Below are 136,991 nucleotides of genomic sequence, written 5' to 3'. Positions count from 1 at the left end.
GATGCACGCCCTCCCCAGCTGACATCCCTCCCTCCTCGAGGCACTTCACGCTGCTGTCCCGTGAGGCCAGCTTCTGCCCTGCACAGAGCACACTAATCACAAGGGCTGGGGCCCGTGTGGACTGCGTGGGCATGTGGGGTACACAGGCCACGGGAGGAAGCTGGCCTTCCGAGGCCGGGTGCCAGGCACTGCCTGGGGCTACGCACTGGCTCGTATCATCACAACAGCCTGGGAGAAGCAAAGTGAGCATCCTCGATGTATGCACGTGAAGTCGACGACTCCATGAGCCACTCAAACCGCCCAGCTCGCAGGAGGAAGCTCCTGCAGTTGTTTGTCATGTGCCAGCACTTCCTCGTGCCATTTTCCAGGCACCGAGGCTAAGTTGGGAAGACATGGCACACATTTCCAGACGCTGGGCCCCAGGTCAGGTGCTGGGGGTCAGCTCTTACCTCCATGGCAGCTCAAGAGCCCCAGGACTTGGGGTGCCACCTTTTCAGGTGTGGGATCTCTAGGCCAAACTCCCCGGGAGTCACTGCCGAGGCATGTTGGAGCCTCCTGGCCCAGGACACGGTCGGGGAATGGAGGGGGGCTGGTGTGGGGCCGAAGCAATTGAGTCCACAGGGTCCTGGGCTCCTGGGAGAGGGCCCGGGTCTGTGTGAGCAGCCACTGGTTCCCATGGGCAGTGGGCAGGCAGCACCTGCCATCTGAGGTATGGTCTGGAGCTGGGCATACAGGAGACCAGGCCCAGCCCAGCCATCAAGATGGAGTTGGGGCAAGGAAAGCAGCTGAGGGCAGGCACAGTGGCACCAGGCAGGGGAACTGGAGGCCCTGCCGCCATCAGGATGCTCATGGTCCAGGCCAGGCGCTCTCTGCCACATCCAGGGCATCTGTGAGCCCCTGCCAGGTGCCCTACCCTGGCCCAGCCCTTTCCGTACCTCACAACAGCCCTATGGGGTCAATGATGTTGGCCACCAGTTACAGCTGGGGAAACTGAGGCTGGGGGAAGAAGGGAGTTGCCTGGTTATACACTAAGTAATGGAAGACCGGGACCCCCAGCCTTCCTCACTGCTGCCTCACCTGCCTGCCCCACCCACACCCCACCGCCTGCTTCCCTCATTCTCTCCCTATTTAACTGGGGACCTCTTAGAGGGGAGTTGTGATTTTACAAGGATCAAAGCCGAGGCCTCGTCTCCCCTGTGTTAGCTGGGAAACACAAGGAAACTTCCACAGATGGCTCCCAGGGCTGGGGGCGGGGGTCTCAGGGCCCTGCTAAGGGTGAAAACTGCCAGGTCGTTCATTCGTCCCTGTGGGTGCATCCCCTGGGAGCCAGCTGCACACAGCATAGCGCTAGGTGCCTGCCAGACAGAAGGGAGGCGGCCAGGTGCCAGCCCTGTGGGCTCACGGAGGGAAAGGGACGAGAAAGACAGGCATAAACTCAATCATTGTTTTGCACTGTGAAATGAAGAAGATGGGACTGGATGCCCAGGGCCAGGAGGCTCTCTGTGAGGACGGCCCAAGGCTGCAGAGGTAAGATGGGGTGAGCCAAGCCATGGAGGGCCTTGAATGACAGGCAGGAGGCGGCCTCTGCAGAGGTCTCAGCTTGTCTGGCTGGAACAGTCCTGGACTGCCTGAGGGCCTCCTTCAGAGAGAAGGCTGCTGGGGCTGCGTGGGGGCTGGGGGGCGCTGGCAGAAATTCATCAGCGCAGTCAGGCTGGGTTTCCTGGCAGCAGGCTGTCTGAGGCCGCAGGCCTGGGCCAGATCACTTTACAGCTGCAGGAAGTCTTGGCCCCAAGAAAATGAGGGCCAGCTGCCTGGTGGGGGCCTTGGGCAGCAGCGGGGCCTCCACCTGGGACCGCAGGGCAGGATTAATGAGGTGCGGCAGCTCCTGCTGGGCCCAGCTGCATCAGAAGGCACTGGCCCCGGGGCATGGGGGAAGGGGTTGAGTGGAGCTGGGAGGGACTGGTGGGCAGGGGAGAGGGCACCCCGGGCCTGCCTTTGAAGAAGCCTTTGGCAGAGCCTCCACCGAGCCCTCTCCCTCCTGGCTCCCCTGGGCCACCACCATCCCACTCTGGGCCTGGACACTGACCCCTCCACGTCCTGCCCCAGTGTCAGTACCCACCCCCTGACCGGCCACTTCTGGGCTGTGTGACCTTAGGCAAATTACTTAACCTTTCTGTGCCTCCGTTTTCTCACTGGTAAAATGGGCAAATAACAGTCGCCCCCTCATACGGTTCTTAGGGTTGACTGAGCCAACAAGTAACCCAGCACCTGCCATGTAGAAAATGCTCTGTACATGTTGTTATTGTCACGGATGGTCCCCCCTCACTTCCAGAATGGCCTCTGCTCCAGACACCTGGCTCAGAGCCCTGCCCCTCAGACTCCTCAGTAATTCTAGGGACCCCTGCTCTGCCTCTGGTATTGCCTTCCCAGCTCCAGAAAAACCTCTGTCCCTACTCCCCACTGGGGGAGAACCAAAGGACGGTGTCTGTCTTTCCTCCTGGTTCTGGGCTGCCACCCCTGAGGGTCAGGGCTGACTTGATCCGGGCAACGCGGCAGGGTCCCTCTGGAGGTCCTGGATTGGGCTCTGCTGACTCTCAGTAGGCGCTTTAGGAAGCCTCTGACCTCTCCAAGGTGGCTGGCTGGAGGTAGGCCCAGTTCTGAGCCCTGAGCACGTGCTATCGCCCCGGCTCAGGGTCAGTGTTCCAGGGCGACCACGAGATGGCAGCAGCGCTGCATGTACAGGGCTTGCCGGGGCGCTAGGGCGGAGTCCGCCGCGGCCAAGTCAGCCCCTCCCGGGTACGGACACATCTCTGGAAGTCTCAGATCTTCTTAGAGCTCCCGACTCACAGGGTTGTGGGGAGGATTTGGTGAGACAAGCTGGGAGCTCAGCCACGGGAGCTTTGGGTGGGCAAAAGCCAGCCTGGTCCGCTCCCTCTCTTAACAGAGCCCCGGGTGTGCGGTCCCTGGGGCCCCTGCTCCCGCGCCTTCTCGCCGACACACATCCGTGTGCATTGCTGTTTCTGTCTGCACGTGTAGACAAATCATGAGCTCGCCCAGTAACTCCAGCTCCACCACAGATTCCTTCTTTTCCGCCCTTCCCCCGTGTGTAACTCCCTCCTCCAGCAGTGAGAAACCTGCTTCCCGCCGTCCTTCATTCCTTCTCTCCCTCCATCCCCGCAGTAGCCTATCTCTGTTGCCACCACTGTCCCGTCCTGCCCAGTGCCTCCCACCCTCTCCAGGTGGACCGCCACCACCCTGTCCCACAGACAAGCCCCTAGACACAGAAACCTTCTTTCTCACAGTTCTAGAGGCTGAAGTTCAACATCAAGGACACGGAGTCCATCTGCTCAGTTGGTTCCTTCGGGCCCCTCCTTGGCTGTAGATGGCCATCTTCTCCCTGGGGCCTCACGTCATCTCCTTTCTGCATCTCTCTATGTTCAAAAGTCCCATTTTTGTAAGGACACTATTCATCAAGGATTAGAGTCCACCTAATGATCTATTGTACCTTAATCACCTCTTTGTTTGTTTGGTTTTTTTTTTGGTTTTTTTTTTTGGTTTTTTTTGAGACGGAGTCTTGCTGTGTCGCCCAGGCTGGAGTGCAGTGGCCGGATCTCAGCTCACTGCAAGCTCTGCCTCCCGGGTTTTTACACCATTCTCCTGCCTCAGCCTCCCGAGTAGCCGGGACTACAGGCGCCCGCCACCTCGCCCGGCTAGTTTTTTGTATTTTTTAGTAGAGACGGGGTTTCACCGTGTTAGCCAGGATGGTCTCGAACTCCTGACCCCGTGATCCGCCCGTCTCGGCCTCCCAAAGTGCTGGGATTACAGGCTTGAGCCACCGCGCCCGGCCTATTTTGTTTGTTTTGAGACGGAGTTTCGCTCTTGTTGCCCAGGCTGGAGTGCAATGGCGCGATCTCAGCTCACTGCAACCTCTGCCTCCCAGTTTCTGGCTGAGGCAGCGATTCTCTTGCCTCAGCCTCCCGAATAGCTGAGATTATAGGCATGCGCCACCACACCCAGCTAATTTTGTATTTTTAGTACAGACAGGTTTTCTCCATGTTGGTCAGGCTGGTCTCAAACTCCCGACCTCAGGTGATCCGCCCGTCTCGGCCTCCCAAAGTGCTGGGATTACAGGCATGAGCCACCGCGCCCGGCACCTTCATCACCTCTTTAAAGCCCCTACCTCCAAATACAACCAAATACAATTGCATTCTGATAGGCCGGGCGCGGTGGCTCAAGCCTATAATCCCAGCACTTTGGGAGGCCGAGACGGGCGGATCACGAGGTCAGGAGATCGAGACCATCCTGGCTAACATGGTGAAACGCCGTCTCTACTAAAACATACAAAAAACTAGCCGGGCGAGGTGGCGGGCGCCTGTAGTCCCAGCTACGCGGGAGGCTGAGCCAGGAGAATGGCGTGAACCTGGGAGGCGGAGCTTGCAGTGAGCTGAGATCCGGCCACTGCACTCTAGCCTGGGTGACAAAGCGAGACTCTGTCTAAAAAAAAAAAAAAAAACAATTGCATTCTGATATACTAGGGGTCAGAGATTCAACATATGAATTCAAAGGGACAAAGGAGCCCTGTATTGCCCTCTGCTGCCCTCTAGGCCCTGGGTCCATTCTCCCAGGCACACTGTTCTTTGGCAGGTGGCCACAGTGTCTTCACTGTCACATGAAACACCCGCCTCCACTCCCTGCCCCCTGCCCTAGTGGGAGTTTGAGAGTGGCTAGATTCATCCTAGGGCAGCCTAGCCTTAGATCCAAGGATTAGCCATGGGACCAGGAGCGAGCAGGGGGGCTGGCAGAGTGGAGGGAGATACAGACGCTGGGAGCCGGGCTAGGGGCTGCTCCCCTGGTCCCCACGGCCGCTCGTTGTTTCAGAGCAGACCCAAGTGGGTGAGCTGGCAGGTTTCACTTCCACCCACCCTGGTACAGGGCGAGACCGGAGGAAGCAGTGTCGCCAGGCCGCATCCTCACCCCTTGCCTCTGACTCAGGACTCCTCTGATGTCTTCCTTCCCCTGCTGTAGGCTGGCCCTGCACCCTCTGTGCACCGTGGACCAGGCTGGCCAGCAGAGGGAAGGAACCCAAGCTGACCAGGGCCCCAAATCCCCAGTGGGTCAGAGTCAGCTTGTCAGGGCACTTGGACCTCTTGAGGCCAGTGAGAAATATACAGACAGGGAAACGGAGGCCAGGGAGGGGAGGGACATGCCCTGGCCAGTGTGCTGCCTCCCTACCTGATGCAGGGGCCCAGGAGGCTCCGTGTGCCAGCCCAGCCTGCCCGGGGAGGGAGCAGCCCACACCCACCCACGAGCACAGGGAAGTCAGTGCAGGACAGAGGGTGGGGACTCCTGGGTCACCAGTGTCAGGCCCAAGCACTGCCCAGGAGTCAGCCAACCTGGCTTCCAGCCGTGCACAGCCACTGACTTCCTGTTTGATTTGGAGCAAGCCTTTTCCTCTCTCTGGGCCTCAGTTTCCCTATCTGTTAATAGGCTTGAATTAAGAGAGCCTAATGCCCCTTTGCACTCTGCTTTTCTGCCCTAACAACCCCCAAATTCCATAATCCTCCTTCCAAAAAGGAAAGAAATACGAGGACAGACACTCAAATATCTACAAGAGGGGGAAGTAAGGCCCCTGGGTTCATCTCCCCTTCCAGGACCAACAGGGGTAGGAGAACACCTGCCCAAGGTTCAGTGGGACCAATGGGACAGCACAGGAGGTGACCACCCACACCCTGCTGAGTGCCTGAATGGGAGCTGGCTGCCTAGGGGCAGGAGGGAACCGAAACCCAAGCCAGGGACATCCTTGCACCTGCCCTAGGGTACCCCTGGGAAAGGGGAAGTGGCTGAACTGAGGAGTGGGCGTGCTGCCCATGCTCCCCACAGGACCCTGCCCTCACTGGAGCCCTTGGAAGCCCTGTCAAAACTGAATCTTCAGCCGGGCGCGGTGGCTCACGCCTGTAATCACAGCACTTTAGGAGGCAGAGGTGGGTGGATCACCTGAGGTCAGGAGTTTGAGACCAGCCTGGCTAACATGGCAAAATCCCATCTCTACTAAAAACACAAAAATTAGCCAGGCGTGGTTGGGGGCACCTGTAAATCCCAGCCACCAGGGAGGCTGAGGCAGGAGAATCGCTTGAACCTGGGAGGCAGAGGCTGCAGTGAGCCAAAATCACCCCACTGTACTCCAGCCTGGGCAACAAGAGCGAGACCCCATCTCAAGAAATCTATAAATTAAAACAACCACCACCACCAAAAAAAAAAAAAAAAAAAAAAAAATGAATCTTCATTTTACAAAGGAGGGGTGAGATCAGAAAAGTCAACTGACTAATCCAAGGCCACATAGCTGGCAAGTGGAAACACTGAGTCCTCTTTTCTGGGGAGAAAAGGTCCCTGGGGGATCAGAATAAAGTTCATTTTATTCTGGGCCTGGAGCTGCGCCTAGGGCTGCCTTGGGCTGGAAAAGTCACTGTGTACATGATCTGTGTGAGTGGCCCTGAGCCCTGCAGGCCGCTTAGGCTGCAGAGGCCGCTGGACCCCTGCAGGGAGAGGGCTGGCTGCTGAGGTGGGGCCCTCCCTCAGGATCCCTTCTCAGGCCCAGACTGGTGCAGAGACTTGCCCAAGGCCACACAGCAAATTTGTATCAGAACTGAGACTAGAAACCCGGTCCTCTGCAGCACCTGCCCCGCAGGAGGGGGGCGAATGGAGGACGCTGGGAAATCTGTCTTCAGAAGCCCCTCCCCAGCACCCTGCACCCTGCTCTGGGCTCCCACACAACAGTCAGCCTCAGAGACCAACGAGGCCAGTGGGTTCCAAAACCTTCTCTCCCCAAGGAATTCTTCTATCGTGGTCTCCTCAAGACTCTGGATTTAGAAGAGTTTTGTTTGTTTTCATTTTTGGCCACAAAACATTCCGGAATGCATTAAGTTGTTAATATTTTTCCCTTTTGGGCATCAGTAATCAGACTTTTTTTTTTTTTTTTTTTTGAGACAGAGTCCCACTGTGTCCCCCAGGCTGGAGTGTAGTGGTGTGATCTCAGCTTACTGCAACCTCCATCTCCCTGGTTCAAGTGATTCTCCTGCCTCAGCCTCCCAAGTAGCTGGGATTACAGACACATGCCACCACACCCAGCTAATTTTTGTATTTTTAGTAGAGATGGGGTCTCACCATGTTGGCTAGGCTGGTCTCGAGCTCCTGACCTCAAGTGATCCACCCACCTCGACCTCCCAAAGTGCTGGGATTACAGGCGTGAGGCACTGCCCCCGGCGGTAATCAGACTTTTAATACACCAACGCAGTATCTCATTCCATCCAAAAGTGCTCCAATTGCCTGGGCAGCCTCATCCCAGGGAACTAACAGCACAGCCTCTGTTTACCCAGCCCCTCTAGGCCCACCCACTGTTTGGAGCAGAACCCCAACCCAAAAGGGCAGGAGCTGAAGATGGCTGTGCTCACTTCCAGCCAGGGGCTCCACCATGGCTCCTGCCAGCCTTGGCCTTCACACACTCATTGGGCACCTCCAGCGATGGCCACCCTGGGTTCTGCGCCGTCCCCACGTAAACACAGCCCTGCCCTTCCATCCCCTCACCGCAACTCTGCAACACAGGGACCCAGGAGACAGAGGCAAGGAAAGGGGAGCAAAGGAGCTGGCCATACCCTTCTGTAGTGCTAAGGGGAGGAAGAAGGCGATATTAAATTCGATGTGAGATTAAACTTCAAGACCGGACATTTTTTTTTTTTTTTTTTTCTGAGATGGGATCTCATTCTGTCGCCCAGGTTGCAGTGTAGTGGCACTATCTCGGCTCACTGCAGCCTCTGCCTCCTGGGTTCAAGTGATTCTCCTGCCTCAGCCACCCAAGTAGCTGGGATTACAGGTGTGCACCACTATGCCTGGCTAATTTTTGTGTTTGTAGCAGAGATAGGGTTTCACCATGTTGGCCAGGCTGGTCTCAAACTCCTGAGCTCAAGTGATCCACGCACCTCAGCCTCCCAAACTGCTGGGATTACATGCGTGAGCCGCTGCGCCCGTCCAAGACTGGACTTCTTCATACTTAAAAGTGAGAAGAAAGTTAGCAAAACCACCCAAGATGTCACAAAGGACTCTGGTGGAGACTGGCCATGGTTGAAGACAATGGTTGGAGGAAAGGAAGCTCTGTCATGACCAGGTTTGTGCACAGTGACTTTGGATCTGCAGGCTTGGGGAGGGAGCTGGAGAGAGCTGGACTGCTCTCCTCGTAAGAGGGAGGTGAATCATACCGGGCCATCTGGAAGAGGGCCTGAGAGCACAGAGACAAGAACCGGGAAGGGGAAGAGAGAGAAGGCAGGAGAGGGTGAGCCACCGGGCCCCAGGCAAAGAGTTGGGGGAGGATCAGAGGTGAACTGCTGGGGTGGAGGGAGGGCAGGGAGAGGAGTAGCCAAAAAAGATTCAGAAGAACAGATGCTGTGTTAAATTGTTCTCTAGGTTCTGTCTAATGTCACCCCTCTCTGTGGCCCTGAGATCTTTAGTAAATGCTCTGCTCACAAGTATTTGTCAAGAGCAGGATTTTGGGCCTGGTGCCGTGACTCACCCCTGTAATCCCAGCACTTTGGGCGGCCGAGGCAGATGGATCACCTGAGGTCAAGAGTTCAAGACCAGCCTGGCCAACATATGAAACCTCATCTCTACTAAAAATACAAAAAATTAGCCAGACATGGAGGCGGGCACCTGTAATCCCAGCTATTTGGAAGGCTGAGGCAAGAGAGTTGTCCAAACCCAGGAGGTGGAGTTGCAGTGAGCAGAGATGGCACCATTGCACTCCCGCCTGGGCAACAGAACGAGACTCCGTCTCAAAAAAAAAAAAAAAAAAAAGGGTTTTGGGGAACAGGGGAAGGGGCAAGTTTCATTTCTGAGTCAGCACAGTTCAGAGCAGAAATAGGAAGAAGCTGGGACAGCGGGGAGAGGGAAGTGGTGAAAACACAAGTACCAGGGATCGCTGGAATCTTCAGGAGGACTTTGGGCTTTTACTGGACATGAAGTTAGGGGAGGACTCTGCCCTTCCCTCAGTGACTTCTTCACATGCTGCCAAATACATTTCATTTTTTGTTTTGTTTTGTTTTGTTTTTTTTGAGACGGAGTCTCACTCTGTCGCCCAGGCTGGAGTGCAGTGGCCGGATCTCAGCTCACTGCCAGCTCCGCCTCCCGGGTTCACGCCATTCTCCTGCCTCAACCTCCCGAGTAGCTGGGACTATAGGCGCCCGCCACCTCGCCCGGCTAGTTTTTTGTATTTTTTAGTAGAGACGGGGTTTCATCGTGTTAGCCAGGATGGTCTCGATCTCCTGACCTTGTGATCCTCCCGTCTCGGCCTCCCAAAGTGCTGGGATTACAGGCTTGAGCCACCGCGCCCGGCCCATTTTTTGTTTTTTTAAGAAATGGGATCTTGCTCTGTTGCCCAGATTGGAATGCAGTGGCATATGATTGTGCTCACTGCAACCTCGACTTCCCCTGTCCCCTCTTTCCCCCACCCCTTGCTCAGGCAATCCTCCCACCCAGCCTCCTGAGTAGCTAGGACTACAGGTGCATACCATCATGCCCAGCTAATTTTTTTTTTTTTTTTTTTTTTTTTTTTTTTTTTTTTTTTTTTTTTTTGAGACGGAGTCTCACGCTGTTGCCCAGGCTGGAGTGCAGTGGCGTGATCTCGGCTCACTGCAAGCTCCACCTCCTTCAGCTAATTTTTATTTTTATTTGTTTATTTATTTTTAGAGGGAGTCTTGCTCTGTCACCCAGGCTGGAGTGCAGTGGCACGATCACGGCTCACTGCAACCTCCGCTTCCTGGGTTCAAGCAATTCTCCTGTTTCAGCCTCCCAAGTAGCTGGGACTACAGGCGCACGCCACCACACTCAGCTAATTTTTGTATTTTTAGTAGAGACAGGGTTTCACCGTATTGGGGTCAGGCTGGTCTCGAACTCCTGACTTCAGGTGATCCACTTGCCTCGGCCTCCCAAAGTGTTGGGATTACAGGCGTGATCCACCACACCCAGCCATCATTTTTTTTTTAATATATTTTTTTAGAGGTAGGGTCTCACTATGTTGTCCAGGCTGGTCTCCAACTCCTAGGTTCAGGTGGTCCTCCCACCTCAGCCTCCCAAAGTGCTGGAATTACAGGCATGAGCCACTGCACCCAGCCGAAAATATATTTCAAAGGGCAAATCCAACCGTGTTTTACAATACCCTCAGTCCCAAACCAAAGACACACACCTAAAGCCTTTCACTTACTCTCAGGCTAAAGACCCACCTCTTGGCCTGGCCTCCAGGGCCCCTGGAGTCTATCCCCTGCCGCATTCTTCAGGTTCTCTGCATTTCAGACAGGCTGTCTTTCCCATCTCAAAAGTTTCATGCTGGGCCGGTGTGGTGGCTCACGCCTGTAATTCCAGCATTTTGGGAGGCCGAGGCAGGTGATCATGAGGTCAGGAGATCGAGAGCAGCCTGGCCAACATGGTGAAATCCTGTCTCTACTAAAAATACAAAAATTAGTAGGGCATGATGGTGCATGCCTGTAATCCCAGTTACTCGGGAGGCTGAGGCAGGAGAATCACTTGAACCTGGGAGGTGGAGGTTGCAGTGAGCCAAGATCACGCCACTGTATTCCAGGCTGGGTGACAGAGTGAGACTCCATCTCAAAAAAAAAAGTTTCATGCCCTGACCACAGGGCCTTTGTAAGTGCTGTTTCCTCTAAAACAGACCCCCCGACCTTACTTAATTCATTCATCCTTCAGGGCTCAGCTACAACGTCACTTCCTCAGACAAGCTACTCTAACTTCCTGGCTGGTCATTCATCCATCATGGAATTCACCTGAACAATTACGCTGGCAAAGAGGAATGGGATGACCACAAGATGGCTTAGAATCTCTGCCTCAGAGTAACCATGACTCATCTCTGGCACTGGGCACACCCTCCCTAAATCTGTGATTCCATCTGGATCCCAAACAAATTGGGGTTCTGTTCCCGAGGGGAAAAGGAGATGACTGTTGTGTAGACAGTCGACAGTGTCCACCACATTGCCATACACTGCACTTCCCAACCCACCATCACTTGCATAGGAGGAAGGGGGCTATTAGACCTTTCTGGAAGGTGATGGCAGGAGCAAGAGTGAGAAGGAAGTCGCCATGCCTGGGCACTGGTCCCAGACTGGCCTGACAAGATGGGAGGTTGGGTGATACATGATGAAGCCTCACTATTGGACAGCTTGTTTTTAATACAGGTAACTGCAGGTCAAATCATGACCTCTGGGACACACACATACCAAACACATAAATAAATAAATACACAGGAAAACCTCCCAGCTTAGTTAAGAATATGTAAGGCTTTTCGTCTCCCCCTCCAACAAAAACCTCATAAAGACTCACTTAGAGTCAGACTGATGGTGCTGTTTCAGCCAACCCGTATCCCACGCTTGCATACCTCCAGTGACAGGGCACTCACCACCTTTAATAGGAGCCATCTCACCTGGCCAGCCCCCCAATACTGATCCATAAATTAAGCTATAAAATCTAGTTGGCATATTGTTTAATAGGTACAGAGGTTTAGTCTGGGATGATGGAAAAGTTCTGGAGATGGATGGTGGTGATGGTTGTACAACAATGGGAATGTACTTAATGCCACTGAACTGTACACTTAGAAGTGGTCAAAATGGGCCGGGGGTGATAGCTTACTCCTGTAATCCCAGCACTTTGGGAGGCTGAGGCACATGGATCACCTGAGGTCAGGAGTTCAAGACCAGCCTGGCCAACATGGCGAAACCCTGTCTCTACTAAAAATACAAAAATTTGCTGGTCATGGTGGTGCTCGCCTGTAATCCCAGCTACTCAGGCGGCTGAGGCAGGAGAATCAATTGAACCCAGGAGGTGGAGGTTGCAGTGAGCCGAGATCATGCCATTGCCTGGGTGACAAGAGTGAAACTCCGTCTCAAAAAAAAAAAAAAAAGTGGTCAAAATGTTAAATGTTATGTGTATTTTACTACAATTAAAACACACAAACACACAAGCACCGTCTCTGAGGCTTCACAACTTACCAGCTGTGTGGTTTTGAGCAGGTTACTTTTTTTAAAAATCTGATTGGCAGTTAAGGCAAACACTTAGGCCCACTCTCCCCTGTGATCCTGGTTTGCTTTGGTTCAGCCTCATCTCCCAAGCTCAGAAATTTGGGCTCCATTTTTAGAGCTTCAAATCCTGCCTCTTTTCTCTATAGAGGCTATAGCCACGGTCATCCTCGCCTGCTAGGGGCCTACTGTGTGCTAGGCTCTGAGGATGTAAGTAGCAAGAAATGGGTCATAGCCTTTGTCCTCCCAGACACAGGGAATAGTCAGGGGAAAACGGGTCAATCAGGTAGGTAGGTAGGTAGGTAGGTAGTGGAAACCTACCAGACTCCGGTCTCCATGAACCCCAGCCCAGCTGTGAAACTCCTGAGGACTGGCCCCTGATGACCCATGTCCCCAGATGACCTCATTTGGGTGGAATGACCACAGCACAGGATGACACTGGTCCCTGAGCTCTTGGCATGAACAGAATGTGTGTGGGGAGCCTGTGACCTGGGAATGTCCACTGACACAGGTGATCATGTGCCCAGGAAGAGGAGGCAGGAATTCTCATCTCTGAGGCCCACTCTGCCCCGGGAATCGCAGAGGAACCAAGCAATTTGGGATCAGAAAAGCCAGCCAACCCAGAGCAGTCAAAATGGCGGCCCCAGGGCCATGTCAGGTCTTGTGGCGGGTGGTGGTGGTTCTTTTTTCTTTTTTTAACTGAGTCTATTGTCAATGTTTAAAAAACTGAACATTTCTTTTTTTTTTTTCTTTGAGACAGAGTCTCACTCTGTCACCCAGGCTGGAGTGCAGTGGCACAATCTCACCTCACTGCAGCCTCCGCCTCCCAGGTTCAAGCAATTCTCCTGCCTCAGCCTCCCGAGTAGCTGGGACGACAGGCACCTGCCATCACGCCCCGCTAATTTTTGTATTTTTAGTAGAGATGGGCTTTTGCCACGTTGATCAGGCTGGTCTTGCACTCCTGACCTCAGGTGATCTGCCTGCCTCGGTCTCCCAAAGTACTGGGATTACAGGCGTGAGCCACTATGCCCAGCCACAAGTGCATTTTGGTTACATGGATATATTGCCTGGGCTTTTAGTTTAACCATCACCCAAATAACGTACATTGTACCCAGTAGGTAATTCCTCATCCCTCAGTCCCCTCCCACCAATTATTATTAATTTTTTCAGACTGGGGTCTTGCTTTGTTGTCCAGGCTGGTCTCCAACTCCTGACCTCAAATAATCCTGACTCAGCCTCCCAAGAAAGAGCTGGGATTTCAGGCATAAGCCACCATGCCCAGCTGTGGTTACTGATTTTTCAGCAAGAGTCAGCCCTCCCCTTGAAAAGAGAAGAGTGTCCCCAGCTGAACACCTATTGTGTACCTCACACTAGGTACACCAAGCTCCTACACCCCAATCTCATCTGGCACTGGTAAACTGGGATTGTCATTCCCATTTTCCTGATAAAGACATGGAGATGGCCGGGCGCGGTGGCTCACGCCTGTTATCCCAGCACTTTGGGAAGCCGAGATGGGTGGATCACGAGGTCAGGAGATCGAGACTATCCTGGCTAACAAGATGAAACCCCGTCTCTACTAAAAATACCAAAAAAAAATTAGCTGGGCGTGGTGGCGGGCGCCTATCATCCCAGCTACTCGGGAGGCTGAGGCAGGAGAATGGTGAGAACCCAGGAGGCGGAGCTTGCAGTGAGCTGAGATTGCGCCACTGCACTCCAGCCTGAGTAACTGAGCGAGACTCCGTCTCAAAAAAAAAAAAAAAAAAAAAAAAAAAATGGAGAGTCTACAGAGTGAAGAGGTCACAATATGGGTTAAGTACAGAGTCCAGCACCCAGCTCTGTCTGATGCCAAAGGCCAGGGGCTTTCCACCACACCCCCATGCCCTCTTCCCAGGGGATGCCGCTTCTCCAGAAGTTCTGAAATTTCTTCAGGGAGGACCTTGGACCTTCATAGAGGTCCTTTCTCACAGCTGCCTGCTGGGGAGGCCCTGAGAACTAAACACTTCCCAGCACTGGACAGGTGACACAGTGGGTCCACAGACACTGTCACAGGTGGCCGTCATGATGGTCAAGAGCCAGGTTTTTGTTTTTTGGTTTTTTTGTTTGTGTGTTTGTTTTTGAGACGGAGTCTCACTCTGTCACCCAGGCTGGAGTGTAATAGCATGATCTTGGCTCGCTGCAACCTCTGCCTCCCAGGTTCAAGCGATTCTCCTGCCTCAGCCTCCCGAGTAGTTGGGACTATAGGCGCGTGCCATCACGCCTGGCTAATTTTTGTATTTTTAGTAGAGACGGGGTTTCACCATGTTGGTCAGGCTGGTCTCGAACTCCTGGTAAATGATCCACCCACCTCAGCCTCCCAAAGTGCTGGGATTACAGGCCTGAGCCACTGCACCCAGCCTAAAAGTCAGTTTAATTTGCTCCAACTTAAAGGAGGAAACAGAGGCTCAGCCGAGTACTCCATCTGGGACAGACCCCCTTCTGTTCCCCACAGTGGAAATTGGCAGGGCAGGAGACGTGAGTTGTGGTCCCACCTCTGCCACTTACTCTCACACCATTGGCAAGTGCCCTTTCTCTCTGACTTCAGTTTCCTCACCTGCATAACAAGGAAGGAATTGCTAAAGTACCCTTGGGATAGATCCATCCCACCCTGCTGGGCCGCCTGTCACCTGTCACCTGCAGCACCATGCAGGCTCTGCGCTGCCCAGCCAGGGCCCATTCACATGGTCCAAGTGTGGACGGTGCCCCTGCAGTTATATAACCCAGTGTCCTGCATCCTGTGCTCCTCAGAGAGGCCCGGGACATCCATGTCTTTCCTCCTCTGTGGGGCTTGGCTCAAGTTCAAGCTCTGGGCATGTCCCTCTCTTCCGCACCTCCACCTCACTCTGCTCATTCACTTTGGGGAACAGGGAAGGAGGCAAGTAGCAGGGCACTTTTATTTGTCAGTAATTGTAAGTATTATATATATATATAGAGAGAGAGAGAGAGAGAGAGAGTTTCGCTCTGTCACCCAGGTTGGAGCGCAGTGGAGCAATTTCAGTTCACTGTAGACTCTGCCTCATGGGTTCATGCGATTCTCCTGCCTCAGCCTCCTGAGTAGCTGGGATTACAGGTTCCCGCCACCACGCCCGGCTAATGTTTGTACTTTTAGTAGAGACAGGGTTTCACCATGTTGGCCAGGGTGATCTCAAACTCCTGCAACTCAGGTGATCTGCCCACCTCAGCCTCCCAAAGTGCTGGGATCTAAAAATACAAAAATTAGCCAAGTGTAGTGCATGCCTATAGTCCCAGCTACTCAGGAGGCTGAGGCAGAAGAATTGCTTGAACCCGGGAGGCAGACATTGCAGTGAGCCGAGATTGCGCCACTGGACTCCAGCCTGGGCAACAGAGAAAGACTTCATCAAAAAAAAAAAAAAAAAAAAAAAAAGGCCGGGTGTGGTGGCTCACGCCTGTAATCCCAGCACTTTGGGAGGACGAGACAGGCGGATCACGAGGTCAGGAGATCCAGACCGTCCTGGCTAACATGGTGAAACCCCGTCTCTACTAAAAAAATACAAAAAAAAATTAGCTGGGCGTGGTGGCGGGCGCCTGTAGTCCCGGCTACTCAAGAGGCTGAGACAGGAGAATGGCGTGAACCTGGGAGGCGGAGCTTGCAGTGAGCTGAGATCCAGCCACTGCACTCCAGCCTGGAAGAAAAGAAAGGAAAGAAGGAGAGGAGGGAAGGAAAGAAGGAGAGAAGGCCTCCCAGAATGCTAGGATTACAGGCATGAGCCACGGTGCCTGGCCATTAAGCAATTCTTAATCAAAAAGCGTTATGATTCCAATGTCAGCGATTCTAGGGCTACGTGACTTTCGGTTACGAGGAAGTGGGTCAAAGAGCAGCCTGATTAATTATAACAATATTTCTGTCCAGAATCCTTGTTAACACTGTGAGGATGGCTTCAGTTCTTCTTAACCCTGTGAAGACAGCTTCACTATTATTATCCCTATTTTACAGATAAGAAAACTGAGGCCCAGAGACATTGAAAGACTTGCTCAGGTCATTATTAATGAGATTCAAAACCAGGTCTAAGGATGTTTTTAGCCACCAGGCCTTATAATAAAGGAAATGTATCATTTCTATTAACAGATCCCGGCCAGGCGTGGTGGCTCACGCCTGTCATCCCAGCACTTAGGGAGGCTGAGGCGGGTGGATCACCTGAGGTCAGGAGTTTGAGACCAGCCTGGCCATCATGGTGAAACCTTGTCTCTACTAAAAATACAAAAATTAGCTGGATGTGGTGGCAGGAGCCTGTAATTACAGCCACTTGGGAGGCTGAGGCAGGAGAATGGATTGAACCCAGGAGCTGGAGGTTGCAGTGAGCAGAGATCGTACCATTGCACTCCAGCCTGGGTGACAAGAGCGAAACTCTGTCTCAAAAAAAAAAAAAAAATCCCATTTCCCTTTGTTTAGCAAGGGTCTCCCACTTTACACAAAGACACTTGTCTTTATTACATAAACAGTCATGAGTTCAAGCATATAATCTAGTGTCAGGGAACAGTATGTCATGCCTGTAATCCCAGCACTTTGTGAGGCCAAGGCAGGCAGATCACTTGAGCCCAGGGGTTCAAGATGAGCCATGGCAACAGAGTGAGACACCATCTCCACAAAAATTACAAAAATTAGCCAGGCATAGTGGTGCCTGTAGTCCTAGCTACTCAGGAGGCTGAGGTGGGAGGATCACCTGAGCCCAGGAAGTGGAGGTTGCAGTGAGCCAAGATTGCACCACTGCACTCCAGCCTGGGTGACAAGAGTAACAGCTTGGCTGACCCTGTATCAAATAATAATAATAATTATTTTTTATATATATATATATATATTTTTTTTTTTTGAAACAGCGTCTCCCTGTCTCCCAGGCTGCAGTATAGTGCTTCAAGCTCTGCTCACTGCCACCTCTGCCTCCCGGGTTTAAGCAATCCTCATGCCTCAGCCTCCTGAATAGTTGGGATTACAGTTGTGCACCACCATACCCCCACACCCGGCTAATTTTTGTATTTTTTTTTGTTGTTGTTGTTGTTGAGACGGAGTCTCGCTCTGTCGCCCAGGCTGGAGTGCAGTGACCCATCTCAGCTCACTGCAAGCTCCGCCTCCCGGGTTTACACCATTCTCCTGCCTCAGGCTCCCTAGTAGCTGGGACTACAGGCGCCTGCCACCTCGCCCGGCTAGATTTTTGTATTTTTTTAGTAGAGACGGGGTTTCACTGTGTTAGCCAGGATGGTCTCGATCTCCTGACCTCGTGATCCGCCCGTCTCGGCCTCCCAAAGTGCTGGAATTACAGGCTTGGGCCACCACGCCCAGCCTAATTTTTGTATTTTTAGTAGAGACAAGTTTTCACCACGTTGGCCAGGCTGGTCTCGAACTCCTGGCCTGAAGTGATCTGCCCCCCCCCCCCAGCCTCCCAAAGTGTTGGGATTACAGACACAAGCCACCAAGCCCAGCCCAATAATAATAAATAATAATCCGGTATCAAAATGTATCAAAACTCTGCCACCAACTTGCTGGACCTTGGTTTCATCACCTCCGTTATGAGAGGTTTTGTTTTTCCTGAGATACAGTCTTGCTCTGTTGCCCATATTGGAGTGCGATGGCGCAATCTCGGCTCACCGCAACCTCCGCCTCCTGGGTTCAAGCGATTCTCCTACCTCAGCCTCCTGAGTAGCTGGGATTATAGGCACCTGCCACGACACCCAACTTTTTGTATTTTTAGTACAGACAGGGTTTCACCATGTTGACCCCGCTGGTCTCCAACTCCTGACCTTGTGATCCACCACCTCAGCCTCCCAAAGTGCTGGGATTACAGGCGTGAGCTGCCACGTCCGGCCTGAGGGGTTTTACTATCACCATAAGAGCATTCTTGCCTAAAATGGTTAACCAGAATCTAATTTGAGGAAAAAGACAAATTTAGAATATGGGACATTTTTAAGACAACTGATCTGTCTCTGTAAAACAATCTTCGAGTCAAAGTCATGAAATACACGCAAAAGACATGAGTGGATGGTGGGTGAAGGGAGAGCAGACCTCTAGAGAACAGTTTTGGAGATAACTGAGGAATTGTGACTGTGGACTGAGAGTAACGAACATTGTGTGATATTCTTAATGTGCAAATAATAAGAAGGATTGATGTCCTTGCTCTTAGGAGCGAAGTGTCATGATGTCTGCAACTTACTCTCAAATGGCTCTGAAAAAATTAACACATAAAAACGAAAGCGAGAGGCTGGACACAGTGGCTCATGCCAGTCATCCCAGGACTCTGGGAGGCTGAGGTGGGTGGATCACTTGAGGCCAGGAGTTTGAGACCAGCCTGGCCAACATGGTGAAACCTTGTCTCTACTAAAAATACAAAAAGTAGCCGGGTGTGATGGTGGGCACCTGTAATCTCAGCTACGTGGGAGGTTGAAGAGGGAGGATCACTTGAACCCGGGAGGCAGAGGTTGCAGTGAGCCAAGATCATGCCACTGCACTCCAATCTGGGTGACAGAGTGAGACCCTGTCTCAAAAAAAAAAAAAAAAAAAAGAGGCCGGGCGCGTGGCTCAAGCCTGTAATCCCAGCACTTTGGGAGGCCGAGACGGGTGGATCATGAGGTCAGGAGATCGAGACCATCCTGACTAATACGGTGAAACCCCGTCTCTACTAAAAAATACAAAAAACTAGCCGGGCGAGGTGGCGGGTGCCTGTAGTCTCAGCTACTCGGGAGGCTGAGGCAGGAGAATGGCGTGAAACCCGAGAGGAGGAGCTTGCAGTGAGCTGAGATCCAGCCACTGCACTCCAGCTGGGTGACAGAGCAAGACTCCATCTCAAAAAAAAAAAAAAAAAAAAAAAAGCAATTTGACTTCTGGGTATACATCCAAAAGAATTGCAAACAGGAACACGAACAGATTTTTGCGCACCCACATGCATAGCAACGTTATTCACAATGACCAAAGGTAAAAGCAACCTGTGTCCATTGATGGATGAAAGGATAAACAAAATATGGTGTGTGTATACAAATGAATACACACACACATACACACACGGAAACATTATTCAGCCTTACAAATTAAGGAAATTCTAACACATGCTACAAAAGAAAAAAAAAAGAGAAAGAGAAAAACCAAATAGCAAACTGCTGACCATGGGCAATGTGGGTGGAGGGTGTACTGGTGTGTTCGTGGTGCTATTCTTTTTTTCTTTTTTTTTTTTTTTTTTTTTTTTGAGACAGAGTCTTGCTCTGTCGCCCAGGCTGGAGTGCAGTGGTGCGATCTCGGCTCGCTGCAAGCTCCGCCTCCTGGGTTCATGCCATTCTCCTGCCTCAGCCTCCCGAGTATCTGGGACTACAGGCGCCCGCCACCACGCCCAGCTAATTTTTTTGTATTTTTAGTAGAGACAGAGTTTCACCGTGTCAGCCAGGGTGGTCTTGATCTCCTGACCTCATGATCCGTCTGCCTCCCAAAGTGCTGGGATTACAGGCGTGAGCCACCGCGCCTGGCCTCATGGTGCTATTTTTTTCAGCTCATTGGTATGTCTGAAATTTTTTTCAAAATAAAAAGGGAGAAAGAGAGAAGAGAGGAAAGAAGAGTTGGAATGAGCCTCTGTATTCAAAGCCACTCCCAGTCTTAGAGTCTGGGACCCTGTGCTCGTTGGCTTGGGCCACCATAACACAGTACCACAGGCTGGGGGCTTGGACAATGGAAATTTATTTCTCACACTTTTGGAGGTTGGAAGTCCAAGATAAAGGTGTTAGCAGGGTTGGTGATGAGAGCAAAAGATCACCTGGTGGCCATCAAACAAACCATCCAGAGGCAAAACTCCTCATCTGAGGAATGTAGAAGTAATTAGACTTTCCTATTATCTGAAGCCAGCATCTGGCGCCAGGCTTCTTTCTCAAAAATTTATAAGTAATTAGAATTTCTCTACGTCTCCGGAATGCATGCATATAGAAACTCATCATGCAACCCTTGCTGACATCAAGGCACTGAAATGTTTACAAATGTAATCATGTACCATGACCTACGTGGCTAACATGGTCCAAATTACCCTTAAGTTCCTGGTTTAAGGTCCATAAATGGTCCTAAGGAAAATCTACCCTGGCACGCCCAGTCCTCTCGCTGAGGCACCCCGCTGAACTCTGCTGCGGCGTTCTTTCTGTCTAATACAACTTCCCTTTTCAAACCTATACTGTTGTTAGTAAATTCCCTTTATTACCCGTGAGCCAACCATTCTCTGCTGCCAGCGCTCTGACACCTTGCCAAGCAGCTGGTTTCTTTGGAAGCCTCCCTCCTCAGTTTGCAGATGGCCACCTTCTCCCTGTGACCTCACAAGGCCTCCCTTCTGTACCTGTGTCCTAATCTTTTCTTTTTTTTTTTTTTTTTTTTTTGAGACGGAGTCTCGCTCTGTCGCCCAGGCTGGAGTGCAGTGGCCGGATCTCAGCTCACTGCAAACTCCGCCTCCTGGGTTCACGCCATTCTCCTGCCTCAGCCTCCCGAGTAGCTGGGACTACAGGCGCCCGCCACCTCGCCCGGCTAGTTTTTTGTATTTTTTCAGTAGAGACGGGGTTTCACCGGGTTAGCCAGGATGGTCTCGATCACCTGACCTCGTGATCCGCCCGTCTCGGCCTCCCAAAGTGCTGGGATTACAGGCTTGAGCCACCGCGCCCGGCCTATTCTTTTCTTTTTTTTTTTTTTTTTTTTTTTTTTTTTTTTTTTTTTTTGAGACGGAGTCTCACGCTGTTGCCCAGGCTGGAGTGCAGTGGCGCGATCTCGGCTCACTGCAAGCTCCGCCTCCCGGGTTCCCGCCATTCTCCTGCCTCAGCCTCCTGAGTAGCTGGGACTACAGGCGCCCGCCACCGCGCCCGGCTAATTTTTTGTATTTTTAGTAGAGACGGGGTTTCACTGTGGTCTCGATCTCCTGACCTTGTGATCCGCCCGCCTCGGCCTCCCAAAGTGCTGGGATTACAGGCTTGAGCCACCGCGCCCGGCCCTAATCTTTTCTTATAAGGACACCAGTCATATTGGATTAGGGTTCACCCTAACAGCCCCATTTTAATTTAATTATCTCTTTAAAGGCTCTAATACGGGCGGGGTGTGGTGGTTCATGCCTGTAATCCCAACACTTTGGGAGGTCAAGGCGGGTAGATCACCTGAGGTCAGGAGTTTGAGACCAGCCTGGTCAACATGGTGAAACCCCATGTCTCCTAAAAATACAAAAATCAGTGACGCATGGTGGCAGCCGCCTGTAATCCCAGCTACTCGGGAGGTTGAGGCAGGAGAATCACTTGAACCTGGGAGGCAGAGGTTGCAGTGAGCCAAGATCACACCACTGCACTCCAGCCTGAGTGACAGAGTAAGACTCCATCTCAAAAAAAGAATAAAATAAATAAATAAATAAATACCTTAATACAATCTCCAAATAGTCTGAGTTCCTCCAGGTTAGGGTTTCAACATGTGAATTTGAGGGGTTTCAGCTATTCCCGTAACAGCCTCTAAAGCCACCTTGAGCTTCAGCCCTCCCCCATATTCCACAGGGGCGCAGAGAGGGCTTTGCCAGCCAATTCCATTTCTCTTTCCTGCACAGGTCTGAGGCTGAGCTCTGGGCAGGAGGGCCCCGCTGCAGGCATCGCTGGGAGGGAGAGGAAGGGAGAGCCTTCCCCCAACCTTCTCGTCATCCATTCCTAGCCAACTCCCCCGACCACGCCCAGCTGCCCAGGGGCCCCCGTCCTGCCAACTCTCCTTCAAGGAGGCTTCTCCCTGCCCTGGGCTCCAAGGAACAGGCCTCTTCTTGGAGCCCAGGGTCCTTCCTGCCTTCCTTGGCAGGTGGGTTCCTGACCTTCTGCATTGTAGTCACTCCCAGTCAAACGCCTCCTGGGAGGCAGAAGTTGCAATGAGCCAAGATCACACCATTGCACTCCAGCCTGGGCAACAAGAGTGAAGCTCCGTCTCAAAAAAAAAAAAAAAAAAAAAGCAAAAAACAAAAAACAAAAAAGTTGCCCTTTCGAATCCAAGGGCTGCTGTTTTTGCAAGTGGATGAAGGCTCTCCATGAGTATTCCTCTTGCTTCCTCCCACCTCCTCCTGTAGCTGAGGGATTGTCCTGTCCTCCTGAAGCATTTTTTCTTCATGTTACCCCAGCCGGACCAGGAACCCCAAATACAAATTTTCCTCCATTCCTCTAATCACTTCCATGCCCTTCTCAAGATGTATCAAGACCCTCAAGGTCATATTCAAATGGAGGGTAGTCCAGTCCCCTTGAGGCAGCTGGCTGAAAAACAGGTTTCTCATCTACTTAAAGAACGTGGGAAATGGGAATCAGAAATGGATAATCACTTTGTTACTAGAATGCTCCAAGCCGGGGTCATTACAAGGTGATGGAGTCAAGGATATAGGCTGGCCCAAGCCCATAGGCACAGGAGACAAAAAAGCCCACAGGACAGAGATGAAGGCTGATCCCAGGCTAACAGATGACCATTAGAACAGAGATAATGGCCAAGTTAAACTGGTTTATTCTGGACCCCCAAGGATGAAGAGGGTGCCCCGCCACCCCGTTCACTTCAGTATCTCCTCTGTTCTCAGCGGGTAATTATGATGAGATGGGGCTAAGGTTAAGGGTTCACAGTAAGACTGGTTCATTCCGAAACCCCAAGGACGAATGGGGGACGCCCTGTTCAGGAAAGGATAACAGGAAAATAAGAGGATGCCTTCTTTTCTGTTTTTTTTTTTTTCTGCTTTGTTCTCTCTTTGCAGGTAGGTAATCACGTCATCTTATGTCAGGACATGCCCCTGCATTCTCAAAAACTGGGAAGTTTGATCACCCAAATCTTAGAACACAAAACTACTTTTCCTTTTTAATACCGTTTGGCCTAAAAATGAACTGCGAGAAAATTACAAAAGTCAACCTTTCTTTCTCCAAAAGAATCCAGTGCCCCCTATGCAGGAAATCCTCAAATTAGCGTTCTCAGGTCTTTTATAACCAACAGCAGAATAAGGAGGACAGGGATAAAGAGAAGGAGAAATGCAGGCAACAGAGAGAGGCTCAACTATTGGCTGCTTGATAAGCCCTCTAGTTCCATACAGGCTGCCCTCAGAATACCCTCCGAGGTAATGGCCATCAGTGCCAGAAGCCAGGCCACTGGCAGAAAAACTGCCCCCATGGGATAAATGGGGAAAAGTCCCACATGGCTTGCTCCCTTTGCCCCAAGCTCAGCCACTGGAAATGGGACTGCCCTGAGGGCCAAAGGACCCCCAGGACAGAATCCCAACCCCTGATGGCCGTGAGCTGAAGGGGTTCTCTGCCCTGGCTGGCTTCCAAATCAGACACTGTCATTAACAGGACAAAGCCAAGGGTAACTTTGGAGGCGGCAAGTAAAATTATAAATTTCCCTCTTGCGTTCAAGAGCTGCCTACTCTGTGCTAATCTCCTCATCTGAGCAACTCTCCTCCAAATCCTGTTGGGTAATGGGGGAAAATGGCACCTTCTTTCTCCAAAAGAAAAAATTCTTGATATTACTTAAGGGACCAAGGAGTTTGAGACCAGCCTGGGCAACATAGTGAGACCCTGTCTCCATCAGAAACACAAAAAAATTAGCCAGGTGGATGTGGTGGCACAGGCCTGTGGTCCTAGCTATTTGGGAGGTTAGGGTGGGAGGATCACTTGAGCCCGTGTGATGGAGGCTGCAGTGAGCCAAGATCGTGCCACTGCACTGCAGCCTGAATGACAGAGTGAGAACCCATCTCAAAAAAAAATCAAGGATGATGATGATAATAGACTCAGGGAATATCATTAAGAACGATAAATTATCTTTATTCCTCACTTTTAACATGGGGAAACTGAGGCCCCAGGAAGACAATCAAGCATTGGCTGAATTGAACTGAGGGAGATCTCCAGTCACTCGATAGGGACCACCAACTTCCCAGGCAGCTATTGAAGTTCTCATAATGGGCAGGTGGATCACCTAGGGTCAGGAGTTCAAGACCAGCCTGGCCAACATGATGAAACCCCGTCTCTACTAAAAAAATACAAAAATTAGCCGGGTGTGGTGTAATCCCAACTGTAATCCCAGCTACTAGGGAGGCTGAGGCAGGAAATTGCTTGAACCTGGGAGACAGAGGTTGCAGTGAGCGGAAATTGTGCCACTACACTCCAGCCTGGGCAACAGAGAAAGACTCCTAAAAAAAAAAAAAAAGTTCCCACGGTGCTGCCGAGCCTGTGATTGGCAGAGGCATTGGTTATTCGTTCAAGGTTTTTTGTTAAGGGACCCGGTGAGTATCAACTACTTGGCAGTTCTCACTTCAGCTCACTTCTGGGCTCACTTAAGCCTCCCAGCAGCCCTGCAGGCTATTAACCACCCTTTAGAGGTTAGAGAGTCGAAGAGGCAGGGGCCAGGTCCTAAAGAAAGGCACGCTGTCCCCAGAGCCTGGGGCGCGATGCCACCACCCTGCCCCAGGCGCACCCCCACGCCAGGCGCACCCCCACGCCAGGCGCACCCCCACGCCAGGCGCACCCCCACGCCAGGCGCACCCCCGCTTTCCCCCCAGCTAGCCACGCCCAGCCCGTCTGGCGCCACTCTGCCCCTGCTGACTAATCCTTTTCCGAGCCACGTGGCTGTGTTTTTCCTGCTGAGTCACGGTCCCGAGGTCTATTTTCGCTAAGTCATCGTCCCGAGATCTGTTTTCGCTGAGTCACGGTCCCGGTGTCTGTTTTCGCTGAGTCACGGTCTAGAGATCTGTTTTCTCAGAGTTCCAGCTGCTCCAGGTTTAATCCCTTGGGGCAAAGTCCGGAATGTCCGGGTGAAGTCTGGAGCCTGGACGTGCCTCAGCCGGCACGTCCTCGGGCTCGTCTTGCGCCTGAATCCTAGGGAAGCCACAGCAGCTCCTCCACCCTTCCTCTCACTCCTCTAGCCTCATGCTACTTCCCGCACCACTGTTTTAGGGAACTTCTATCTCCTGACGGCCTGCCACAGGCCAGGCACTGTGCTGGGGGCTTCACACTTTAAATCGCTGTTGAGCGGGGCGCGGGGGCGCTACAACTTAAAGGTGGGATCTACTCAAATGGAGGGGCATCTGTAAAATGGCCGTCCTGTCATTTTCAAAAACTTCAAAGGCTGAGGACCCCAAAGAGGCAGGACAAGTAAATGCAATGCATGCTCTTGGGCTGGAACCTGGACTGATAAACGGCTAAAGAGGAGGTTATTGGGGCAATAGGGGACATTTGAATATAGGCTTTATATTGAAGGAGTTCAGGATATGCCACCCAAAATGTGCCACTTTAGATTAAGGATTATTATTAATATTATTATTATTATTTTGAGACAGGGTCTCACTCTGTCACCAAGATGCAGTGCAGTGGCACGAACTCGGCTCACTGCAACCTCTGCCTCCTAGGTTCAAGTGATTCTCGTGCCTCAGCCTCCCAAGTAGCTGAGATTACAGGTGTGTGCCACCACGCCCAGCTCATTGATTAAGGATTCTTTTGAGCTGGCCAGGCATGGTGGCACATGCCTGTAATCCCACCACTTTGGGAGGCCAATGTGGGGGGATCGCTTGAGCTCAGGAGTTCTAGACCAGCTTGGGCAACATGGTGAAACCTTGTCTCTACGAAAAATACAAAATATAAAAATTTGCCAGGCATGGTGGTGCATGCCTATAGTCCCAGCTACTTGGGAGGCTCAGATGGGAGGATTGCTTGAGCCCAGGAGGTTGAGGTTACAGACCACTGCACTCCAGCCTTGGAAACAGAGTGAGATTCTGTCTCAAAAAAAAAAAATAATAATAATAATAAAAAGATTATTTTGAGGTAAAGGCACTTAAAAAAAAAAAAAAAACAGTGTAAGAAGGTTGCTCTGGGCTGGGCGCAGTCGCTCACGCCTGTAATCCCAGCACTTTGGGAGGCGAAGGCCGACAGATCACCTGAGATCAGGAGTTTGAGACCAGCCTGACCAACATGGAGAAACCCCATCTCTACTAAAAATACAAAATTAGCCGGGCGTGGTGGCACACGCCTGTCGTCCCAACTACTCGGGAGGCTGAGGCAGGGGAATAGCACGAACCTGGGAGGCAGAGGTTGCAGTGAGCAGAGATCATGCCACTGCACTCCAGCCTGGGCCACAAGAGCGAAACTCCATCTCAAAAAAAAAAAAAAAAAAAAAAAAAACAACGTTGCTCGGTTGCTCTGACCTTTTTTCCTTCCTGAAAGCAGGAGATGAAATTCCATATGGAAGACTTTTCTCTATAAGAGGAGAAAATTAGCATTCTTCTCATCCATGGCAGGAAGTTGAAGCCAAGATAAATCTGTACAAACAAACGTTGTTAAAGCCAGTTCTTCCTAGTCTCTTCTCTACCCAGTCCGTTAACCACCCTAACCCACGCCCATGCCACTTTGCCTTGTCACGTTTTCACAGTTTACTACTCTGTGTCCAAATCAGCATGTGTTTGGTTCTGTTTCCTTGAGTCTTCTTTTCCTTAGGATGGCTCACGTGTTATGTAAATGCACGTTAAATAAATGTGTATGCTTTTCTCCTACTAATCTGTCTCATGTCAGTTTAATTCTTAGGCCCAGCAGAAAACTCTAAAAGGGTACAGGTAAAATTTTGCCTCCTCCACAATATAATGAATTTATCTCGAAGTCAGATTTCCTGCTTGTCTTCCTTGCTGAAGAAGGCTGTTTTCCAGCCTGTCACACAGCAGTTAGCCTGCAGACCCCCACAGGGTCGAGCATGTGTTCTTTCTCGGTCTGTGTGGGGTGTGGGTGTGGTCAGGACACCCTCTGTGACCTTATGTACTGGGGATATCCCCTGCTTGAGGAGGATATCCAGGCAGGGTCTCCTCATTCTCCTTAGCCACCATCCAGCTTGGCCAAGAAATCTCCCCATGATTCCTCCCATGCCAGGGCCTCGCCTTGGTTTTTCACTGTTAGGGGCTGGTGAGCCACTGACCCTCCCCCTCCCTGCTGCCCAAACCACTTCTGTTTCCTGAGGGCGCCTTGGGGAATGCTGAGTCGTGATTTCCTCATTTCCCTCGTGCAGCTGCATTTCTGCTGCGTCATGGTTGGGAGGGGGGACTCGCGGAAACAAAGAGAAGGCAGATTTTGCTAGATTTTGCTGAGTCACCAGTGCTGCCTCAGCTTCTCTTTCGGTGGGAGGCGAAAGGGCAGATTTAATGGTAGGCAGGAGGAAGTGAAACTTCTAGAAAAAGGCAGAAGCTTCTTGTTTGTCTTTTCTAAGTCTGTACCTTTCCCGTGCTGGGTCCCCAAGCTCCCACCCTGTGAAGTCCACCTCAATCTGCCCCGATTTAAGGTTGCAATCCACCGAGGCCTTCTTATGTTTCACATCTCTCTGACTTCTTCTGTATCTGCCCCATCTGTTCTGCCTCCAGCAGGAGAAAGTTCTCTACTTTCTTTTTTTTTTCTTTTTTTTTTGAGACAGAGTTTCGCTCTGTCTTAGGCTGCTCTGTCACCTAGGCTGGAGTGCAATTGTCAGGCCTCTGAGTCCAAGCCAAGCCATCGCATCCCCTGTGACTTGCACGTATATGCCCAGATGGCCTGAAGTAACTGAAGAATCACAAAAGAAGTGCAAATGCCCTGCCCCACCTTAACTGATGACATTCCACCACAAAAGAAGTGAAAATGGCTAGTCCTTGCCTTAAGTGATGACATTATCTTGTGAAATTCCTTTTCCTGGCTCATCCTGGCTCAAAAAGCTCCCCCACTGAGCACCTTGTGACCCCTACTCCTGCCCACCAGAGAACAACCCCCCTTTGACTGTAATTTTCCTTTACCTACCCAAATCCTATAAAACGGCCCCACCCTTATCTCCCTTCACTGACTCTCATTTCGGACTCAGCCCACCTGCACCCAGGTGAAATAAACAGCCATGTTGCTCACACAAAGCCTGTTTGGTGGTCTCTTCACCAAACAGACGCGCGTGACAGCAATGGCATGATCTCGGTTCACTGCAACTTCTGCCTCCCAGGTTCAAGTGATTCTCCTGCCTCAGCTTCCTAAGTAGCTGGGACTACAGACACTTGCCACTATGGCCGGCTAATTTTTGTATTTTTTTAGTAGAGATGGGGGTTTCACCACGTTGGCCGGGCTGGTCTTGAACTCCTGACCTCACGTGAGCCACCCACTTTGGCCTCCCAAAGTGCTGGGATTACAGGCATGAGGCACTGCACCTGGCTACTTTTTTATTCTTGAGACAGGGTCTTGCTGTTACCCAGGCTGGAGTGCAGTGGCATGATCATGGCTCACTGTAGCCTCCACCTCCTGGGCCCAAGCAATCCTCCCCACTACGCCTCCCATGTAGCTAGGACCATAGGCATGTGCCGCCACACCTGGCTAATGATTTTATTTTTGTAGAAGTTCTCTACTTGTAAAAGGTCCTGTGATTAGACTGGTCTTACCCAGAGAAGCTAAGATAACCTCCCTATTTTAAGGTCTGTAACCATAATTACATCTGCAAAGTGTAATCAAGTATTCCAAGGCAATATAATATATTCCCGGATTCAGGTACTAGGGCCTGCGCATGGAGGGCCTATTCTGTCTACCGCGTCCTAAGGATTACATGGCTGGCCGCAGTGGCTCACGCCTGTAATCCCAACACTTTGGGAGGCCGAGGCGGGCGGATCACAAGGTCAGGAGATCGAGACCATCCTGGCCAACATGGTGAAACCCCGTCTCTACTAAAATATAAAAAATCAGCCAGGCGTGGTGGTGCGCACCTGTAGTTCCAGTTACTCGGGAGGCTGAGGCAGGAGAATGGCGTGAACCCGGGAGGCAGAGATTGCAGTGAGCTGAGATCATGCCACTGCACTCCAGACTGGCAAAAGAGCGAGACTCTGTCTCAAAAAAAAAAAAAAAAAAAAAAAAAAAGGATTACATGAGACCGTGCTTGGGAGCGTGCTTGGCTCAGAACAGACCTCAAACAAGGTATCTTTCCGACTTCTACACCCATTTTTATCTTCTGTGGCTCTGCCCCCTCTGTGGGTCACTTTCCGTATTTCGCAGGCTTCCTCCACTGGGAACCTGAGCTTGTGCGCATGCGCTGTCAAGCGGGCTCCCATCTCCTATCCTCTGCAGCCTTGTATCCCCAGCACGCACACAGAGCTGGCCTGTTCCAGCTGCCTAAGCATTCGGCTCTGAAAGGAGAGCTGGGAGAAGGAGGCGGTGGATTACTGACAGAATAATTACTTTCATAGTGGACAGCAGACCGCACATTGAAAGATGCATCCTGGGAAAACAGGAGTAGTTGAGGAGAACACCGCAGGGTCCCTAGGGTCACTATCTGTCCTACCTTGCTTCCCAAAGCTGAGGGTCTGCCCCAGGTATGAGCAAGGCAGGCTTTCAGTAGGGGAGAATTCATTTCCTGTTGCTGCCATAACAAGTCACAAACATCGTGCCTTAACACAGCATGAATTTATTCTGGAGGTCAGTAGTCCTAACATGAGTGGGCAGAGCTGCCTTTCTCTGGAGCTCCAGGAAAGAATCCATTTCCTCACCTTTTCTAGCTGCTGGAAGCTCCCCACATTCCTTGGTTGGTTGCTTCATCCTCCAACTTCTTTTTTCTTTTTTTTTTTGAGACAGGGTCTGGCTCTGTTGCCCAGGCTGGAGTGCAGAGGCATGATCTTGGCTCACTGCAACCTCCGCCTCATGGATTCAGGTGATTCTCCTGCCTCAGCCTTCCGAGTAGCTAGAATTACAAGCATGCTGCACACCCAGCTAATTTTTGCCTGGATAATTATTGTATTATTAGTAGACACGGGGTTTCACCATGTTGGTCAGGCTGGTCTTGAACTCCTGACCTCAGGTGATCTGCCCACCTCAGCCTCCCAAAGTGCTGGGATTATAGGTGTGAGCCACTGGGCCTGGCTTCATCCTCCATCTTCAAAGCTAGCAGCATGGCATCTCCCAGTCTCTCTATCCTCTGCTTTCCTTGTCACCTTCTGTATGTGCAACTGTCCAGCCTCCCTCTTATAAGGCCCAGGAGGATAATCCAAGATAATTCCCCATCTCAACATCCTTGACTTAATCATGTCTGCAAGATCCTTTTACTACGTAAGGTAACAAAAAGGTAACCTATTCACAGGTTCTGGGGATTAGGATGTGGACATCTTTAAGGGGCTTTTTTTTTTTGGCCCACCAGGAGGAGAGAGAATAGCATTTGGATCATTCTGTTGCTTGACTAGAAAGAAGGGGAAGTCAGGAGGCTGAATCAGCATGTGAAAGGGCCACAGGCTCAGCCCTGGGACAGCAGAGAGGACCAGAACAGCTCTGGCCTGGCCTCTTCCACCCCAGCAACCTCTGTGTGGGAGGTCTGTTCTAACCAAGTCTGGGGCTCCCAGAGAACAGTTAGAAAAGAGAGCAAGCCCGGACCGGGAGCCAGGAACCCTGGGTCTCTGGAGGTTCTCTTTCCAATGTGGGGCATAGCCTGGCCAAGTCCCTCCTGCTCTTGGGGGTCTCTGCTTCCCTGTGTTAAATAAAAAGGGTTCAGATCTCACGAGTTTTACCCTGTAGGGTCGCTGAATGGACAGACTCTGGATCTATACATGCAAACTCATCTCCCCTAAACTCCTGGACCGTCTGTGAGAGGGATTGGGGTGTGGTAGTCAGGACTGTGGGGACTGGCTTCAAAGGGCCGTAGTTTGAATCCTGGCTCTTCCATCATTAACTGTGTGACTTGGGAAAATGACTTATCCTCTTTGTCCCTCAGTGCTCATGTGGGCAAAATAGAGACGAAAACGATGATTGGCCATAGCTTGCAAGACTGTTGTCAGGATGGGCTGAGATCGTGCGTATAAAGTCTCTCTGCACATAGTAAATTCTCAGTAAAGCCTGGTTAGAATGACAGTTTGGAATTGTAGCTTGGTTCCAGCCCATTCTATCAGCCCAGTAATATTACAGCCTAACAATATTATTTTTTCCCAGAAAGAGACTTTGAAGCATCTATGCGTTCAGGCATGCATTCAGTATTAACTGTCTGTGACCTGCCAGGCACTATTCCAGGAACTGGGAATTTACAAAGCAAAGTAGGCAAGGTCTCCATCTTTGTGCTTGACATGCCACTGTTGGGGCTCAGAAAGTGACACCAGGACAACTGGTGATTTGACATGATGAGAGGCCTTAGAGCTGCCTCAGGGTCAAAGTCCCTCTGGAATTTCCTTATCTGACCAAGAACACTTCTTTCCAAGAGAAATGCAATTGTATTAAGTCCTTTTTCTTTTGAGATGGAGTCTCGCTCTGTTGCCCAGGCTGGAGTGCAGTGGTGCTATCTCGGCTCACTGCAACCTCCTCCTCTGGGGTTCAAGCGATTCTCCTTCCTCAGCCTCCCAAAGTGCTGGGATTACAGGGGTGAGCCACCGCGCCCAGCCAATGTTAAGCCCTTTTTCTAGGAATCTCATCAAATATCCAGGAAAGATCCTGGAGAGAGAAAGAAACCGGGAGTCATCACCAGACCCAGACAGATTTACCCGTTCTTCTGAGGGCAGTGCCCAGAGATAACCTGGGTGACTTTATCTGCCTAGGACAACCTTTGTTCCTGTGCAGCGTCACCTCCACCTTCCCTTAAAGTCTGCCTTTCCCCTCCAGGGCCATTCCTTCTTGCTAATGATTTACTGACTTTCAAAAGAATTGTCTGTATTCCCTATCTCCCTTCTCCCCTATAAAAAAGGCTAGATAGCCACTGTACTGCACTGGGTTACAGGGTTACCATTCTTCCGTGATTACCCCATTACAATACATTTGTGTACGTCTTCTCCTCTTAACGTGACTTTTGTCAGTTGATTTTCAGGGAACCTTCAGAGGAAGAAGGGGAATTTTTTTCAAGGCCATTAGCTCACCTTTGGGAGAATGATCCTTTCCAATACAATCTCAGAAGTGCCCCTGGGCTGTAGTGGCCCTACCTTGAATTCCAGGAAGTTGTTTTTTGTTGTTGTTGTTTTTTGTTTTTTTTTTGAGAGACAGGGTCTTGTTCTATTGCCCAGGTTAGAATACAGTAGCGTGATCACAGCTCACTCCAGCCTCTACATCCCAGGCTCAAGCGAACCTCCAGCCTCAGCCTTTCAAGTAGCTGGGACCACAGGCATGTGCCACCATGCCCAGCTAATTTATTTTCTATTTTATAGAGACAGGGTCTCCCTATGTTGCCCAGGCCAGTCTCGAACTCAAAACAATCTTCCCACCTCAACTGGGCTCAAAGCAATCTTCCCACCTCAACCTCCCAAAGTGCTGGGACTACAGGTGTGAGCTACCATGCCAGGCCTGAAAGCCATCTTATAAAAAACAAAAAAACATTAGAATGAGAATCATAGCATTGGGAAATGACTCTATGAAATCTATGAATCATCTGGTCCATTTGTTTTGTCCTCTGGGTTCACCCAATGACCCTCTTTTCCCCAAGTTCTCAGCAGTGCACCTCATGCAGAATTGATTCAATAGGCGATCAGCAAGGGCCAGCTCTGCTCTGGGCCCTGAGCAGGCACTGAGTATAAGTCAGACCTGAATGTGCCTGGAAGAGTGTCCCACGCAACCCAGCAGGGAAGCAGTTTGTATGACAGGTGTCCCAGTCCAGGCGGGCACCAGGTGCTGCCGGAGTGTGGAGGAGGCAGGCGGGGACTTAGTCTCCTCCCTGGGTTTGGACACTGGCTTCCTGCTTTATGTGTGACACCACTGCACCTCTCTGAGCCTCAGTTTCTCCAGCTGCAAAATGGGAGCGATCTACCCCCACAGGTCAGTTGTAGGGATGAACCATGAAAATACTGGAGTCTCTGTTTTTTGACAGGAACTAAAAAACCAGATCCTAAATGTACATTTAAAGGGGGTGTGAGGAGGCAAGCAGTCAGCAGAGGACTCCAGAAGGTGGCATTTTAGGGAGCTGGAGACAGCAGGGTCTGGGGTTGCTAAGTTCCTGATGTTACCCACCAGCCTCTTGCTCTGAGCAGCGCTGCCTCCCAGCTTTCTGGAACCTTCTGGGACGCCTGGGGTGCATCAAGTCCCAAGGGGACAGGGAGCAGAAGGGGGGGCTCTGGAAGGAGCAAAATCACACCCAGAGGCTGCAGCTTCTCAGATTTCCTTAAGGTGTGTGTGTGTGTGTGTTTTTTTTCTAAAAGTCTATGGCCAGACTTTGTTTCCCCAGGGTCATATGACTGCTCCTCTCCACCCCACACTGGCCCGGGGCGGGCTGGGCGCGGGCCCCTGCGGGTGTTGCAACGCCCGGCCAGAAAGTGGGCCTCAGCTGTTCCGCCTGGCCCACGTGACCCGCCGAGCATAAATGTGACCGGTCGCGGCTCCGGCACAGTCAACGCCTGCCTCCTCTCGAGCGTCCTCAGAGCAGACGCCGCCCGCGGAGCCAGCACGAACGAGCCCAGCACCGGTCGGATGGAGCGTCTGCAACCCGACAGGCAAGCGCGGGGCGCGGGACGGGCGCCTTTCCCTCCCCTCCCAGCTGGCGTCCCAGTCCCACCCGGGACACTGCCACGCAGCGACAGAGCCCGGGAGCCAGAAACTTGGGCCCTGGAGTCAGGAGGCGCGGGGTTCTGATCCTGCCTGTGCCCGTAGGGTGGCTGGAGGGAGGAACGGTGATTTACATGCCTGGCACCCTGGTATGCGGTTGGGGACCAAGATGGGAGTGTCCCTAGAGTATCCAGCCTTTGAGGTAGCCAATGTTTGTTAAATCCAACTTTCGAGGTGTGTTTGGAGTTGCTCTCTGCTGAATCTAGATCTCTGGGGCTTCCCTGTGAGGGAGTCAATTTTGTTTTAATCCAACTTTTGAGGTGTGCTTGGAGCTGCTGTCTGCTGAATCTAGATCCCTGGGGCTCCGCTAGCCTGGGAGAGCATGCTTGGTTCTCTTGGTGGCATCTGTCCCTCACTAGCTACGGAGGACCTGAGCCAGACATCACCCTGGCTACGGTGTTCCGCGTCTCACAAATAAGGATTGCCCAGTTCAGGCAGGCGACATGCCCTAGAGTACTCAGTCAGCAGGTGTCAGAACTGGGTGTTGAACCTTGGCCTGCCCACCTCCAGGTCTCGCTCGTTCCCTTCTTTCAAGAATTTCTTAGTTTTTTTTTTTTTTTTTTTTAACTCCTGGGCTCAAGCATCCTCCCACCTCAGCCCCCAGAGTTAACTGGGACTTACAGGCGTGTGCCGCTTCTCCCAAGAATTTGACCAGCTGTGTTGTAGAACAGGGGATGATGTTCCGGGAAGCAGGGCGGGAGGAAAGGGAAAAATGACAGTTCTATGGGGACGCAGGGATACGGACCCATGACAGAAATACTCCCGGAGAGACTTTTTCTTTCTTTTTTTTTTTTTTGAGACGGAGTCTTGCTCTGTCGCCCGGGCTGGAGTGCAGTGGCCAGATCTCAGTTCACTGCAAGCTCCGCCTCCCAGGTTTACGCCATTCTCCTGCCTCAGCCTCCTGAGTAGCTGGGATTACAGGAGCCCACCAACTCACCCGGCTAGTTTTTTTTGTATTTTTTAGTAGAGACGGGGTTTCACCGTGTTAGCCAGGATGGTCTCAATCTCCTGACCTCGTGATCCACCCGTCTCGGCCTCCCAAAGTGCTGGGATTACAGGCTTGAGCCACCGCGCCCGGCCGAGACTTTTTCTTTAACTAAAGCAGAATTTTTCAGAATTTTTAACCCTGACGTCTTCATGATGAGCATAACATGATAGGGGGGTCATGAGATTTGCATCTGAAACTTTAACAAAATAACTGAATTAAATATTGGGTCTAAAAGCCAATCAAAGCAATTACAAACTTTGAGATGCGCGTTCATGGGGCCTCTGCTTTTTCCTGGGTTATGCTGTACCTCCTCCTCCTCTCCACTGGGAACTACCGGTACCAGGATTTCCCCCTTGGTTTGGGGGACTGTATTATTCAGTGTTTTATTTTTATTTTATTTTTTTTTGAGACGGAGTCTCGCTCTGTCACCCAGGCTGGAGTGCAGTGGCTGGATCTCAGCTCACTGCCAGCTCCACCTCCACGGTTCACGCCATTCTCCCGCCTCAGCCTCCCGAGTAGCTGGGACTACAGGCGCCTGCCACCTCGCCCGGCTAGTTTTTTGTATTTTTTAGTAGAGACGGGGTTTCACCATGTTAGCCAGGATGGTCTCAATCTCCTGACCTCGTGGTCCGCCCATCTTGGCCTCCCAAAGTGCTGGGATTACAGGCTTGAGCCACCGCGCCCGCGCCTGGCCTAGTTAGTGTTTTAATGACTGAAGAGTGTTTACAAGGCTGCAAGAGTCACCATGCCCAGCCTGAATTTGTTTTTTTGTTGTTGTTGATTCTGGGGTTTTTTTTTTGCTTTTTTTTTTTTTTTTGAGATGGAGTCTTGCTCTGTTGCCCAGGCTGGAGTGCAGTGGCGTGATCTCGGCTCACTGCAACCTCCACTTCCTGGGTTCAAGCTATTCTCCTGCCTCAGCCTCTCGAGTAGTTGGGATTACAGGCGCCCACCACCACACCCGGCTAATTTTTTTTTTTTTGTATTTTTAGTAGAGATAGGGTTTCACCAATGTTGGCCAGGCTGGGCTCAAACTCCTGACCTCAGGTGATCTGCCCGCCTTGGCTTCCCAAAATGCTAGGATTACAGGTGTGAGCCACCACGCTTGGCCCTTTCTTTTTTTCTTTTTTTTTTAAGATGGAGTTTCTCTGTCACCAAGGCTGGAGTGCAGTGGTGTGATCTCAGCCCACTGCAACATTTGCCTCCGGGGTTCAAGCAGTTATAGGCATAATCGCTGGGATTACAGGCATCCACCACCATGCCCGGCTAATTTTGTATTTTTAGTAGAGATGGGGTTTCACCATGTTTGCCAGGCTAGTCTCGAACTCCTGACCTCAGGTGATCCGCCCACCTTGGCCTCCCAAAGTGCTGGGATTACAGGCGTGAGCCACTGCACCCAGCCACAAGGCTGCATCTTAAAGCGATTGGGAATGTGGCCTGAATAAGAATGGGAGTCCTTGGAGGCCTGCTTACAGGTGGGTGGCTCCTGCAGTTGGGGAGGACCCCACCCCCAGCCAGCTTTGTGTTCACCTATCCCATTTCCTCCTCAGCATGCCCCAGGATTTGTCAGAGGCCCTGAAGGAGGCCACCAAGGAGGTGCACACCCAGGCAGAGAATGCTGAGTTCATGAGGAACTTTCAGAAGGGCCAGGTGACCCGAGAGGGCTTCAAGGTATGTGGCTTGGTGGGACTAGCCCTGGTGGAGGGTGTGGCAGGTGTGGGTGGGCCCAAGGCTCAGGCCAGTGGTTTAAGTGGGGATGCTGAGGGACCAGATGGGCATGTCCAATGGAATCATCTTAAAAATGATGACACTGAGGCTCAGAGAGGGAAGGTGAGTTACCCAAGGTCACACAGCAAGTTCAGCCTGCTCTGTAGTGTTGTGGAGGGACTGGGGCAGCAGTGCCATTGACTGAGCACTGGTTCCATGTTGGGCATTTTGTACACTTGGTTTGTAATCTGTGCTTCAACCCTGATGAGAAAGATGAGGACTGGAAGGCTCAGAGAGTGACTAACAGAAGGTCACACAGCCAGTAAATGGAAAAGGCTGAAATCAACCAAGAGCTTGTACTCCTGACCTAACTCTAATTTGCCTCTGAAGATGAGGAGTAATATAGGTTGGAGCCTTAACAGAACCCTTTTCTAACAGTGAGACTGAGGGTGCCTCATCTAATCTCCCTAAGCCACCTTTTCCCCCTCTGTAAAAGAGGATTTCAACAGCAGGGTTTTCATAAGCACCCACTATATTGCCAGGTACTGATTTTGCTGTTTCCCAGCACTGTTGTGAAATTCATGCAAATAGAAGGAAGCACTTGACGAAGAACCGGGAAGATACTGGGTGTTAAAACATCAGTGTGGGGAAAGGCTTGTTCAGGTTGAACAGAGGGTGTGGGAGTGGGGAGTGGGGAGCTATATCCCACCACCTTCACCCCAGTCCCTTTTGCAATCTGTACCCTCTGCCACCCCCTACTTCCAACATGAGACATGCTTTATTTTTATTTTATTTTATTTTATTTCATTTGAGACAGAGTCTCACTCTGTTGCCCAGGCTGGAGTGCAATGGCAAGATCTCGGTGCCCTGAAACCTCTGCCTCCTGGGTGCAAGCGATTCTCCCGCTTCAGCCTCCAGAGTAGCTGGGACTACAGGTGCCCACCACCACGCCTGGCTAATTTTTGTATTTTTTTTTTAGTAAAAATGGGGTTTCACCATGTTGGCCAGGCTGGTCTTGTACTCCTGACCTCAGATGATCCATCTGCCCTGGCCTCCCAAAGTGCTGGGATTACAGGTGTGAACCACCGCCCAACGGAGACATACTTTAATTAGGAGAGATTTAACCTGTGGTTCCGGGCTGGGTGGGGCCCTTGGGCCCGTAATGGGTCTTCCTCATCCTCCTCCTCTCTCCATTAAAAAGATGAGGTACGCCCAGTTGCTGCAGTGTGGCTGAAGGCAGTGGGTGCAGGGAGGTGAATGCTGGAATATGCTATCCCCAGCCAGCTTAGACTTTGGATTTTGCCTCTAAGTCACAGGGTTCCAAGGAGGCACCAAGATCCGTGAGAGAATCCAGTGCTTGCTTACATTAAGCTGGTGGATGTGGCAGTTATCACAGCCTTTCTCACGGGAGCGCTAAGTGCCAGGCTGCCCTCTGTGCTGGCCCAGACCCTCTCACTTAATCCTCACACCAGCCCCATCTAGTATGTGGCAGGTGAGGGAACGGACTAGCACAATTGGCTAGCACAGTCACACAGACCTCTGACCATCTGCTCTAGGATAGGATAGGAAGCTGGGACCAGAGAGAGCAAGCGGGTCACCCATGGTCACACAGCTAAGGACCGGCAGAGCTGGGTGAGAACGAGGTCGGTCACACTGAAAAACCCAAGCTCTTTTGTACCAGGCTCCCTGGCTTTGTCCCCTCATGGAACAGAGCTGCTTTGAATGTTTACGGCTCAGAAATAACTTGGAACCTCCAACCTGAACGTCTTAACTTTGTCCTCCTTCAAATTCAAACGGGCGTATTAATGTGTAACGGGAGTTAGTGCCCCAGTCCAAGGTACCCTCAGGACCTGTTGCCCCAGCCCAGCATCCAGAGGTGGTGGGGTTCAGAACAGGCCTCTAGGAAGGAGAATTGTGCCCTGTAGTTGGTCACGTAGAGGTCAAAAGCCAGAAGCACATGGCCAATCTCCTTTAACCACTTCCATTTCAGCTATTCCCCTCTCCTGAGCCATGGTGGGTCCATAGCAACGCCCGGTCTTCAATCCAGTTTCATTTCTTACTAGCTGTGCAACCTCCATGTGTCATACCCTCTCTGAGTCTTAGTTTCCTTTTCTGTAAAAAGGGAATAGCAATTCCTTTGTTGGAGGTTTTTTTTTTTTTTTTTGAGACAGGGTCTTGCTCACTCTGTTCCCCAAGCTGGAGTACAGTGATATGATCACAGCTCACTGCAACCTTGAAATCCTGGGCTCAAGTGATCCCCCTGCCTCAGCTTCTGGAGTAGCTGGGACTACAGGCATGCAGCACCATACCTCGTTAATTTTTTTTTTTTTTTTTTTTTTTTTTTGAGTCAGATTCTCGCTCTGTTACCCAGGCTGGAGTGCAATGGCACGATCTTAACTCACTGCAATCTCTGCCTCCTGGGTTCAAGCAATTCTCCTGACTCAGCCTCCCGAGTAACTGTGATTATAGGCGTCCACCACCATGCCCGGCTAATTTTGTTTTTAGTAGAGATGGGGTTTCACCATATTGCCCAGGCTGGTCTGTTGGCTATGTTGGTCTTGAATTCCTGATCTCGTGATCCCCCCGACTCAGCCTCCCAAAGTGCTGGGATTACAGGTGTGAGCCACCACACCCAGCTGGCTAGTTTTTTAAATTTCTATGTATTTATTTACTTATTTATTTTTATTTTATTTATTTATTTTTGAGATGGAGTCTTGCTCTGTCACCCAGGCTGGAATGCAGTGGCCGGATCTCAGCTCACTGCAAGCTCCGCCTCCTGGATTTATGCCATTCTCCTGCCTCAGCCTCCTGAGTAGCTGGGACTACAGGCGCTCGCCACCTCGCCCGGCTAGTTTTTTGTATTTTTTAGTAGAGACGGGGTTTCACCGTGTTAGCCAGGATGGTCTCGATCTCCTGACCTCGTGATCCGCCCGTCTCGGCCTCCCAAAGTGCTGGGATTACAGGCTTGAGCCACCGCGCCCGGCTATTTATTTTTGAGACAGAGTCTCGTTCCGTCGCCCAGACTGGAGTGCAGTGGCGTGATCTGGGCTCACTGCAAGCTCCGCCTCCCGGGTTCACACCATTCTCCTGCCTCAGCCTCTCAAGTAGTAGCTGGGATTACAGGCACCAGCCATCAAGCCCAGCTAATTTTTTTTTGTATTTTTAGTAGAGACAGGGCTTCACCGTGTTAACCAGGATGGTCTTGATCTCCTGACCTTGTGATCCGCCCGCCTTGGCCTCCCAAAGTGCTGGGATTACAGGCGTGAGCCACCGCGCCCGGCCCCAGCCAGCTAGTTTTTTAAAAGAATGTTTTGTAGAGGTGGGATTGCCCAGGCTGTTCTCAGACTCCTGGCTTTAAGCAGTCCTCCCACCTTAGCCTCCCAAAGTGCAGGGATTACAGGGGTTTGAGCCACTGCACCAGGCCAGTTTGTTGGATTTTTATATAAGGATTCAATTAGGTTGCTTGTTTTGCCCAGTGGGGTAAAAGGGTTTTAGGCTGAGAAAGTGCATGATCGTCTTTTTCTCTTATAAAAATCCCTCTGGCTGCTGTGTGAAGAGGATTGTAGTGAGGGGTGGCAGAAGGAGTCAGAGCCCAGCTGACAAGTGATGAGGGCCTTTCCAAAGGCAGTAGTGGAGGGGACGGACAGAGGTGGGGGTCTTCTATGTGGCTGGCGGCCTGACCTGCTCACTCTGCTTTCAGCTGGTGATGGCCTCCCTGTACCACATCTATGTGGCCCTGGAGGAGGAGATTGAGCGCAACAAGGAGAGCCCAGTCTTCGCCCCTGTCTACTTCCCAGAAGAGCTGCACCGCAAGGCCGCCCTGGAGCAGGACCTGGCCTTCTGGTACGGGCCCCGCTGGCAGGAAGTCATCCCCTACACACCGGCAATGCAGCGCTATGTGAAGCGGCTCCATGAGGTGGGGCGCACAGAGCCCGAGCTGCTGGTGGCCCACGCCTACACCCGCTACCTGGGTGACCTGTCTGGGGGCCAGATGCTCAAGAAGATTGCTCAGAAAGCCCTGGACCTGCCCAGCTCTGGCGAGGGCCTGGCCTTCTTCACCTTCCCCAACATTGCCAGTGCCACCAAGTTCAAGCAGCTCTACCGCTCCCGCATGAACTCCCTGGAGATGACTCCCTCGGTCAGGCAGAGGGTGATAGAAGAGGCCAAGACCGCGTTCCTGCTCAACATCCAGGTGAGGGTTGCGCAGCCTGGGGCAGCCTCTGCTTCCCCCCACTGTTCCTCCAAGGGATCCTTCTCATTGTAGGGAAGGGTGGTATGGGTCATGGTTAACACAGGGAACCAGGGTTCCAGCACTGCCACTTACTAGCTGGGTGATCTTGGGCAAATGCTTAATCTCTCTGTACCTCAGTTTCCCTATCTGTAAAATAGGGATAATAATGGTACCTCTATCTTAGACTTTTAAGGCTTGAGTGAGTTTACAGCAGTGAAGTCCCCACATCAGTGTCTGGCACAAGAGGAAGCCCTCAAATTTTCACTACTGTCATAATGGGACATGAGAATCAGTTGTAGCTCTCCGTGACAACGGTCTGTGGCAACGTATAAGTTGTGTGTGCACTAGTGTGTAGCCAGGTTGGCACTCCCAGGGTTACAGGTGGCCTCTGCCTTCCAGGGACTCTCAGCCTAGCCAAAGAGCTTTACCTCTTTCTACAAGTGTCTCAAATCCAGGGGGAAGGTGGGGTTTGGGCAAAGCCTGGAAGGATGAATTCTTAGGCAGAGGTGGAGGGGATCCTTCTAACCAGATGTCATAGAGCCTTCTCTCTCTGCCAGCCCCTGGAGGTGCCATGGGGCCTGGGGCTAGGGCTCATGCCCTCCTGGCTCACTAATCCCAGCCTTGGATTGCAGAAGATTCTGGTCCTGGCCCCTGTTACGGAACAAGGCCTTTCCCTTCCACCACACCCCCTCAGAAAATCCAATCAGTCTTGGAAGAAGAAAATCTATGTCTTTCAGAGAAGTGTAGTCAAAAGAAAAGGGAGGCCAGGTGCAGTGGCTCACGCCTGTAATCCCAGCTCTTTGGGAAGCCAAGGTGGGTGGATTGCTCAGGAGTTTCAGACCAGCCTGAGCAACATGGCAAGACCCCTGTCTCTATCAAAAAAAAAAAAAATTAAAAAAAATTTTTTTTTTTTTTGAGGCGGAGTCTCGCTCTGTCCCCCAGGCTGGAGTGCAGTGGCCGGATCTCGGCTCACTGCAAGCTCCGCCTCCCGGATTTACGCCATTCTCCTGCCTCAGCCTCCTGAGTAGCTGGGACTACAGGCGCCCGCCACCTCGCCCGGCTAGTTTTTTGTATTTTTTAGTAGAGACGGGGTTTCACTGTGTTAGCCAGGATGGTCTCGATCTCCTGACCTCGTGATCCGCCCGTCTCGGCCTCCCAAAGTGCTGGGATTACAGGCTTGAGCCACCGCGCCCGGCCAAAAAATTTTTTTAAAGAAAAGGGATTGGGGTCAGAACTGGCTCTCAGGCTCGCGCCTATAATACCAACACTTTGGGAGGCCAAAGCAGGAAAGTGGCTTGAGCCCAGCCCTGGTAACACAGTGAGACCCCATCTCTACACAAAAATGAAAAAAAAAAGCCAGATATAGTAGCGTGCAGCTGTAGTCCCAGCTACTTGGGAGGCTGAAGTGGGAGGATTGCTTGAGCCCAGGAGGTCAAGGCTACAGTAAGCCATGATAGTGCTACTGCACGCCAGCCTGGGCAACGGCAACAAAGCAAGACTCTGTCTCAAAAATAAAAACAAACAAACGGCTCTTGGTGCCTGACCTCTGGGTCAGTCCTTGGGCAAAGCACTTAACCTGTAGGAGCTACAGTTTCCTCATCTGCAAGGCTAACAAATACCATTCAGCACACCTCACCAAGGCTGAATTTAGCAAATCTAAATTCAAGGGAAGAAAGCAGCCGCAGAAGAGTGCATATACAAGGATACCACTTAATATTATTTCAAAACAAGCAACGCAGCCTTTTGCACGGAGACACAGGCTAAGGACATGGGTGGCCACAGTGATCCAGGATCATTGTTATCAGTTGGGAGGGCAAGAGCAGGCAGGGGAGTCAATTGGGCTTGGAACATCTTATCTCTTAAGGTGGATGAAAGGGACATGAATATTATTTATTTATTTGAGACAGAGTCTCGCCCTGTCACCCAGGCTGGAGTGCAATGGCGCAATCTCGGCTCACTGCAACCTCCGCCTACCAGGTTCAAGCAATTTTCCTGCCTCAGCCTCCCGAGTAACTGGGATTACAGGCATGTGCTACCACACCCAGCTAATTTTTTGTATCTTTAGTAGAGATGGGGTTTCACTATGTTGGCTAGGCTGGTCTCGAACTCCTGACCTCGTGATGTGCCCACCTTGGCCTTCCAAAGTGCTGGGATTACAGGCGTGAGCCACTGCGCCCGGCCAATATTTTTCTTACCATCTTGTTATTTCCAAAATATTTCCTAACACAACTTGTCTTAAGGTCCTACCTTCAGCTGGGACCTGGCAGCATCTCTTACTGAGATAGGCATGTGTGTCTTTTGTCTTTTAGCTCTTTGAGGAGTTGCAGGAGCTGCTGACACATGACACCAAGGACCAGAGCCCCTCACAGGCACCAGGGCTTCGCCAGCGGGCCAGCAACAAAGCGCAAGGTGAGAGCATCCAGGGAGGGGCACTTCCTCTGGGCTACAGATGGAGAGGGACCTGACTGTCTGACTCTAGTATCTCTACTCTTTTTTTATTATTATTATTATTATTATTTTTTTGAGACGGAGTTTCGCTCTGTCGCCCAGGCTGGAGTGCAGTGGCACGATCTCGGCTCACTGCAAGCTCCGCCTCCCGGGGTTCACGCCATTCTCCTGCCTCAGCCTCCCAAGTAGCTGGGACTACAGGCGCCCGCCACCACACCCGGCTAATTTTTTTTGTATTTTTAGTAGAGATGGGGTTTCACCGTGTTGCCAGGATGGTCTCGATCTCCTGACCTCGGGATCCACATACCTCGGCCTCCCAAAGTGTTGGGATTACAGGCGTGAGCCACCGCACCCAGCCTCAGTATCTCTACTCTTCTGTTTTCTGAATGTTTGCTGGTGGTGGGTATTGTTTCCTGCTGCCTCACCCCATTGCCCCTGTAAGGACAGGTTCCCCCTACGTTGCCCAGGCTAGTCTTGAACACCTGACTTCAAGCGATCCTCCTGCCTCTGCCTCCCAAGTGCTGCAATTACAGGCGAGAGCCACCATGCCAGCTTGAATGTTTTTTTGGGTGGTGGTTGTTCGTGGAGATAGAGTCTCGCCCAGGCTAGAGTGCAGTGGCGCTATCTCAGCTCACTGCAACCTCCGCCTCCCGGGTTCAAGCAATTCTCCTGCCTCAGCCTCCCGGGTAGCTGGGATTATAGGCACCCACCACCATGCCCGGCTAATTTTGTTTGTATGTTTAGCAGAGATGGGGTTGCACCATGTTGGCCAGGCTGGTCTCGAACTCCTGACCTCAGGTGATCCGCCCACCTCGGCCTCCCAAAGTGCTGAGATTACAGGCGTGAGCCACTGCGCCTGGCCACCTGCATGTTTTTGTATGAGAAGTGGAGGGCAGGCAAAAGGGCCTGGGGTCAACCTTCAGTGTGTGGCTCTGGGCAAGCCATGAGACTTCTCCCTGCCTTAGTTTCCCCACCTGGAAAATCCAGTGAGGTTCAGCTACTTCTAGTTCACTGGGTCAGAAGTGTACAAGAACCCCTCAGAAATCATGGGAAACTCCCGCCCCCTTAATTTAGACTCCTTTTTAGGCCTTTGGTCCCCTGATGTGGGCCAGGGAGGTGGGGACCTGTATCCAGCTGTGAACCTGCCACAGGGAGATGTCCCTTCCGAGTCTTGTTGTGTGTGAGCCCCTCCCTCATGTGCCTAAGAACGATCGAGGCTGGCTGCAGTGAGAACATCTTGGAAACTTCCAAAAAGACCAAAATGCTCCACAAAATGTACCCTCACTAAGCCTAAAACACTGAGGCAGGGAGTGTGGCTTTGGGATGGGTAGCAATGAAGGGGTAAGGCTTAGCGCTACCTCCTGGCAGGTTATATTAGGCCTCCCCTCCTGTGCCACCGTAACCTGGCTTGTGGCTTTCTCACTTGTGCCAGACCACACAGACCCCTCTACTGGGGGGCTGTAACCCCGGAGGGCTTGGCTATCTAGTGGGGTAGGGAGACATCACCCTAATGCAGCAGTTCTCAAAGTGTGGTGTCCTACCTGTGGGGGGTGGTAGTCCTAGTATCCCCTCAAGGGGTCTGTGAGGACAAAGCTATTTTTATAACACTACTACTATTTGTTTGCTTTTTTTTTTTTTTTTTGAGACAGGGTCTTGCTCTGTCACCCAGGCTGGAGTGTAGTGGCACAAACACAGCTCACGGCAGCTTCAACTCCCAGGTTCAAGCGATTCTGCCACCTTCTCCCGAGTAACTGGGACTACAGGCACGTGCCACCACACCCAGATTTTTTTTTTTGGCTTTTTAAAAAAACTATTTTCTCATGAATATGTGTTGGCATTTTCCAAAGGTTATGTGACATGTGATGCTCTCTCATGGATGTGATGGCTCATGGAATGTGTGCCTGTATGTTCTTATATGTTAAGAATTTCTCAGTTTTGGCCAGGCACAGTGGCTTATGCCTGTAATCCCAGCACTTTGGGAGACTGAGGCAGGGGGATCACTTGAGGTCAGGAGTTTGAGACCAGCTTGGCCAATGTGGTGAGACCCCATCTCTACTAAAATATAAAAATTAGCTGGGCATGATGGTGCACACCTGTAATCCCAGCTACTTGGGAGGCTGAGGCAGGAGAATCTCTTGAGTCTGGGAGGCGGAGGTTGCAGTGAGCTGAGATTGCACCACTGTACTCTAGCCTGGGCAACAGAGCAAGACTCTATCTCAAAAAAAAAAAAATAAATAAAATAAAAAAAGAAAAGAAAGAATTTCTCAGTTATAATTTCTAATTTTGTAAATAGTGATAGCTATACTCACACAAACAAAAGCTCTTCTGGATCCTTGGTTGCATTTGAGTATAAAGGGGTTTTGGAACCAAAACATGAGAGAACTATACCCCTAATCCATCAGAAGGAGCAGGAGCCTTTAATATGAACAACACACATGTAAATGTCACAGTGTACATGCTTGCTTTTACTTCCTGTGACCGCAGGCCTGGGCCACCAGACCTACAGCCCTGTTTTCTCTCGGAAAGCCCCTCTCATAGCCCAGGGCGGGGCTAGGATTCAAACCCAGCTGTTCTGGCTCCAGAGACCTGCCCTGGACTCTGTCCTCCTTCTAAAGACCTAAGAGCACCCACTCTGTGCCTGAGGAGGAGGCACATCTACCCAGGCTGCATGGCTGGCTCTGGCCTATCATATTTTAATAACCAGGGGTGGAACTGAACTTGAATTTTGACCTCAGAGCTCCTGCTTTCTAGCTCCTGCTCCATCATCACCATACTTAGCAAATGTGTGAGTCTGAGAGGAAGATTTACAGCTCTGACCTAATCGCTGGCAAAGTTTAAGGAGAAGAAAGGGAGCAGGCAGAAATCTGAAAACCATGCCTGGGCCCAAGAATGTTTTCACAATGTGGCCTGGCTGCACAGGGAATAACAGACAGCTTGGAGAAGTAGTGAGCTGCCTGTCTTTGAAGGTATTCAAGCAGTGGCTAGAGGGACACCTGTTTGTGGTCTTGCAGAATCCTGGCGTTGAGCAGGGACTGTACCACAGATCCTGAGGCCACTCTGCTTTGCTTTTCTATGACGTCAGACACCCTGATGCATGCCCACCTGTTATTGACCTTGCCCCATTTTCTCTTTCAGACTCTGCCCCCGTGGAGACTCCCAGAGGGAAGCCCCAGCTCAACACCCGCTCCCAGGTTCCACTTCTCCGATGGATCCTTACGTTCAGCTTTCTGGTGGCAACAGTTGCCGTAGGGCTTTATGCCATGTGAATGCAGGCATGCTGGCTCCCAGGGCCATGAACTTTGTCCAGTGGAAGGCCTTCTTTCTAGAGAGGGAAATCTCTTAGCTGGCTTCCTTATCGTGGGCACTGGAGGCTTTCAGGGCCTCCATCCCTCTCACTGTGTCCCTCTCTCTGGAAAGCAGGAAGGAGCCTATGGCATCTTCCCCAACGAAAAGCACATCCAGCCAGTGGCCTAAACTTCAGAGTGGGCCAAAGGATCCAGCCCTGCCCTTCAGCATCCTCAGTTCCTGCAGCAGAGCCTAGAAGACACCCTAGATGTGGCAGCTGTCTCAAACCTCCAAAAGTCCTGAGTTTGAAGTATCCTTGTTGACATGGCCATGACCACTTTCCCCGTGGGCCATGGCAATTTTTACATAAAACTGAAAAGATGTTGTGTCTTGTGTTTTTGTCTTATTTTTGTTGGAGCCACTCTGTTCCTGGCTCAGCCTCAAATGCAGTATTTTTGTTGTGTTCTATTGTTTTTATAGCAGGGTTGGGGTGGTTTTTGAGCCATGCGTGGGTGGGGAGGGAGGTGTTTAACGGCACTGTGGCCTTGGTCTAACTTTTGTGTGAAAAAATAAACAACATTGTCTGATAGTAACTTGAAGTATTGTTCATGGGTTTTGTTATTCTTGGGGAGCTGATCTTTTCCTCCCTGGCTACTTGCGTGCTCAGTAGGAGAGGTAGTGATGGGGGGTTGGCAGAAGCTGGTCTGTTTGAGAATACAGAAGGTGAGCTTTTCTTTTTATCTTTTCTTTTTTTTTGAGACAGTCTCACTCTGTTGTCCAGGCTGGAGTGCAATGGCGCAATCTTGGCCTACTGCAACCTCTGCCTCCCGGGTTCACTCGATTCTCCTGCCTCAGCCTCCTGAGTAGCTGGGATTACAGATATTCATCACCATGCCTGGCTAATTTTTATATTTTTAGTAGAGATGGGGTTTCACCATATTGGCCAGGCTGGTCTTGAACTCCCGACCTCAGGTGGTCCACCTGCCTCAGCCTCCCAAGGTGCTGGGATTACAGGCGTGAGCCACTGTGCCCGGCCCAGGAGGTGAGCTTTAAGCAGCTGGTGGGCGAATATTTGTGTTGAACCCTGCTTTGATGCAAGATTCGCCTTTATGGCCGGGCGCGGTGGCTCAAGCCTGTAATGCCAGCACTTTGGGAGGCCGAGACGGGCGGATCACGAGGTCAGGAGATCGAGACCATCCTGGCTAACACCGTGAAACCCCGTCTCTACTAAAAATACTAAAAACTAGCCGGGCGAGGTGGCGGGCGCCTGTAGTCCCAGCTACTCCGGAGGCTGAGGCAGGAGAATGGCCTAAACCCGGGAGGCGGAGCTTGCAGTGAGCTGAGATCCGGCCACTGCACTCCAGCCCGGGCGACAGAGCGAGACTCCGTCTCAAAAAAAAAAAAAAAAAAAAAAAAAAAAAAAAAGATTCGCCTTTATGGAGGACGGGGTTGCCCTGTTTGGCTGAAAGGAGCAGATTCTGGGGCAAAATTTGTATTTTCTGTCCAGTGACAGGGACTGGAGTGAAATTCTTTGGTTCAAATTCCTGCTACACCACTTTGAGGTTAGTCACTTAACCTCTCTGGGGCTCCATTTTATCACTGGTGACATGAGTACAGTGATACCTAACTCACCTATCTTGTCCTGAGAAGCAAACGAGATGCATGTGAAATGCCAATGCCATACACGGTTAGCTGCTATTATGCAAAGAAGGAGACCAGTGTTTGGTGATTCTTGTACTGCGGAGTCACTTCATCTATGGCATCCCTATGTTCGGGCGTGTCTGACGGCCAGGATGGATTTCATTGAGGTCTGTTCAGCTCTAAAATCTAAGCCCTTCCTATGACCCTAAATCAAGAAAATACTGAATATGTAGCCTCCCAATCTGGGAAAGTGAAAAACCTTTGCTGAAGGTGTCCTGGGCAGAGCACAGGACAATTTTTTTTTTTTTTTTTTTTGAGACAGGGTCTGGCTTTGTCATCCACATTGGAGTGCAGTGGTGCGATCTCGGCTCACTGCAACCTCCGCCTCTTGGGCTTAAGCCATCCTGTGGTCTCGGCCTCCTGAGTAGCTGGGACTACAAGTGCACACCAGATTTTTGTATCTTTTTGTAGAAACGAGGTTTTGCTATGTTGCCCAGGCCAGTCTCAAACTCCTGAACTAAAGTGATCCTCCCACTTTGGCTTCACAAAATGCTGGGATTACAGGCGTGAGTCACTGTGCCTGGCCAAGGTGGTTTTTTTTTTTTGAGATGGAGTCTCATTCTGTTGCCCAGGCTAGAGTGCAGTGGCACGATCTCAGTTCATTGCAACCTCTGCCACCCAGGTTCAAGCAATTCTCCTGCCTCAGCCTCCCAAGTAGCAGGGATTACAGGCGCCTACCACTGCGCCTGGCCAATTTTTTTAGTTTTAGTAGAGACAAGGCTTCACCATGTTGGCCATGCTGGTCTTGAACTCTGGACCTTGTGATCCACCTGCCTCAGCCTCCCAAAGTGCTGGGATTACAGGTGCAAACCACTGTGGCCAGCCAAGGTGTTTCTTTATAGGACCAGTACCTGAGGACTGGGAGTCAGGAGACCTTTGTCCCTAGTCCGATTTTCCACTTCAAGGCTCATTTTGTTCACTGGTAAAATGAGAAGAATACACATACCTTTCACAGCTGGTGGGAGGATCCAGCGATGTCTAAACACCAGTCTGTGCATGGTGGCATCAGAATTACTTGGAGATACTTAACCACGGAATCCAGGGCTCCACACGGAGAGATCCTAACTCTGGAGACCTGGGATGGGGCTCTAGAATTGTTTTTTTTTTTTTTGAGACCGAGTCTGACTCTGTCGCCCAGGCTGGAGTGCAGTGGCATGATCTCGGCTCACTGCAAGCTCCGCCTCCTGGGTTCACGCCATTCTCCTGCCTCAGCCTCCCAAATAGCTGGGACTACAGGCGCCCGCTACCACGTCCGACTAATTTTTTGAACGTATGTATGTATTTATTTATTTAAAAATATATTTTTTTTGAGACGGAGTCTTGCTCTGTCGCCCACGCTGGAGTGCAGTGGAGCCATCTTGGCTCACTGCAACCTCCGCCTCCTGGGTTCAAGCAATTCTCCTGCCTCAGCCTCCTTAGTAGCTGGGATTACAAGCGCCCGCCACCAGGCCCAGCTAATTTTTGTATTTTTAGTAGAGACGGGGGTTTCACCATGTTGTTCAGGCTGGTCTCGAACCCCTGACCTCGTGAACCACCCACCTCGGCCTCCCAAAGTGCTGGGATTACAGGCATGAGTCACTGCGCCTGGCCCAATTTTTTGTATTTTTAGTGGAGACGGGGTTTCACTGTGTTAGCCAGGATGGTCTCGATCTCCTGACCTCGTGATCTGCCTGCCTTGGCCTCCCAAAGTGCTGGGATTACACGCGTGAGCCACCGCGCCTGGCCTAGAATCGGTATTTATGAAAAGTACCTTAGGAGATTCCAACACACACCCAGGTCCAGGAGCACATATGGTCACGTATGCAAAGCACAGGCATTCAAATAGCAACTGGAGCCGGACGCAGTGGCTCACAACTGTAATCCCAACACTTTTGGGAGGCTGAGCCAGATGGATTCCTTGAGGCCAGGAGTTCGAGAGCAGCCTGGCCAATATGGTGAAAACCCATCTCTACTAAAACCACAAAATTAGCTGGGAGTGGTGGCGCATGCCTGTAATCCCAGCTACTTGGGAGGCTGACGCAGGAGAATCACTTGAATCCGGGAGGCTGAAGTTGCAGTGAGCCGAGATCGCAACACTGCACTCCAGCTTTGGCAACAGAGCAAGACTCCGTCTCAAAAAAACAAAACAAAAACCAAATAGCAGCTAGGACTCTCCTGCCCTGGGCCCAGTTTCCTCATCTGTGAAAGGGGCATAGATATTCACTGTACTTACAAAGAAAGGAAGGGAGAGGGGAGGGGAGAGAGAGAAATCATCTTGAATTCTACCAATAGGAGAATGGCTGAATATTTTTTTCCTATCAATTGTCGAACAAAGCCAGACGCTAGTTAAAGTGGTAAGCACAGATTTTAATCAGTAATGATCTTTTCCTTATTGCAATAGGGAAAAGAGTCCAGTATGAACTGAACTCAGCTTTAATTTGTACAGAGGTATTTTAAAGGGAGGTTGACCAGCCTGGGCAATATGGTAAAACCCCATCTCTACAAATGAATAAATAAATTCGCCGGGTGTGGTGGTGAGGTTGAGGTGGGAGGATCACGTGAGCCTGGGAGGTCAAGGCTGCAGTGAGCTGTGATCGCACCACTGCACTCCGGCACTGGCAACAGAGACCCTGTCTCAAAAAAAAATAATAATAAAAAAAAAAAAAAACCAGGAAGATTGAGGGAGGAAGGGGTGGGCAAGTGATTAGCAGAGTCCGTGAAGTGAAAAATTACAAAAGGTTAAGTCAGTGTAAATGCATTGAGGCTAGCTGTGTCTGCCAGTTGGCAATGATCAAAGTTAGAATTTTTGCCTCCTACAGAGACTGGGAGACAGAGGTCACATTCTCAGTTGTTGCCTGGAATAAACGGTAAACATTTATCAGAAGCCTTGAGTTTTCTCAGGCAGGCACCTTAGCGGGGGCTGGCTAGAGTCATTTCAGAGATGTTAGCAGCTGTTAGAAACTGTTAGTGTTTAAGTCTTTTTTTTTCTTTTTTTTTGAGACCAAGTCTCACTCTTGCCGCCCAGACTGGAGTGCAGTGGCATAATCTCAGCTCGCTGCAACCTTCGCCTCCTAGATTCAAGCAATTCTCCTGCCTCGGCCTCCCAAGTAGTTGGGATTACAGGCGCCTGCCACCACGCTTGGCTGTTTCGTATTTTTACTAGAGACGGGGTTTCACCATGTTGGCCAGGCTGGTCTCGAACTCCCGCCTCAGCCTCCCAAAATGCTGGGATTACAGGCATGAGCCACCATGCCTGGCCTGTCCTTTTTTCTTTTTAGAGATGAGTCTCGCTCTGTCGCTCCGGCTGCAGTGCAGTGGTGCAATTGAAACTCACTGCAGTCTCAAACTCCTGGGCTCAAGCCATCTTCTCACCTTGGCCTCTTGAGTAGCTAGGACAATAGGTGTGCTCCACCATGCCCAGTTAATAAAAAAAAAAATTTCAGGCTGAGCGTGGTGGCTCATGCCTGTAATTCCAGCACCTTGGGAGGCCGAGGCGGGTGGATCACCTGAGGTCAGGAGTTTGAGGCTGGCCAACATGGTGAAACCCCATCTCTACTAAAAATACAAAAAACTAGCCAGGTGTGGTGGCACACACCTGTAATCCCAGCTACTTGGGAAGCTGAGGCAGGAGAATTGCTTGAACCAGAATTGCCATTGCACTCCAGTCTGGGCAACAGACCGAGACTCTGTCTCAAACAAAACAAACAATAACAAAAAAAAGGCCCGGTGTGGTGGCTCACACCTGTAATCCCAGCACTTTAGTATGCCGAGGTGGGCGGATCATCAGGTCAGGAGTTCCATGACCAACATGGTAGAACCCCGTATCTAATAAAAATACAAAAATTAGCCAGGCGTGGTAGTGCCCACCTGTAGTCCCAGCTGCTCCGGAGGCTGAGGCAGGAGAACTGCTTGAACCTGGGAGGTGGAGGTTGCAGTGAGCGGAGATCATGCCACACTGCACTCCAGCCTGGGTGACAGAGTGAGGCTCTGTCTCAAAAAAAAAGAAAAAAAAACAACAACAACAAATTTCTAGAGAGGCAGGATCTTGCTATGTTGCCCAGGCTGGTCTCAACTCCTGGACCCAAGGGATCCTCTCATCTTGGCCTCCTAACAGTGCCTGTAGATCAAGGTTGAGGCTTAGGAGTGAAGGGAGCCCAGAGGAACCTGGCTAGAGTTTGGTCAAGGAGAGTCTTTGTCGCTATACTACAGAAAATTAAGCATCTGTTAAACAGAATGAGGTCGGGCCGGGCGCGGTGGCTCACGCCTGTAACTCCAGCACTTTGCGAGGCCAGGGGGAGTGGATCACTTGAGGTCAGCAGTTCGAGACCAGTGTGGACAACATGGTGAAACCCTGTCTCTGCTAAAAACACAAAATCAGCTGGCCGTAGTGGCGTCCGCCTGTAGTCCCAGCTACTTGGGAGGCTGAGGCAGGAGAATCGCTTGAACCGGGGAGGTAGATGTTGCAGTGAGCTGAGATTGCCACTGCACTCCATCCTGGGCGACAGAGCGAGACTCTGTCTCAATAGATAAATAAACAAATAAAAGCAGTGTGTCAGGCTGCGAGAATCCGGGTCAGAGACGCGGGTGAGTCGCGATCGCCCTGTCCCGCCACCAGCTGGAGGACAGGGGTTCCTCAGAGCCTCAGGCCCAGAGAACCGGCCTCAAGACGGGCAAGCGACTACTCCTCAGGGCACGGTCTCCCATTGCAAAATGGGCACCTGGACCCAATCATTTCTGAGCTTCTAGTTTTTTCTCCCTATGGCTATGAAACGGGTTATTTTTTTTTTCATAAGATTTTAAAAGAAGGCTTAAGAAAAACACGCAAGCCCGGCCCGGTAGTTCAGGCCAGTAATCCCAGTGCTTTGGGACGCCAAGGCGGGCGGGTCGCTTGAGAGCAGGTGTTCGAGACCTGGGCAAGATGGTGAGTCTCCGTCTTTATGAAATATTTTAAGAAAATCACGTACGCCTGTGGTCCCAGCTACACCGGAGGCTGAGGTGGAAGAATCGCTTGAGCCCAAAGGTTCAGGCTACAGTGAACCGTGATCGCGCCATCCTCGGCGACACTCCATCCTCGGCGACAAAGCGACACCATGCCTTAGGAAAAAAAAGCAAGAAAATTAAAAAGAAAGCACATAAAGGTACCCTCCGAGCGCCGGCCCCTCCGCCATCTTTGCGTCCGCCCAGTCCAGCGCCGCCGCTTCCTTCCCAGCCAGAAGTTTCGCGCCAAATTGTTCCGCACACAAAATGGAGCCCGGAAGGAGGCGAGGTCATGCACCTTGCAGCCAATCATCTTCGGCAGCCCGTCCGGGAGGCGGGGCTGGAGGGCTCAGAACGGTCCAATCGCTGGCCGCGGGTCTCCGGCGAACCAATGGGAGCGCAGCGGCTGTGGCTTCCGAACGCCGCCTCTAGTTTTTCCCGCGAAACTCGGCGGCTGAGCGTGGAGGTTCTCGTCTCCCCTGGTTTGTAAAGTGCGGAAAACCAAAGGTGAGGCCAGTGGGACTGGGACTGGGGGCCAGCAGGCATCAGGGTTTCTGGGCGTAGTTGGAGTGGGACAGGGGTTTCTCGGGAACTGGGGTTGGAGTCCGGGAGCGCAGCCCGGGTCCCCTCGGCTCCGGACTCCCGGCAGGGACCCAGGCGTCGGAGGGGAGGAGGTGCCAGGCGTTGCCCCCAGCTTGTTCTGGCCGTTTGTTCCCACGCCAGGCGCAGTGATGTCGGGATTCGACGATCCTGGCATTTTCTACAGCGACAGCTTCGGGGGCGACGCCGCGGCCGACGAGGGGCAGGCCCGCAAATCGCAGCTGCAGAGGCGCTTCAAGGAGTTCCTGCGGCAGTACCGAGTGGGCACCGACCGCACGGGCTTCACCTTCAAATACAGGTGCGGCTTCTGCGGGGCCGGGGCCCGCAGTTGCAGTGTGGCCGCACACACGCCTCCACCAGCCTGCTAGAGTCCTGGACAGTCCGAGCACAGATGGGCCCAGACGGGGGAAAGAGCCGGTCCTGGGTCACAGGGCTCATCCCGGCAGCCTCACCCCTTGGTATAAGGCTTTGTGTATTTTATTTTATTATTTACTTATTTATTTACATTTATTTATTTAGTTAGAGACAGAGCCTCGCTTTGTCGCCAGGCTGGAGTGCAGTGGCGCGATCCCGGCTCACTGCTCCCGGCTCACTGCAACCTCTGCTTCCCGGGTTCAAGCAGTTCTCGTGTCTCAGCCTCCCGAGTAGCTGGGACTACAGGCGCCCGCCACCACCACGCCCGGATAATTTTTTGTAATTTTAGTAGAGACGGAGTTTCGCCATGTTGGCCATTCTGGTCTCGAACTCCTGGCCTCAAGTGATCCACCCCCCCTTGGTCTCCCAAAGTGCTGGGATTACAGGCGTGAGCTACCGTGCCCGGCCTGCTTTGTGTATTTTATCTATACCTGGAGTTAACTTCTGGGTGAGTCACCTGTTGAGTGGGCCACCAGCAACCAGCCAGTGCCACTTGGACCGTTTGGTTCTTTATCCAGATCTTCTTCCTGTTCATCTGCTTCCTATCATCCTTCCATGTCACGTCTGAGACTTTACAAACTCAAGGTCCCTGTAGGTGTAAAAGGTGAAGATGGCAGTTAGGATTCACTTCACTTCGCTCATTCATTTATTTATACCAGTCTTGCACCTTCATTGATTGAGACCCTACTTCCTGCCAGATACTGTTCTGGGTGCTGGGCTACAGCACTGAAGCTGGACCTGGCTCCTGCTTCTGGTTGATTGTACGACCTGTGACATCATGAGAGTCCTCACAGGCCCAGCCTCTATCCCTGAGACTTTAAAATGCAGAGAACATGCGGTTGCAGGCTCAGCATTGGGCCGTTATTAGCCGAGTGACTTCCAGGTGTCAGTGTCTCTGGGCCTTACCAGGCCAGAAATGGGCAAAGCCATTCCTGCTTTCACTTATTCATGTAGCATCTGATACCGCCCACCTGTGTGCCAGGCACTACGATACAAAGAAGAAAAGACATGCTTCTTGTCCTAGAGAAGCTCGTAAGTCAGGGGAGTGAGTTGTGAAGACCAACAGATGAATTCCACGGTGGTCATTTCCTCCACGGAGGAAAGTGAAAGGACTTAGGGAAGTTTTCCGGAGGGCGGGGCTGAAGTTTGAGGTGACCGGTGAGCTAAGGGCAGAGTTGCAGGTGTAGAAAGCATTCTGTCTAGGTAGGAGCAATTGCTTGTATAGAGGTCTGGGGTGTCCTCGCAGCAAGCGGCTTTCAGTGCCAGTCTGGCCATTTTACTGGCTCCTGGACATAAGGGAGACGGGGCTCAGGCCTGTGACACTGCGAGGCTGGGGAGCAGCCTGTGCGTTGGTCAGTGGTCCCCAAAAGTGTTCTTGCAACAGGAGTCTTATGGGATGCTCTGCTAAGCATCTGGGTGGGACGCAGTGGCTCTTGCTTGTAATCGCAATGCTTTGGGAGGCCGATGCCAGTGGATCATTTGAGCCCAGGAGTTCAAAACCTGGCTAGGTAACATAGTGAAACTCAGTCTCTTTTTTTTTTTTTTTTTTTTTGGGACGGAGTCTCGCTCTGTCGCCCAGGCTGGAGTGCAGTGGTGCAATCTCGGCTCACTGCAAGCTCCGCCTCCCGGATTTACGCCATTCTCCTGCCTCAGCCTCCCAAGTAGCTGGGACTACAGGCGCCCGCCACCTCGCCCGGCTAGTTTTTTTGTATTTTTTAGTAGAGACGGTGTTTCACCGTGTTGGCCAGGATGGTCTCGATCTCCTGAGCTCGTGATCCGCCTGTCTTGGCCTCCCAAAGTGCTGGGATTACAGGCTTGAGCCACCGCACCCGGCCGAGTCTCTATTTAAAAAAAACAACAAAAAACAGTCTGACCAGATGTTGATAAGGCAGATGTGTTTTCTGCTGCCTTGGCGTCTCCAGTTTTTTAAATTATTTTGGTTTTTTTTTTTTTTTTTTTTTGAGATAGAGTCTTGCTCTGTCACCCAGGCTTGAGTGCAGTGGCATGATCTTGGCTCACTGCAACCTTTGCCTCCCGGGTTCAAGTGATTCTCCTACCTAAGTCCCTTGAGTAGCTGGGATCTCAGGCTTCCACCACCACACCCACCTAGTTTTTAAAAAGTATTTTTAGTAGAGATGGGGTTTCTCCATGTTGGCAAGGCTGGTACCTTTTTCTTTTTTTTTGAGTCAGAGTCTCAGTCTGTCACCCAGGCTGGAGTGCCCTGGCAAGACCTCTGGTCACTGCGGCCTCCACCTTGGGTTCAGGCGATTCTCATGCATCAGTAGCTGGCACTACAGACTTACGCTACCATGCCTGGCAAATCTTTGTATTTTTAGTAGAGACTGGGTTTTGCCATGTTGCCCAGGATGGTGTTGAGTTCCTGGCCTCAAGTAATCCACCCTTCTCAGCCTCCCAAAGTGTTGGGATTACAGGCATGAGCCACTGCGCTGGGCCCCAAGTTTGAGGTGTGTGCATTGTCAGTCTCCAAGAGTAAGTTAAAGGCTCCGCGGAGTCCTTCAGTGACAGAACTGGTTTGTTTTGTGCACACTGGCCTGAGTGTTAAAACATCCTTTGACTATCTTGTGAACCCCTTCCATGGAGCTTTTTTTTTTTGAGACGGAGTCTCGCTCTGTTGCCCAGGCTAGAGTGCAGTGGCCGGATCTCAGCTCACTGCAAGCTCCGCCTCTCAGGTTCACGCCATTCTCCTGCCTCAGCCTCCCGAGTAGCTGGGACTACAGGCGCCCGCCACCACGCCCAGCTAGTTTTTTGTATTTTTTTAGTAGAGACGGGGTTTCACCGTGTTAGCCAGGATGGTCTCGATCTCCTGACCTCGTGATCCGCCCGTCTTGGCCTCCCAAAGTGTTGGGATTACAGGCTTGAGCCACTGTGCCCGGCTTGGAGCTTTCTTTAGGGCATGCCTGTGCCAGCAGTGAGTAGCCTCTGCGGGGTTAAATAATGGATCTGGAATTAGATGTGTGTTTGGGAAGAGGAATGGTGAGGTCATGCTGGCTGTGGTGTGGGCAGATTCAGGGGTGCAGGCACACCTCAACCAGTGTTGATTTCCTCTTCTTTGCACCCTTCCTGCCCCACCCTGCTGTGTGCCCACTACAGGGATGAACTCAAGCGGCATTACAACCTGGGGGAGTACTGGATTGAGGTGGAGATGGAGGATCTGGCCAGCTTTGATGAGGACCTGGCCGACTACTTGTACAAGCAGCCAGCCGAGCACCTGCAGCTGGTGAGTGGGACCCCATCCCTGAGCTCCCCAGGGCTGCTCTGCCCCAGCTACTAACAGCCTGTGCTCTTCCCTTTCTCCAGCTTGAGGAAGCTGCCAAGGAAGTAGCTGATGAGGTGACCCGGCCCCGGCCTTCAGGGGAGGAGGTGCTCCAGGACATCCAGGTCATGCTCAAGTCGGATGCCAGCCCTTCCAGCATTCGTAGCCTGAAGGTGGGTCGGGGGGCAGTGGCTGCTGCGTGGTACAGAGGGCTTTGGATGCAGGCAGACCTGAGTGCCAGTTGTGTGACCTTGAGCAAGGCACTTGACCTTTCTGAACCTGTCTCCTCCTGGAGACAAAAGGAACTTTTCTTGTTTTTTTTTGCTTTTCGTTATGAAAAATTACACACCCAAAAGCAGAGAGTAGTATAATGAACCCCATATAGCTTCACCTAGATTTAATAATTAATATTTTGCATTGTTTCCTATTTTGTCCTTTTTATTTTTTGCTAAAGAATTTTAAAGTAAAGTGACGCACGGTGGCTCATGCCTCTAACCTTATGAGAGGCCGAGGGAGGAAGACTGCTTGATACCAGGAGTTTGAGACCCTGGCTCTCCAAAAAAACAAAAAAACAAAAAACAAAAACAAAGCAGCAAAGCTAGGTATGGAGGCATATGCCTATAGTCCAAGCCACTTGGGAAGCTGAAGTGGGAGGATCAAGGGGCCCAGGAGTTTGAGGTTACAGTGAGCTCTGATTGCGCCTCTCAGCACTTCAGCCTGGGTGACAGAGCAAGACCCTGTCTCCAAAAATGAAAAATAAATTACAGATGTCGGCCGGGCGCGGTGGCTCACGCCTGTAATCCCAGCACTTTGGGAGGCCGAGGCGGGCGGATCACAAGGTCAGGAGATCGAGACCATGGTGAAACCCCGTCTCTACTAAAAATACAAAAAATTAGCCGGGCGCGGTTGTGGGCGCCTGTAGTCCCAGCTACTCGGGAGGCTGAGGCAGGAGAATGGCGTGAACCCGGGAGGCGGAGCTTGCAGTGAGCCGAGATCGCGCCACTGCACTCCAGCCTGGGCTGGGCGACAGAGCGAGACTCCGTCTCAAAAAAAAAAAAAAAAAAAAAAAAAAAAATTACAGATGTGACACTTTATCCTGGAAAAAAACAAAGTTTTCTTACATACTCTCAATACCATCATCAGAAACATCAAAGATCTCTTAGTATCATTGAATATGCGGACTAGGTACAGATTGATCTAATTACCTCACATGCCTCTTACAGCTTGTGTGTCTCAGCCAAGACCAGGCATTGTATGTATTGGATTATTTAAGTCTCTTTCAATCCAGAGCAGCTTCCTTTACTCTGGGTGTAAGTTCTTTCACAAAGACATTGATTTGCTGAAGAAACAGGGGCCATTATCCGGTAGAATGTGCTGCCTTTTGGATTTATCTGAAGGCCTCCTTGGGGTGGTTAAAACATGCCCCTTCCCCCTCTGTGATTTTTGGAACCTGGAAGTTAGATGCAAAGGCCTGACGGTGTTTCGATTTCACATACCGGGCAAGAATGCTTGTGGGTGATGCTGGATCCCTCATTGCATCCTACCATCCACTATGCTGAGACTGACCAGGTGCTAGGTTGAGGTGGTGATGGCCACTTCACTGTAATGACGCAGGCATGGAGCCATGAATTACGCCTCCCCAGCCTCGCTTCTAATTCCCACAGCCTCTTCCTGGTTTCTTTGAGAGCCCCAGCCAAACTTCTGCTCATGTCGGGTTCTCTTGTTCAGCCCGAGGAGGGCGTTGAGGAATGGAGACAAGGTGGAGAGAGACTGTCCCAGTCCTGTACACTAGTGGCTCAGGGGCTTTGTGAAGGGCGAGGGCTGACCATAGGGAGGAGCAGATTGGCTGAGAATTTATGTTTTACTTTTTATTATGGATAATTCAAACATTAGAATATAAAGAGAACAGTATAACGCATCCTCTTGTACTCACCACCCAGCTTGATAATGATCAGTTAGAGGCCAAGTTTTTTTTTTTTTTTGAGGTGGAGTTTTTGCTCTTGTTGCCAGGCTGGAGCGCAGTGGTGCGATCTCGGCTCACTGCGCCCTCTGCCTCCTGGGTTCAAGCAATTCTCCTGCCTCAGCCTCCCAAGTGCCTGGAATTACAGGCACACACCACCATGCCCAGCTAATTTTTAGTAGAGACGGGGTTTCACTATGTTGGCCAGGCTGGTCTTGAACTCCTGACCTCAGGTGATCCATAGAGGCCAAATCTTGTTTCATTTGTGGCCTTGGAGTTCTTTTGAAACAAGTCCCATACATCACATAATTTGATCCGAAACTATTTTGCCATGTGAACCCCCCGGGTCCAGGTAGCCTGGTACTGGGTGGGTGCTCTGGGAGCAGTTTTGGAGCTGAACAGAAGAGCTGTGGCTCTCCCTGCAGCTCTGTGCCCACCTCCTGCAGGCCCCTGCCCAGGACATTTACTGGCATATCTCAGGTGTGTCCTGGCTCCCCTTAACCAACAAGCCTCCCGATGGCTCTGTTACAGTCGGACATGATGTCACACCTGGTGAAGATCCCCGGCATCATCATCGCGGCATCTGCGGTCCGTGCCAAGGCCACCCGCATCTCTATCCAGTGCCGCAGCTGCCGCAACACCCTCACCAACATTGCCATGCGCCCTGGCCTGGAGGGCTATGCCCTGCCCAGGAAGTGCAACACGTGAGTGTGTGGCCAAAAAGGACTGTGGGAGGTGACCTGAGTGAAGATCAGAAAGGATGAGAACAAGTAGCAAGCACTACCTGTAGCTGCTTCTAGAGACCCACTGGGATGGACTGGGCAGGGGTGTGCCCTTGGGATTGGCACAGATCTGATGCCCTGCGGCTCTGAGACACTCTGAACAGTGTCGCTCTACATTGATGAGTTCTGTCGCACCAGGATACCCAGACAGCCTTGTAGGGAGCCCAGGGTTGGGAGGGAAAAGCAGCCCAGGAGAATGAGTCTACTTGGAATCTTCTGAAGCAAACTATGGTTTGCTCACTAGGCCAGATCTAGTCTGCTGACCCTATGGCCCAGGAACATGATCGTTCATTCAAGTATTGCCCACAGCTCTTCGCACTACAAAGGCAGAGTGTGTGGCCTCTTGGCTTGCAGAACCTGGAATACACACCCTCCGGCCCTTTCTAGAAAACATTTGCTGACCCCAGTCTGAAGGAGCCCCACCCTCTTCACTGGCTGCTCTTTCTTGGCTTCTTCACTGGTGCCTCCTCAGCTTCCCGGGACGGCAGAGCTGCCTCAATCCATGCTGTTGGCATCTCTCACCTGGAGTGGCACGGCACCTCCTCCTTGATTCCCTGCATCCACCCTCTGCCCCCTCAGTCTGTTTTCTACCCAGCAGCCAGGTGTCCCTTGACCCTGCAGGTGGTCCAGTCACGTACTTTTTAGTCAAGTCCTGCATGGCCCCCCAGGGTCTGCTCCCGGCTCCCCCAAGCCTCGCTGCCCCTCCTCTCTCTAGGCCCGGCTGCACTGCCTCCTTCCTGTTCCTGGAATACACTGACTATCCCCAGTCTCATGGCCTTTGACCTTGCTGTTTCCTCCACTGGGAGTGCTGTTCCTCAGGCCGCCATAGTCTGGGTCCTCACTTCTTTAGGCTCCTCTTCACATGTCCCCTCATCAGGGGCATCTTGCCCAACCCTTTGTCGTCAGTTTGGTGCACACACACCTGGTCTCTCCCATACCTGCCTACTTTTTTACTTTTCTTCACAGCATGTAGCTGTCATTCTGTTACGTGGTTATTTACTTGTATGTCTTTTCAGCCTCCCTTGATAGGAACTTAGGCTCCACAGGAGCAGGGACATATTATTCACTGCTGTGCCCACTGCACCTGGAATAGTGCCAGACACATAGTAGGTTTTGCTATGATGTTTGCTTCTTTATGTTGCTACAATATTTACTGAATAATGACATAATTACCTAGGGATACATAGAGGCTTAAACCCTCAGAATGGTCTAGAAGTGCTTGGAATCTCACTGGAAAAGATCTTGGGATTCGAGTGGGGCTTTAGTAAGAGAATTGATGAACTAGCTCTTCTTCACCCATGAGGACACCACGACCCTGCAAGAAGACCGAGTGTGACCTGTCTGCCTCCTCAGCAAGTTAATGGAAGAACCCAGCCTCAAGCAGTTCCCTGGACTCTTAGTCCAGTGCTGGGTCCGTCAGCGTTACCTTCCTTTAGGGCTTTTCTCCAGCTTATCCTGGAGACCCCATAGATTGCTGCTGGCAACATCTGGCTGGCTCCTGGGATGAATGAGCCCTGCTTTGGATTCTCTGGGTAGCTCTGGTGACTCTTTTCCCTTCCCCTGTACAGAGATCAGGCTGGGCGCCCCAAGTGCCCACTGGACCCGTACTTCATCATGCCCGACAAATGCAAATGCGTGGACTTCCAGACCCTGAAGCTGCAGGAGCTGCCTGATGCAGTCCCCCACGGGGAGATGCCCAGACACATGCAGCTCTACTGCGACAGGTGAGGCAGACAGGGGCTAGGAGGTGGGCATCTACGAGGGTGGATGTCCCAGCCGTGGCCCTAACCCGAGTGTTGGGAGTGGGTCATCTGGAGCAGGGTGAGTGGGGTGGAAGAAGGTGGCCAGTTGCAGAGCACGTGCTCTGTGCCTAATGCTTCCATAAGTTCCTCTCATCTCGTCTTTCCATAATCTGCAGGGGCATGTCAACCCCATTTTGCAGATGAGGAAATGTAACTTGGAGAGGTTAAATGACTTCCTGTGTGGAGGAGAGCCAGGATTTCAGCCTATGTCTGTTGCTTTCCAAAGTCTGTGTTCTTCCTGGGATAACAGGCCCAGGATTCACAGCTAGATAACCAATAGCTGGTAAAGCCTCTTCCCAGCCTGACACCCCACCTCCTACCCCAGGCTTTCTGTTAAGATTCTGCCGAACAGCCATGGTGGCTCATGCCTGTAATCCCAGCACTTGGAGAGGTTGAGGATTGCTTGAGGCCAGGAGTTCAAGACCAGTCTGGGCAACATAGTGAGACCCTGTATCTTAAAGAAAAAAAAATGTTATTAGTTGGGTATCGGGGCAGGCACCTATAATCCCAGCTACTTGGGAGGCTGAGGTGGGAGAATCACTTGAGCCCAGGAGGTTGAGGTTGTATGAGCTGTGATTACACTGCTCCACTCTAGCCTGGGCGACAGAGTGAGACTCTGTCTCAAAAAGGAAACAAAAAAAGATTCTACTGAGGGGGAGAGGATGCTGAGCCTGGGCCCCCATAGTAAGCTGGGTGGAAGGTTTTGAGATCTTTGATTAGGGCTCTAACCTGGGCTTGCATATCCTGAAATTGCAGGCAGATGTTCTGAGGAGAGCGGAGCCATAGCTTCCATTAACTTCATTAGTGGCAACAGAGTGTGTAGGAGTCAGGCTCTTGCTCTCTTGGGCATTATGTGACTTTGTCAAGCTGCAGTTGCCTCATCAGTAAAATGGGGATAAGGACAGTCCTTAATCTCTCAGAGGGCTGCTTGAAAATGCATGTCAAGTAAGCACAATTCCTTCGTGCAGATTACGTCCTCAGGATGTGTGATTTTCCAAGCAGTTCACGAATCCTGAAAACTTACGAAGTGGGTATGGGAAGAGGGGAGTTGAGGCTCATGAAATGACGGTGATGGTCTTTTCTGGAGCTGTGACGCCTGATGATATAAAACACTTCTATGTCTGCTGCCTCACCTGACTCTACAACATCAGAGGCAGGTCACTTTATCACCCCCCTAGGCTCAGAGAGGTACAATGACTTCTTTGAGGTCACACAGCTACTAAGTGTCCCTCCACACCACACTGGCTCTGACTAGGGGACTTGGAGACTTCCCTGTTTCAACATCTCATTTTTGAAAGAGGAAATGAAAACCCAGAGGCAAAATGAGTTCACAGAGCCATGAAGAGGCAGAAAGGGCAAGTGGCTCCTCAAGGAGGCTGGAGGGCATGAAGAGGAAGGCTTGCCCTGAGAGGCGGAAGGGCGCCACACAGCTAGCTGACAGCAGACATGTGGAGATGGGGCTTTTGGAGGGCGCTGTGGGCTGGCACTAAGCCTCCTTCTAAACCAGCGTACAAATGAGTTAGCGAGTTCAGCGAGAGTCAGGCCACCACCTGCCTTTCTGTTTGACTGTCACCGTCGGCAACACCATCCTCCAAGCAGCTGAGCTTGGGCTGGGGAGCGATGAGGGGAGAGAGGCCATTCTCTGGGCTCCGTGGGGATGGAGCCAGCTCAGCGTGTGCCTGTGGCGTAAACGCTGAGGTGGACCCTGAGCGTCCCGGGGATGGGTGGAGTCAGAGACTTGCTGTCCAAGTCAGAATCTCACTGTTTCTCCTTTCTCCTCTCCCCTCCTCTCAGGTACCTGTGTGACAAGGTCGTCCCTGGGAACAGGGTTACCATCATGGGCATCTACTCCATCAAGAAGTTTGGCCTGACCTCCAGCAGGGGCCGTGACAGGGTGGGCGTGGGCATCCGAAGCTCCTACATCCGTGTCCTGGGCATCCAGGTGGATACGGATGGCTCTGGTGAGTTGGCTTTGGGGTCCTGGCTTAGCCCTGCCAAAAGGCTGTGCTTGCATATCTGGTAACAGGCAGCCCGTTACTTCATGAGGTAGCCCAGGATATCCTTGTGTTGCTCATATCATTAGAACGTTCATTTTTATATTGAGTGATCCCCAGAACTTGCACATGTTGGTCCTTCCTGTGGCTCCTGGGCTGAAGGTGTTTGCCTACTTGCAAGATTAAGGCAAAAGGACTGAGGTCAAATCACTGGGGAATTACTGAATGCCCCGTCTTCACTTCTGTGACAGGAGATGCAAGAGAAGTGAAATGTAGGGTTCCAGGAGGGCAGGCACTTAGCATCTAGTTGGAGAAATAAGAAAACAGTGAGACCCCTGGGGACATGTGGGTAAAGGGGCAGCAGATGTGGATCATGCAGTTCCAAGGAGGTGCTAAAGGAGTAGGAGGAGGTGGGGGCTGGGCCTGGGGGAAAGTTTTCTGGAAGGAGGTTAATCTGAGCTGGGCTTTGAAGAGTGGTGGGTGTGGAAGAACTTCCAGGCTGGAGGGGATGGCAGGAGCAGGTGAAGACCCCAGCCTGGGCAAGGTACTGAGTGGCTGGAGGGCCGAGTGGGAGTCCAGGGGATGAGGGACCAGGCGGTGTAAGAAGCCTTGAGTGCCCAGATAGGGACCTCCTGCTTATACCTGAGGGCAGCAGGGGCCACTTTGAGGGTTTTCAGGTTTGTTGCAGCCCCCTGGCTGCAGTGAGTTGATTTGGGGGAGTGGCTTCCCCAGGGCTCAGTCCATGGCCCACCCCACATTTACACAAACTGCCTAGATTATTACAGCTTTAAAACCACTGACAGGCAAGTAGCTCTCACATTTCCGTTTCTAGCCTGGGCTTCTCCCCATGTTCCAGACTAATAACCAACTGCTGACTTGACATGTTCACTTAGATATCTGAAAGGCATCTTGAACTTTCCATGGCTGAAGCTAAGCTCCCCTTTCCCCACCCTCAGACTGGCTCCCCTCAGTCTTCCCATCTCCACCCTTTCAGTTGCTCAGACAAAAACCCCCAAGTCATCCTTGGTGCTCTTTTCTCTCATGCCCCACATCTAATCACTCAGGAACTCTGGCCGGCTCCACCTTTAAAACATGTCCAGGATCTGACCACTTCGCCACCTGCTCTGAGCCTTTGTCAGCCCTTCCTGGATCACCGTTAATCCTCCCTAGTGTCCATCTCCACCTTGCCCCTACCTGCTGTGTTCTGCAGCAGCCAGTGAGCGATGCTGCCATGACCAAGACACTATATCACTCCTCAGCTGAAAGGGGAGACCTTCCAGTGGTTTCCAAGGTCCTATGCCATCTGGCCCTCTGTTTCCTCAGAACCCCCCTGCCCACCTGCCCTCACCTTTTGGACCCTGGAACACACCAGGCCCACTCTTGAGGGCTTGAGAGCTGGGATCTCTATTTACTCAGACAGGTTGTGCTGTCCTGGCCCTAAGGGCTCTGCCCTCTGGGAGGTCCCTGAGCTGGTGCCAGGACGGTCAGTGGGCTGGAAGCTCCCTTGTACTCACTCAAGCGCCTGCTTTGCCTACCCAGGCCGCAGCTTTGCTGGGGCCGTGAGCCCGCAGGAGGAGGAGGAGTTCCGTCGCCTGGCCGCCCTCCCCAATGTCTATGAGGTCATCTCCAAGAGCATCGCCCCCTCCATCTTTGGGGGCACGGACATGAAGAAGGCCATTGCCTGCCTGCTCTTTGGGGGCTCCCGAAAGAGGTAGGGGGCTTGAGTTCCCTTGGGTTTGGGGAGGCAGCTGGTGACGGGGCTCGTGGTAGGATAATTACTGGAAAATCAGGACTGGACACTCTTGTGTTTCCCGGGCCCCTCAGTCTGCCAGGCACCTTTGCCAGCCCCCAAGCTTGCCATCAGCTGGCTAGTGGTTGATCTGCGCACCTGTCTCTGCGATGCCCTGACCCTGGCCAGGGGGAGGACTGGTGACCTGGCAAATGTAGTGGGAGAGCACTGAGCTTGGGGTCATGCAGGTACCAGGTCTTAAATCTCAGCACTGAGCTTGGGGTCATGCAGGTACCAGGACTTAAATCTCAGCACTGAGCTTGGGGTCATGCAGGTACCAGGTCTTAAATCTCAACCCTGAGCTTGGGGTCATGCAGGTACCTGGAGTGAGAATCACTTTTTTTTGAACCCAGGTTTCCAATGAATGGAACAGGTGAGAAACCTGACTCTTAAAGAACATTATGTATCCTTTGGAAACTATAAAATCAGAGTTATGGACAGTAGCAAGGATAGTATTAGCAGCTGCCATTTACTGTATTCTTCCTATGCACAGGCATTCTTCTACGTGCTTTATGTGTCTGAAGCCCAGTCAGTCCTCACAGTAACCTGTTGAGAATGCAGCTGTCGTGCCCATTTTGTGGATGAGGGAACTGAGGCATAGAGAGCTAAAGGGACTTGCTTCTCAGCACATGCAGGGGAACCAGGAGCCTGCTGTCATGGTGCTTGTTCTGCCACACCATGCACAACCCACAGGCAGCTCCCTGTCCTTTTCTTTCCAGCTGGGAGGAACGTTACTCAGATGCTGGGTGTGTCGGAGCACAGCCATAAGAGCCATTTCCTTTAACCCTCCTCTTCTGGGAGGCAAGCTCTGTCCTTATTGCTAGGCAAGACCTAGCATGGTTTGAGAGCTACAGAGCTGGGTAGGAACATGGGTCTCAGGCCACAGCCCCTACCTTGCTGCCAACTCTGAGGCCCATGATAGTTGGGGTGACACTGCCAGCCCACCAGTCTGGTGACTGCATGTCACATGCGATGCCCTCATGGATTCTCACCTTATCCATCTACCCTTCCTCCCCCAGGCTCCCTGATGGACTTACTCGCCGAGGAGACATCAACCTGCTGATGCTAGGGGACCCTGGGACAGCCAAGTCCCAGCTTCTGAAGTTTGTGGAGAAGTGTTCTCCCATTGGGGTGAGTGGTCTGGGATACCTTCTCCACCTTGGTTTGCAGGGAGGAAGGCTGCAGGGCAGGGCCTCTGGGCCCCCAGGACACCTATGGTCGACTGCTTACCCAGAATCTCTTCCTCATTTCTCTTGGCTGTGGTCAGGATGGCCGAGGAGATGGGAGGAAGAAAGGAGCCAACAGGTGTATGTAGGTTTGGGACAGGGGGTGAGTACACTGGACTGAGAGTCAGGATGGGGTTTGGGTCTCACCCTGGCCAGTGATTGGCTGTGGGCTTTGAGTAAGTCACCCAGTCTCCCTGAGCGCCAGTTCATCCATTTGCTAAATAATGATATTGTTACCAGTAATAGCTAAAATCTGGCTGGGCATGGTGGTTCATGCCTGTAATCCCAGCACTTTGGGAGGCTAAGGTGGGCAGATTGCTTGAGCTCAGGAGTTTGAGACCAGCCTGGACAACATAGTGAAACTCCGTTTCTTCTAAAAATACAAAATAACTAGCCAGGCATGGTATGCACCTGTGGTCCCAGCTGCTTGGGAGGCTGAGGTGGGAGGATCACTTAAGTCCAGGATGGGGAGGTTGCAGTGAGCCAAGATTGTGCCATTGCACTCCAACCTGGGTGATAGAGTGAGACCATGTTTCAAAAATATAATAATAATAATAATAGCTAAAATGAAGGGCCAGGCACTGCTTGAAATACCTTGCATATATTTACTTAGTCTTCATGTCAACTGCGGTAGGTACTATTACCCCTGTCTTATGGGTGAGAAAACTCAGGGGCAGAATGGTTAAGTGTCTTGCCCCAGGTCTCACTGCTGGTGGCACTAGCGCAGGATGTGATTGAACCCGTGTCTGATGAGCTGGGTCCTCGGCTGTACTGTTGAATGGGACTGTGGGGATCAGAGCCAGAGAGGGTCTGACTGTCATGATCTGAGTAGCGGGGTTGTATAGGACAAGATGGTGATCTTTGGATAGATAGGAAGAGTGCCAGATTGGCCACACTGGCACTGTCCAGTAGAAATACATGAACTGCAAATGCGGCCCATGTATGTCTTCTCAAATTGTCTAGTAGCCACATGAAAAAGTAGCTGGGTGCAGTGGTGTGCATGCCTGCAGTTCCAGCTACTTGGGAGGCTGAGGTGGGAGGATCACTTGAGCCCAGGAGTTTGAGACTAGCTTGGGCAACGTAGCAAGACCCCTTTTGAATTTAAAAGGAAGAAGGGGAAAGAGGAAAGGGAAAACAGGTGAAGTTACTCTGTTTAACTCGCTACATCTAATATCTCATTTCAACATGTTTGATATGTAGATTATTGAGATACTTTACATTCTTAAGAGCTCTGAGTCTTAAATCGTGAGTATTTTGCACTTAAGGACAACTCAGTTAGGACTTTCCCAATTTCAGGGGCTCTGACAGTATGTGGCATGTAGGTCTATATAGAGACGACAAGGGACTCACGATGGGGGCAGCCTTTTCCTGGGAGTCAGGAGTCCTCATCCTAGCCCTGAGGCTAACTCCTCTTCTCTGGGCCTCAGTTTGCTCATCTGTGAGCCGGGCCCCACAAGACTGTGTCACAGGGCTGTGGTGAGGCTCAGGTGAACCATGGATGTGATGCCCTCAGCGGGGAGAACATCTGGGCACACCAAGGCCCAGGGCAGCCTCCCCTTCCAGAGGGAGACGCACTGAGTTGGAGCCTTGAGTCCTATTCTATACTCTGCAGCCAGTTTGATGTGTGACCTTGGGCAAATAACCACCTCAGTGGGTCTTTTTGACTTACTGGGGTCAAAGCATGGAGCTGTTATTGGGCCCTGACACCTCCCCACTGCCCCAGGTATACACGTCTGGGAAAGGCAGCAGTGCAGCCGGACTGACAGCCTCAGTGATGAGGGACCCTTCGTCTCGGAATTTCATCATGGAGGGTGGAGCCATGGTCCTGGCTGATGGTGGGGTCGTCTGTATTGATGAGTTTGACAAGGTGAGTCTAATGAGATGGGTAGTAGCCAAATGGTGGGTGGCACCAGGGTATGTGACCTCCTGTGCTCAGCCAGCAGAAATCACCTCTGACTTGAGAGACATGTTTTCAATCCCTGGGCCTGTCACTCTAGGGTAACTGTGGGAAGTTGCTTAACCTCTCCAAGCCTCAATTCCCTTATCTGAAGAGTGGGGAGAAGAAAGGCAAGCCCACACAGTTGTTCCTGTGATTAGAGGTGACCTGGTTGCTGCCATTGGCCTTGCATGGAGCTGGTATTCAGGAGTAGGGCCTGCCGTTAGTTTTCCTGCTGCCACTGCTCCCTGCTCCGTCACTTCAGTAGGTCTGATGACATTTCTCTCTTCCACTTAGATGCGAGAAGATGACCGTGTGGCAATCCATGAAGCCATGGAGCAGCAGACCATCTCTATCGCCAAGGTGAGTGGCCCTCCATGGAGAGCCCAGCCTGCAGCAGCCCAGCCTGGCCCAGCTGTCCTCAGGCTGCCCTGATTGGCTGGGACCAAGTTCTCTTTGCCCAGGCCTGGAATCGTGTGTGTGTGTGTGTGTGTGTGTGTGTGTGTGTGTGTGTGTGTGTGTGTGTGTGTGTGTGTGCGCGCGCGCGCGTGTGTGTAAGCGTGTGTGTGTGTGTATAAGCATGTGTGTGTGTGTGTGTGTGTGTGTAAGCGTGTATGTAAGAAGGCATCTTTGCCATCTCCTCCCACTTCTCATCGTCTGTTGCCTCTTAGGCCGGGATCACCACCACCCTGAACTCACGCTGCTCCGTCCTGGCTGCAGCCAACTCAGTGTTCGGACGCTGGGATGAGACGAAGGGGGAGGACAACATTGACTTCATGCCCACCATCTTGTCGCGTTTCGATATGATCTTCATTGTCAAGGATGAGCACAATGAGGAGAGGGATGTGGTGCGTCCAGGGGCAGGGCTGGTGGCCATGGGGCCTGCCTCCAAGCAGGCTTGTGATTGTGTGGGAAGGAGAATGGAGAACAAGGGCCTTGGCTGGTGAAGTCCTGACTGTCAGGCTGTGAAACTGGGGAGCACGTGAGAGGGCGGTTGTTGTGGACTACAGAGGATTGAAGTAGGGGTCTGGAGTCCTGAGGCCTGGCTCTGCCTCTGTTGTGAGTGGTAAGCTGTGTGATTCGGGCTAAATCAGTTTCTCCCTGGGCCTCAGTCCCTTATATGTGAAACAGAGGAGTTGACATTGGGTTATGAGTAATAGAACCTCAGTTCTGGTTAGTAAATTTTTCAAAGAAAAGGACATAGTGGTTTATAGAATTGAGAAGTCCAGCGGCTTAAGGCCCAGGTAGATCTGGATTTTCAAACAACTATCTCTGCCTTTCTCCTCTGCTTCCCTTGGTGGAATCTTTGTACTTGGGCAGCTGTTCCTCTTGTGGTGGCAAAGACAAAATAAGATTTTGTCCTATTAGCTTGTAACTTAACAGCCCCCAGGAAAGAGGAGGCCCCCTCTTTTCCAGTACTTCTAGCAAAAGTCCCAGGGTAGACTCCCACTGGTTTGGGTAGATTAAGTATCCATCCTTGAAGCAGATACATGCCCCAGGTTGGGGTGGACAAGCTGTACCCACCCCTTTATGGACCAGGACAGAGAAGCAAGGAGTATTAACTTCTCTCTAAAGGAGAATCCAGATGCGCCCATCAGAACAAGGGCCTGGTGCTGAGCAAACAGGCTGAGCACGCCTGAGCTCTCAGCACCCTTTCTGGCTCCTTGATGCCAGGGCCCCATCAGCTCTTTCTGGCTTTTCCACCTCAGTGTTGGGACTCAGGCTTGGGAGGGCCTGTGGGATGGCTCAGTATCCCCTCTGCTCCCCAGATGCTGGCCAAGCATGTCATCACTCTGCACGTGAGCGCACTGACACAGACACAGGCCGTGGAGGGCGAGATTGACCTGGCCAAGCTGAAGAAGTTTATTGCCTACTGCCGAGCGTGAGTCCTGGACGCAGGCCCACGGGGGTGAGGTTGCCCAGCTTCCCTGGGTGGGAGAACCCATTCCCCTGTCCTGCTCCTCCTCATGAAGAACAGCCCAGATGTTGCTGTTCTGAGGTCCTCAGCTCTACTGAATCTGCTCTGCTCCCTTCTCACCTTGCACAGCTCACTGGCTCTTGGCTTCAGTTTTTCCATCTCCACACCAAGCAGGTGGGATTAGATGGTCTTGAAGACCTCCTCGAGTCTGACATGCAGGGAGGCAGTGAAGTGTAGACATGGTAGACATGGGCTCTGGGTCATACCCGCCTTCACTGTGTGACTTTGGGCAAGTTGGTTGGCCTCTCTGAGCCTTGATTTCCCCAGGCCGATGTTTGCTAATAAGTGCTTGGCGTAGTCCTGCCCTGGGTAAATACTCAGTGAGTGGCGGCTACAACTTGATTGTTCTCACATTTTCAATAATAATAATTATATACATAGCACTGGCCAGTTGCAGTGACTCATGCTGTACTCCCAGCACTTTGGGAGGCCAAGGCAGGTGGATCACTTGAGGTCAGGAGTGTGAGACCAGCCTGGCCAACATGGCGAAACCCCGTGTCTACCAAAAATATAAAAATTAGCCGGGTGTGGTGGTATACACCTATAGTCCTAACTACTCGGGAGACTGAGGCAAGAGAATTGCTTGAACCCAGGAGGCAGAGGTTGCAGTGAGCTGAGGTCATGCCATTGCATTTCAGCCTGGGCAACAGAGTGAGATTCTGTCTCAAAAAAATATATATATATGTATGTGTACACACACACACACACACTCACACTATTTTCTCTGTGCCAGGCATTCTGAACTATTATTCAGTACTTTCTATATGAATAAATTATAACCCTCCCCCAAAACCTACCTGGTTAGGTGTGCTATTATTCCCTTCCCTTTGTGGATGGGGAAGCTGAGGCAAAGGAAGTTAAGTAACTTGTCCAAGGTCACATGCCAGAGGTAGCGGAGCCAGGATGTGAACCCAGCTGCTTGCCTCCAGAGGCTGTGCTCTTGACCACAGTGCTTAGGTTCTTGGCGTACAGTGCTTTGGTGATCTTTTGAAGAAGCTAAAACCCAGGGGTCGAGGGCTCTTTGAGTGCACTGCCAGTGGGGGCCTGGTAGATCCCTGATTCAGCACCTCTGACACAGTGAGTGGATAGTCCCTGGGTCTTCATCCAAGTCTGAGCTCTGTATGGCCCAGTCTTGAGAGGCTTGTGCCCACAGCTATGAGAGGGAGCCCTGGATGCTAATCTTCCCTCTGCACTAAGTCCCCAGGTAGCCTTGGGGAGTTCCCTCCCTCCCTCTGGGCCTCAGTCTCCATGTCCTTAGGATGGTTGAGCTAAGGCTTTCGGTATATCAGTGATTGTCATTTGACCTGGGGGCTAGAGGGGAGGGGATGGGGTAGGGTAGATGCTGATCAGACTTCCCCACACCTACCCTCCCAGGAAAGTCCGAGGTGCTCCCAGCCCCTGGACTACAGTCACTGCCAAGCCTCCTGTGGGTGTCATCAGCTTGTCGTGTCTTCAGATGTGTTGGGTGGAGGAGTTTGAGACTGCTGCAAAGCCCACCACCTAGTGGGCCTCCATGCCACTGTGATTGTGCCATTGTTAATTACATGTATGGGGGACCTTGTGGCAAGACACCACACAACGTCTAACAACGGGGAAGAGGTGGTTTTCACCCTGCACACGTGCCTGGCTTTTCTTCACCTGTTTTCTAAGAGGCACCCATATTTCTCCCCAGTGTTGATCTTTGTGGCAGCTGCCCATAGCCAGATTTCACTTAAATCTCTTCCGATTGTTGTCTCCCAGCCCATGTGAGTGGGCAGCTGTGGTGTGGTGGGAAGGTGCATGTCTGGAAGCCGGCAGAGGGCTGGGGGAAAGGGTAGGTGCCCTAAGAGTCCCTGCTGGCCTCACAGCAGCCTCTCCCCCCCGTCCTGCAGGAAGTGTGGCCCCCGGCTCTCAGCAGAAGCTGCAGAGAAACTGAAGAACCGCTACATCATCATGCGCAGCGGGGCCCGTCAGCATGAGAGGGACAGTGACCGTCGCTCCAGCATCCCCATCACTGTGCGGTGAGCAAGCGGGCAGGGCGGGGCCGGGGCAGGTGGGACTTGCTTTACACAGCAGGGTGTGCCTGGCAACCAGGGGCAGTGTCCAGGTTTTTCACTTGGCACAGGCCCACAGTAGCTCTGGGCGGGAAGAGTCCCTTTGGAGCATAAGCTATGGCCTCCTTGATCTCATTGATCTGTTTTCCTTGATTTAAGGCTGGGCAAACCAGGACCCCTCTTGTCTGAATTTGGCCTGCCTTTTCTCCCATTGCAGGAAGCCTGAAGGGAGGGATGGACCCAGGCCTAGGAGTCAGGAGTCTTGGGTCGCAGCCTCTAGCCCACTGTGTGACTATAGGGAAATTTCATTGCTTCTCTGACCCTCAGTGTTTTTAGCTCCTAACTCTGTTCATTCTTGTGACTTAGTAGACAGTACAGTGGGTAAGAGTTGGGATTTACCTGGTTTGAATCCTGTCTCCAGCACTGACTGGTTGGAAATGGATTTGGCTATAAGTAATGGTAAATCCAAATAAAGTAGCTTAAAGAAATAGGAAGTTGATTTCTCTCTTCTGTAGCACTGTCTGGAGGAAGATGGTATGGGACTGGTGTGAGGACTTCTCAAGTTCCCCCTTACTCTTAGTCCAAGTTGGCTGCTGGAACTTCAGCCATCACTTCCAGGCAGCAGGAGAGGAAGGAAAGAGAGGTTCCCTTTTTAAGGGCACTTCATGAATTCCCACACAATGCTTGGGCTTACAACTTATTGGCCATAGTATGGTCACAAATACAACCTGGTACAAAAGATGTCTGGATGTGTCTTAGTGGATAGCTGTGTGCCAGTCTAAAAACTGGGTTTCCAAGCTAGTTGCAGTGGCCTACATTGTGATCCTAGCACTTTGGGAGGCTGAGGCAGGAGGATTGCTTGAGGCCAGGAGTTTGAGACCAGCCCGGGCAACATAGCAAGACTCCTGTTTCTACAACAAATAAAAAATTAGCCAGGCATTGTGGTGTGTGCCTGTAGACCCAGCTACTCAGGTGGCTGAGGCAGAAGGATCACTGGATCCCAGGAGTTCGAGGCTGCAGTGAGCTATGATCATGCCACTGCACTCCAGCCTGGACAACAGAGCGAGACCCTGTCTCAAAAAAAAATTGCAGTGCTATGACTAAGATCAAAAGGGAGATGGATTATAGGGACACCTACCAGTCTCCACCACGGTCTTAACACTTTGGGCAAGCACCTCCCTGGTAACAGGGTGGCTGGGGAGGAAGGGAATAGCAGACCGAGGCTACCCTGAGCGCGCTGTTGCCCCCACAGGCAGCTGGAGGCCATTGTGCGCATCGCGGAATCGCTCAGCAAGATGAAGCTGCAGCCCTTCGCCACAGAGGCAGATGTGGAGGAGGCCCTGCGGCTCTTCCAAGTGTCCACGTTGGATGCTGCCTTGTCTGGTACCCTGTCAGGTGAGCAGATGCAGGGGACATGGTCTCGGTTGCTCTGGGTTCCCTGGCTCAGAGCTCTGTGGGCAGGGCTCTGGCATGCTGGGGGCCTGCAGTGTGTGTCTTGCTTCTCTGAGTTTCTTTTTGCAATAAGACCCCTCTCCTTTCTCCCCACTGCTGTTTCCTCCAAGATGGGAAGAAGCAGCGTTTCTCCAGATCCTTGAACACAATCCTCGACCCAGGTCGTTGATGATAATTACCCTTCTCACTGGCTAAGAACAACAGTTGACGCTCTGCTTCTTGGGCTCGTCGGCATTTTCAGTGCTTCCAGAGCTATTTTTTGCATTTTTCCTTACAGCTGCCTCCTGGAAGTCAGGTGAACAGTCAGTCCTTCCCATGTTAGAAATGAGACAGGTGACACTTGAAGGGGCCTTTACCTGGTGCCCAAGATCACAGTCGCTTGACTGGAATGCAAATCTCCTGACCCCTTAGGCCAGCGCTTCCCACGCCATAAGCCATACTGTCTGGTTGAGGTCAACCTTTCAACAGACTGCCCCAGGCACCGATGATGAGCCAGGCCACGCTGGGGAAAATCTGTTCTTCACCCAGCAGATACTTCGTTAGCGTTACTGTTTGCCAGGCACTGTTCTAGGTGCTGGGAGTATAAGAGCAGTCAATCACAAGGTCCCCGCCCTCCTGGGCTCTCATTCTCATTCTAGCTGGGGAGAGATAGACAGTAGGGAAACCAATGCCAGTGTAGGTAGTGAAAAGGGCAGTGAGGGAGATGATGGCAGGTCCAGGTGTGTTGGAAAAGGAGGGCGTGCTCTTTCCTTTCCCACAGAGTGAGTGGGCATGGCCTCTGCAAGGAGGTGATGCCAGGCAGGGAGCTGCATGAAGTGGACAGGGTGGCTCCTTGTGGGAAGAGCTGCTTAGGTGGAGGCAGCGCTAAGTGTCAGTTTCCCCAGGAGGGAGCAGGTTTGGTGCATTTGAGTGGGGAGGCACTGGGTGAAGAATGGGGTGGGTGGGGCCTGTTCCTCCTGTCCCCCTTGGTGAAGACTCAGCCTCTGCCCTGGAGACACTTCCTGTCACATGAGACATTTGCTAATGGAGGCCTCTGGGATGCTGCAGGCACCGAGCGCAGGGGTGATATGGAGTGGTGATAATTTGAGTTGGGTCTTGCGGGCTGTGTAGGAGTTTGCCTCACAGACTCCTCTCTCAATGGCCTCTTGACCATGAGCCCACCATCTCCTTAGCTGAAACCCCAAGGCCTCTGCAGCAGTAATTGAAAGTCACAAGCCTCCTGGTTGCCGAGGGCTCCTCAGAGCACCTCGTAGATGTGTCCAGGGCAGCCTGGCTTCCCTCCTGGGTCACTGATGGGCCCCTTCCAACTCTCTCTCTAACCTGCTCCAGCAACAAAAGGAGTCCTGTTGTGACCTCCAAGGGCCCGCAAGACTTGGTCCCTAGTGACACTCTGGCCATGTCTGCTGCACTGGGCCCTGGTCTGCTTTTTTTTTTTTGAGACGGAGTCCTGCTCTGTTGCCCAGGCTGGAGTGCAGTGGCGCATCTCTGCTCACTACAAGCTCCGCCTCCTGGGTTCACGCCATTCTCCTGCCTCAGTCTCCCGAGTAGCTGGGACTACAGGCGCCCGCCACCACGCCCGGCTAGTTTTTTGTATTTGTTTTTTTAGTAGAGACGGGGTTTCACCGTGTTAGCCAGGATGGTCTCGATCTCCTGACCTCGTGATCCGCCCGCCTCTGCCTCCCAAAGTGCTGGGATTACAGGCGTGAGCCACCGCTCCCGGCCACTGGGCTGTTTTTTGAATGAGACAGGTGTGTTCCTGCCTCTGTGCCTTTGTGCTTGGCTGGAGTGTCCCCACCTGTGTGCCGTGTCCTGTCTACTCAGTCAGGCCTGCACCACCCTGGCACATTTGGTGCCCTTTTCTGATTTATTCTTCAAGGCCTGGCTCAGGCTATTCTTCTTGGGCTAGAAGCTGTCTCTCTCCAAGAACCCCCACTGTCCCAGCCCCTCTGACCCCGGCTGCCTCACTTCTCAACACCCGCAGGGGTGGAGGGCTTCACCAGCCAGGAGGACCAGGAGATGCTGAGCCGCATCGAGAAGCAGCTCAAGCGCCGCTTTGCCATTGGCTCCCAGGTGTCTGAGCACAGCATCATCAAGGACTTCACCAAGCAGGTGAGCCTGCCTTAGAGTGGGGCTGTGAGTCCGCACGGGGTGCCGGGCTTCTGCTGGTTCCCACCCACTCAGCACTGGTGTCTCACTCAGCAGACAGGCCCTGAGTGGGGGTAGGGTGGACAACTGTCCCTTTCTCAGACCTCTGCTAGCCATCATTCCTTCCCTAGGAACATCATCAGGAGCAGGAGTGGGGGTATTTTTTCTATCCCACGAAGGGGAGGGGAGAGGAGAGGAGAGGTGGTTGGATTCTGGTGAAACCCCATACAAGTTCCTCACAGCCCTTCCTGTCTGTTCTTTCCCCGTTGGCGGGCGTTTCATGGAGCGGGAAGGGGCAGAGCCATGAGGGTGAGCTTTCTAGCCCACTGAGGAGGGTGCTGTTGGCCCCATAGAGAGAAGATGGGATTTTCCAGACGCTCTGGAGAACCTGTCACCTTTAAAATCTCAGGAGCAATCCTAGTTTCCGGTCTCTGCTCCTTGACATCATCTCATTTTGATTCAGGGCAGTTATATGTAATGGGTGGTACCGGGCTTTTCTACAGGTGAGCAGACTGAGGCTTAGAGAAAGGTTTAGAGCTTCAGTTCTAGAGTCAGATGGACTTAAGTCGCAGCTCTACCACTTAATTGCTGTGACCTTGAGCAAGTGGCTTAGCGTCTGTGTGCCTCAGTGTCTGGTGTACAGTAGGCACTCAGGAAGTGTGGGCCCTTTAGTTCAAAGGAGCCTGAGTACAAAGTTCCCAGTGAGCCTGGGGATGTCTGGACTCTGATGGGGTCCACGGGCAGCACGCGCCTTCAACCAGCCATGTGCTCCCACAGAAATACCCGGAGCACGCCATCCACAAGGTGCTGCAGCTCATGCTGCGGCGCGGCGAGATCCAGCATCGCATGCAGCGCAAGGTTCTCTACCGCCTCAAGTGAGTCGCGCCGCCTCCCTGGACTCATGGACTCGCCCACGCCTTTCGCCCCTCCTGCCGCTGCCTGCCATTGAGAATGTTGCCGGGACCTCTACCTCCCCACTGCAGTCCTCGAACTTCCCAGGCACCCTCCTTTCTGCCCCAGAGGAAGGAGCTGTAGTGTCCTGCTGCCTCTGGGCGACCGCCTCTAGTGCAGTTCTGGCAAGTGTGCTTTTGGCATCTGTTAATAATAAAGCCACGATGTGTTCGGGTATCTGTGGGTTTGTGCACTCGGTGACCTGTCACCTCCATCGGGCCCTCATGGCAGGGTAAGTATGGGGGAACAGAGCCAGACACACCTGGGTGTCTTGACTTGGGTCTGCCACTCAGACTTCCGGGCAAGTCACGTGACTTTAGTGCTCCGGTTTCTTCATCCGTTTAAGGGGGCTCCTAAAGCCACTGCCTTGATGCTGGGAATCCAGTGAGACCAGGGAGTGGGGAAGTGCTTCTCAAAGTGTGTGAGTCTGATCCGCCTCACCTGTCCCCTTTGCAACTTACTGGGGGACTGCGAGCCGTGGTGCCGCGGTCAGACTGCTTGGATTCATTGACTCTCTCCATGCCTTAGTCTCCTCATCTGTAAGCAGGCTGACACCAGAACCGGCTTAGAGAAGGTGCAGAGCTTCAGTTCTAGAGTCAGATGGACTTAAGTCTGTGTGCTGCCAGAGGGGACCCCAGCAGAGCCCAGACATCCCCAGGCTCACTGGGAACTTTGTACTCAGGGCTGTGCTTAGGGTCGGTGAGCAGCTGTTAGTGAGGGGAGTGTAGTGGCCCACCAGGCAGGAACTAGGACTCCAGCCAGTTCTTTCCTGGTGGGCCACGTGTAACTGTATGGCCTTGGGCGAGACGTTTCACTTTTCTGTGCCTGAGTTTCTCAGTGAACTGGAGATGGGGGGGTTCCTCACCCTGAGTTGTGAGGATTGAATGACAGAAAGCACTAGTGACAGTGATGTTGGAGGAAGGAGTGTTGCCAAGTGTCTTGGTCACTTTGCCTAATTTCAGAAAGTCACTCTGACTTGGTATGTTTTGTTGTGTTAAAAAAGCTAGGATTCGGCCGGGCGCGGTGGCTCAAGCCTGTAATCCCAGCACTTTGGGAGGCCGAGACGGGTCGATCACGAGGTCAGGAGATCGAGACCATCCTGGCTAACATGGTGCACGGTGAAACCCCGTCTCTACTAAAAAATACAAAAAACTAGCCGGGCGAGGTGGCGGGCGCCTGCAGTCCCAGCTACTCGGGAGGCTGAGGCAGGAGAATGGCGTGAATCCGGGAGGCGGAGCTTGCAGTGAGCTGAGATCTGGCCACTGCACCCCAGCCTGGGCGACAGAGCGAGACTCCGTCTCAAAAAAAAAAAAGCTAGGATTCATAAAATTAAATAGAAATCAGTGAAATAAAATATTTGATATTTAAAATACATTTAGAAATATAAAGAAAGTGTCAAGCAAAACATGAATTTGGAAATCTACGAAGCTTTCTAATTACTAGATAAGGTATTTAAAACTAATTGCCATGTAAAAATGACACAAACTTGAAGAAAGATGATTTGATTTTTCTAAAAATACAAGAAAGTTTGGTGCATCCGCGTGGTCATTGTTGAATCACAAGTGTATTTTTGTGCAGAAGATGCGTGCAGCTCAAAGCCCTTTCTGACTCCATACTGTTCCGGGAAATGGAGAGATGAGAGCAGCTAAATCAGCTTTCCTCTGACTCACTCAGGTTCAAAGCCCGTTTCTTTTTGGATAATGTTGAGAATGTCTGCAACAGCTTTTGTTTTCTTGGTGGGGTGGCAACCTTACTGGGTGCGCTGTAGGTTTTGTGTTCGAGGCCGCATCTCCGGTTCCTGCTAGCCTTTCATCTTGCTCAGATGGGAACTTGTGTGCATCTCAGGCCCAAGGTCTTCCTGTCCAGATTGTTCGTGGAGTGTGGGACTCGCATGAGATTCACCCTGCAGCGGCAACTTTGCTGGTGGCCTTTTCTCCACCCCTGTGGTGGATGGTGCTGCTGTGGTCACCTCTGTTTTACAGGTGGAGAAACTGAGGCTCAGAGAGGCAGGTGTCACAGTGAGGGAGTGTAGCGTCAGGCTTCACACCTGGTGGCTCTGATCCCCACTCATGTCATCTTTTCTGCCACATGCTCTCTGGGCAGTCCCTGATCCCGGTCTGAGTGGGACACTGGGCAGAGACAGTCCTGGCCTGGGGGAGGCAGGTGCCCGTTAGGTGGGGGAGGCTGACCCAGGGGTAGGTTCCCAGGGGTAGGTGGCCTGACTGGCAGGCACAGGACTGAGAGGCCAAAGGGGACCCAACTGGCTTTGCTGTGGTGGGTGGGGGGGCTCCTAGGAGGAGCAGTTGTGCCAGTCTCCTTCCAGATCGGGGCAGCAGCATGAAGAGAGGCCCGGGGCCAGGGAAACTGCTGCTCGTTCGGGGAAGCAAAGGCTGAGGGGAGAGCCTGAAGGGAGACCAGCAGAGCCAGCCTCTTGCAAGGATTGGGAGGCCAGGAGAGGGGAGCACTCAGGCTGTGAGTAGTAGTGGGGGCTGGGCTTAGTGGACTCTCCAGGCAGGCCTCAGTGACATCTAGGGAGGCGGAGAGTGCCAGGGGGACTGGATTCCCGAGTTGCTGCTGCCACTCAGGGTGGCTGAGCTCTTCCCTCACCTGTGACCTGTCTCCCCTAGGCCTGTCTTCTCAGATCTGTCCCTACCCTCATCAGCTACAGGCTGCAGCCCAGCGGACATTTCTCTCTGCCGGGCACAGCACTTCACCCCTCAGCCTCCTGTCATCTGTAGAAAGGGCACAGCAGTACAGTAGCCCTTCCATCCTGGGGTGGCTGAGAGGATTAACTGAGAGGGTAGACATCAGAGCAGCTGGGTCTGGCCCCAGAGAGGTACTCCCAGGAAGGTCTGGGTGCCTGTGGTTTTCCCTGCCTCAGCCTCTGCCATCTCAGGTTTCACCTTTTCATGCCTTCGTGTGCGCAGAGGCAGAGCCTCTCCTGCGTTCCCTGCCCCACTCTACTCCTGGCTGCATGGGTCTCTTCTCTTCCCACCATGAGAGCTGCTCCACCCCTTCTCCAATTCCGGGTCTGGGAAGGAGAGAGCAGACAAGCTTGCTCGTGATGGAGTCCTTTTACCTGGTTTCTCTCTCCATTCACGGATACCACCTCTGTGTTGATTTGGGAACTAAGACCATGTTGCCTGTCCTTAGTCACATATGACTTAATTTATACCCGTTGTGGGCCACTGGTGTCAGGCAGGAAGCCTAAGCAGCTATCACTGAGGAGGATACACATGCCAACCACATGATCTTCACCAGACCTGTGAGCTTCCAGCCATCAGATCTGAAGTCACAGAGCACAGGGACTTACAAACCCAGTGTTAGGGAACTTCGCAAAGGTTCTATCCAATTTAGGTTTTTCTTTATTGGAAATAAAGATGGCCCACACTTCAATTATGTTATTTAGAGAATGCTTATAAAGAGCAGTCTAAAACCCCATTATCTTGCCTATAAGTAACAAAATCACAAAAATGTTGAATTTAAAAAATGCAGAAGTTAAGCATTCCAAACAGCAGCTCATGGAAGAAGGTTTTATGTTTTTGGACGTTGGACTTATTTTTCATATGTTTGTAAACATGAATAAGTCTGTTTGGTGTTTAACAAATGTTTAATTAGGGGTGTCAAGTCTGGATTTTAACACATTACAGTATGGCCAAAGACTACATTAAGATGGTTTTCAATGTGACTCTGGTAATATATAGATCAAAAACAAGCATTTTTTACTAAAAATATGAGGCAATAAAGCACAGCGGTTAAGAACATGGACTTGGGGCCAGGTGTGGTAGCTCATGCCTGTAATCCCAGCACGTTAGGAGGCTGAGGCAGGAGAATCGCTTGAGGCCAAGAGTTCAGTACTAGCCTGGGCAACATAGTAAGACCCCCATCTCTCTTTTTTTTTTTGAGACAGGGTCTTACTCTGTCGCCCAGGCTGGAGTGCATAGGCACGATCTCACTGCAACCTCCGCCTCCCAGGATCAAGCAATTCTGCCTAAGCATCCTGAGTAGCTGGGATTACAGTCATCTGCCACCACACCTGACTAATTTCTTTGTATTTTTAGTAGAGATGGGGTTTCACCATGTTGGCTAGGCTGGTTTCGAACTCCTGACCTCAAGTGATCTGCCTGTCTCGGCCTCCCAAAGTGCTGGGATGACAGGCGTGAGCCACTGCTCCCAGCTGAGACCCCCATCTCTACAAAAGGTAAAAAAAAAAAAAAAATTAGTCGGGTGTGGTGGTGTGCCTGTAGTCCTAGCTACTCAGGAGGATGACGTGGGATGATCGCTTGAGCCCAGTAGTTTGAGGCTGCAATGAATTGTGATTGCACCACTGCACTCCAGCCTGGGTGACAGCGAGACCGTCTCTCAAAAAAGAACATGGACTTGGAGCCAGACGGTCTGAGTTTGAATCTCAGCTCTGCCACTTGAGCCTTAATTTCCTTACCTGTAAACTGAGGCAAATACTAGTGCCTATCTCCTGAAGAGAAGAGAGCAGGGCCAGTGGGTGTGGCAGGCCGTTCCTCAGACCAGTTGATCCGTTACCTCCACTGAGTAATTAAGATATCCTAGCACTTGGCCGGGCGCGGTGGCTCAAGCCTGTAATCCCAGCACTTTGGGAGGCCGAGACGGGCAGATCACGAGGTCAGGAGATCGAGACCATCCTGGCTAACACAATGAAACCCCGTCTCTACTAAAAAATACAAAAAACTAGCCGGGCAAGGTGGCGAGCGCCTGTAGTCCCAGCTACTCGGGAGGCTGAGGCAGGAGAATGGCGGGAACCCGGGAGGCGGAGCTTGCAGTGAGCTGAGATCCGGCCACTGCACTCCAGCCTGGGTGACAGAGCGAGACTCGGCCTCAAAAAAAAAAAAAAGACATCCTAGCACAATGTCGGTGAAGAAAGTTATTTGGAAACTGAATTCCTTGCAAGAGGCAGTTGATTTTTTTTGTCCCCTTTTCTAAGTCTTCAGATTCCTTTTAGTGAGTGGTCAGAGAATTGGCTGTGAGTAGTAGATTGATAACTAGCACCTTCTCCCAGAATTCTGCAAAAGGCCAATTTGGAGGAGTTTGTGCTCTACCCTTTGGATTTAGAGGGTGCTAGTGGTGGCGGGTGTGTATTAGTCTGCTAGGGCATCCACAACAAAATACCACAAACCGGGCAGCTTCAACAACAGAAATTTTTTGTCTCGCTGTTCTGGAGGCTGGAAGTCCAAAATCAAGTAGCCAACAAAGTGGGTTTCTTCTAAGGCCTATCCGTGGCTGTAGATGGCCGCCTTCTCTATGTTCTCACTTAGTTGTCCCTCTGCGCATGTCTGTATCCTAATGTCGTCTTATGAGGACACCAGCCATTGGATGAGGGCCCACCCTTATGACCCCATTTTAATATACGTTACCTCTTGAAAAGTCCTGTATTCAAATATTCACACATTCGGAGGTGCTGGGGGCTAGGGCTTCAACATACTGATTTTGAGGGTCACCTGGTTCAGCCTCTAGCAGAGGGATTAGGGCAGAACGGATTGGAGGGACCAGTGACAGGGAAAACAAAGCAAGTCCCCTTTGCCCACAGAATGAGTTTTCATGGATGCAAGGTAGGAAAGTGCCAGCTAAGTATGTCTTAGGTGGTCCCAGCCTTCATCCGTCATCCGGGGTGGAGGAAGAGGGAGAGGCATTTGAGACAGAGGGAACAGTGAAGGCTCAGAAGTCAGAAATGTGGGGCAGCTCAGTCAGGAGAACCAAGGCCCGTCCCTGTGGCATAGGGCACATGTAGGGGATTTGGGAGCGAGCCTGGAGGGGTTGCTGGGGATAGGTCTGATTTTGGAGGCCAGGGGTGTCTGGGGCTTCCCTTTGCCCTGGGCCGCTCCCTGACAGCCCATGTGTAGGTTGTCGAGTTCCCTAAAAAATGCTTGTCAAATGAATGAAGGAAGGAGTGAATGGTAACAATAGCTCATAGTTATTGAGCACTCGCTATGTGCTAACCACCCTGATTCCATCCTCCCCACGACCCTGTGAGTTAGTGGCTTATGACTCCTGTTACAGATGAGGAAACTGAGCACAGAAGGGGTGGGATAACCCCCAAAGTCACACGGTGGGATCAGACCGAGGGCTCTGCCTCTCACCATGAGCAAATGAGCTGCCTGAAAGAGGTGTGGGTGTAAATGGTATCACAGTGAAGAAAAGACTGCAGGACAAGGATCTGATGTGTCCACCCTGTGTTGTGCCATCACTGGGGCCTGAAGACCCCTGGGGCCTTTGCCGGGGTCTCTTCTCAAGCTTCTGCCACTCCCAGGGAGGACTTTGCAGATATCGAGTCCGGGTGTTCAGCCTTGTCCTGACACACAGTTGGCCCAGGAGGCCTCTAGGCCTAGGAGGGGCCTCAGAAGGTGAAGGAATGTCTCCTGGTCAATGTGGGGAGTATGGTGGGGGCTGGGGGGTAATGATGGCGGATTCATCACTGGAAGGGGTGGGGTACTCAGAACCTCCCTTCTCAGGGAGCCCTGGTGGCAGGTTGATCCTGCCAGTGGACTGGGCCGGGGGAGGGGCAGGGCTGGGAGCCAATGAAGCATTCCCTTGAGGAAGCAGATCAGTAACAGGACCAGGCTCTCTCAAGGGAGGGTGAGCCCCAACTCAAGCAGGACAGGCAGAGAAAGAGGGAGGATGCCTCATAAGTCAGTCAGAGATCTCTCCTGTGCTGGCACAGATAACTCCAGCCCAACCCCCGCCCACATGCTGAGGATTAAAGGAGTTATTTTTATTTTATTTTTATATGTTTTTAAACATATAAAACATATATATTTTATAATAATATAAAACGTATTTTTGGAGACAGAGTCTTGCTCTGTTGCCCAGTCTGGAGTGCGGTGGCACGATCTCGGCTCACTGCAACCTCTGCCTCTCGAGTTCAAACCATTCTGCCTCAGCCTTAGCCTCCAGAGTAGCTGGGACTACAGGCTCAAACCACCACACCTGGCTAATTTTTGTATTTTTGGTAGAGACAGGGTTTCACCATGTTGGCCAGGCTGGTCGCGAATCTCTGACCTCAGGTGATCCGCCTTCCTTGGCCTCCCAAAGTGCTGGGATTACAGGCGTGAGCCACCTCGCCTGGCCTATTTTATTATTTTTTTAGAGACGAGGGTCTCATTGTGTTGCCCAGGCTGGTCTCAAAGTCCTGGACTCAAGCTATCCTCCTGCCTCGGCCTCCCAAAGTTCTTAGATTACAGGCGTGAGCCACTGCACCAGCCAGGATTAAAGGAGTTAATAGGGCCAAAGCACTCAGAACACCGCCTGGCCCAGGGTAAAGGCTATTTCAGTGTTCTGTATGTAAACTATCTATATATGTAGATAGGTTTTTACATATGTAAAAAATATATTTACATATGTAAACCTGCACGCATTGGCTTGCTCTCACAGAAAGGCTGTGTTGTGAGGTAGTAAGCTCCCTGTTTCTGCACGTGGTCAAGTAGAGGCAACCCAGCATCTGTTGGCGGGCTTGGTCTTCTAGGTTGGGGAGTGGAGACTTCTCCCCGGCTCCTACTCAGGGCTCACCACCACCTATTTCATAGATATTATCTTCTCTTTTATTTACTAGTTGTTTTAGAGACAGGCTCTGGAATCCTCCAGCTCTGGGTATTCACACAGTCATAGTGCACTACAGCCTTGAACTCCTGACCTCAAGCGATCCTACTGCCTCGACCTCCCAAGTAGCTGGGACTACAGGTGCATGCCAGTGTTCCCAGCTCTTTTCTTTGACTTTATTTATTTATTTATTTTTTGTTTTTTGAGGCGGAGTTTTGCTCTGTTGCCGGGGCTGGAGTGTAGTATCGTGATCTCAGCTCCCTGCAACCTCTGCCTCCCAGGTTCAAGCAATTCTCCTGCCTCAGCCTCCCAAGTAGCTGGGATTTCAGGCGCCTGCCACCATGCTTGGCTAATTTTTGTATTTTTAGTAGAGACAAGGTTTCACCATGTTGGCCAGGCTGGTCTCGATCTCCTGAGCTCAGGTGATCCACCTGCCTCGGCCTCCCAAAGTTCTGGGATTACAGGTGTGAGCCACCGCGCCCGGCCAACTCTTTTCTGTGAAATGCTAGGTCCTAAGGTTATTATCTCCAAATTACAGATGAGAAATTGAGGCAACAAGACTTTGAGGAAATGACTCAAATGTCTCAGAGCCAGAAGTGAAGGATCTGGGTGAGCAACCAAGGGTGGTCTTCTCAGGAGATACTATTGCCTTCAAGATTTCAAGGTTGATTGTTTCGGGCCCTGATTCTAGGATTCTCTCCTGCCATTCCTTCTTAACCCTCCCGCCCTTGTTTTTTGTTCTTCCTTTTTTTTTTTTTTTTTTTTTGAGATATAGTCTCGCTCTGTCACCCAGGCTGGAGTGCAGGGACTTGCTCTCGCTCACTGCAACCTCCACCTCCTGGTTCAAGCAGTTCTCCTGCCTCAGCCTCCCGAGTGGCTGGGACTACGGGCGTGCACCACTGCAGCCAGCTAATTTTTGTATTTTTAGTAGAAATGAGGTTTCACCATGTTGGCCAGGCTGGCGTCAAACTCCTGGCCTCAGGTGATCCGCCCGCCTCAGCCTCAAAAAGTGCAGGCCTGTGCCACCGCACCCGGCCATTTTTTGTTCTTCCTTAGAGAACCAGCTCAGCCCAGTGCTTCTCAGCCAGTAGGTCTCATTCTGGAGCAAGATTTCTGGGCTCCATGCCTCATAGCTGTGGAATGTATTAGTCTCTCCAAATCTCAGTTTCCGTGTCTATAAAATGGGTCGGGTTTTTCTTTTTTTTTTTTTTTTTTTTTTTTGAGACGGAGTCTCGCTCTGTCACCCAGGCTGGAGTACAGTGGCCGGATCTCAGCTCACTGCAAGCTCTGTCTCCCAGGTTTATGCCATTCTCCTGCCTCAGCCTCCCGAGTAGCTGGGACTACAGGCGCCCGCCACCTCGCCCGGCTAGTTTTTTTGTATTTTTAGTAGAGACGGGGTTTCACCGTGTTAGCCAGGATGGTCTCGATCTCCTGACCTCGTGATCCGCCCGTCTCGGCCTCCCAAAGTGCTGGGATTACAGGCTTGAGCCACCGCGCCCGGCCTGGGTCGGGTTTTTCTGATGTTAACACTGAAAGTCTTGCATCCCAGGAACCCCCTCAGCCCTAGGCATACCCGTTGGTCACCCTAAAAATGGGGGAAATGAAAGTCCATCTGGAAGAGTTGTGGTCAGGTTGAGATGAACAGTGCGCACTGGTACTGATCATGGTACCTTTCAGAGGCCTGCAGAGAATGGGAGAGAAAATTACTGCTCCTTATACAAAGTGACGGAGTCCATGGCCTGAGTGTGACGCCTAATGCCACCACTTCCAGCTGTGTGCCCTGAGTTCAGTTTATCTTCCTGGGTCTGTTATCCCAGATGTTAAGAGGATGATATAGTGTGGGCTGAGAGAATATAGGAAGGATACAGTGAAATAACAGTTCAAGAGCTTCACCAGGAAGTGGTCACCTGGTGCCTACTGAGCAGGAGAGCCTGTGGTTAATCATTGTGTGGCTTGAAAGGTGTCAAAAGCTTCTGAACACTTAATGCTGTATTTTGGGCCTGGAGCCGCAAAACCAGCCAGTGGGGACTTTTTTTTTTTTTTGAGACGGAGTCTTGCTGTTCGCCCAGGCTGGAGTGCAGTGGCGCGATCTCAGCACACTGCAACCTCTGCCTGCCAGGTTCAAGCAATTCTCCTGCCTCAGCCTCCCAAGTAGCTGAGGCTACAGGCATGTGCCACCATGACTGGCTAATTTTGTGTGTGTGTGTGTGTGTGTGTGTGTGTGTGTGTGTGTGTGTGTGTGTTTTTTTTACTAGAGATGGGGTTTCACCATGCTGGCCAGGCTGGTCTCGAACTGGTGACCTCCTGATCTGCCCACCTTGACCTCCCAGAGTCCTGGGATTACAGGCCTTTTTTTTTTTTTTTTTTTTTTTTTTTTTTTAAGTCGTATTTCCATGCAGGACACAGAAGGACCAGTGGGGACTCTTATCTTGTCTCTAGCCTTGGTCCTTTTAAAAAAAAGTAACCCGGAATAATCAGGAGATTTTTTTGATGGAAGAGGGCACTCCTCTCCAACTCTCCCAGGGGTGTGAGAAGGACAGTGTCCATGAGGGGGCGCCAGAGCACCAGGCTCAGGCCCGCAGCCTCCCACACCCGCCCGTCCTGGCCTGCAAGGCCAGCGCTCCAGGCGCTCCCAGGGACCTCCTGGCCTCCTACCCTGGGAATCTGGAAACTCCCTGGCTCAGACTCAGCAGCCCAGACACTGTGTGGAGGATCCTCTGGCTCTGGGCATTCACCACTGGCTTTGTTTGGACAAAGGCTCTGCTGCGTGCCAGACCCTGGGGGAGGCCTGAGTTATTGTTACCATGCTCCAGGGGAAGTGGATATCCTCATCCTGGGTTACACACCAGGAAACTAAGGCACAGAAATGGACGGAGCTGGGATCCAAACCCGGGGCGCCCAACCCCTGAATCTTTGCCAGCAGTCTCTGAGAATCAGTCTGGATCTCAGAATGATTGTAATAATCTTGGAAGCCTAGAAGCCTAGACTCTTAGAAATATTCAGTTCAAGTATACGTGTGTATTATTTTTTGTATGGGTAGCGCATGGGTGAAAAGACAAAAGTAAAACCAGTCCCCCTTCTCTCTGACTGTCCCTAGCCACTCTGGAGGTGACCACAGTGATAGTTTCTTGGGTCTCGTCTCCTCCTGATATAGGACTCATCAAATCTTATAATTAGATGGGATTTCTGGGTGACTTGGTCTCTGGGATCCATCAGCTTCTAGCACCCAGCCCTCAGGTTCCCACTGACATCCCTGTCAAAGTCAAGCTCACTGGTGAGTTTGAGGATCTTGGCTCCTGGAGCCCCCCAGCTTCAGGCCCAGCTACTCCTTTAGAAGGGTTTGGTGGTGTTTAAGGGGCTGTTCTCTACAGCGACCTAGACTTCAGTTCCCTCTGTGCCTCTCCTCCTCCAGGGGGCCCTCCTTCCAGAAACACCCCACCTGCTCCTGGTGGTATAATAGAGGACAGTCAGCATGGCACCCTCTCGCTTTATGCCTGGTGATGAGCCTGATCTCTCGGGTCAGTGCCCACAGAAGGAACGTGGTGGCATTTGTTCTTTCATCCATTTGTGTCATGGAGATAATGACTATACCTACAATAAAGGGTGAGGTGAGCATTAAATGCATGAATGTACGTATAGCTCTTAGACTGGTGCCTGTTACATTCTCTATGGGTTTCTATTATTATTGATACTTTTAGTTCATTCAACTAAATTTACCAAGCATTCACAGGTTTCCGGGACACCGGGAATACAGAGAACAAAGCATGTTTCTTCCTGCTTGGGAGAGAAAGATCCAGAAAGAATGTCAGTGCCAGCATGGAGAGCCTTGTGAGAAACAACAAGTGCTCTGTGATATTTCAAGAGACAGGATCCCATGGAGGCCTGTTGTGTGGGTACCGGGGTGGCCTTGTGCTTTGAGATGAAGCCAGAGGGGCTAGCTGGGAGTGCAGGTGGCAGGCAGGCATCAGTTACATAAGCCCCTCAGCCTGGGAGCCCAAGTACTGTGTGGCGGTTCTGTTCACAGCCCCCGAAGCCCCAGAGAGCTGCTGCATGGAGTCTGGAAGTATCTCCTCCAACTTCCTTGGGGAGGAATACAAGGGCCCAGACTCTAACACCAGCCCCTGGAGTGAGGTGAATAATTCTCAGTCGCTATCTAGTCCCTGGCCCTGGCCATCTGCTCAGCCCCTTCCGCAAGTCCAGCCTGGTCCAGCCTCATCTGGCTCTGTGTCAGGGTGGGAGGCTGGAGGAGAGTGGAGGGGGCGGGGATTGGGGCCAGGCAGCACTGTGTGAGGTTAGAGATGGGAGGTCCTAGAGGGAGACCAGGGAATCAGGCACTCAGGAGAGCTGGGAGGATGAGGGTTGCTGGGGGCAGGTGTCTCTGGGGGCAGATGATAGACCCCAGGTGAACCCCCTAGGTTGTCTCTGTCCCATCATCCTTGATCTTCTTTGTTTTTTAAGACAGGGTCTCACAATGTTGCTCAGGCTGGAGTGCAGTAGTGTGATCATGGCCCACTGCACCCTCAACCCAGTGGGCTCAAGGGATCCTCTCACCTCAGCTCCCGGAGTAGCTGGGACTACAGGCATGCACCACCATGCCTGGCTTATTTCTTAAATTTCTTGTAGAGACAGGGTCTTGCTCTATTGCCCAGGATGGCCTCAAACTCGAGGACTCAAAGAGATCTTCCTGCCTCCACCTCCCAAGTGTTGAGACTATAGGTGTGAGCCACTGGGCCTGGCCCCTTGATTCCCTTTGCGTGATAGAACTTCAGCCCTTGGAGCCCGAGAGGATCCAGGCAGTATCAAGTCACCATCCATATTATACATGAGACCATGTATAACATCACCATCTATAACACCACCACCCAGCCTTCAGATGAGATCACAGCCCTGACTGCAACCTCTCTGACCACAGCCCAGAGAGGGCTTGTGGCATGCTCACAAACAGCCTGTTAGGGGCTTCCCCTGGGTCAGAACCCAGACCCCTTGGCTCTTAGTCCAGTGCTCCTCTCCTAACCCAGGCTGCCTTTGGGGACCTTGGGGGTCTCTCATTTCACTGGGAATGCCTAATGGTATTGGTTGTTATGTGTTGCCATTGTTGGTGTATGTAAGTTGCTCTTCTGTCCTCATATCCCCACTCTGTACTCTGCCCCTTCTTGGGGGTGAATCCTGCAGGAGAGGGGGAAGCAGCCAAGCAAGGCTTCTTTTCCACTTTTCCATCTGCAGGACCCAGGGCTGAGCACATTTGGTGCCACAGGCTGGGAATATTCTCCCCTACCCCACCCTCCTCATCCGTTTTCTTAGAGGCAGTGGGCCGGGGACTGGAGCCTGTGGTGAGGTCCTTCCCCTCAAGCCCTGTGGGGGGCAGCCACTAAATGGCCCCAAGGTCCCTTGGGCTCAAGGGATCCCATGTGGCATCCCTTCCTGTGCTGCAGAGGCTGGGAAACTTAACCACATTTCCAGACTCTTTTGCAGCTAGTGCTTCTGACGGCATGGAAATCCTGCCATTGAAGGCACACGCACAAGACTAGAATTTGGAACTGAGTTTCGTGGGGAGAGAGGCAGGGCACGGAGCATCCAAGCATCCATTTTGCTGTATGGTTGGCAGCAGAATGCAGGCATAATTCTGGAGCTGGCAGTTGTAATGGTGGCTTCCCAGTTCCACAGCTTCCCAGTGAAGGCAGGAGCCCTGGCATCTTAGCCCAATTCTGCAGGGTTTTGGGTGGCTTTCCTGGATGCTCAGGCACTTAGTAATAATATGCTTTAAAAAAAAATCTCCATTTTTTTCCTACTAGCTGGAATGGATTCCATTGTCTGTCACTGAACCCTGATGATACATCTTCTACACAGTATGTGGGACAAGGCCCCATGGAAGTCCCAAGTCAGCAACCTGAACTCCCCACCCTCTCTGCCAAGAGAGCAAGAGTTTTTTTCTCTCAGTATCCATTTATCTGTCCCAGGGGAGCTCTCTGATTGGCTGTGCTTGGGCCAGTCATTACCTCCTGGACCAATCACAGTTGCCAGGGAGATGAGATGCCAAGGTCGATTGGTGAGGTCCAGATCATCTCCTACTTTTGTGACCAGGCAGGACAGGGCCCGTCCCCAGAAGTGGGATGAGAAAGCTTGGGCATTCACTACCACAGCCTGTCTGACACCACCTATACCCCACAGGGAGGAACTACTAGTGCCATACGGGACAGTGCTGTAATGAAACCCTGAGGGCAGGAGAATATGACAAGAGTCCCACAGTTCCTGCTCACGGGTGATCATGCCTGTTCACCACTAATAGCCTGGGAAGGACGCACAACTCTCCCCATCTCTACCCTGACAATGCTTTGGGTGGGAGGGGGAAACTGAGGCCCAGAAGGAATGAGGAGGCAGGGCGCAGTGGCTCACGCCTGTAATCCCAGCACTTTGGGAGGCCGAGGTGGGTGGATCGCTTGAGGTCAGGAGTTCAAGACCAGCCTGGCTAACATGGCAAAACCGCGTCTCTACTAAAATACAAAAATTCACTGGGCATGGTGGCAGGTGCCTGTAGTCCCAGTTACTCAGGAGGCTGAGGCAGGATAATTGCTTTGCTTGAACCCGGGAGGTGGAGGTTGCAGTGATCTGGGATAGCACCATTACAGTCCAGCCTGGGCGACAGAGTAAGACTCCATCTCAAAAACAAACAAACAAACAAACAAAAACGAATGAGGCGGAGGCTGGGAGGCAGGGAGGGAGATGAGAGTTTGAATCCAGGCCTCCCAATTTGCTGTGCATTGCTGGACCTGGAGGCAGACAGACCTGAGCTGTGTGTGACCCTGGTGAGGACCCCAGGGGTCCAGTGTACAGAGTGACGATGACCATGGCTGTCTTTCAGGGCCGCGGTGGGGCCTTGGTGGGACAGCATGTGCATGTGTGAAGACGCCTACCCTGGGGGCTGGCCCTGATAGGAGGCTCTTCCTGGTGCTGGTGGGACTTGATTCCTCGGGGAGGGGAAGAAGAAGGCAGTGGCCATTGGGCCTTTCAGTGAGGAGGCTTCTGCAGAACAACTTGCCCATTGCCATGGTGATCAGACTCTCGGGGAGTCAGGCTTATTTTTGAACTTGGTCTACCCAGCAGCAGCTTTGTTCCTGGGTCCTCCTGCTGCAGCCTTTGTCTTGTGGGCCTGTCCCCTGAAGCCTTGGAACAGTGGGTCTGAGTGGGACACAGCCCTGGCCAGGAGGGGCAGGCAGAGGGAGGAGGAGACCCAGCAGGTGGCCCCTGCCAGCCTCCCTAACCTGGCCTTGGAGGCGGAGGTCTGGGTTCTAGTCCTGCCTCTGCTGCAGGCCTGCTCGGTGACTTCTCCGGCTTGTCTGCTTGAGAGGGAAAAGGAGAGGGTATTTTTTGCTGTGCTTCCCACAGTTGAATGAAAATGGAAGGAAATGGCCGGGCACGGTGGCTCACACCTGTAATCCCAGCACTTTGGGAGGCCGAGGTGGACGGATCACCTGAGGTCGGGAGAGACCAGCCTGACCAACATGGAGAAACTTCATCTCTACTAAAAATACAAAAATTAGCTGGGCATGGTGGCGCATGCCTGTGATCCCACCTATTCGGGAGGCTGAGGCGGGAGAATCACTTGAACCTGGGAAGCGGAGGTTGTGGTGAACCGAGATTGCGCCACTGTACTCCAGCCTGGGCAACAAGAGCAAAACTCCGTCTCAAAAAAAAAAAAAAAATTGGAGGGAAAATGGCTATCCCCGATGGGTCCCAGACGGGACCCCTGCCCTCCCCAGCCTGGATCTAGCTCTTTTTTTTTTTTTTTGAGACGGAGTCTCGCTCTGTCGCCCAGGCTGGAGTGCAGTGGCATGATCTCGTCTCACTGCAAGCTCCACCTCCTGGGTTCATGCCATTCTCCTGCCTCAGCCTCCTGAGCATCTGGGTCTACAGGCACCCACCACACGCCCGGCTAATTTTTTGTATTTTTAGTAGAGACGGGGTTTCACCATGTTAGCCAGGATGGTCTCGATCTCCTGACCTCATGATCCGCCCGCCTCAGCCTCCCAAAGTGCTGGGATTAGAGGTGTGAGCCTTCACGCCCGGCAGATCCAGCTCTTAACAGCCTCCCCACCCACAGACCACATGGCCCCAAAGGCTTCAGTCTCCTGCTTCCCTGACCTTCTGCAGCTTCCAGGCCTTGCCACTACCTCCACACACTGTCTGTTATGTGTGATAGCATCCAGACTCGGAGTTCAGCCCCTTCCTCAGTTTCCACCAAAGCCCTCTCTTAACATGCAAGGCTTTATTGAAAGCTGGGCAGAAGGGGCACCTGGGGGCTTCACGTTTTCTATGAGGGGGCCCTGCTGTTTCTACTCGTTTGCCAACGGCCACTGCACCCTGCACATCTCATGGGCTGGGGCTCCTGGCCTTTTTCCATCTCCCTGGCTTCGTGCCCTCTCCCCCTCAATTCTCCCCTTTACTCCTGTGCAGAGCTGCTCAGCTCTCCCCAGCCCTGGCTCTCTGCGCCTGCATCACCTTCCCATGTCCAAACCCACTGGGGCAGGGCCACAGGCCATTCTGGGTCAGGACCCTGTCCTAGGAAGGCGGCCTGGCTGTAATCCCCACCCGAGTTTCCTCGCCTTTCCCAGCTTCCAGAGGCTGCCACATTACTTAGCTCGGGGCCTCTAAGCCCATCTTCAAAGCCAGCAGCATATCCCATTCCACGCTCCTCTGAGTCTCCCTCCCACCCTCTGGACCCGTCACCATCTCTCCTTTCTCTGGTTCTGCCTCCTGCCTCCTCCTTTAATGACTGTGATTATATTGGGCTCATCCTGATGATCCCCAAATAATCTCCCCATCTTAATTGGATCTCATCTGCACCTCTGCCATGGAAGGCGCCATGTTCACAGGTTTCAGGGATTTGTCCATGAACATCTTTCGGGGCCACTACTCCGCCCCCGACAGGAGGCATCAGTGGGCTCTGTTTGTTTCCCATTGGGTTTGCCATGGAAACATTGGAGATTGGACAGTGGCAGGAGGGTGAGGTGAGGGTACGTGTCCTTGGCCTCCCTTCTCACGGGGTCCTAGCTCCTGCCCTGCCCTTTGGGCCCCCCTTTCACAGCTCTGGAAACTGCATCCTCCTCTGGGCAGCCATGGAGGTGGCTTTTGCTTTTCAGCCTGGGGACCGTACCCTCCCTCTCAGCACTCCTCAGCCCAGCCCTGCACCTTCCTCGCCATTCCTCATTAAACTGCCACTCGTTCGATTGCCACATGAGGGTGAGGCGAGCAAGGTGCCCAAGGTGCAAAAAAAAAAATTTTTTTTTTTATGGAGTCGAAAAAAAAAAACTGTCACCCAGGCTGGAGTGCAGTGGCATGATCTCAGCTCACTGCAACTTCTGCCTCCCAGGTTCAAGCGAGTCTCATGCCTCACCCTCCCCAGTAGCTGGGGTTACAGATGTGCACCACCAGGCCTGGCTAATTTTTTAAAATTTTTGGTAGAGACAGGGTTTTGCCATGTTGGCTAGGCGGGTCTCAAACTCCTGGCCTCAAGCTATCCTCCCGCCTCGGCCTCCTAAAGTGCTGGGATTACAGACATGAGCCACCGTGTCTGGCCCCAACGTGCAAAATTTGTGCTCAGGGCCACACCAGTGCTGTGCCTACCTCACCCTGGTCTGGCCTGTGAATCTTTTCCTGCCCAAACCTGCTCACACCCTTGGGCTGTGCCTTCTGCCTGGACTTCTCCCTCACCTTTCCACCTCTCCAAATGCAGCCCGCTCAGACCACCTTCTGGTAACAGCTCCTCTGCTTCCAGCCCTGAGCCGCCTGCACAGCGGAGGCCCACAGGGGATGCTCTTGTCTGTCCAGTCTGCCAGGTCCTTGCACTTGTTGGTGGCTCTGCCTCCCCCACTGCATGTGAATTCCTCCTTCAGGATGGCGTCCCTTGAGCCCAGTGCAGGCCTCGGAGGAGGCCGTGGGCCGTAAACTTGGAGGGTAAGGAGCCAGAACACATGGTTGTTTCCCCTGCTCTGCCGTTAATGGGTCTGTGATCTTGAGCAATGTACTTAGCTGCTCTATGCCTCAGTTTCCTCATCTGTAAAATGGGAGCAGGGATGGTTCCTGCCTCTTGTCATGGCTTTGCTGATTAAGTGAGATGATGCTACAAAGGAAGAGTCTGGTGCCTGGCAGACAGTAAAGCCTCAATCCATGTTAGCATTGGTGCTGTGGTCATCATGAGGGACTCAGGAATGGTTGACTGAATTTATTAGAACTGAGAGGCAGGGGAGAGAGAGAGAGAGAGAGAGAGGCAGGACAGAGAGAGAGAGAGGAAGAGGAGAAGAGAAGAGAAAACAGAGAAGGGAGAGAAGAGAAAACAGAAGAGAGAGAAGAAAGGGGAGGAGGGAGAGAGGGGGAGAGGCAATGGGGAGGAATTGCTGAGTGGGACAGGTGGGGAGAGGGGGGCATGAGGCTGGGGAGTGAAGGCTGCCAGGTAACTCAAGGGGGAAGCAGAGAGAGAGCAGAGGGCATGGCGTGAGATCTGCTCCATCACCAGGTGCTGTCTGCAGCCAGCTGCTCTCAAAACAGCTGCCCCTGCTGGAGCTGGGGCTGATGGAGGGGCAGGGCTGGGAACCCCATCTGGGCACATCCTGGATCCCTCCTGGGCTGTCATGGCCCAGAGCTTGGCGAGAGCCCCCATGGCCTGTGACTTGTGGTTGAGTTGGAGATTTGGGGATCCTTCCTGTGGGGTCTGTGTGCGTGGTGGGCAGGGGTAGGGGAAGCTGCCCTGCTGGCCCGGGTCTGGGAGTATGCTGGAGACAGGCAGGTAATGGCCATCATAATAGTGACGTTTATGGCAGTGTTGAGCATCATCATCCAAAATGAGGCAGAGGCTGGGCACAGAGGCTCACGCCTGTAATCCCAGCGCTTTGGGAGGCGGAAGTGGGAGGATTGCTTGAGGCCAGGCATTTGAGACCAGCCTGGACAATGTAGCAAGACCCTGTCTATACAAAAAATTTAGAAAATGAGGCAGATGCAGCAAAGTTGCCCACCCATGTCCCCCTTTCCTTCTTCCTGTCTAAAGGTGCCAGTTATGTCCATGCAGCCCAGTGAACACACTCACCTCCCAGACTCCTCTGTGGCCAGAGTGACCCTGTGACCTGCTTCTGGCCAATGAGATGGAGGTGGGAACTTACCGGGTGGACATTCTATTTGGAAACCAAGAGCTGGGCTGTCTGGAAAGAGCATAGACTGGGGGGTCACACCAGCCTGGGTTTGCTCCCCAGCTCTGCCATTTCCTAGCTGTGGGAACTTCCTGAGTCTCAGTTGTCTCACCTGTGAATTTGGAATAAGTGTGACCTCACAGGTGGATACACCTGAGGGCAGCTGCTCCTGACACAGACCCTGGCATGTTTCAGAGTCCTAATGGGCTTTCTGGGCCATTAAGGGAAAGTGTAACCTGTGTTAGATGCATTTGACTATGGTTTTTTTTGTTTTTTTTTTTTGAGATGGAGTCTCATTCTGTTGCCCAGACTGGAGTGCAGTGGCTCGATCTCGGCTCACTACAACCTCTACCTGCCGGGTTCAAGTGAGTCTCCTGTCTCAGTCTCCCAAGTAGCTGGAATTATAGGCATGCACCACCACACCCGGCTAATTTTTTTTTTTTTTTTTTGAGACAGAGTCTCACTGTGTCACCCAGGCTGCAGTGCAGTGCTAGCCCGCCCACGGCCCGGCTATTTTTAGTGCGATCTCAGCTCACTACAAGCTCTGCCTCCCAAAGTGGGGATTCACGCCATTCTCATGCCTCCCAGCCAGTGCAGTCCCAAGTAGCTGGGACTACAGGCACCCACCATGCCTCGCCAAGTAGCTGGGACTACAGGCACCCACCACCACGCCCGGCTAATTTTTTGTAATTTTAGTAGAGACAGGGTTTTGCTATGGTGGCCAGGATGGTCTTGAGCTCCTGACCTCAGGTGATCGGCCCTCCTTGGCCTCCCAAAGTGCTGGGATTACAGGCGTGAGCCACCATACTCAGCCCTACATTTGACTATGCTTTGAAGATGTTTTAGCATTTGGTTCAATTCAGTTGAGTAGATAACTTTTACTGATAACCGATACTCAGAAAATTGGAGTGACCTCCCAGATGGCACTTCTCAATCGGGTCATACTGCAACCTGTGTTCTTTGAGGTCAGCGATACTGCATCTGGTTTATCTCCACATCTTCCTGCTTAGCCCCGTGCTTGACACATAGTGGGCATTTGCGCCCATATTTACAGAGTGAGTGGACTGGTCTGTATCTGTTTAGCAAATGCTTCTCTGTGCCAGGCTCTGTACTGAGCACTGGAACAAATCATCCCGATAAAAAACTCGGCACAATGATGGATGAGGCTCTGTGCGTTCTCCTCCGGTGGGTATATCCGAATTTAACAGGAAGCAACGTCTAGAGCAAAAGGAAAAAAGCAGCCCTAATAAGGGTATGTCAGGGTGCTGCCGGGAGAGGTGTCCCTGCCATGATCCCATGAAAGTGGGTCATTAGAACGAGGCCCCGGCTGGAACATTCTAGCACTGGGATTCCCCACAGAGAAAGCCGAGTGTCCAGGTGTAAATGAAAGGGAGGCCCTCTCTCCTGACTCTAGCAGTGTGTCTCACGCCAGCCATACGTAAGACTTTGTCTAGTACCCCCCTTTGCTATACCTCCAGCACCCAGAGCTGCTGGGCACCCTGGAAGTGAGTGAGCGAGTGGACGAGCAGATGACTCAGAGGCCAGCTCACAGTCTTGTGGGTGAGGCAGACAAGAAACGAACAAGCAGAATGCCCCCGGTGAGCACTACGGCATGTGGAGAGGAACGCCCAGGGCGCCTGCAGGAGGGAGTGGCTGCCCGTCCGCAGTGGGAGGAAGCAGTGAGGAATGGAAGCCTCCCTGAACTCTGCCCGCAGAATTTTCCAGATTGGCTTCTCCTCTAGTCCTGGCCTTACCGCACCCCCACCTTCATATTTCTCTCACCTTGGTTCTCTGAGCATCTTCATCACCCAAATCCTTTCTGAGAGTCTTTTCTGAAGGTGGGGTTTGTTCTAGAGATTCTAGTTCCCTCCACAGAGACAAGTCCTCCGGTCACCAGTGTCCTGCCCCAACTCCCCAGGTGGGTCATGAGGCCCTGCATGAGCCAAGCCCTCCGGGAGCCTCAGCACCACCTGTACCATAAGGCGTCGGCCTGCTCTGCCCCCTGACTCGGGGCCGGGGTCCGCGCTTCACTAGAACCAGCTCAGGGACGGCAGCTAGAAGACCAGGGGTTCAGCCCCAAGGCTGGTCCTTCCTGGCTGCGGGTGTGCAGCATCAGCCTCGGGCTTCCCGGCTCTGGGTGGGAAAGCTGGGTCCCTCTCTGTGTGGCTGTGAGGATTCGACATGAAGTTGTGTGGGAAAGTGCTTTGTAAACTGCCAAGGGTGGAACAGATGGGAGTGTTACTCTCCGCACTCCTTCCCCGGCGGGTTTGGGGGGTTCCCAGCCCACATGAGTGTTTTGCTGCCTGCACAAGAGCCCCTTGTTGCTCCTGGGTTTGAGCGACACGTAGCTTAGCGATGCCTGAGATTCTGTCTATAAGGAATCCTCTCATTCCTGGGAGAAGGGTGTGAGCGGCTTCTGCATGGGCTCATGAACTCTTTTTTGGTTGTTGTTATTTTATTTATTTATTTATTTATTTATTTATATTTATTATTTATTTTTGAGACAGAGTCGTATTATTGCCCAGGCTGGAGTGCAGTGGCAAGGTCTTGGCTCACTGCGGCCTCTGCCTCCAGGGTGCAAGGGATTCTCCTGTCTCAGCCTCCCGAGTAGCTGGGACTATGCACACACATCACCATGCCCATGCTCTATTTTTAGTAGAGACAGGGTGTCACCATGTTGGCCAGGTTGGTGTCAGACTCCTGACCTCAAGTGATCGGCCTGTCTCAGCCTCCCAAAGTGCTGGGATTACAGGTGTGAGCCACCGCACCTGGCCAGCTCACTAACTCTTAAGGAGGAGACGATGCACAGCCTTCAGGCTGGGGCAGGCAAGGAGAGGGGCTGGGAGAGACCGGGCAGCAGCGTGCTCTTGCGAAGCCCCCTTACACCCTTAGCCCCCTCAGTCTTCACAGATCCTGCCTCCCCCAGTTCACCCAGGGAAACGGGACCCCTGGGGCCTGGCATTGTGCACAAAAACATCCAGGGGAATGACCCAGCAGGTTTGATAAAACTACTGGAAGCAACAATGCTGTTTCCCTGGTTTCTCCCCAGGTGGGGAGATGTTTACTCTGAAAATGAGACTGGAAACAAGGGCTTGGGGGAGGAGTCAGCTTGAGGACCCCAGGGCCAGACTCTCTATGCCTCAGTTTCCTCTTCTAGAAAATAAGAATGATCAAAGCGCCTGCCTCATACAGTGGTTGTGAGGATCGAATGAAGAGAGCTGTGCGGAGAGCCTGGCCTATGGGAAGGTGAAGTTGGCCTTAGCTGTGTCTTCGTCTCTGCTCATTCTGGAGTCCCAGCCTCCTTCATCTCCCTCTGGACCGTGGCGGGAGCCTCCCCACTGGCCCCCTCTGCAGAGTCCTCCCCACCATCATCCCTTCCCTCTTCCAGCAGCCAGAGTCATCTTCCCAACCACATGCCAGACCCTCCACTCCTGCTGAAGGCCCCACAAAACATCATGTCTGTTCCTTCACTCACTCAGCACACATCTGAAGTTCCGCAGTGCCCTAGGCCGGGCATCAGACCCCGAGGATGCAACGGGGAGTGAGACAGACAAGGGTCCTGGCTCTCCAGGAGCGTGTGTCCAGCCTGGTGTGGGAGGAGACAGCAGTGAGGAGACAGAGGGAACCAGAGGGAGGTGTTAAGTGCTGGGCATCGGTCATCTATTATAATGATGCCACAAACAAACACCCCCCAGGTTTAGTGGCTTCAAACAACACTCATTATTCTCACTCTGAAGGCTGTCTTTTGGGTGGGGATCAACAGACGGAGCGACTAGACCGGCCTTAAGCTCCAGGACTGCTTCCTGGGCCTCTCATCCATGGACCACTGGGCCACCTGGGACTTGTTTATCCCGAGGTGGTGGCAGATGGGCAAGAAGTGAATGGGGACCTGCAATGCCCAGCACTGGGACACTCTCACTTCTGCCCACATTCTGTTGGCCAAAGGAAGCCTCATGGTCAAGTCCAGCATCAGTGTGGTGGGAAAGGACACCCTGCCTCTGGTGGGAGATGGGGAAAAACCATAGGAGGAAAGGGGGATTTTCAGCGGGGTGGGTTGAAGAACTAGGAACAGGAAAGCAACCCTTACGGGCTCTGCAGGAAACCGAGGGTACTGAGATGAGGACTCACTGAGGCGTCCGCTTCTCAGGGCTGGTCAGGGTTGGCTTCTCCAAGCCGCTGTCACTCAGGCCTAGAACTGAAGGAGGAGGAGAGTCGGCCGTGCAGTCAGGGAAGAACTTCCGGCAAGTGCAGAAATGAATTGCCGTGTTTTTGGAACTGACAGAGGCCCAGACTCCTTGCCCCTATTGTGTCTGTACTTAAGTCCATGCTGAGTGGCCCAGTTACGGCCTCTCTGTCCCAGCCATGGCCTCTCTGTCCCAGCCGTGGCCTCTCTGCCCCAGTCATGGCCTCTTTTTCCCAGTTGTGGCCTCTCTGTTCCAGTTGTGGCCTCTCTGTTCCAGCTGTGGCTTCTCTGTCCCGATCATAGCCTCTCTGTCCCAACCGTGGCCTCTTTGTCCCAGCTGTGGCCTCTCTGTCCCAGCTGTGGCCCCTGTGTCCCAGCCGTGGTCTTTCTGCCCCTGCCGTGGCCTCTGTGCCCCTGCCCATGCTGACACGTGGCAGTTCTCCGGCGCCTTGCTCTGTCCTATTACTGGCTTTGGCTATGCTCTATGCTCTGCCTGGAAAGCCCTTCCTCTTTCTTGGGCCAAATCCTACTCATCCTAAGATTTATATTTTTATTCTTATTTTTTTTAGAGACACGGTCTTACTCTCACCCAGGCTGGAGTTCAGTGACACGATCACTGTTCACTGCACCTCAACATCTTGGGCTCAAGTGATCCTCCTGCCTCAGCCACTGGAGTAGCTGGGGCTACAGGTGTGCACCACCATGCCCAACTAATTAAAAATCTTTTTTGTAAAGATGGGGTCCTGCTGTGTTGCCCAAGCTGGTCTCGAACTTCTGGCCTCAAGCAATCGTCCTGCCTCAGCCTCCCACGGTACTGGGATGGTTGGGCCTTGGGCTGAGAAGGAGACAGGGAAGGGGCTGTAGGAGCTGTGTGATCCTAGGTGAGCTGTCTGACCTCTCAGATTTGTTCTTCTCATCAACAGAATGGGGATAATGGAATCCACCTCCTGGGACTGTCACGACAATTAGATGAGGGATTCTGGAAAGAACATGGCCCCCGGTTGAGTTCCGGAGAGGCTGCTTCCTCTCTGGGCGACCTTATTCCACCTCTCTGAACGTGAGTTTCCCAATCTGTAGAACAGGGGGAAGGAAAACCGTCTCCCGGGACTGCTGGGATTAAATGAGATCGTGCCTAGAAAGCCCTTGCAGGAAGAATCCCCCTCCAGGGTCACACACCTCTCTCTTTCCCTCCCCTGTTCCTTTCCCTCTCCCTTCCTGGGACAGACTCCAGGGGAGGAAGCGCTGTCTCTAAGTGGGTGAGGACTTGCCCAGACTCTCCCGCCTGACTCCGCCTGGTTTCCACGTTGCCACCCTCTCGCCACCGAATGGCCACCCTTGGGGTTGGCCCTTTCACCCCCACTGGAGAATCCAACCGGAGCCGTAGTCACTGACCAGGCACTTCTGAAGACAGGAGGAGCATCGAATGAGAAGATGCAGCCAACAACCCCGTCCCCACGGCAACGTGTTGACACTGGTCCTCTCCACCCGAGGCCTCTTCTGGGGCTCCCCACATCTTCAGAAGTGGTTCTAGTTTTATGCCCCATTTGTCAATGAGGAAGGATTTAGGAATCCGGATAAAAACCCGGGTCAATCTGACTCCAAAACCAGCACTCTGTCTGCTCACGCTTTTCCATGTCAGAGGACTGTGTGTATTGAGGAGGGGTCTAGCCACTCCTCCGTCCCCTAAGCCCTCAGGAAATAAAGAGAGTCCAACACATAACAAGTGCTGAAGTGGTTGTAGATGAGCAAAGGAATGAATGATGGACAAGCAAGTGAATGAATGAATGCACTTGTGGAGGTCTGCTGTCCTCTCTTTCCCGGAAACTCCCTCTCCATCTTTCCCCCTCCATGCTCTACCCACCATTATCCCACCCCTCCTCCCCTCTCTGCAGCCACCTTGGGCCAACAACAGATGGGACCCCTCCATCACCTACAGCCCACTTGCAACCTCAGGATGCTTTGATGGAGTTGCCTTGGCAACTGTAAGTTTCCAATTGAAGCAAAAAGTTCCTACCCGGGTTTTCGATGAAGAATGACAGGGGAGAACCAGCGGAGAAGGTTGCCCAGGCAACGGGAACATTTAAGTCAAACTTTGCGGGTCTCAGTGTGGGGAGATTATCCTCAGCAAGGTGCAGAGATCGGCCCCCTTGCCAGGCGGCTCTGCCAACGCAAACTGCACATTCATGGAGACGGGGGAGGCCCCCGGCCTCACCCCAGCTGGCCAATTGTTTCCGACAATTCTTGATCTGCCATCCCCAGAGTTCTCTGACTCATGACAATCCCCAGACAGGCCTCGAGCTTGGCAGTGTCTCCAGGTTGACCAGGTGACTTGAGAGGGCGCTTTGTGTCCTCATTTATCTCTGTGCTGGACCCAGGGGTTGGGTTTGCTCTCAGTTACTGCCTCATTTTGTCCCTGTCCTTGTGAACACGTCTGTCCTTTGTCCCCCTGCAGAAGCAGACGAGGGCCCTCAGCATATGATGTCAGCGGCTCTGGCGCCCGGCTTTGTCAGCCGCCGTTCCTGAGTGGGTAAAAGGGATGAGCCCCTCTCTCCAGAGAGAAGGAAGGGAGGATGAGAGGCGGGGAAGCCCTGAGGCCCGCGGGTGGTAAGGAGAGCAGCTGGGATCTGACCTGTCCATAGACAAGGCCACTTCCAGGGAATCCAGGCCCTTTGGGTTCCACAGGGGACTGAGACTCCCTGGGGCAAGATCCCCTTTCAGGTGCCTGATCCTGCAGGGTGATGGGGTGGGAGGGGCTTAGATGCACCTGGGCCCCCACCTGCCCTGTGCTGTCTCAGCCCCTGGCTTCTGCCCTTTTCTTTTCCGTGTCCTGCTCCCCTCATCCGTGTGTAAAAACCAGGCACCCAGAAAACGAGCAGGGCTGAGCCTCAGAGTAGGGTTACACATGGTGCCTGCCTTTACCTGCAGGGGGCTTGGGCTTCGCTTGACCTAGGCCTCCAAGACTCTGCCCTCCTCCCTGGCCCTCCAAGAGCCTTCAGCTTCATCCAGCCCCCAGGCCTTTGCACCTGTGGCACCCCCCGCCTGGATCACTCCACCACTTCCCATCCCCACGCTGGCCTTGACCACACCTCTTTTCCCCACTCTCTTTTTTTTTTTTTTTTTTTTTTTGAGACGGAGTCTCGCTCTGTCGCCCAGGCTGGAGTGCAGTGGCCGGATCTCAGCTCACTGCAAGCTCCGCCTCCCGGGTTCACGCCATTCTCCTGCCTCAGCCTCCCGAGTAGCTGGGACTATAGGCGCCCGCCACCTCACCCGGCTAATTTTTTTTTTGTATTTTAGTAGAGACGGGGTTTCACCGTGTTAGCCAGGATGGTCTCGATCTCCTGACCTCGTGATCCGCCTGTCTCGGCCTCCCAAAGTGCTGGGATTACAGGCTTGAGCCACCGCGCCCGGCCTTCCCCACTCTCTTTATTGCAGATGTCACACCCTGGAACTGTGTGGTATTTCTGTTGTCCGACCACAGTACGACGTAGGCTCCACGCCACAGGGACTCTGGCTTCCTGGTCGGCCACTTTGTGCCTGGAGCATGGAGCCGGGCGGGTGCCTGGTGGGTGTGTGTTGAATAAACAGGTGGGTGGCCGCCTCACGTTCTTCCATGGTAAAGTGACACTAAGGATCATAGTCACCTCTGGGCTACATAAAACACCACGTGGAAACGCCTGGCAGCGGGCAGGGCAGGGCAGGGCACTTCGCTTTCTGTACTAGCTGTAAAGTGAGAAAGAAGCGCTGGGCGCTGGAAGCCTGGCTTTTCATCGACTCTGCGACTCTGGTTGGCTCTGTGTGTGTGTTTGTGTTCAATAATCAACTTGACTCCTCCGCTGGGGTCGTGGTGCCAGTGCGTCCAGTTCTTGTGCAAATAGAACATTTTTAAGCTTGTTCTGCCACTTGCGGAATTTGTCCTCGTTCAGCAAATATTTACGTGCTGTAGAGTTCAGCCCTGAGGGAGAGGGACAGGACCCTGTGTGTCCCGTCCGCCTTGCCTGTGGGTCTCACCAGCGGCTTCCTTCATGTCACTCTGGAGCACCTCACCCACTCCGAGAGGAAGGCGTTGCTATCCCCGCTTTGCAGATGAGGAAACTGAGGCTGGGAGGCGTGGGGAGGGCTGCTCAGGGTGAAGCTGAGGGCTGAGATGCTATCTGTGCAGCTCAGGGGCAGGGGGAGGGGGACGGCCTCTTGCTGTCTGGGGAAGGGGCTCTCACTGGCCGCTTCCTGCCTCCTGGCTTCTGCCTCTCTGTTCCCCGAAGACCTCAGCCTGCCTGTCCATCCTGACATGACACGGGCCTGCCCTCCCTGCAGACACGCAGCCTCCCTGGGTCCAGGCACAGACACTGGGCCTCACAGAGCCTGGACCTGAGTGCTGTCACCTGTTTCATGTCACAAGTCTGTGTTTCCAGACAGGACAGCAGAGAGACAGGGGGACAGAGATAGACAGAGACAACAGTGGGCTGAGCAAGCACGTCAGAGACAGAGAGGGACAAATCAGAGACAGAGACACAGAGACAGAGAGGGACAAATACAGAGAGAGAGACGAGAGAGAGAGAAATAGAAATATATATATACATATATGGAGAGAGAGCGAGCGAGCACGAGGGAGAGGGAGTGGGTCCTGGGAGAGAGGCAGAATCAGAGATGGATGCAGAGACAGACATACTTAGGAAGGGGTGTCTGGAGACTCTGGGGGACAAGTCTCCACCTGGCTGCCACCATTCCCCTCTCCTCTTCCCTCCTCAGCTCTCCCTCCTGTCAGGACAAGCAAAAGCATCAGAGACAGAGACAGAGATAGAGACAAAAGACAGACAGAGATGGAGACACTGACAGAGTGAATGAGAGAGAGACGGCAGCACGCGTGAGGTTGGTGCTGGGAAAGGGGTTTCTCCCCTTCCTTCTGCCTCCCTCCTCCTCTCCCCAACGCCTCTCCCTTCACCACCTTCCTGGCTCCCTCTGCTCCCCTTCCAAGCCTGCACGTTCTCCAAGGCTTCACCTTATCTCCAGGACAGGGTCCTCCTGGAGCTCCTGATGGGTAAATATTGACGCCACAAGGGTGCCCTGGGGAATTTCGTCGCCCTCTATTAAACAAACACATGTCATTGAAGAAAAGAGCGTCCGCCGAGCACCTCCCTTCTCCCCTCCCCTCTCTTTTCCTTGGGATGGAGCAGGTGGGGACAGCAGGACCTTTCCTGAGGGGCTCTGATGGCATGGACAAGCCTGGGCATCAAAGTCTTCATCAGCAAGAGGTTCTTATGACACAGACACGGCACCCCACAATCTGTAGAAGGCGGACACAGTCAGGAGGGCGCCCCCTCCGCCCGGCTTTGAGAACAGACAGCAGAGTCCCGTGAGGGAATCTTGGCTTAGCTTCTTCCCCACTGTGTGATTTTGGACACCTTCCTTGACCTCTCTGAGCCTCTGACCTTCGGCAGGACAATGCTGGCTTGCAGAGTTGTTGTAAGGTTTGGAGATCATGGATACAAAATGTCTCCAACTAACCTAGCATGTGGTGAACATCTGGCTTCTCGGCCTCTGCATTGAGGACATTTGGGCCGTTGTAGAGTGTTCCCTGTGCATGCAAAATGAAGAGAAGCACCCCTGGCCTCTACCCACTAGCATCCCTCAGTTGTGACCACCAAACACGTCTCCAGACATTGACAAATGTCCCCAGAGACAAAATTGGCCCTGGTCGAGAACTACTAGAATAATCATAGTTTACAATAATAGATTTTTTGTAATAATCTATTATTGTCAATAGTAAGAATGATTTTTTTTGAGATGGTCTTGCTCTGCCATCCAGGCTGGAGTGCAGTGGTGCAATCATGGCTCACTGCAGCCTTGACCTCCTGGGTTCAAGTGATCCTCCCACCTCAGCCTCCTGAGTAATTGGGACTACAGGTGTGCACCACCATGCCTGGCTAATTTTTTTTGTGTATATATATATATATATATTTTTGGTAGAGACAGTGTTTTACTGTGTTGCCCAGGCTAGTTTCAAACTCCTGGGCTCAAGTGATCCACCACCTTGGCCTCCCAAAGTTCTGGGACTACAGACATGAGCTACCTGCATACCCAGAAGAATAATTTTTTTTAAGTCCTTAATGAAGACAGTCTGAGCCCTGGGATGCTGGCAACTTATTTATGAAGACAAGGCCCTTCCCCTATGTGATTAGAAACACACGGAATGACACTAGGTGTGAATTGAGATTTTTAATCTGCAGAAGACAGAACGTGGGAAGTCATTAATATCTGTCTTCAGAGTGATTGCGCCACCTCAGCAGCAATGAGAACCATGGGGCTTACATTGTCCTTAGCATTCCTCAGCCTTCCCGACAGGGCTGAGAGGTCACGTTGCCATTGGCTTTTACAGATGAGGAAATCAAGGCTAACAGTTTAAGTGGCTCATCAAAGGGCTCACGCCCCGGGTTATTTTGGCAGCTGGTATGGTTTCCTCTGTGTGGGTGTATTAGCTTCTTATCACTGCTTTAACAGTTACACCTAATGGCTTAGACAAAACGAATTCATTATTTTACAATTCTGTAGATGAGAAATCTCACACAGGTACAGTTGGGCTAGAATCAAGGTGTCTGCAGGGGTATGGTGCCTCCGGAGCTCTTGAGGAGAATCCATTTTCTTTATTTTATTTTTATGTTTCTTTCTTTTTTCTTTTTTTGTATTTTGAGACAGAGCCTCACTCTGTCATCCAGGCTGGAATACAGTGGCGCTATCTTGGCTCACTGCAACCTCTGCCTCCTGGGTTCAAGCCATTCTCGCGCCTCAGCCTCCTGAGTAACTGGTTTTACAGGCACGCACCACCAGGCCTGGCTAATTTTTGTATTTTTTGTAGAGACTGGGTTTTATCATGTTGGTCAGGCTGGTCTCGAACTCCTGACCTGAAGTAATCTGTCTGCCTCAGCCTCCCAAAGTGCTGGGATTACAGGCGTGAGCCACTGCTCCCGGCTATTTTATTTTTTTTTGAGACAAGGTCCTACTACATCATCCAGGCTGGAGTGCAGTGGCATCAACACGGCTCACTGCAGGCTGGACCTCCCAGACTCAAGTGATCCTCTCACCTCAGCCTCTGAAGTAGCTGGGCCCACAGGCGTGTGCCACCACGCCAGGCTAATTTTTGTACTTTTTGTAGAGATGGGGTCTCACTATGTTGCCCAGGCTGGTCTCAAACTTCTGAGCTCAAACGATCCTCCTGCCTTGGCCTACCAAAGTGCTGGGATTCTAGGCGTGAGCCACCGTGCCCAGCTGAGTATCCATTTTCTTGTCTTTCCAGCTGCCTGCACTCTTTGAGTTGTAAAGAGCGCCTCTTTAAGGCGCTCTAAAAATCCGCCTGCCATCTTCAGAGCCAGCGATGGCCTGTCAAATCCTTCTCACATCACATCACACTGACCTCTCTGCCTCCCTCTTCCACTTTTAAAAGCCCCTGTGGTTCCACTGGGCCCAGGGGAATCCAGGATACCCTCCCTATTTTAAAGCCAGCTGAGGCCGGGTGCAGTGGCTCAAGCCTGTAATCCCAGCACTTTGGGAGGCCGAGGTGGGTGGATCACGAGGTCAGAGATCAAGACCAGCCTGGCCAACATGGTGAAACCCCGTCTCTACTAGAAATACAAAAAAATTAGCCGGGTGTGGTGGCAGGCACCTGTAGTCCCAGCTACTGGGGAGGCTGAGGCAGGAGAGTAGCGTGAACCCAGGAGGCGGAGCTTGCAGTGAGCCGAGATCGCACCACTGAACTCCAGCCTGGCCCACAGAGCTAGAGTCTGTCTGAAATAAAATAAAATGGAATAAAAATAAAGCCAGCTGATTAGCAACCTGAATTCCCTCTGCAACCCAAATTTCTCTTTGCTGTGTAACCTAATATATCCAAAGGCGCCAGGGACTAGGACATGGACTTCTTGGGGAGCCAATGAAACAATTGAGGGCCTGCACAACTGGGGAGGCTTCTTAGAGGAGGAGCTGACAGATTAGCCCACTTGGAGAGGAGAGTCTGTGAGGGGCGCAAGGACAGATGGGACTATATAGGTGAGATGGAACCAGATGCTCAAGAAGCCTTTTGTGCCTGACTAGGAATTTCAGGCTTTATTCTTAGAAGTAATAGGGAGTCATAGCAGGTTCTTGAGCAAAGTTAGGACAGAACCGCAAAGCAAGCTTTTTGTGGAAAAAGCACCTTCACAGATGGGTCCAGGATGGAGCTAAGTGGAGGGAGCCTGGAGGTAGGAGAGCCATTTAGGTGAGGGGACTGGGATTACAGGGAGCGGTGGGGACAGAGGGAGGGGACAAATGGAGGACCTGGAGGCCTCCTGCTGTCATGGGACAAAGCCAGGACATTGTGGTGACTCAGGCTGGAATCACCATTCTGCTGCTTCCAGGCTGTGTACATGGGGCTTGCTGAGCTTCAGTTTCTGAGCCTCAGTGTCTTTTTGGAAATGGAGGTAGCGAGGAAGAGAACCCCTTCTGGGCAGAAGCAGCCACTCTGTTCTTTTTCCTGCCGCATAACAGCACCCCCTGCTCACGTGGGCACTTGGCATGTTCAGGCAGGTTGACGTCTCCACTCTGCTCCCTCCGCCCAGCATGCCACTGAGTGTGGGTGGGGTGCAGAGAAGGGGGTGCAGGTGCCGGCGGGGGCAGGCCACAGAAGATGCTCAGATTATTTTGCAGCATTCCAGGAGCCTGACGGGTGCCTGTCACTGTCGCTGTCTCCAGCCCCCAGGAAGGGAGCGGATCTTCCCCATGCATGGGTCTACTTCACTTTAAGCGAGGATGACTGCCCCGGCTTTCAGCAGTTTAAAAATCCGTGTGAATGAGCCTGGCCCAGGGGCCCATTTGCATGCACACTGCAGTTTTCCAAGGACTTGCTTGTTGATTATGTCAGCAGGGCCCTCACTGGGTTCCCATTGACTGTCAGCCTCCCAGGGTGCAGAAAATCGGATTCAGTTATACTCAGACTTTTTAGTGAGAGGTCCCCTTGGAGTCTCTCCCAGCCTCATGCAACCAGAGACGAGTATCCTTCCTCACTCAGTAGAGCCCCCAGAAGAGGAGAGGGAGTCCCAGTGGGGTCACACCACCAGGAAGGGACAGGGCAAAGCCCCATGCCCAGGTCTGCACCACACCTGAGGCTGAGCGCCTCTCCACACTCCACATCACACCATCTGGGACCTCAGGCCGGGTAGGAGACAGGAGTCCCTGAGGGTCAAACATCTGGAGAGAAAGAAGAGACGGGAAGACCAAGAGGCTCCCCAGACAGAGCTCAGGCACCTGAGCACTGGCCACCCTGGGCAGGGAGTGGGTTCCTTCCCCAGGCCGCTCATGCTTTTCTAGACTCAGCCTCAGCCTGCAGGCCCTGGGAGAATTTCCTTTCTGAGTCCCACAGCCCATGGGATACGCCCCCCGGTGGCTGGGGAATACCAGTGCCGGTGCGCTGCTTTGGGTGTCTTCAATGTTCCAGGGGTTTGCACATTGCTTCTCCAATCCAACCCCCACCCTCTGAGGAGGGATTATTGCGACCCCCAGTTCACAGATGGGGAAACTGAGGTTCAGAGGAAGGTTAAGTGAGGTATTCCATACAAAACTGTGCACAGAGCCACACGCCTCAAACTCCTCTCTCATTTCATCCTCACTGCACCGCCTGCGAGGGAGGAATAATTTATTCCTCATTTTGTGGATGAGCAAAGAGGCTCTGAGAGGTTAAGGAAGGTGCCCAAGCTCCTGCAGCTGGTGGGCCGCAGACCTGGGCAGAGTGCTGTCTGACTGCGGGTCTGAGTTCTGTCCTGCGTTTATCTTCCTTTTCATCTCTGTGTTCCTGCAGTGGGCTCTGCCTGAGATCTCTGGCCACTGGGCTTTCTGCTCCTGCTCACTCTAAGGGAACTCCAGTGGGCTCTGCCCATCCTGTGTTGCCGGATCGTTCAGCTGCTATTTTCTTCCCGAGATCATGCCACTGCACTCCAGCCCGGGCGACAGAGAGACTCAGTCTCAAAAAATAATAATGAAATAAATATAAAATGAAATAAAATAAAATGAGGTGAGTTGCGTATTTTGGGAGGCTGAGGTGGGTGGATGACCTGAGGTCAAGAGTTCAAGATCAGCCTGGCCAACATGGTGAAACTCCATTTCTACTCTAAATGCAAAAATTAGCTGAGTGTGGTGGCGCACGCGTGTAATCCTAGCTACTCGGGAGGCTAAGGCACAAGAATCACTTGAACTCGGGAGGCAGAGGTTACGGTGAGCCGAGATTGCACCACTGTACTGCAGCCTGGGTGACAGGGTTGGGCATAGTGGCACGTGCCTGTAGTCCCAGCTACTCGAGAGGCGGAGGCAGGAGAATCCCTTGCACCCTGGAGGCAGAGGCTGCAGTGAGCCGAGATTATGCCACTGCACTGCAGTCTGGGCAACAGAGTATGACTCTCAGGGGAAAAAAAAAAAAAAAAAGTCAATGAGCCTGCTGGAGATGGTGGCTCATGCTTGTAATCCCAGCATTGTGGGAGGCTGAGGTGGGAAGGTCACCTGAGGTCAGGAGTTCGAGACCAGCCTGGCTAACATGGTGAAACCCCGTCTCTACTAAAAATACAAAAATTAGCCAGGTGTGGTGGCATGCACCTGTAGTCCCAGCTACTTGGGAGGCTGAGGCAGGAGAATCGCTTGAACTCGGGAGGCGGAGGGTGCAGTAAGCTGAGAATGCACCACTGCACTCTAGCCTGGGCAACAGAGTGCGACTCTGTCTTGAAAAGCAACAACAACAACAAAAATGGAGTGAGACTCTATCTCAAAAAAAAAAACAAAACAAAACAAAAAAAATGAGGTTGGTTGCAACTGCGAGTCCTGAGGCTGCAGAAGGTTAGGAAGGAAGGAAGGGAGGATGGGAAGAAGGAGGAAGGAAAGACAAGAAGACTGATAAACGTCCTTACATGGTGTCTAGCCTTACAGCTGCTCGGGGAAGGACGAGCATTAGCCTGGACTTTGTATTTTGAAGAGCTGAAAAGGAGAAGTTGGCACACAGGGTGGGTGCTCTGAAGACGCTGTTGTCTGAAAGCCCAGGTGGATGCGGTGGTTTAGACAACAGAATTTCTTTTTTTTTTTTTTTTGAGACGGAGTCTCGCTCTGCTGCCCAGGCTGGAGTGCAGTGGCCGGATCTCAGCTCACTGCAAGCTCCGCCTCCCGGGTTCACGCCATTCTCCTGCCTCAGCCTCCCGAGTAGCTGGGACTACAGGCGCCCACCACCGCGCCCGGCTAGTTTTTTGTATATTTTTTAATAGAGACGGGGTTTCACCTTGTTAGCCAGGATGGTCTCGATCTCCTGACCTCGTGATCCGCCCGTCTCGGCCTCCCAAAGTGCTGGGATTACAGGCTTGAGCCACCGCGCCCGGCCAACAACAGAATTTCTTGTCTCACAATTCTGGAGTGTAGGAGTCTGAGATCAAGGTGTTGGCAAAGTCGGTTTCTTCTGAGGCTTCTGCCTTTGTCTGATAGATGTTAGTCTTGTCCCTGTGTCCTCACCTGGTTGTCCCTCTGTGTGTGTCTGTGTCCTAATCTCTTCTTAGGAGGACACCAGGCATATGGGATTAGGGCCCACCTTAAGGACTTCATTTTACCTTAAATTCTACTTTAAAGGCCCCATTTCCCACATAAAGTCCTATTTTCAGGTACTGGGGCTTAGGTCTTCAACAGATGAAATTTTGCAGGACACAATTCAGCCCATAACAGCTGAGGCCAGTGTCACCTCCATTTCCCAGGGATCAAGGAACCTTGGGGTTCTTGTAAGACCCATGGACCCAAGAGGAAGGAACTAAAAATGCTTCCCTCTCTTTCTTTTTCTTTCTTTCTCTCTCTCTCTCTCCCTTTCTTTCTTTCTTTCTTTTCTTTCTTTCTTTCTTTCTTTCTTTCTTTCTTTCTTTCTTTCTTTCTTTCTTTCTTTCTTTCTTTCTTTCTTTCTTTCTTTCTCTCTCTCTCTCTCTCTCTCTCTCTCTCTCTCTCTCTCTCTCTCTCCCTCCCTCCCTCCCTCCTTCCTTCTTTTCTTTTCTTTTTCTTTTTGAGACAGGGTCTCACTCTGTCACCCAGGTGAGAGTGGGTGGTGCCATCACAGCTCACTGCGGCCTCGGCCTCCCGGGCTCAGGTGATCCTCCCACCTCAGCCTCCCATGTAGCTGGGACCACAGGCATGCACCACCACACCCAGCTAATTTTTGTATTTTTAGTAGAGATGGGGTTTTGCTATGTTGCTCAGGCTCGTCTCAAACTCCTAGGCTCAAGAGATCCACCCGCCTTGGCCTCCCAAAGTGCTGGGATTACAGGCAAGAGCCAACCGTGCCTGACCTGAAAATGCTTCTATCAAGGACTTCCTGCCAATCTTGGGAGTGGGTTGAGCTGAATTTCATCCCATTTGCTTATTACTATTATTATTATTTTTTGAGATGGAGTCTCGCTGTCTCACCCAGGCTGGAGTGCAGTGGTGAGATCTCGGCTCACTGCAGCTTCTACCTCCTGGATTCAAGTGATTCTCCTGCCTCAGCCTCCCAAGTAGCTGGGATTACAGGCATGTGCCACCACGCTCGGCTAATTTTTGTATTTTTTAGTAGAGATGGGGTTTTGCCATGTTGGCCAGGCTTGTCTTGAACTCCTGACCTCAAGTGATCCTCCCGCCTTGGACTCCCAAAGTGCTGGGATTAGAAGCATGAGCCGCTGTACCCGGCCCCATTTGCTTCTGATTATAAACATTTAAATTTACTCTTTGGATAGATCATACATGCAGATGGAACAAAATTCACAAGGCCCAAGGGTATCCAGAGAAACATCGTCCTCCTTCCCACACTGCCCACTTCGGGCCCTGGCCACTGGCTGCATTCCCCAGAGACCGTCCATGGGACTAGTTCATTGGGTCTCTTGTAGAGTTCCTGTCTTACCCACATGTACGTACTTTGAGATCAGAGTCTCCCAACTCTGGCTGCACATGAGAATCTCCCGGGGAGTTTTAAAAAGTCCTGATATCCAGGCCCCACTCCACATCAATGGAACCAGAGTCTGTGGGGGCAGGCCCAGGCACTGGGCCACGCCAAAGCCTCCTGCCAATTTGGCTGTGCCCAAGCTCAGTGAGGAAGAAGGGAGGACAGAGGATGGGCAGTCCTACCTGGGTACCAGACCCTCTCCCACACTCTTGTTTGCTTCTCGTAACATCCCTGCCAGACGGCATGATCGTCACCCCCCATTTCACAGACAAGGAGGATAAGACTCAGGGGCCACACAGCTGCCAGGGTCCCCCAGCCAGGAGTGGGGCACGGAATCTGAGCCCAGGCCAGCTGCTGCTGACGTCTTCCTTCCTCGGGGCCATGCTGGTGGGAGGATAATAATAAAACCGACCCACAAAGATGTTGTGAGACTGAGATGTGCTAATGGGCTTTGAAAGTCAGCCAAGCAGAGCTCTTACCCACACACAGGCTCATTATAAGTCCTGAGAGGGATGCAGGGAGCAGGTGATTGCCCTATTTGCCTCTCCTTTGATCAAGTCCCCCCGTCTGCCTTCAGCTTCTGTTTTGCCTCCCTCTCCTGCCCTCCTTCACTTCTCCTCCACCCACCACTTTCTCTGCCTTCCCAGCCCTTTGTTCTGGGCTGTCCTGCCCCCATGACCAACCCCTACTCCCAGTTTCTCCTTCCTTCCGTCTTTATCCTCTGTCAGATCTGGTTCTTTAGTTTGCCACTCTGACCCTGCCTGAGGGGCTCAGGGACTGGCCCATGGATCATAAGGACCAAGGCCTCCAACAGAGGATCTGTAGAGGTGATGCCACAAGTTCCCAGTTCTGAGCAGCAGGTGGAGAGAAGGCAAGTGGTCCCCCTGAGGCCCCAGACCCAGCCTTTCCAGGGCATCATTTACCCCATCCATCCACCCACCATCCATCCATCCATCCATCCGTCTACCCACCCATCCACCCACCATCCATCTATCCACCCACCCATCCAACCATCTACCCACCCATCCACCCACTATCCACCCACCCATCCATCCATCCATCCACCCACCCACCCACCCACCCATCCATCTACCCACCCATCACCCACTATCCATCCATCCATCTATCCATTCATCCATCCGTCCACCCACCCATCCACCCATCCATCCATCCATTTGCCCACTCAACTATCTATCCATCCACCCATTCACCCATCCATTGACTCATCCTTCCATCTACCCATGCATCCATCCATTCATCCATCCATCCATCCATCTACCCACCCATCCACTCACCATCCATGCATCCATCCATCCACCCATCCATCCATCCATCCACCTACCCACCCATCTACCCATCCATCCATCCATCCTTCCATTTGCTCATTCAACTATCTATCCACCCACCCATCCACCAGAGTCATCCGCTTATCCATCCATCTACCTATTCATCCACTCATCCATTCATCCATCCATCTACCCATTAATCCATCTATTCATCCATCCATCCATCTATCTACCCACTCATCCACCCACCATCCATCCATCCATCCATCCATCCATCCATCCATCCATCCCTCCATTCACCTGCTCATCCACCCATCCATTCATCCACCCGTTTACCTACTTACCCATCCATCCATCCATTCATTCATCTATCCTCACTTGTGCTGTGTGCCAGGCCCAGGAGACACAGGCATGAATAAGAGAAACACAGGCCCTTTTCTCATCCATCTGGAAGACAACAATTAAATGATTGCTTTACACAAAATGCTATAGGACAGTGTCCTGCTCTGTGAAGGTAGCCTTTTGTAATATTGCTCTAGGTCAAGAAGAAGACAGACTCTATTTTAGCACACCAAGTTACAAGTGGTAGAACAGCAAGTCTGGCTGTCTTTGGGGAAGTCCACCCTGGGACCAGATCTCGATGCTGGTCTCACCATCTCCCCTTCCCGACCTGCAGGGTCTGTAATCTTCCAGTGCTCTCCTCCCCCAACCCTTCCAACAGCAGAAGAAATAGAGGGACAGACAGAGGACCAAGAAGGGGCTCCAAGAAGAATGCTTGATGGTCATTGCAGAAGGCAAGGCCCAGGGTCTAGCTGTGAGGCCCTGTCCATTGGTTGGGACCAAGTTGACAAGCCAAGAGCAGCTGCCCGCTGTGTGTGGCGGGAAGCTATTGCTGAGATCTGGAAGTTGAGTGATGATTATTTTCGATTCTGGCTATAGGAAGACCATATTGTTTTGTATTTTGTTCCTACCCTCACACAGTAATGATGATGCCAGTCAGGACAACACTGGTTAACATTTCTGCGGGGGAGGGTTTGCCCTGTACCAGGTGCAGTTGTGTGCCCTGGATACCTATTACCAATTAGAGGCTTACAGCAACCTGGTGGCATTGCTGCCAGCATCCCTTAAACAGGTGTGGCCCCTGGAGGCACAGGGCAGTGAAGTAACTTCCTAAACTCACTCAGCTGTGGCAAAACCAAGTGAGGTCCTTGTCGCTGGGGTTACACTGGAGGGTCACACTCTTCCATGGACTGCCTCAACTACTCCGCCCTGCAACTCAACTATTAGCAGAATGGTGCCTGGGGTCACAGTGGACCACCAAGGACAGTAACAGGCTCTGAGCACGCTCTTTAGGGAGTGGCATGAGGTAGCGGCAGCCTTCCCTCTTCAGAGGGATAAGAGGATAGTGGCTGAGAGTGGTATCCTGGAGCCAGTCTCCTGGGTTTGAGTCCTAACTCTGCCTTTTACTAGCTGTGTGACTTTGGGCAAGTGACTTACCCTCTCTGTGTGTCATTTTTCTCATCTATAAAATAAGACCACTCATAGTGCCTCCCTCAAGGTTGATGTGAAGATTAATGGGATAATGGCGGTCAGGAGCTTGGCCTCGGTCTTATTTCTGTTATCAGCTGGGGGACTGTGGGCAAGTACTCAGCCTCTCTAGACCCCACTTTCCTCTTACCTGGGATGAAAAGAAGCCCAGCTAGGAGCTCACACATGAAAAAGGCTCAGTGAGGTGGAGAGACCCAAGCCGATGAGAGGGATGTCTGGTTGCAGGGCAAAGGGACCGGGTTCTAGGAGTATTTGGATGCGTGGCTGGGTTGGATGAGGCAATTGACAGTGCACAGGTGTCCAGACAGTGCACCCCTGGCTGCCTGGGGTGAATGCCAGGGCTTGCAGCTTTCACCGGGGCCATGGCTGGGGCCAGCATCTGTGCGTTCTGGGGCCTGGTCTTGCCGCCTCTTCGAACACCAGCTTCAGATGTTCAAATTCCTATGGTGCGGTGTCCTCCCTGCCGTCCTGAGTAGCATTGCAGGGCTGTGGCCAGGAGCCCAGGGCTGGTGTTTGGCCTTCTGGGCCTGTGAGCGCCGAGGTGATCAGGGCTCCTCTCGGCCTCATCAGTGTGTTAGGTCTTTCTCCTTTTATTTTTATTTATTTATTTATTTGAAACAAGGTCTTGCTCTGTTGCCCAGGCTAGAGTGCAGTGGGACCATCGTAGCTCACTGCAACCTTGAACTCCTGGGCTCAAGTGATCCCAGGACTACAGGTTCGAGTAGCTGGGACTACAGACATGTGTCACCACATCTGGCTAGTTTTTTTGTTTGTTTTTGAGACAGAGTCTCACTCTGATGTCCAGGCTGGAGTGTAGTGGCATGATCTCGGCTCATTGCAACCTCCGCCTCCTGGGTTCAAGTGATTCTTCTGCCTCAGCCTCCCAAGTAGCTGGGATTACGGGCACACACCACCACACCAGGTAAATTTTTGTATTTTTTATAGAGATGAAGTTTCGCCATGTTGGCCAGGCTGGTCTCAAACTCCCAACCTCAAGTGATCCACCCACCTCAGCCTCCCAAAGTCATGCCTGGCTAATTAAAAAAAAATCTTTTTACAGGGACAAGTTCTTGCTATGTTTCCCAGGCTGGTCTCAAACTTCTGGGCTTGTGATCCTCCTGTCTCAGCTTCTGAAAGTGCTGGGATTATGGGCATAAGCCATCTGTCTGGCCGCTCTTTCTTTTAAAATTACTTACTGAAAAAAATTAAAAAATTTTTATGGGTACATAGTAGGTGTATATATTTACTGGGTAGATGAGATACTTTCATACAGGCATAAAACATGTAATAATCACATCAGGATAAATGGAGTACCATTACCTCAAGCATTTATCCTTTGTGTTACAACCAACCAATTATACTCTTAGTTATTTTGAAATGTACAATTAAATTATTATTGACTATAATTACCCTGTTGTGCTATCAAATACTAGATCTTATTCATTCCTTTTTTTCTGAGCCTGGGTCTTGCTCTGTCACCTAGGATGGAGTACAGTGCAGTGATCATGGCTCACTGCAGCCTTGACCTCCTGGGCTCAAGCAGTCCTCCTACCTCAGATCCCCAAGTAGCTGGGACTATAGGTGTGCGCCACCACGCCTGGCTAATTTTGTTTATTTTTTATAGAGACAGGGTCTTAACTATGTTTCCCAGGCTGGTGTTGAACTCCTGGGTTCACCTGTTCCTCCTGCCTCAGCCTCCCAAAGTGTTGCTGTTATAGGTGTGAGCCACCGTGCCTGGCCTTATCCAATATTCTTTCTACTATTTTTTTTTGTACCCATTAACCATCCCCACTTTCCCCTGCCCCTCAGCTACCCTTCCCAGCCTCTGATAACCATCATTCTAGTTTCTGTCTCCATGAATTCAATCGTTTTAATTTTTAGCTCCCACAAATAAGTGAGAACATGTGAACTTTGCCTTTCTGTGCCTAGCTTGCTTCACTTAACAGAATGATATCCAGTTTCATCCATGTTGTTGCAAATGATCTCATTCCTTTTTTTTTTTTGAGACAGAGTCTTGCTCTGTCGCCAGGCTGGAGTGCAAGTGGCACGATCTCGGCTCACTGCAACCTCCGACTCCCTGGTTCAAGCGATTCTCCTGCCTCAGCCTCTCGAGTAACTGGGACTACAGGCACACGCCACCACGCCCAGCTACTTTTTGTATTTTTAGTGGAGATGAGGTTTCACCATGTTGGCCAGGATGGTCTCTATCTCCCGCCCTTGTGTTCCACCTGCCTCCTAAAGTGCTGGGATTACAGGCGTGAGCCACTGTGCCCAGTCTTTTGCCCATTTTAAAATTGGGTTATTAGGATTTTTCCTATAGGGTTGTTTGAGTTCCTTATCTATTCTGATTATTAATCCCTTGTCAGATGGATAGATTGGGAATATTTTCTCCCCTTCCGTGGGCTGTCCCATCGCCTTGCTGATTGTTTCCTTTGCTATGCAGAAACTTTTTAACTTGATGGGATCCCATTTGTCCATTTGTGCTTTGGTTGCCTGTGCTCGCGAGGTATTGTTCAAGAAATCCGCCCAGAACAACGTCCTGGAGAGTTTCCCCCAGCTCCTTCTTTTCAAGTCTTATGCTTATGTACTTATTTATATTTATAAATATGACTTTTAGGTTTTTTGGAGGCGTGATTTGCCTCTTTTCAGTGCACAGTTTTACAAGTTTTGACAAAGTCACTCAAACACTGCCACAATCAAGAGACGAAGCAGGGCCGGGCGCGGTGGCTCAAGCCTGTAATCCCAGCACTTTGGGAGGCCGAGGCGGGCGGATCACGAGGTCAGGAGATCGAGACCATCCTGGCTAACACGGTGAAACCCCGTCTCTACTAAAAATACAAAAAACTAGCCGGGCGCGGTGGCGGGCGCCTGTAGTCCCAGCTACTCGGGAGGCTGAGGCAGGAGAATGGCGTAAACCCGGGAGGCGGAGCTTGCAGTGAGCTGAGATCCGGCCACTGCACTCCAGCCTGGGTGACAGAGCAAGACTCCGTCTCAAAAAAAAAAAAAAAAAGAGACGAAGCAGTTCCGTCACCCCCCGAAATTCTCTAATCTCAGCCCCTCAGCGTCCCTGGATGCAAGGCTTAAGAAGTGGACTTTCCTCCCCTGGCCGAAGGAGGACGGGGTCGGGCTCCGTGTCTGGGGGCTGGAGGCAGGGCTGGACTGTGCCATCTGCCTGCTCCTTCCTCCTGGCTGAGAGCACTGGGAGGAGGAGCCCGCAGGCTGAGGACAGGCTGTGCTGGGAGCAGGAAGCAAACATCCCAGGCCCTGGAGCAGCTTCTGACCTTTAGAGGCTGCCTTTGTCCTGAACAGCCAACTCTCCAGCTGCCTGCGGGGAATGCTGGGGCCTGTAGTTTTCACAGGAGCCATGGCCTAGGCCAGCATCCATGCAGACATCAGGATGAAACTGCAGAGCCAGGCATGGCCCTGGGGTGCTGGGCAACATGTGAACTCCATTTTTTTTTTTTTTCATGAGGAAGGCAGGAGATGATGACACCTCCTCATCGCAGTGTGCTTTGATGAGCTCTCCTAGGTTGGTCTGAGACCTCTGTCAGGGGCCTGAACACTGCCAGAGTCATCTTCGCGTATTCAGGGGAAATGTGCTAGTGAATTGGTTGCACCTGCAACAAGCATGTGCTGGACTCTGGGGCCAGAACTTCCTGGGTTCAAATCCTGGGCTTACCACTGAGGCTCTGTGGCTTTGGGAAAATTATTTAGTGTGCCTCAGTTTTCTCATATATAAAATGGCTCTAATATGACTAATACCTCTCTCAAAGAGTCGTAAGGATTAAATGAAAAAATGCACTTAAAACATGTAGAATGTCCCTTGGTAAGTGTTAGCTGCCATTCATGTTATTTTGTTTTGTTTTATTTTATTTTTGTTTGTGTGTGTGTGTGTGTTTTTGTTTTTGTTTTTTTTTGAGACAGAGTCTCACTTTGTCGCCCAGGCTGGAGTGCGGTGGCGCAATCTCGGCTCACTGCAACCTCTGTCTCCCAGGTTCAAGCGATTCTCCTGCCTCAGCCTCCCAAGTAGCTGGGATTACAGGTGCCTGCCACCACGCCCGGCTAATTTTTTGTATTTTCAGTAGAGATGGGGTTTCGCCATGTTAGCCAGGCTGGTCTCAAACTCCTGACCTCAGGCGATCCACCCACCTCAGTTTCCCAAAGTGCTGGGATTACAAGCGTGAGCCACCGCGTTCAGCATGTTTTGTTTTGTTTTTGAGACAGTCTCACTTTGTCACCCGGGCTGGAGTGCAGTGGCGCAATCTTGGCTCACTGCAACCTCTGCCTCCCATATTCAAGTGATTCTCCAGCCTCAGCCTCCCGAGTAGCTGGGATTACAGGCGCCCCCCACCACACTGGGCTAATTTTTGTATTTTTAGTAGAGATGGGATTTCACCATGTTGGCCAGGCTGGTCTCAAACTCCTGACCTCAGGCGATCCACCCACCTCAGCCTCCCGAAGTGCTGGGATTACAGACATGAGCCACCGTGTGTGGCCCCCATTAATGTTATTTTTATTGTTATTATTATTAAGTGGGGGAAAACTCACGTTCTGGTTCCAGCTCTGTCACCAACTGGCTGTATGATGCTGGGCAATTCATGTCCCCTCTCTGAGTCTTATGTTCTACGGATACCATTGCTAGACAATTTCAACAATAGAAATAAGAGTGATGTTTATAGAGTTCTCTGCTCCAGCACGGTGCTCTCTCTTTTATATTTTTGTCTTCTTTGATTCTCACGAGAAGTCTGTATGGTAAGGTTTCATTACCCACATTTTACACATAAAGAAATTGAGGTTTAGAGAGAATAAATAACTCCCCAGGGTCACCTATCTACAGCTGGGGGAGATGGAAGTTGAACCCAGATGGGCCTGAATCCAAGGCTCAGAGGTTCAACACCTGCTGTCCGCTGTTCAGGAGAAGTCAGGGGAAGGGACTCAGGGTAGCCAGGTTGGCTGTGTCATCTGCCCGAGGCATGGGTGACAGCAGCAGAGGACAGAGCGGGGAGGTCAATGTAAAGGCAGAGGGATGGGCGGGGCCTCTGCCAGCCCTTGACCTCCTGAAGAAGTCAGTGAGGCTGACCTGGGGGCCTCCCCTGGGACGTGTCCCTCATCCTTCCTCTACTCCAGGAGCCTAACAAGATACATGCTTATGCCTGAGGGTTGGGTTGTCAGTGAGACTTCCCTGCATCCGCACCTGTCTTTTAAGCAAGAGAGCTGGAGGGGGCCATGCTTAACCCAGAGAAATAAGTCACTAGTGTCATGTCAGTCCACCCCCCTTTATTTTATTTTATTTTTTTTGAGACAGAGTCTTGCCCAGGCTGGAGTGCAGTGGCATGATCTCGGCTCACTGCTACCTCCACCTCCTGGGTTCAAGCGATTCTTCTCCATCAGCCTCCAGAGTAGCTGGGACTACAGGCACGTGCCACCACACCCAGCTAATTTTTGTATTTTTAGTAGAAACGGGGTTTCACCATCTTAGTCAGGCTGGTCTCAAACTCCTGACCTTGTGATCCACCTCCCTCGGCCTCCCAAAGTGCTGGGATTACAGGCATGAGCCACTGCGCCCAGCCATCAGTCCCTTCTTAAAAGCACTGTGGAGGCCGGGCACGTTGGCTCACGCCTGTAATCCCAGCACTTTGGGAGGCTGAGGTGGGCGGATCATGATGTCAGGAGTTCGAGACCAGTCTGGCCAACATAGTGAAACCCCGTCTCAACTAAAATTACAAAAAAAAAAAAAAAAAAAAAGCAGGATGTGGTGGTATGCGCCTGTAATCCCAGCTACTTGGGAGGCTGAGGCAGGAGAATTGCATGAACCCGGGAGGCGGAGGTTGCAGTGAGCTGAGATCCGGCCACTGCACTCCAGCCTGGGCAACAGAGTGAGACTCCATCTCAAAAAAAAAAAGAAAAAGAAAAAGAAAAAAAGCACTGTGGCAGCTCCTCATGGCCCCAGGATGAAGAGCAGAGAGGGAGGGGCAAGCGGTTTGCAAACCATCTGGACATTGGTGCCTGGGGAGGAGGCAACAACTCCGGCACGCAGCCCCTCGGGGAATGCTGGCTCAGCCACATACCGACTGGGTGTCCTTGAGCCAGTGACTTAACCTCTCTGGACCTGTTTCCTTATTTGTAACATGGAAATATGAACAGTGACCTCACGGGGTGGTTGAAAGAGTGAATACCTGCCAACAACCTGGCGCATAGTGGGTGTGCCGCCACCTTCGGTTCTCGTTCCACCTAGTGGGGCTGCGGGCGGGGCCCTGCCAGCCTCTGCTCAAGCTGGAGGATGGTGCTGGGTGATGGGGATGGGCGAACATCAGGCAGCATGGAAGACCCGGTGGCTTTGAAGAAGTAGGGCTTGGCATTCCCATGCAGCAAATCCCAGGGGACAGGGAAAAATCTGGGAAGTGACGTGTGCCGAGACCTAGGACAACTGCCCCAGACCACAAGGTGAGGTCTCCCAGGCCAGCTGGACATGTGCAGATGGGTCAGCCTCTCCACTCCCCATAAACCACACACAGGACAGAGATGAAGCCAAGGTCCAGACAGGTCAGGTGACTTGTCTAAGCTCACACAGCAGCTGGTCCCAGACCTCCAGATTCATGGCCCAGTTTTGCATTCTCTCTCTCTCCCACTCTGTGTGTGTCTGTGTGTGTGTGTGTGTGTGTGTGTGTGTGTGTGTGTGTGTGTGTTTTGCCTCCTTCTTACCCAAGAGTATCTCCTTAATGGCCTCTCCTTGGAGATGATGAGGACTCGAGCCTCTTCTTTATTCTCCCAGTGACCCACAGCTGCTGCCTCTGGTCCTTCCCAGCTCGTCTAGCGGAAACCTGGAGGGTAAGGAGGCTTGTGGGGGCAGATGATCCAGAAAGGTGCGTCCTTCATTATTCTTTCATTGTGTTACGTCCTCTCTCTTCCAGACCTTTGCTCGTATGGTTCCCGCTAAGCCTGCCAAACAGGTTGGTGGCCCTTCCTCCCCACTGTCTCAGAGACTCCAGGAAAGCAGCTACTGGGCTGCAGAGGGACAGGCCAGTTACTCGTCTGTTGCCCTTGCTTGATTGTAAGCATCCTGAGGGCAAGGCCATTCCTGTCATTGGCACCATCTTAAGAAGGGCTACCCTGTGTTTAGTACCATTTGCAATAGCCCCCGTGTTCAGCACTATTTGCAATATGGTTACTGTGCCCATTTAGTAGCCGAGAAAACAGAGACTCAGGTTATGAGCTAGTCGAGCTGGGAATGAAAACTGAGCCGGCGCCTGGTGCCCAGTGATCACAACAGTTTGGTGTTCTGATGATGTGCCAAAACTGTATCATCCCGTCTCCCACACAAGGAGACAGAGGAAGAGAGAGGTCATGTTTCTTGCTTAAGGTCACACAGGTCATAGGTGACAAAGGCAGATTTCAGACCTGGGGCTGGCTGCAGAGTCCACGTCCTGATCCATGACATTCTCCAGCCCTCTCGCTGCTGCCATCCAACAGCGATGCTGAGGGGGCCGTGGACAGGCCGGTGGGGAGAGGGGAGTAGGGTTCTCAGTCTTATGGGTCCGAGGCAAAGGAAGTGAGTGAAAGGCTAGGCGGGGACTGAGCCCCAGGGTGGGACAGAGCCTGCATCCTGCCCTCGGAGCTCTGGGCAAGTATCTTCCCTCACTTGGTCTCAGCCTGGGCTCCATGAATGCAAAGGTATTGGGTGAGAAGGGAGGGGAGGAATCTTCCTTTCCACCAGGCCCAAGTCTTATTCTGGACTTTCCTTCTCTTTGAGGTTTTCAAGAACCAGAGTGATAGGGGACTCTGCAAAGAGCACGGAAAGGCCACCCCTGCCTGTTCCTGGAGAACCTCCTCTGGCCCTGTGACCACTGTCTGACCTGCAGCCCACCTCTGCCCTGTGGCACAGGGAGGTGAGGGAGGGCATGGGCTTGGGAATCAGGAAACTGTGTCTCCAGCCAGCTCTCCGTCCCTGACTGGAGTGGCAGAGCTCAGCGGTTGGGGCCGTGGGTTCCGGAGGTGGACAGTCTCACTTTTATTTATTAATTAATTATTAGTATTATTATTATTTGAGACAGAGTCTCGCTCTGTCTTCCAGACTGGAGTGTGGTGGCATGATCTCAGCTCACTGCAACCTCCACCTCCTGGGTTCAAGCAATTCTCCTGTCTCAGCCTTCCAAGTAGCTGGGACTGCAGGTGCATGCCACCATGCCTGACTCATTTTTGTATTTTTCGTAGAGATGAGGTTTCACCATATTGGTCAGTGCGGTCTCGAACTCCTGATCTCAAGTGATCTGCCTCGGCCTCCCAAAGTGCCGGGATTACAGGCATGAGCCACCGTGCCTGGCCGAGTCTCACTTTTAATCCCAGCTCTGCCACTTGGGCTAGTGGACAAGCGTCAGGAGATGCTGCCTGGAGAGGGCGTGGGCAGAGTCAAGAAGGGGGAGTTCCAGTCATCTGGATGAAGACAGAGGGGAAAAGGGACAGTGTAAGGCTGGCAAGGTCAGTGGGAGGTGGGTGGATGGGGTGGCAGAAGCAGGTCCTGCCGGCCTGTGTGTCCGGACGTCTGACTTTGTCCCATGGGCAGTGGGAGTGACTGCAAGGTTCTATGCAGGGGAGCGGCTGGTCGGATTAGAGTCTAATCCCCACAAACCCCGCCCTATGAGCTTGAACAAGGGGTCTATCTTTCTAGGTGGGAACTCCTCCTCTGCAAGATGAGGCACCTGGCCTTGGCAGTCCTTAGCTCCCATCTAGTTCTGGTGCCAGGTTAGGATGCAGAACAAGGCATGGGCTCAGCAGAGCCAGCAGTACCTTTGGGGGTATCTTGTGGGCATGGGAAGGGCCTGGGTCTCAAATTGCTCCCAGTGCAATTGGTCCCACAGGGCAAGACGTTTCCCTATAGATGCTTAGATGGCTGGACCTCACCTTGACATGCCTCCTTTGTTCTCAGCCACACTTTGGCCTCACTGGGCCTGTGTCAGTCCTGCAGTCCCACGGCTCTTTTTGGGGAGGGAAGTCCTCATGAGGTCCTTGTCGAGTGTGTGGGTCACAGGCCTGGGTTGTGTGAAAGGGCTGCAAAGCATGAGGGAAGCGGGGGAAACCGCTGTGCAGGGGCAAAACCACTGTGCAGAAGGTAAGGGGGAGAGTCCGGGGGGAGAGCCAGGTGGGAACGGGCTGGAGGGAGAAGAGCGGGGAAAGGAAGCAGGAGCAGAGGGGAGGCTGGGGGACTGGTGGGCTTTTTTTTTAACTTCATGAAAATATTTATTTGATGAAAATTAGCCTTCTTTTTTCTTCCCCCCCCTTTCAGAAACCATGTTAGTAGTTCTGTGGACACACTTAATTGAAAATAAGAGGCCAGGTGCAGTGGCTCATGCCTGTAATCCCAGCACTTTGGGAGGCCAAGGCGGGCGGATCACCTGAGGTCAGGAGTTGGAGACCAGCCTGGCCAACATGGTGAAACCGCGTCTCTACTAAGACTACAAAAATTACCTGTGCGTAGTGGTGCGTATCTATAATCCCAGCTACTCAGGAGGTTGAGGCGGGAGAATCACTTGAACCCGGGAGGCAGAGGTTGCAGTGAGCCAAGATCGCGCGTCATTGTACTCCAGCCTGGGTGACAAGAGTGAAATTCCATCTCAAAAAAAAAAAAAAAAAAAAAAGAAAAGAAAAGAAGAGAAAAGCCGTGTATATAACACAAGGACGAAGAACACTGGTCAAGATGCACCCATTCGTGTAGAGTGGGTAAGTTTAGACGCCGGAGAATGGGTCTAAGGAGCTTAACAGTGGAGCATGATTTTGTCAGCAGGGTGGAAAGCAGCCGTGTATTTGGGGTGCGTCCGCCTCTGCAAACCACTAGGAAACAGGCTCTTCTAAGCCTCCTCAGATTTCAAAATGCACCGACAGTGTCACATTATTGCTTATTTGGAGCAAGAGTTGCTTCTTTGGCTCCCCTACTGTGCATTCCACAGGTGACTCAGAAAGATGCATTTTTGAATTTTTGTTGTTATTTGGAGTTTTATTATGGAAATTACCAAACATTCCCAAAGGTAGTGAGAGCAGGATAATAAGCCTCCGTGTGCCCCTCATGAGCTCCGATGATGATCGACTCGGGGTGGTCGGTTCCATCTCTTCCCCGCTTCATTTCTATCCCAGGTATGACGTCATTTCTCCCATACATCAAAAGGCATTTGCGCACAGAGATGCCTGTCCACCCATTTTCGTTTCCTTGAAACCTTCACGTAAGGCTGCTGTGTTCATGAGGCATTCTGTGGGTGGATGGAGGTCAGCCTTGAAGAAGCAGCCGATTTCAGCTGGAGGTTGGTGCTGCCCCGGACATCAGGCCCCCAGAAGCAGGCGAGACCATGGGAACATGAAATGTTGGGGCGCTCTTGCAGTTCCCCAAGCATGGAAGTGGGATTGGGCAGGAGGGAGGGGCTACTGCACTGTGATGCTCTTTAGCCAATGACCTTTAGAATCACAAACCCCTGGACTGTCAGAGAGCTGGTGGGCATCTTAACCATCTCCAGTCCATCCCCTCACTGGACAGAGGAGGAAACTGAGGCCCAGGGAGGGGGGGGCGTCTTGCTCAAGGCCATGCATCAAATCAGTCAGAACCCAAGGACCTGGCTGTTTCCTGCCTCGTGTCCAACCAGCGTTTTCGAGTCCCTGCTGCAGTCAATTGATATCAGGCACCCTATGTCCCTCCCAGAGCTTTGCTGAATACCTGGAAGGGGGCAGGGGACACCAGCCCAAGGAAGGAATACACTGGGAACTTGAGGAAGGCAGGAGCTTCTACGGAGCACTTGGCGGCCCAGCTGAGGGATACTCCAGGAGGGTATTCCCTCAACAGGTAGATCCTTGTCAAACGAACCCCTCATCCAAAGCCAGTGCTGGCTTCACACGCTGTGTTGTCTTCTCTTCCTCTCACACAAACACACGCTGTGTTGTTCTTTCCTGAACTTCTCCCTCCTTTCTCCCTCTTTTTTTTTTTTTTTTTTTTAATGAGATGGAGTCTCACTGTGTCACCCAGGCTGCAGTGCAGTGGCGCGATCTCGGCTCATTGCAACCTCTGCCTCCGGGTTCAAGCGATTCTCCTGCCTCAGCCTCCTGAGTAGCTGGGATTATAGGCAACTGCCACCAAGTCCGCCTACTTTTTGTATTTTTAATGGAGACGGGGTTTCACCACGTTGGTCAGGCTGGTCTCAAACTCCTGACCTCAGGTGATCCACCTGCCTTAGCTTCCCAAAGTACTGGGATTACAGGTGTGAGCCACTGCATGCAGCCACTCTCTTCCTCCTTTTATCAGCCCACACTCATCTTTCCCCCAGCTGCCCTACCCCCCCACCTTTCTCTCCCCACTTCCCTCCTTCTCCTCTCATAAATTCTCCCTCTGGGCTTTTTGCCAAGGGGCTGAATAAACAGGAAGGAAGGGCCAAATAAATCACCGAGCATCAGGAGACAGGCTCTGGGAAGGCTTCTGACTCTGGAGACTGTCACAGAAGAGCTGGCCGGCCTCTGTCTTGGGAGTTGCAGCCAGGCCCGGCGAGGCTGTGTGGAATGGGTGATAGGAGCAGTGATGTGGAGTCAGCAGCAGGCTGGCGCCCAGGCAGGTTGTCATCAACGCTGCGACCCTCGGAGTGAGGCTGAGGAGAAGCCCCGGCGGGGAGTCTAGAGCCCTGGCCGCCAGTTGGGTTCTGCTGTGTGACTGCGCAAATCTCACCCCGTCTCTAGGCCTCCATCTCCCCATCTATAACAGGAGGGACCTGAATTAGATGGCTGGGAGTGGTCCTTGTGGCCCTGATGTTGTAGGAATCTGAGGATTGATCTTTTATACAACTTAGGGGGCCCTGGAGGGAGGGTCTTGCTGAGCTGCTCTGATAGTGGGGACCACGCAGACCCCCGGCTTTCCCACTCTAGACGGCCTTGGCCAGAGCCCCCAGCTACCCTTGAGGTGAGACATCCTGGGGGTGAATGAGGGTAGAAAAAGGCAGCCCCAGTTGAAGGCTCGCGGCTCAGAGCTAAGGCCTCAACCCCACAGCCTCTGCTGGCTCCCCAGGTGAGCTGGGATGCCAAGATCAGAGGCTGGAAACCAGAAGTTTTGGCTTTTAGCTGGCAGCAGCTGCCAACATCATCTCTCCTTCAAATGACAGGCTGGGGACTTTGGGAAAACAGCCACAATAAGTGTATTAGGAGGGAAAGGTGGGGGAGAGGAAGGAAAGAGAGCAGAGAAGATGGTGAGGTCTGGATCCTGGGGGTACAGCGTGTGTGTGCACATGTGCTTCTGTGACCCTCAGTATCTCAGTGTTTCTGTGACTGTGTGTACACGCACGCTGTGTCTCTGTGATTCAATCTCTGTGTGTCCCCGGGGAGAGAGTGTGCGTCTCTGTTTTTTTGTTCTGTTTTGTTTTGAGATGGAGTCTTGCTCTGTCACCCAGGCTGGAGTGCACTGTTGCGATCTCGGCTCACTGCAACCTTCGCCTCCCGGGTTCAAGCAATTCTCCTGCCTCAGCCTCCTGAGTAGCTGGGACTACAGGCGCATGCCACCAAGCCCTGGCCAGTTTTTGTATTTTTTAGTAGAGACAGGGTTTTGCCATGTTGGCCAGGCTAGTCTCGAACTCCTGACCTCAGGTGATCCACCCTCCTTGGCCTCCCAAAGTGTGGGGATTACAGGCATGGGCCGCTGCACCTGGCCTAGTGTGAGTCTTTGTTTACGGTGATGGGTGGCAGCGCAATGCCTTGAAAATGTTTCCTCCAAGGGAGCAAAGAAAGTCCCTGTGACCATCCAAAGCCTGGGTGAGCTCAGTGGCTGAGGACTGGTCTGGATATTAGGAGACTTGGGTTCCAGCTTTGGATCTGCTACAGGCTCACTTGGCAGCCTTTGGCGAGCCACTGCCTTTCCTTGACTTGAGGAGCCTCAGTGGCAAATAGCAACACAGCCAACTCTTTTTTTTTGAGAGAAAAAAAGCTCTAGGCTTTATTAAGCAGAGTGACAGTACAAAGCAGCCACAGCGTGGAAAGGGTCCCAAGCAGGCAGCCAGTGTTAGATTTTTTGATCACCTTTTAAACTCTTTAAGGCGGGAAATATGTGTGACGGGAAGATGTTACCAGAACGAGAAACAAAGACAATTAATATGTCTCAGATCTTGAGGAAAACCAGAATTGTAACTTCAGTTTTATCTACTTATAACCTTGCAGTGGCATGGCAAAGGAGACAGGATCTCACAGAATTTTACAAATTGGCAACACAGCCAACCCTTATAGAGCATTTGCTGTGTGCCAGGCCCTGTCCTAAGCACATCGCAGGTCAGAGTTATCTAACCCTGGAAAGTTATCTCCATTTTACGGACATGGAAACTGAGGCCCGTGCCTAAGATGCCGTATCTCGTAAGTGGCGGAACTGAGATTCCAACCTGGGCAGCCCGGCTTGGAGTTCGAGCTCTTCATCACAACGCTGCCCAGCAATCCTGCTGGAGGGTCTTGAGCGCGGAGTCGGGGTGTCGGGGCTGGGATTTAGATTCTGAGAGGTGCTGATGCAGCTCTGTGGACCCTGCTGCCCGCCCCGACTGAGAACTGTGGCTCTGCTCAGCCACCGTGACTGGCTGGGGTATGGCTCGGATCCCTTGGGTGTTGGCCAGGCCCGAGTTGATCTCCAAGGGCTCTTGGTGTTCCAGGAAGCTATGGCTTGGTGTCTGAAACATAGTCTGGAGCAATAAATGTCACAGGAGGAAGGATGTGACCGGGGTGCACAAGGAAGACACAAAGACACTGTGATCCAAATCTCTCTTTCTCTTGGGACCCCAAGAGCTGATTCACCTGGAACATCCTGCAGCCATCAGACACGCCATGCTCTGATGGCAGAGGCTGCCCGCTGCCGTCCAGGACACAGAGCTTATGGGAGGTGGTGGAGTCCCTGCTCCCCACAAAGCCTGAGGGCTGGTAGAGGTGTGAGGGTGTTTCAACGTTGCTTTCCAAGATAAGGAACGAGTTCTTTTTCTGTCCTCCCTTCTTTTGTCCTTGGACAGCCTGACTGCGTCAAAGGAGGAGGAGGTGGAGGAGCCAGGGGGCAGCTGGGGTAGGAAGTCCAGCTTGGTGACATTAATGGGAGGACAGAATTGCCTGGCTCTTCTGTTTTTGGACACAGGCACAGTTATGAAATTTTGAGCAACCCCAGGCCTGGGGCTGGTTCCTGGTGGCCCTGGCCCACCCCTGCCTGCTGTGTGAGGTCTGAGAGGTGCGTGAGGCCACTTTCCATAAATGGAATTGTCAGTTTATACCCTCGGTACCCAGCGCAGCGCCTGGAAGGTCTTCCTGGATGTCGACTGCGGGGGGAGAAGAGGGTCCACCGGTCACAGAGAGGGTGTTCAGCTGGAGACGAATTACACTCAGTCGCATCCTGGGAGGAGACTATGGTTTGGAGGGGGTGACAGCAAAAATGCAGAGGCTTAAACAGGGGTGAAGGCAGAGGGAGGCAGGACAGGCCGGGGAGGATTCAGGAAGCCTGTTTCCCACGTGGGAGGCGGAGGGATTTTCTTAAAACAGAAATCAGACCGTGCCACTTCCTGGTAGCATTGCCCTAAAATAGATTCCATACTCTGTCCTGCTGTGCCATCTGGCTCTGCCTTCTCTCCACCTCCTCTAATGTCATTGTCTCCTCCCTGCTGTCCACTGTCCCGCCACACGGATTTCTTCCAGTTCCTCGAACACGCTAAGCCGTGTCCACCCTTGGGGCTTGGCCCAACTCATTCCTACTTCCTGGACATCGCCCAGCCCTGCACTTTACACTCATTCAGGTCCCTGCTTAAATGTCACCTCCTCAGAGCGGGCTTCCTACCACACTTTGTCTCTCTCCCACTAGATTGTCACCTAAAACTGAGCAGGGGCCGTATAGGTCTTCTATAAATATCTGTTGTTAGCAAACATTTATTGAATGACTGTATGAAGGAGATAATGGCTTACCTGGCTTTGGAAGTTTGGGGCTGCTCTACCCAAAGGAATCATTCTCTATTTCAGCACCCCATCATTTATTTTATTTATTTAAGTCGGAGCCTTGCTCTGTCACCCAGGCTGGAGTGCAGTGGAGTGATCTCGGCTCACTGCAACCCTGCATCCTAGGTTCAAGCGATTCTCCTTCCTCAGCCTCCTGAGTAGCTAGGATTACAGGTGCCCGCCACCACAAGTGGCTAATTTTGTATCTTTGGTAGACAGGGTTTCACCGTGTTGGCCAGGCTGGTCTCGAACTCCTGACTTCAGGTGATCCACCCACCTGGGCCCCCCAAAGTGCTGGGATTATAGACATGAGCCACCACGCCCAGCCAGCACCCCACTGTTTGATGTGTATGTATGAAGCTCATCGCAATTTGTAATCAATTTATTTATTGATCTTTTTGTTGTCAATTTATTTATTGACAATCCCTCCCACTAGATTGTCACCTAAAAGTGAGCAGAGGCCATATGGGTGCTCTATAAATATTTGTTTTTAGTCAGCAAACATTTATCGAATGACTGTATGAGGGAGATAATGACTTAGCTGGCTTTGGAATTTTGAGTAGAAACAGGGAAAGCAAAGAAGGATGTGCTTAGCTGTAATATCCAAAAACTCAACTATCAGTAGCTTAACTTCTAAGGATATCTATTGTTGACTCAGGAAAATGTCCGGATCTAGGTTGTCCTCATGTTGATTCTGCAGCTTAACAGTGTCGTTGGCCTCCCTGCTGCTTTCAATCTTTGCACACTGGCATCCTCAGCATGTTGGCATTTATCCTCACGCTTCACACCTCATGGTCACAAGATGGCTTACATAGCTCCAGGCATCACGTCCTCACACAACTGTGTCCAAAATAGGAAGAGAGTGGCCAGGCACAGTGGCTCATGCCTGTAATCCCAGCACTTTGGGAGGCTAAGGTGGGCAGATAGCTTTGAGCTCAGGAGTTCAAGACCAGCTTGGGAAACATGGTGAAACTCTGTGTCTATAACAATACAAAACTTAGCCAGGTGTTGGTGGCTGGTGCCTGTAGTTCCAGCTACTTGGGAGACTGAGGCTGGAGAATCACTTGAACCCTGGGAGTGAGGGTTGCAGTGAGCCGAGATCATGCCACCACACTCCAGCCTGCGTGACAAAGTGAGACCCTGTCTCAAAAACAAAAAACAAAAAACCAACCAAACAAACAAAAACACAGAAAAACAAAATAGGAAGAGAGGAAAGGGAGCAAAGGAACCTGCTCTTCATATGATTTTCTCTTTCATCAGAGGTGAAAATCTTTGCCTGGAAACACACTGCCACTCCTCACAGCCTCCGGAGATTTTTCTTTATGTTATGATCACTCTGAACTGACCCACTCAAGACCAGTGAGTGAAAAGGGCTAGAAGCTGCCATGATCACCTTAGGCCAATTGGAATGCGCCTCCCACGTTTTGTGCAATTCAACCCCGGAAGGCGATTAGTGGGGAAGAGGGCAGACAATGCCAAGCGTTCTCCACTGTATCTTGGGGGCCTCCCACTGTCCTGTGGGGTAGGCAGGGCTACTTTTCTGGGTGTCTGTGGCTTCCCCTCTGCTCCTCCCACCTCCAGTCATTTGAGAATGAAAGGCTCAGAGAAACTAAGGAACGTGCTCAAGGTCATACAGAAAACTAGAAGGGAATAGAACTTAGCCCCTCATCAATCACTACCCTCACCCCAGAACCTGGGGTGCCCCTGGGCATGCAGTCTTGCCTCCACTCCCATCCCTTTTCTCCTTTCCATGCTGGTGCTTATTTAACTGGCGTCTCTCCCACAAGACTGTAAGCTCCCTAAGCACAGGGACTTTGTATCTGCCCATGGTCTTTCCCCAGTACCTAGAACAGAGCCTGGCTCTGAGGAAGGAAGGAGGGGGAGGAAAGAAGGGAGGGAGGGACAGAAGGAGAAAGGAAGGAAGGGAGGGAGGGAGGGGAGGGGAGGGGATGGAGAGAGGGAGGAAGGAAGGGAGGGAGGGAGAGAGGAAGAAGGAAAAAGGAAAGAGGGAGGAAAGAGGGAGGAAGGGAGGGAGGGAGAGAGGAAGGAAGGAAAGAAAGAAGGAAGGGAGGGAGGGAGGGAGGGAGGGTGGGGAGGGGAGGAAAAGAGGAAGGGAGGAAGGGAGGAAGAAAGAAAAAGGAAGGAGGGAAGAAAGAGGGAGGAAGGAAGGAGGGGAGGAAGGGAGGGAGGGAGAGAGGAAGGAAGGAAGGGAGGAAAGGAGGCAGGGAGGGAAAGAGGAAGGAAGGAAGGGAGGAAAGGAGGGAGGGAGGGAGAGAGGAAGGAAGGAAGGGAGGGAAGGAGAGAGGAAGCAAGGAAGGGAGGAAAGGAGGGAGGGAGGGAGAGAGGGAGAGAGGGAGGAAGGAAGGAAGGATTCTTAAGTGTATGTAATCCAGATCTTCCGTACCCATAGTATAGTAGCCCTGTCAGCAAGCACTTAGGTGGAGTCCTGCAGCCCTTAGCTGGTGCAGGTGGATAGCACTGCTGATAAGTTTTACTGATGTGACGCTGCCTTGAGGAAGGGAGTGAGTGAATATGGGGAGCACAGCCAATCCCCAGGATGGGTACAGAGGAATTGGTTGTCTTGTGAGGCAGTAAACTCTGCTTTCAGAGGTGATAGGCATCTCTTGGGAGTCTTCTAGAGGAGATGCTTGCCATGAGAAGTTAGAATTGAAGACCACAGGAAGACTGATTTTGAGATACGTTGGCTTAAGAGCGCAGTAACAGCATTTGCAGAATTCTCACAACTGCCGTACTTTGACTTTACAGTAGGGGGAAGTGAAACACAGAGAAGGTAAGTAATTTGCCCAAGGTCACACAGCTCATCTGTAGCAAAGACAGGATTGAATCCAGGCATTGAAGTACCCTGCTCACCTTTATTTTTTATTTTTATTTTTTAATTTTTTTGAGATGGAGTCTTGCTCTCGTTATCCAGGCTGGAGTGCAATGATGCGATCTCAGCTCACTGCAACCTCTGCCTCCTGGGTTCAAGCAATTCTGCCTCAGTCTCCCAAGTAGCTGAGATTACAGGTGCCCGCCACCACACCCGACTAATTTTTGCATTTTTAGTAGAGACGGCGTTTTGCCAGGTTGGGCAGGCTGGTCTCGAACTCCTGACCTCAAGTGATCTGCCCACCTTGGCCTCCCAAAGTGCTGGGATTACAGGCATGAGCCACCGTGCCTGGCCCCACTCACCTTTCTTAACCCTTAGACCACACTGCTTCTTCACATCCCTTAGAGATTCGAGGCTCTGTGATTTGAAGAATTGTGATTTGTAGCACTGTCAGATGTATTTCTCTAAGAATCTATGACTCAGAGCCGACTCTGGGCTTTTAAGATACTCGGATTCTCTGCAATTATGACAGCCCATGATGCTGCCCTGAGTTTTGGAGCGCCAGCAAAGTCCTTCTTCTGATCTGCCTTTAGACTTGCTTTACTTATAATCTATCCGCTTCTTTGGAGGTCTTTGTTCCCTTGGCCCTGTCCCTCTGCCTACATGCCCAGCCGCCCATCCTGGAACTGGTTGCTGGCAGCCGGTCAAGTTTCATAACAATGTCATGGTGGGGATGTCAGCATCATGGAGGTTCCGACCAGACTCCAACCAGCACTGCCCCACGGGGAGCGGGCCCAGCTGTGACTGATGTGGGGTTGCTGCTCTATGGGTAACAAAATGGATGGGAGGAGAGAGAGTCCCAGAGTAAACAGGGAGGGCTGGGAGATGGCAGGAGCGGCCAGCATGCTGCCTGTCTCATTCCTGGCCTTCATCTCCCTGGGCCCAGTGGGAGGCCTAGAGCCTTGAAGCAACTGTGGGTTACTAGTGAGAAGCTGCTCCCAGGCCTCCCAGGGAGCAGATGGAAGAGAATAGATGCTAATTGGGAATCTTCTACCTGCCAGTGCAGGGCTAGGTCCTTCACAGGCACTCATCCTCTTAATTCACCCTCCCGTTTCAAGGGCAACTGTGTCCCACTGCCAGGCCCGAAGCCTCTGGTTCCTGCATCATCCACCTCTCCTCCTTCATGAGATCGTTCCCACGAGCGCACAGAGGAGATCCGACCTCCCACAACTGGAGAGAGACACACAAACAGACAGAGAGGCAGAGATGGCAGAGAGATAGAGAAAGAGAGAGAGACCTCATAGTCCTCCAAAGACTGCCCAATTTTTCAGCAGACCTGCTCAGCAGCTCAGTGACCCCCTTTCTTTTTTGTTTGTTTGTTTTTTGAGACAGTTTTGCTCTCGTTGCCCAGGCTGGAGTGCAGTGGCGTGATCTCGACTCACTGCAACCTCCGCCTCCCGGGTTCAAGTGATTCTCCTGCTTCAGCCTCCCAAGTAGCTGGGATTACAGGCATGCACTACCACGCACGGCTAATTTTGTATTTTTAGTAGAGACGGGGTTTCTCCATGTTGGCTAGGCTGGTCTTGAACTCCCGACCTCAGGTGATCCACCTGCCTCGGCCTCCCAAAGTGCTGGAATCACAGGTGTGAGCCACCGTGTCCAGCCAAATGACCCCATTTCTTTCCCTCCTCTTCCCTCTCCAACCTATGCCTGTCTGGCTAATGTTTGACAGAGTCACTGGCCACCTTCCTGTTGCTGAATTCTAGCAGAGCTGTTGAGGCAGCGCCACACAGATAATTCCTCCTTCCGTCCTCAGACCCTGAACCCTGACTTGGTGGCACTCCAGTCCCCTGGTTTTCTTTCCTGCTGCAAAGATCACTCCTCAGTCTCGCCAGGGCCACTGCTTCTGGCCGCTCTGAGAGTTGACATTTCAGTGGTACAAACCCAGGCCCCTTCTCCTTTGCCCTCTTCCCTCTTTACCTCCACACTCTCTTCCTTGGTGATGTCATGCCTTTAAATCCATGTCTGAGCTGATGCTCCCCACATTCCTAGTGCCAGCCCTCCTGGCTTCCAGCTGCCTCCTTGATACCCCTCCCCAGATGTCCCGCAGACACCTCAAACCCAATGTGTGCACCCCAAGACTCTCACTCTCCCAGTGAATCCACGTGTGTGCCAACCAGAGCCTCCAAACTTGGCAGGAATATGCCTGTCATCCTCAAGTCTCCTCAAGGAGACTCTTTTTCAAGCGTCTATCAAGACTATTGAAACTAATAGTAAAAAGGTAATTAAACTCATCCACAAACTCGCAGGGACCTGATGATATTATTCGTCTCAATTAATGAAGGCTTGAAGTGAAACCAGTATCCTGTGGGAGCCCACAAAATCTCTTAAAATTATAAAACATTCTAAAACTGAACTAGAGGACGTACTTAACTATACCACTCATAGAGTCATTCATTCGTTCCGTAACCGTTGGCTTCCTGCTGTGTGCCAAGAAGGGGGTCAGGGATAAATCGGTGAACATAGCTGGCCCAGTGCCTGCCCCTGTGGGGCTTTGCCAGGCAGGAGACAGACAGTAACAATCCAGATGGACATATATAAAGCTCCCACTGCCGGGCGTAGTGGCTCACGCCTGTAATCCCAGCAGTTTGGGAGACCAAGGCAGGCAGATCAGGAGGTCAGAAGATTGAGACTACCTGGCTAACACGGTGAAACCTCATCTCTACTAAAAATACAAAAAGTTAGCCAGGTGTGGTGGCACGTGCCTGTAGTCCCAGCTACTTGGGAAGCTGAGGCAGGAGAATCACTTGAACCCGGGAGGCAGAGGTTGCAGTGAGCCGAGATCATGCCGCTGCACTCCTGCCTGGATGACAGAGCAAGACTCCATCTAAACAAACAAACAAACAACAACAACAAAAAAAACAAAAACTCCCTCTAAGGACTGTGCGCTTTTCTAGGTGCTTTACGGTATAAGCCCATTTAACCCTCACAGCAGTGCCTCAAGTGGGTACATCTATCGACCCATTTTACAGATAGGGAAACTGCAGCATGGAGAAAGGATATAACGGGGCTGAGGCCACACAACTCCTGCCAGGCAAAACCTCTGTAACCCAGGCCGTCTGACTGCAAAGGCCATGCCCTTGGCTGAGCTCTGTCAAGATGCCAACAATGAGATAAATAAAATGTGCAATTGCAAACCACGATAAGTGCTACGGAAAAAATCTTGGGGTGCTGGAGGAGCAGAGAGGAGGTTCAACCTAGTCCAAAAAGCTAGGG

General features: G+C 52.0%; 2 protein-coding genes and 1 long non-coding RNA gene across 3 annotated transcripts; all 3 read left to right on the top strand.

Moving 5' to 3' along the window:
- The first annotated feature begins 33,142 nt into the window (after positions 1–33,142).
- On the top strand, positions 33,143–46,821 carry HMOX1 (heme oxygenase 1). Its single transcript, XM_050806886.1, has 5 exons — positions 33,143–33,460; positions 36,108–36,228; positions 39,965–40,456; positions 42,805–42,904; positions 46,079–46,821. The coding sequence occupies exons 1-5, from the start codon at positions 33,438–33,440 to the stop codon at positions 46,207–46,209; spliced, it is 867 nt and encodes a 288-aa protein (XP_050662843.1). The 5' UTR covers positions 33,143–33,437; the 3' UTR covers positions 46,210–46,821.
- A 6,425-nt stretch (positions 46,822–53,246) lies between these two features.
- MCM5 (minichromosome maintenance complex component 5) lies at positions 53,247–77,398 on the top strand. The gene is made up of 17 exons (XM_050806652.1): positions 53,247–53,392; positions 53,609–53,783; positions 57,011–57,137; positions 57,218–57,346; positions 59,665–59,837; positions 61,484–61,639; positions 63,512–63,678; positions 65,251–65,422; positions 66,520–66,631; positions 68,450–68,593; positions 68,960–69,025; positions 69,334–69,510; positions 70,432–70,544; positions 72,512–72,640; positions 73,926–74,068; positions 76,107–76,234; positions 77,048–77,398. The coding sequence occupies exons 2-17, from the start codon at positions 53,617–53,619 to the stop codon at positions 77,147–77,149; spliced, it is 2,205 nt and encodes a 734-aa protein (XP_050662609.1). The 5' UTR covers positions 53,247–53,392; positions 53,609–53,616; the 3' UTR covers positions 77,150–77,398.
- A 26,720-nt stretch (positions 77,399–104,118) lies between these two features.
- Positions 104,119–105,781, top strand: LOC126964157 (uncharacterized). Its single transcript, XR_007729320.1, has 3 exons — positions 104,119–104,273; positions 104,894–105,013; positions 105,319–105,781. It is a non-coding gene; the product is annotated as an uncharacterized LOC126964157 (long non-coding RNA).
- The last annotated feature ends 31,210 nt before the right edge of the window (positions 105,782–136,991 follow it).

This window comes from Macaca thibetana, chromosome 10 (assembly GCF_024542745.1).
Source record: "Macaca thibetana thibetana isolate TM-01 chromosome 10, ASM2454274v1, whole genome shotgun sequence".
Taxonomy (NCBI): domain Eukaryota; kingdom Metazoa; phylum Chordata; class Mammalia; order Primates; family Cercopithecidae; genus Macaca; species Macaca thibetana.
The sequence above is the reverse complement of the archived record's forward strand: the minus strand, read 5'-3'. Positions and strand labels throughout refer to the sequence as shown.

What these genes read in the sequence shown, in the direction of transcription:
- HMOX1 (XM_050806886.1), top strand. Translation starts at nt 33,438, where the DNA reads ATGGAGCGTCTGCAACCCGACAG. An exon ending in GAGCGTCTGCAACCCGACAG is followed by an intron (nt 33,461 to 36,107) that starts GCAAGCGCGGGG and finishes TTTCCTCCTCAG; the next exon opens with CATGCCCCAGGATTTGTCAG. An exon ending in TGACCCGAGAGGGCTTCAAG is followed by an intron (nt 36,229 to 39,964) that starts GTATGTGGCTTG and finishes CTCTGCTTTCAG; the next exon opens with CTGGTGATGGCCTCCCTGTA.
- MCM5 (XM_050806652.1), top strand. Translation starts at nt 53,617, where the DNA reads ATGTCGGGATTCGACGATCCTGGCATTTTCTACAGCGACAGCTTCGGG. An exon ending in ACAATGAGGAGAGGGATGTG is followed by an intron (nt 69,511 to 70,431) that starts GTGCGTCCAGGG and finishes TCTGCTCCCCAG; the next exon opens with ATGCTGGCCAAGCATGTCAT. An exon ending in CTTGTCTGGTACCCTGTCAG is followed by an intron (nt 74,069 to 76,106) that starts GTGAGCAGATGC and finishes CAACACCCGCAG; the next exon opens with GGGTGGAGGGCTTCACCAGC.